The following is a 144,179-nucleotide window of genomic DNA, read 5'->3' as shown; positions in this document are numbered from 1 at the left end:
ATATAGTATGTATAAGCTGGAAGTAGAAGCCTAAGTATTGTTGTCCATTAGTTTACTCCAATTAGGAAAGGGGTGGTAGGGTTAGTGGGAAATAATAAAGAAGGAAAATATATTTTAAAATATATATATTTACAAATGTTATATATATGAGGTATTGGAAATGATGCAGACAATTACATTGATAGATACCACAATCTATCGGCAATATTAAAGCTCATTTAAAAAAAACACTAACACCCACATCCCAGTACCCTAATATTGATACAATCAAGTACCGATACACCCATATCCTAGCCCTAAATGCCCTATTTGTTACTCATAAACCCCAGTTCCTTTGCCAATACACCTCATCCATGTTACTTGCCTATCTCAGCCCTGTTACCCACTTTCCCTAGACCTGTATTCCCCAAGTCACCAACAGTAACCTGTTGGGCACACCCCAACACTGTTATTTGTATATCTTAGTCCTGTGACCTCTGACCTGTATACGCTAATCATGTCATGGATAAACTCATAGTACAGTGGTATAACACATGTGCCACAGCCCCATTCATTTTCATACCACAAACTTGTTGCCAGAAAGGATTTGAGCCTTGTGTATCCCTACTCCACATCACTCGTATAAACCAGGTAAATCCATGGGCATACTGATATAAGACAGGTCTACCCCAGTGCCCAAGCCTCAACATTCATACAAACCAGGTCTACACTTGCACTTCAGCCTCAATATCCTTACAGACCAGGTGTACATATGTACATCTAACCCAATATAGATTTTTTTTTAACAGGTCGGCTGTTACATGTCACTGCCAATTGTCATAAAAATAGGTGTACTTATGCATTTCAGCGCCACAATTCATACAAACCTAGTCTACACCTGTACTTCAGCTCCAATTTACATACCTACAAAGTCTGCACCTGTGCTTGAACACAATTAGTCAACTAAGCCTGGTCCTCTGTAGCTCAATTGGTAGAGCATGGCGCTTGTAACGCCAGGGTAGTGGGTTCGATCCCCGGAACCACCCATATGTAAAAAAAGTAAAAATAATGTATGCACACATGACTGTAAGTCGCTTTGGATAAAAGCGTCTGCTAAATGGCATATTAAATATGCCGTAGCCTGAATACTCATAAACTGTACACCAGGTCTACCCCTGCAACTCAGCTCGAGTACTACTACTGTACAAACCAGGTCTACACATTTGACTGAGTCCCAATACTAATATAAACAAGATCTACACCTGCATATTTCAGCCCAAATACCCATACGAACCAGATTTACACCTGTGGCTATGTCCCAATACTCTGATATATCAGGTCTACCTTTGTGTCTATTCAGCAAAACGCACATAAACCAGATCTACCATTTTGGAAGAGAAACTAAAACAAACCTATTGACATAAAATATTTGTTAAATTATTACACTTTTTCTGTCACGGTTTCGGCCGAGGCTGCTCCTCTTCCTTGTTCGGGCAGGCTTCGGCGGTCGTCGTCTCCGGAGTACTAGCTGCCACCGTTCTATGTTTCATGTTCATTTGGTTTTGTCTGTTCATAACACCTGTCCCTTATTTGTGTCTTAATTGTTTCCCTATTTAGTTTCGTGTGTTTGGGTCAGGTGTTATGCGTGATTGTTTATTGTCAGCCTGCCTCTGAGAAGTTTATTGTATCTCTCGTTGTTGTTACCCGAGAGCTCGCACTGCGTGCGCTTTTCTTGTTTAGACGCACTGTGTTTTGTGCGTAATTGTTTGCGCCACCCGGTTGGGTTGGCGACTCATTGTTCACGTGTTTTTGAACATTACTAAAGACGGTTGAAGTCATCCTGGTTCCTGCGCTTGATTCCTTCCACTCACCTACACACACCACTCTGACAGAATCACGCATCCTCATGGAATCAGCAGGAGAGACCACGCCGACAGCCGAGATGGCTGAACGTCTTCGTGGTCAGGAGGACCGCATCAATCAGGTCTGTCACGCCCTGGAGGGGGTGATGAATACCCTGCACCGATGGGAGACCAGCGGGGTTCCCACACCTCCACGAACCGACCCAGCTCCATCGGTCAGCCCTCCTGTCTCATCTCCGGAACCAAGTGGGATTCGGCTCTCGCTCCCGAGGGCGTACGACGGCTCCACTGCCGGGTGTCAAGGGTTCCTGCTGCAGGTGGAGCTCTACCTCGCCACCGTACACCCGGCGCCCTCGGGACACGAGAGCGTCTCAGCCCTCATCTCCTGTCTCACCGGCAAGGCGTTGGAGTGGGCCAACGCCGAGTGGAGGAGAATGGACGCCGCTACCACGAACTATGCGGAGTCCTGTCTGGTTGCTCCGGTGGTGTGGGAGGTTGATGGTGAGATCGAGCGGGCGTTACGCACCGACCCGAGTCCTCCACAGTGTCCTGTGGGTCGGACGTACGTTCCGCTCGAGGTACGCGATCGCCTCATTTGTTGGGCTCATACGTCCCCCTCCTCTGGCCATCCGGGTATCGGCCGGACAGTGCACTGCCTTAGCACGAAGTACTGGTGGCCAACGTTAGCTAGGGATGTGAGGATTTATGTCTCCTCCTGTTCGGTGTGTGCCCAGTGTAAGGCGCCCAGACATTTGCCCAGGGGTAAGTTACAACCCCTGCCTATTCCACAACGACCCTGGTCCCACCTCTCGGTGGATTTTGTTACCGACCTTCCCCCCTCACAGGGGAATACTACCATCCTGGTCGTTGTGGATCGGTTCTCTAAGGCCTGTCGTCTCCTTCCCATGCCGGGTCTACCCACGGCCCTACAGACCGCAGAGGCTCTGTTCACCCATGTCTTCCGGCACTACGGGGTACCCGAGGATATAGTGTCTGACCGAGGCCCCCAGTTCACCTCTAGAGTGTGGAGAGCATTTATGGAACGGTTGGGGGTTTCGGTAAGCCTTACCTCGGGTTACCACCCGGAGAGTAATGGGCAGGTTGAACGTGTCAACCAGGACGTGGGTAGGTTTCTGAGGTCATACTGTCAGGGCCGGCCGGAGGAGTGGGCGAGATATGTGCCCTGGGCCGAGATGGCACAGAACTCTCTTCGCCACTCCTCCACCCAACTAACCTCCTTTTCAGTGTGTATTAGGGTACCAGCCGGTTCTGGCACCATGGCATGAGAGCCAGATCGAGGCCCCCGCTGTGGATGAGTGGGTGCGGCGCTCGGAAGAGACGTGGGACGCTGCACACGTCCATCTGCAGCGTGCCATACGTCGACAGAAGACGAGCGCCGACCTACACCGCAGTGAGGGGCCAGTGTACGCACCTGGAGATCGAGTCTGGCTCTCAACCAGAAACCTGCCCCTCCGCCTGCCCTGCCGGAAGCTGGGTCGGCGGTTTGTGGGGCCATTTAAAGTCCTGAGGAGATTGAACGAGGTGAGTTATAGGTTAGAACTACCTGTTGATTACAAAAATATTAACCCCTCGTTCCATGTGTCTCTCCTCAGGCCGGTGGTAGCTGGTCCACTCCAGGACTTTGAGATTGAGGAGACTCCTCCGCCCCCGTTGGACATCGAGGGGGCTCCGGCGTACACCGTGAGGTCCATCCTGGATTCTAGACGCCGGATGGGGGGTCTTCAATATCTCGTGGAGTGGGAGGGGTACGGTCCGGAGGAGCGGTGCTGGGTGCCAAGGAGGGACGTATTAGACCAGTCCCTACTGACCGATTTCCATCGGGGTCATCCTGCGCGCCCTGCTCCGCGTCGTCCGGGTCGTCCCCGAGCTCCGGGTCGGCGCACGGCTGGAGCCGCGCGTCAAGGGGGGGGTACTGTCACGGTTTCGGCCGAGGCTGCTCCTCTTCCTTGTTCGGGCAGGCTTCGGCGGTCGTCGTCTCCGGAGTACTAGCTGCCACCGTTCTATGTTTCATGTTCATTTGGTTTTGTCTGTTCATAACACCTGTCCCTTATTTGTGTCTTAATTGTTTCCCTATTTAGTTTCGTGTGTTTGGGTCAGGTGTTATGCGTGATTGTTTATTGTCAGCCTGCCTCTGAGAAGTTTATTGTATCTCTCGTTGTTGTTACCCGAGAGCTCGCACTGCGTGCGCTTTTCTTGTTTAGACGCACTGTGTTTTGTGCGTAATTGTTTGCGCCACCCGGTTGGGTTGGCGACTCATTGTTCACGTGTTTTTGAACATTACTAAAGACGGTTGAAGTCATCCTGGTTCCTGCGCTTGATTCCTTCCACTCACCTACACACACCACTCTGACATTTTCAGTGTATGGGTCTATTTGTATTTATTATGGATCCCCATTAGCTGCTGCCAAGGCAGCGGCTACTCTTCCTGGGGTCCAGCAAAATTAAGGCAGTTTTAAAAACATTACAATAGATTCACAACAGATTTCACAACACATTAAGTGTGTGTCCTCAAGCCCCTACTCTACTACCACATACAGTGAGGGAAAAAAATATTTGATCCCCTGCTGATTTTGTACGTTTGCCCACTGACAAAGACATGATCAGTCTATAATTTTAATGGTAGGTTTATTTGAACAGTGAGAGACAGAATAACAACAAAAAAATCCAGAAAAACGCATGTCAAAAATTTTAGTAATTTATTTGCATTTTAATGAGGGAAATAAGTATTTGACCCCTCTGCAAAACATGACTTAGTACTTGGTGGCAAAACCCTTGTTGGCAATCACAGAGGTCAGACGTTTCTTGTAGTTGGCCAACAGGTTTGCACACATCTCAGGAGGGATTTTGTCCCACTCCTCTTTGCAGATCTTCTCATTTTACATTTACATTTTAGTCATTTAGCAGACGCTCTTATCCAGAGCGACTTACAGGAGCAATTAGGGTTAAGTGCCTTGCTCAAGGGCACATTAACGTCATTTAGCAGACGCTCTTAGCCAGAGCGACTCGCAAATTGGTGCGTTCACCCTATAGCCAGTGGGATAACCACTTTACAATTTGGGGGGGGGGGGGGGGGGTTAGAAGGAACACTTTATCCTATCCCAGGTATTCCTTAAAGAGGTGGGGTTTCAAATGTCTCCGGAAGGTGGTGAGTGACTCCGCTGTCCTGGCGTCGTGAGGGAGCTTGTTCCACCATTGGGGTGCCAGAGCAGCGAACAGTTTTGACTGGGCTGAGCGGGAGCTATGCTTCCGCAGAGGAAGGGGAGCCAGCAGGCCAGAGGTGGATGAACGCAATGCCCTCGTTTGGGTGTAGGGACTGATCAGAGCCTGAAGGTACAGAGGTGCCGTTCCCCTCACTGCTCCATAGGCAAGCACCATGGTCTTGTAGCGGATGCGAGCTTCAACTGGAAGCCAGTGGAGTGTGCGGAGGAGGGGGGTGACGTGAGAGAACTTGGGAAGGTTGAACACCAGACGGGCTGCGGCATTCTGGATGAGTTGTAGGGGTTTAATGGCACAGGCAGGGAGGCCAGCCAACAGCGAGTTGCAGTAGTCCAGACGGGAGATGACAAGTGCCTGGATTAGGACCTGTGCCGCTTCCTGTGTAAGGCAGGGTCGTACTCTCCGAATGTTGTAGAGCATGAACCTGCAGGAGCGGGTCACCGCCTTGATGTTGGCGGAGAACGACAGGGTGTTGTCCAGGGTCACGCCTAGGCTCTTCGCACTCTGGGAGGAGGACACAGCGGAGTTGTCAACCGTGATGGCGAGATCATGGAACGGGCAGTCCTTCCCCGGGAGGAAGAGCAGCTCCGTCTTGCCAGGGTTCAGCTTGAGGTGGTGATCCGTCATCCATACTGATATGTCTGCCAGACATGCAGAGATGCGATTCGCCACCTGGTTATCAGAAGGGGGAAAGGAGAAGATTAGTTGTGTATCGTCAGCGTAGCAATGATAGGAAAGGCCATGTGAGGATATGACAGAGCCAAGTGACTTGGTGTATAGGGAGAAAAGGAGAGGGCCTAGAACTGAGCCCTGGGGGACACCAGTGGTGAGAGCACGTGGTGCGGAGACAGCTTCTCGCCACGCCACTTGGTAGGAGCGACCGGTCAGGTAGGACGCAATCCAGGAGTGAGCCGCGCCGGAGATGCCCAGCTCGGAGAGGGTGGAGAGGAGGATCTGATGGTTCACAGTATCAAAGGCAGCAGACAGGTCTAGAAGGACAAGAGCAGAGGAGAGAGAGTTAGCTTTAGCAGTGCGGAGAGTCTCAGTGACACAGAGAAGAGCAGTCTCAGTTGAATGACCAGTCCTGAAACCTGATTGGTTTGGATCAAGAAGGTCATTCTGAGAGAGATAGCAAGAGAGTTGGCTAAAGACGGCACGCTCAATAGTTTTGGAAAGAAAAGAAAGAAGGGATACTGGTCTGTAGTTGTTGACATCAGTGGGGTCGAGTGTTGGTTTTTTGAGAAGGGGAGCAACTCTCGCTCTCTTGAAGACGGAAGGGACATGGCCAGCGGTCAAGGATGAGTTGATCAGCGAGGTGAGGTAGGGGAGAAGGTCACCGGAGATGGTCTGGAGAAGGGAGGAGGGGATGGGGTCAAGCGGGCAGGTTGTTGGGCGGCCTGCAGTCACAAGTCGCAGGATTTTATCTGGAGAGAGAGGGGAGAAAGAAGTCAAAGCATAGGGTAGGGCAGTGTGAGCAGGACCAGCAGTGTCATTAGACTTAACAAACGAGGATCGGATGTCGTCAACCTTCTTTTCAAAGTGGTTGACGAAGTCATCTACAGAGAGAGAGGAGGGGGGGGGGGGGGGGGGGGAGGATTCAGGAGGGAGGAAAATGTGGCAAAGAGCTTCCTAGGGTTAGAGGCAGATGCTTGGAATTTAGAGTGGTAGAAGGTGGCCTTAGCAGCAGAAACAGATGAAGAAAATGTAGAGAGGAGGGAGTGAAAAGATGCCAGGTCGGCAGGGAGTTTAGTTTTCTTCCATTTCCGCTCCGCTGCCCGGAGCTCTGTTCTGTGAGCTCGCAATGAGTCATCAAGCCACGGAGCTGGAGGGGAGGACCGAGCCGGCCGGGAGGATAGGGGACACAGAGAGTCAAAGGATGCAGAAAGGGAGGAAAGGAGGGTTGAGGAGGCAGAATCAGGAGATTGGAGGGAGAAGGATTGAGCAGAGGGAAGAGATGATAGGATGGAAGAGGAGAGAGTAGTGGGAGAGAGAGAGCGGAGGTTGCGGCGGCGCATTACCATCTGTGTAGGGGCAGAGTGAGTAGTGTGGGAGGAGAGCGAGAGAGAAAAGGAAACAAAGTAGTGGTCAGAGACATGGAGGGGAGTTGCAGTGAGATTAGTAGAGGAGCAGCATCTAGTGAAGATGAGGTCAAGCGTATTGCCTGCCTTGTGAGTAGGGGGGGACGGTGAGAGGGTGAGGTCAAAAGAGGAGAGGAGTGGAAAGAAGGAGGCAGAGAGAAATGAGTCAAATGTGGACATAGGGAGGTTGAAATCCCCCAAAACTGTGAGGGGTGAGCCATCCTCAGGGAAGGAACTTATCAAGGCGTCAAGCTCATTGATGAACTCTCCAAGGGAACCTGGAGGGCGATAGATGACAAGGATATTAAGCTTAAATGGGCTAGTGACTGTGACAGCATGGAATTCAAATGAGGAGATAGACAGATGGGTTAGGGGAAAAATTGAGAATGTCCACTTGGGAGAGATGAGGATTCCTGTACCACCACCCCTCTGACCAGATGCTCTCGGGGTATGCGAGAACACATGGTCAGACGAGGAGAGAGCAGTAGGAGTAGCAGTGTTTTCAGTGGTGATCCATGTTTCCGTCAGCGCCAGGAAGTCGAGGGACTGGAGGTTGGCATAGGCTGGGATGAAGTCAGCTTTGTTGGCAGCAGAACGGCAGTTCCAGAGGCTGCCTGCGACCTGGAACTCCACGTGGGTGGTGCGTGCAGGGACCACCAGGTTAGAGAGGCAGCAGCCACGCGGTGTGGTGCGTTTGTGTAGCCTGTGCAGAGAGGAGAGAACAGGGATAGGCAGAGACATAGTTGACAGGCTGTAGCAAATGGCTACAAAAATGCAGAGGAGATCGGAATGAAATGAGCTAAGCATCTGGGAGCGGAGAGAGCAGGGCCTCCCTCACCAAAAACGTCTACCTCAGAAACTAAAATTGTTTCACTGAACCACCCGAACAAAAACTCTCCCAACTTCCGCCTTTAGAAATCAGAATTGTTGTGAACCACAGCGGTTCAATGTTTAAAGGAATAGACTCAACCCACTTTATTCAGCTAGCCAACTATGACACCATAGCTAACTAGCAAGCTAGCATCCAATAACAATAACACACCGTTTAGCACCAACACTTGGTCACAACAAACCACCAATAGTGTGATAACACACTAAACAGATCATTCGTGTCTGTGTCAAGTTCCTTTCATGACGCAGCAATGATTAGACGTTGGCTAGCTAGGACAAGTATATTGTATTTAGCTACTACCGTACAGTTAGCTGCTCGTGTTGGGTAGCTAGCAATGGCCACTGTGTTGACTTTGTTTGAAGAACGGCTAGCTAGCTAGCTTCGTGCTACACCCGGCACACAATGGCTATTGTGTTGACTCTGACTCTGTTCGAAAAAACGGCTAGGTAGCTCGCTTCGTGCTACAGCCGGCACTGCCAAGACACAGTAACTACACACAACAACCCACGATGCCTAGCTATGACGCCGTAGCTAACTTGCAAGCTAGCATCCATTAACACACAATTTAGCATCAATACTTGGTTACAACAAACTGCCAAGAGTGTGTTAGCACACTAAACAGATAATTCAAGTCCGTGTCTAGTTCCTTTCATAACGCATAACGCAGCAAAAATTAAACGTTGGCTAGCACTACATTAACATTGGAACCAGCTCTCCAGCGTTGCTAATCGTTACCAGTAGCTACCCGCTAGCTAGCTAGCCTCGTGCTTCGATACTAACCTACAATTACCTACGGAAACCTACAATAACAACAATACTAACCTATAATAAATACAATACCTAACTACGGCTAACTACCGACCTACGATCTAATACATGGTTAAGCAAAAATTAAACGTTGGCTAGCACTACATTAACATTGGGACCAGCTCTCTAGCGTTGCTAATCGTTACCAGTAGCTACCCGCTAGCTAGCTAGCCTCGTGCTTCGATACTAACCTACAATTACCTACGGAAACCTACAATAACAACAATACTAACCTATGATAAATACAATACCTAGCTACAGCTAACTACCTACCTACGATCTAATACATGGTTAAGCTTTACTCAACACCATATGAGAAGATTACCTCCTGCTTACCTCCAGCTAGAGAAAAACACGACCTCTCCCGACCCTGAATATGTAGTCATGGGTCGGGAAAAAGTCATGAAGGTTTTGAGGCTGACGTTTGGCAACTCGAACCTTCAGCTCCCTCCACAGATTTTCTATGGGATTAAGGTCTGGAGACTGGGTAGGCCACTCCAGGACCTTAATGTGCTTCTTCTTGAGCCACTCCTTTGTTGCCTTGGCCGTGTGTTTTGGGTCATTGTCATGCTGGAATACCCATCCACGATCCATTTTCAATGCCCTGGCTGAGGGAAGGAGGTTCTCACCCAAGATTTGACAATACATGGCCCCGTCCATCGTCCCTTTGATGTGGTGAAGTTGTCCTGTCCCCTTAGCAGAAGAACACCCCCAAAGCATAATGTTTCCACCTCCATGTTTGATGGTGGGGATGGTGTTCTTGGGGTCATAGGCAGCATTCCTCCTCCTCCAAACACGGCGAGTTGAGTTGATGCCACAGAGATCGATTTTGGTCTCATCTGACCACAACACTTTCACCCAGTTCTCCTCTGAATTATTATAATAATATAATAATATGCCATTTAGCAGACGCTTTTATCCAAAGCGACTTACAGTCATGCGTGCATACATTTTTGTGTATGGGTGGTCCCGGGGATCAAACCCACTACCTTGGCGTTACAAGCGCCGTGCTCTACCAGCTGAGCTACAGAGGACCACCCATACACAATGTTCAGATGTTCATTGGCAAACTTCAGACGGGCCTGTATATGTGCTTTCTTGAGCAGGGGGACCTTGCGGGTGCTGCAGGATTTCAGTCCTTCACGGCGTAGTGTGTTACCAATTGTTTTCTTCTTCAGCTTCCTTGAGATCATTGACAAGATCCTCCTGTGTAGTTCTGGGCTGATTCCTCACCGTTCTCATGATCATTGCAACTCCACGAGGTGAGATCTTGCATGGAGCCCTAGGCCGAGGGAGATTGAAAGTTATTTTGTGTTTCTTCCATTTGTGAATAATCGCACCAACTGTTGTCACCTTCTCACCAAGCTGCTTGGCGATGGTCTTGTAGCCCATTCCAGCCTTGTATAGGTCTACAATCTTGTCCCTTACATCCTTGGAGAGCTCTTTGGTCTTGGCCATGGTGGAGCGTTTGGAATCTGATCGATTGATTACTTCTGTGGACAGGTGTCTTTTATACAGGTAACAAGCTGAGATTAGGAGCACCCCTTTAAGATTGTGCTCCTAATCTCAGCTCGTTACCTGTATAAAAGACACCTGGGAGCCAGAAATCTTTCTGATTGAGAGGGGGTCAAATACTTATTTCCCTCATTAAAATGCTAATCAATTTTTAACATTTTTGACATGCGTTTTTTGTGGATTTTTTTGTTGTTATTCTGTCTCTCACTGTTCAAATAAACCTACCATTAAAATTATAGACTGATCATTTCTTTGTCAGTGGGCAAACGTACAAAATCAGCAGGGGATCAAATGCTTTTTTCCCTCACTGTATCTACAACACAAAATCCATGTGTACGTGTGTGTATGCATGTGTCTGTGCCTATGTTTGTGTTGCTAATTTTACTGCTTGCATGAGTTACATGATGTGGAATAGAGTTCCATGTAGTCATTGCTCTATGTAGTACTGGGTGCCTCCCATAGTCTGTTCTGGACATGGGGACTGTGAAGAGACCTCTGGTGGCATGTCTTGTGGGGTATGCATGGGTGTCCTAGCTGTGTGCTAGTAGTTCAAACAGACATCTTGGTGCATTCAACATGTCAATACCTCTCACAAATACAAGTAGTGATGAGGTCAATCTCTCCTCCACTTTGAGCCAGGAGAGATTGACATGCATATTATTAATGTTAGCTCTCTGTGTACATCCAAGGGGCAGCTGTGCTGCCCTGTTCTGAGCCAATTGCAATTTGCAAGTCCCTCTTTGTGGCACCTGACCACACGACTGAGTCCAGGTGCAACAAAACTAGAGCCTGTAGGACCTGCCTTGATGATAGTGCTGTTAAGAAGGCAGAGCAGCGCTTTATTATGGACAGACTTCTCCCCATCTTAGCTACTGTTGTATCAATATGTTTTGACCATGACAGTTTACAATCCAGGGTTACTCCAAGCAGTTTAGTCACCTCAACTTGCTCAATTTCCACATTATTCATTACAAGATTTAGTTGACGTTTAGGGTTTAGTAAATGATTTGTCCCAAAAACAATGCTTTCAGTTTTTGAAATATTTAGAACTAAGTTATTCCTTCTTCGTTAAGTGTTGCAGTAATTTCCGTCTCTGTAGTAGCTGACATGTATAGTGTTGAGTCATTCGCATACATAGACACACTGGCTTTATTCAAAGCCAGTGGCATGTCGTTAGTAAGGATTGAAAAAAGTAAGGGGCCTAGACAGCTGCCCTGGGGAATTCCTGATTCTACCTGGATTATGTTGGAGGGGCTTCCAATAAATAACACCCTCTTTATCCACAATATAGCAAGGGGTATAAAGCCATAACACATAACTTTTACCAGCAGCAGATTATGACCGACAATGTCAAAAGCCACACTGAAGTCTAACAAAACAGCCCCCACAATATTTGTATAATCAATTTCTCTCAGCCAATCACAAGCTGTGCTTGTCGAATGTCCTTCCCTATAAGCGTGTTGAAAGTCTGGTAATTCCCCCGTGGCAATTCCCCCAAAAATAACAAAATATTACATTTTACAGTCAAAATCACTGATTTAAATATATTATGTAAAGGCTAATGGACAATCGTCAAATCATCTGTAAGGTCATCTTGATCAAGTACAGTTGAAGTCCGAAGTTTACATACACTTAGGTTGGAGTCATTAAAACTTGTTTTTCAACCACTCCACAAATTTGTTGTTAACAAACTATCGTTTTGGCAAGTCGGTTAGGACATCTACTTTGTGCATGACACAAGTAATTTTTCCAACAATTGTTTACAGACATATTATTTGACTTATAATTCACTGTATCACAATTCCAGTGGGTCAGAAGTTTACATACACTAAGTTGACTGTGCCTTTAAACAGCTTGGTAAATTCCAGAAAATGATGTCATGGCTTTAGAAGCTTCTGATAGGCTAATTGACATAATTTGAGTCAATTGGAGGTGTACCTGTGGATGTATTTCAAGGCCTACCTTCAAACTCAGTGCCGCTTTGCTTGACATCATGGGAAAATCAAAAGAAATCAGCCAAGACCTCAGAAAAAAACAAATCTAAACGCCTGAAGGTACCACGTTCATCTGTACAAACAATAGTATGCAAGTATAAACACCTTGGGACCACGCAGCCGTCATACCACTCAGGAAGGAGACGCATTCTGTCTCCTAGAGATGAACGTACTTTGGTGCGAAAAGTGCAAATCAACCCTAGAACAACAGCAAAGGACCTTGTGAAGATGCTGGAGGAAACAGGTACAAAAGTATCTATATCCACAGTAAAATGAGTCCTATATCGACATAACCTGAAAGGCCGCTCTGCAAGGAAGAAGCCACTGCTCCAAAACCGCCATAAAAAAGCCAGACTATGGTTTGCAACTGCACATGGGGACAAAGATCGTAATTTTTTGAGAAATGTCCTCTGGTCTGATGAAACAAAAATAGAACTGTTTGGCCATAACGACCATCGTTATGTTTGGAGGAAAAAGGGGCAGCTTGCAAGCCGAAGAACACCATCCCAACAGTGAAGCACGGGGGTGGCAGCATCATGCTGTGGGGGTGCTTTGCTGCAGGAGGGACTGGTGCACTTCACAAAATAGATGGCATCATGACGAAGGAAAATTATGTGGATATATTGAAGCAACATCTCAAGACATCAGTCAGGAAGTTAAAGCATACTTCCAAAGTTGTGGCAAAATGGCTTAAGGACAACAAAGTCAAGGTATTGGAGTGGACATCACAAAGCCCTGACCTCAATCCTATAGAAAATGTGTGGGCAGAACTGAAAAAGCGTGTGCGAGCAAGGAGGCCTACAAACCTGACTCAGTTACACCAGCTCTGTCAGGAGGAATAGGCCAAAATTCACCCAACTTATTGTGGGAAGCTTGTGGAAGGCTACCCGAAACATTTGACACAAGTTAAACAATTTAAAGGCAATGCTACCAAATACTAATTGAGTGTATGTAAACTTCTGACCCACTGGGAATGTGATGAAAGAAATAAAAGCTGAAATAAATCATTCTCTCTACTATTATTCTGACATTTCACATTCTTAAAATAAAGTGGTGATCCTAACTGACCTAAAACAGGGAATTTTTACTTGTATTAAATGTCAGGAATTGTGAAAAACTGAGTTTAAATGTTTTTGGCTAAGGTGTATGTAAACTTCCGACTTCAACTGTATATCCATAACCCACTTAACTTCAATCTGCTGAAAAAATAAATAATCTGCTATGATTAAATATATACTGTATAATAAATTAGAGCCACTGTATTTTCCCATTGGTCGCAAATATGACCACTAAGATATTTTATATTCCACAAGCATCATGGATTCAATGTATTGAAAATTAAAGCACATATGTAAACTACACACTTTAAACATTATATTTGAAGTTGTTGAATAAAGACTTCTGGTGCCAAATTAATCTGTAAAAGTACACCTTGGAGATTTATGCTTGTGGTCCTGTGACCATTTTGAGAAATCATATGAAACTTCTCTGAATAATATTAGACACCTTAGTAATGCATAGTATGACTTATTTGTTGATAAGTAAAACTTTAATTTCTGTAGAACCTGTTAAGTACAACAACAACAAAAAAAAAACTATTGTGACTGATGGCATTAAATGGGTTGCCGAAAATGCTGTTATCGAGGTAATTTCCTTAGTAGGTGAAGTCAGAGGTCAGCATGTTGGAGAAGTCGAAGCTCAGGGATGATAGACAAGCTTCCCACTAGTTATTACCAGTTGGAGGGGCTTTCAAGTGGATTTTTTCCAGTCATATGTGATAAATACCACATTCCCACTTGGTTATGAATACAGTTTAAGCCTTAATTGGGTGTTGAATATGAGGTCTCTCTTTTTTTGATTGGTTGATCCCACCCTATTGTTCCATATCCTCTAACACCACTGACCCACCTCCTTTTCCTGCAATTTGTTTCCTATTTCCTGTTTAGTCCTCATCCTGCAGGGCCATGAAGACATGGTTCTGGAGGAGGTGGACCCGGATTGGGAGAAGAAAGAGAACAAAGCGGCTCAGGGAGCAGCCCTTCTCCAGGCCTTACCCTCACTCCTACCCCAGGTCAGAGGAAGAGTCAAGCAGCCTTGCTGGTAGTCACTAGATTACCATGCTTGAATGGACAAAAGTGGCAGTAGCTTCAAAGCTGATCAGAAAGTCACCAACATGTTATGACGAAACAAAACTGTTCCATTTTCATAATGGAAATGCCATTGAACTTAATAATGTTCTTTTTCTGGAGCTGCAATAGCCATACTCTCTGTATGTACTGTATTTCTCTGTCGCAGCAGGTTATGGCCATGCAACAAGAACCAGAGGATGCAGAGACACAGACAGAGAGATGGACTCCCCTCATGGAGAGCATCAAGAAAGAGGCAGAGGAGGCTGCTATGGTGAAAGTGGAAGAGAAGTAATAAAAGACTCCATCTGTTTTCCTCTTCCTCCTATTCCCTCTTTATTCTTCCCTCTGTCTCACACTCACATTTTTACAATCTCATATTTTTCCCAGAGATCTGTCTCCCGTTGTCTGTATGTGTGATGAGTGTGATTAGAAGGAGTCAGGCGCAGGAGGGTAAATCACAGAATACAGAGTTTATTCTGTTGTACACAGTTGCGCTGGATAGCGACAACAAAATAGAGGCACAGGGGAACAATCTACCCCGGCAATACAAGGTACGAGTAGCTCCAACAAAATACAGGCACAGGGAAATAATCTACCCCGGCAATACAAGGTATGAGTAGCTCCACTGAGCTACACTCAACTCACATAAAACAATCACCCACAAGGACAAGGGGGCAGAGGGAACAATTATACACAGACTACTGAGGGGATATGAACCAGGTGTGTGTAATTGACAAGACAAGACAAATGGAATGATGATATATGGAGCGGCAATGGCTAGTAAGCCGGTGACGACGAACGCCGAAGCCTGCCCGAACAAGGAGGGGAGGCAGCCTCGGCGGAAGTTGTAACAGTATGAGTGATGAATTGGGACTGGCTGTTGAGTTCACCAATGCCTTTTGGCTCTGTGTGATTGTCTGATGTATTGACTCCTGACCTGGTCTCCAGGCTGCAGCAGCAGTTAGAAGAAGCAAGGATGGCTGAGGAGGTGGCCAGGCAGGCGGCTGAGATGGCAGTTAGACAACTAGAGGAGGAGCAGGCTGCCAGTGCCCAGAGGGCCACAGACTCACAGCAGGAGGCTGATGGAGAGCAGTAAGTCCCACACACACACGCACACACAGAGAAACACATACACACATATACAGTACCAGTCAAAAGTTTGGACACACCTACTCATTCAAGGGTTTTTCTTTATTTTTACTATTTTCTACATTGTAGAATAATAGTGAAGACATCAACACTATGAAATAACACATCTGGAATCATGTAGTAACCAACAAAGTGTTAAACAAATCAAAATGTTTTATATTTGAGATTCTTCAAATAGCCACCGTTTGCCTTGATGACAGCTTTGCACACTCTTGGCATTCTCTCAACCAGCTTCACCTGGAATGCTTTTCAAATCAAACAAATCTAGAGATCCTGGTTCGAATCCAGGCTCTGTCGCCGCCGGCCACGACCGGGAGACTCATGGGCGGGGCACAATTGGCCCAGCGTCGTCCAGGGTAGGGGAGGGAATGGCCGGCAGGGATGTAGCTCAGTTGATAGAGCATGGCGTTTGCAACGCCAGGGTTGTGGGTTCGATTCCCACGGGGGGCCAGTATAAAAAAAATATGTATTCACTAACTGTAAGTCGCTCTGGATAAGAGCGTCTGCTAAATGACTAAAATGTAAATGTAATGAGTACAGGAGGGGACTGAGCACGCACCCCTGAGGGGCCCCCGTGTTAAGGATCAGCGTGGCAGATGTGTTGTTACCTACCCTTACCACCTGGGGGCGGCCCATCATGAAGTCCAGGATCCAGTTGCAGAAGGAGGTGTTTAGTCCCAGGGTCCTTAGCTTAGTGATGAGCTTTGAGGGCACTATGGTGTTGAACGCTGAGCTGTAGTCAATGAATAGCATTCTCACGTAGGTGTCCTCTTGTCCAGGTGGGAAACGGTAGTGTGGAGTGCAATAGAAATTGCATCATCTGTGAATCTGTTGGGGCGGTATGCAAATTGGAGTGGGTCTAGGGTTTCTGGGATAATGGTGTTGATTTGAGCCATGACCAGCCTTTCAAAGCACTTCATGGTTACAGACGTGAGTGCTACGGGTCGGTAGTCATTTAGGCAGGTTATCTTAGTGTTCTTTGGTACAGGGACTATTGTGGTCTGCTTGAAACATGTTGGTATTACAGACTCAGTCAGGGACATGTTGAAAATGCCAGTGAAGACACTTGCCAGTTGGTCAGCATATGCTCAGAGTACAAGTCCTGGTAATCCATCTTGTGAATGTTGACCTGCTTAAAAGTCTTAATCACATCGGCTACGGAGAGCGTGATCACATAGTCATCCGGAACAGCTGATATGCTCATGCATGCTTCAGTGTTGCTTGCCTCGAAGCAAGCATAGAAGTGATTTAGCTCGTCTGGTAGGCTCGTGTCACTGGGCAGCTCGCGGCTTTGCTTCCCTTTGTAGTCTGTAATAATTTGCAAGCCCTACCATATCGGACGAGCATCGGATCCGGTGTAGTACGATTCAATCTTAGTCCTGTATTGACTCTTTGCCTATTTGATGGCTCGTCGGAAGGCATAGTGGGATTTCTTATAAGCGTCCGGGTTAGAGTCCCACTCCTTGAAAGCGGCAGCTCCACCATTTAGCTCAGTGCGGAGGTTTCCTGTAATCCATGGCTTCTGGTTGGGGTATGTACGTAAGGTCACTGTGGGGACGACGTCATCGATGCACCAGTGAATGATGTGGTGTACTCCTCAATGCCATCGGAAGAATCCCAGAACATATTCCAGTCCGTGCTAGCAAAACAGTCCTGTAGCTTAGCATCTGCGTCATCTGACCACTTCCTTATTAACCAAGTTACTGGTGCTTCCTGCTTTAGTTTTTGCTTATAAGCAGAAATCAGGAGGGCAGAATTATGGTCAGATTTGCCAAATGGAGGGCAAGGGAGAGCTTTGTACGCGTCTCTGTATGTGGAGTAAAGGTGGTCTAGAGATTTTTTCCCTCTGGTTGCACATTTAACATGCTGGTAGAAATTAGGCAGAATGAATGTAAGTTTCCTTGCATTAAAGTCCCCGGCCACTAGGAGCGCTGCCTCTGCATGAGCATTTTCCTGTTTGCTTATGGCCTTATATAGCTCATTGGGTGCAAACTTAGTGACAGCATCGGTTTGTGTTGGTTAATAGACAGCTATGAAAAATATAGAAGAAAAATCTCGTTAATAGTGTGGTCTACAGCGAGCGAAACATTAGTATTAGATTTTATGCACCAGCTGTTGTTTACAAATATACACAGACTGCCACCCCTTGTCTTACCGGAGTCAGCCGTTCTATCCTGCAGATGTAGCGTATATCCCGCCAGCAGTATGTTATCCATGTCGTCGTTCAGCCACGACTCGTGAAACATAAGATATTACCGTTTTTAATTTCCCGTTGGTAGGATATCCTTGATCTTAGGTCGTCCATTTTGTTTTCAAATGATTGTACGTTGGCTAATAGGATTGATGGAAGAGGCAGATTACTCGCTCGCCGTCAGATCCTTACAAGGCACCCCGACCTACGTCCACGATATCTCTGTCTCTTTCTCATGCGAATGACAGGGATTTGGGCCTTGTCGGGTGTCTGTAGAACTCGTTGAAGAAAAAATCTTCATCCAATACGAGGTGAGTAATCAATGTCCTGATATGCAGAAGCTCTTTTTGGTCATAAGAAACGGTGGCAGAAACATTATGTACAGAATAAATTACAAATAATAATCCAGGCTCTGTCGTAGCCGGCTGCGACCGGGAGACCCATGGGGCGGCGCACAATTGGCCTAGCGTCGTCCAGGGTAGGGGAGGGAATGGCCGGCAGGGATGTAGCTCAGTTGGTAGAGCATGGTGTTTGCAACGCCAGGGTTGTGGGTTTGATTCCCACGGGGGGCCAGTATAAAAAAAATAATGTATGCACTCACTAACTGTAAGTCGCTCTGGATAACAGCGTCTGCTAAATGACTAAAATGTAAATGTAAAATGTAAATGTAAATAATGCAAAAAAACACACATAATAGCACAATTGGTTAGAGGGCCGTAAAACGGCAGCCATCTCCTCCGGCGCCGTCTTGAAGGAGTTACCACATATGCTGAGCACTTGTTGGCTGCTTTTCCTTCACTCTGCCGTCCTACTCATCCCAAACCATCTCATTTGGGTTGAGGTCGGGGGTTTGTGGAGGCCAGGTCATCTGATGCAGCACTCCATCACTCTCATTCTTGGTAAGATAGCCCTTACACAGCCTGGAGGTGTGTTGGGTCATTGTCCTGTTGAAAAACAAATGATAGTCCCACTAAGCCCAAACCAGATGGGATGGTGTATCGCAGCAGAATGCTGTGGTAGCCATGCTGGTTAAGTGTGCCCCCACACCATAACACCTCCTCCTCCATGCTTTACGGTGGGAATTACACATGCAGAGATCATCCGCTCACCCACCCCGCGTCTCACAAAGACACGGCGGTTGGAACCAAAAATCTCCAATTTGGACTCCAGACCAAAGGACACATTTCCACCGGTTGAATGTCCATTGCTCATGTTTCTTGGCCCAAGCAGGTCTCTTCTTCTTATTGGTGTCCTTTAGTAGTGGTTTCTTTGCAGCAATTCGCCCATGAAGGCCTGATTCACACAGTCCCGTCTGAACAGTTGATTTTGAGATGTGTCTGTTTATTTGGGCTGCAATCTCTGAGGCTGGTAACTCTAATGAACTTATGCTCTGCAGCAGAGGTAACTCTGGGTCTTCCATTCCTTTGGCGGTCCTCATGAGAGCCAGTTTCATCATAGCGCTTGATGGTTTTTGCGACTGCACTTGAAGAAACTTAAAGTTCTTGAAATTTTCCGGATTGACTGACCATCATGTCTTAAAGTAATGATGGACTGTCATTTCTCTTTGCTTATTTGAGCTGTTCTTGCCATAATATGGACTTGGTCTTTTACCAAATAGGGCTATCTTCTGTATACCACCCCTACCTTGTCACAACACAACTGATTGGCTGAAACGCATTAAGAAGGAAAGAAATTCCACAAATTAACCTGTTAATTGAAGTGCATTCCAGGTGACTACCTCATGAAGCTGGTTGAGAGAATGCCAAGAGTGTGCAAAGCTGTCATCAAGGCAAAGGGTGGCTATTTGAAAAATCTCAAATATTAAATGTATTTTGATTTGTTTAACACTTTTTTGATTACTACATGATTCCATATGTGTTATTTCATAGTGTTGATGTCTTCACTATTATTCTACAATGTAGAAAATAGTAGAAATAAAGGAAAACCCTTGAATGAGTAGCTGTGTCCAAACTTTTGACTGGTACTGTACATATACACACAGACACTTACTCACACTTACACACACACACAAACACACACATAGGTGAATTAACATCCATCCCCTCCCCTCTTGAACACATGTGAGTGTGCTGGAGTGTATGTTGCTGAGCTGGTTCGTGCTGAGCTGATGATGCTTCTAAGGCTGGGCCAATGAAGTGATGATCACTGGGTTGTGATGAAAAGCATGATGTAGGGCTGAGAGCTGCACTTAGTGCCGCGGTGCAGTGGCTTGCTATCTCACACACACAAATACATACACACACCAGGACATGGCATCAGCAAGGAGACAACCCTCAATAATCGTTCTGCTCACTGTCTGTTTTGCAAAGACTGCCCAATATCCAGGAGGAAGAGAACGAGGAAGACCCTGAGTAAGTCCCTCTCCTACTTCCTGTTATTCTTCAATGCTTCTATCCACAGCAGATTAGATGAATGTTGCCCTTAACCACTTCTCCTGACTCAGACATTAAATCGCCACCCTAATGGTTAAGATTATAGTCAGGGGTTGTCTAATCTGACCCTGTAGTTAGGGGCAGCTTCTATCTCAAGCATTTTAACATCTCATATCCAAACCTTTGACCCCATCCTCTTCCCTCTACAGTTTGACTCATAAACCAGATGTTTGATAGGATACGGAGCTTGCTATTTCTAACACTGCTGCACAGTAGCCTACATAATTTCTGGAGGGCTGAGGGGCTCTGTTTGTCTGCTGTTTGTCTGCTAATGATATGGATGCAGCCGTTCAAATGACAGGGGTGACTGGAGTTGCATCAAGGCACCTCAATAAGCGGATTAAGCACTAAAACGATCAATATTGGTTTTGCCCACTATTTGGGGAGCACTATTGAAAATGGATGTGTAAATCGAGCCCTGTACATGTTTAAAACTACAGTTTATGACTGTCTAACTGTCTGAGACTGTCTGAAGCTCTGTTTGTCCCCTTCTGCACACCGTCCAGGTTGCAGATGCTTCAGGAGGAGAGCGACGAGAGAATGGATAATAAAAGTCCTGAAGAGAATAAGATATCAGAGGAAAATAAGTTCTCTCTTCAGATTAATTTCAATGAAGACAAAAAGGTTGCAGCTGAGGAGAATATAGTTAGTGATGCGAAAAAGATACCTGAGGAGAATAAAGTAACAGAGGAGGTTATAGTAATTGAGAAAATATTTCCAAAAACTGAAGATAATACGACTACACAGGATAATACGATATCTGAGACTAAAATAAGAGAGGTTACAATCATTGAGGAAACTAAGAACATTGAACAGAATACGGCCATAGTGGCGTATAAGATATCCAATGAGAGTAATTTCAACGAAGACACAAAAGTTGCTCCTGAAGAGAATGTAATCACTGACGATGATAAGATATCTGAGGAGACAAAAGTAACAGAGGAAAATTATCATCCTGACAAGGACAAACTAACAGAGGTTACCGTTGTTGAGAAAATTAAGATTGTTGAAGAGAACACCATTACACAAGATAATGAGATATCTGAGGAGAAAAATATAAATGAAGACAAAAACGTTGCCGCTGAGGAGAATATTATGGTCTCTAAAGAGACTAAAGTAATAGAGGTTACAGTCATAGAAGAATACGATCAGAATACAACAACAGTGGAGAATATAGTCAGTGGAGAGGAGATATCTGAGACTAAAGTAACAGAGGAAAATAAAAGTCCTGACAATAATAAAATAACAGAGGTTACAGATGAGGTTATTGAGGTCATTGAGGAAATAATTCAGAGTACTGGAGAAAGTCCAACTATACAGGAAAATAAGATGTCAGAGGAGAAAGAAGTCACAGAGGAAAATAAAAGTCCTGACAAGAATAAGATAACAAAGGTTACTGCCGTTGAGAAAATTAAGATTGAAGAGAGCATCCTAACAACAGATATCAAGATACCTGAGGAAACGCATGTAAATAAGGACAAAAAATCTTCTTATAGGAATATAGTGGTTGGAGAGATGATATCTGTGGAGACAAAAGTAGCAGAGGAAAATAAAAGTTCTGAGGAAAATAAGATTCCAGAGGTTACAGACGAGATTACCGTCATTGAGGAAATTAACATTGTTGAAGACATTACGACCACACAGGATCATAAGATATCTAAAGAGAATAAAATAACAGAAGAGGTGACAGTCATTGAGAAAATTCAGATTAATGAACAGAATACTATGCAGGAAATATCCAATAAGATAACAGTCAATGAAGCCAGAAAAGTTGCAGGGGAGAATATAGTAACTGTAGAGAATAAGATATCTCAGGAGAAAAGAAGTCCTGAGAAGAATAAGATAGTAGAAGTTTCAGTCATTATTATAATCACTGAAGAGAATAAAATATTAGAGGAGAAAACGGTCAACCAAGACATAAAAGTTGCTGAGGACAATATTTTCGCTGAGGACTACATTGACGCTTTGGAGCTTACAGAGGACAATAAGATCACTGAGTAAGCTGAATCATTACCAGATAGAGGCTTATTCACGCTTTGGAATGTGCTTCCTGTGCTGAGAAGTTGTGCTTTAATGCCACATAAACTAGGCTACTCATTCCTCATGGCACCTAATGTCACAGATGTACAGCTTTGCGCCTTTTACATAACAAGTTGAAGGTCTGGATGTTGGGGTAACTTGTTTTTTCCTCTTAAACTACGAGGATAAAGGGGTTGGTGTAATCTTTTAAACTTGCTTTATGGAGCATGAATGGGACAACTGGTACATGACCTGTAGAAAAATGTAATTTTACCTATCTGGCTTGAAGGACCATGAAAACAAAAAACTCAGCGTCATCTATACTGAACAAAAATATAAATGCAACATGCAACAATTTCAAAGATTTTACTGAGTTACAGTTCATTGAAGGAAATCAGTCAATTGAAATAAATAAATTAGGTAGTAAACTATAGATTTCACTTGACTGGGCAGGGGCGAAGCCATGGGTGGGCCTGGAAGGGCATAGGCCCACCCACTTGGGAGCCAGGGGGGAGACAAGTCCAGCCAATCAGAATGAGTTTTTCCCCACAAAAGGGCTTTATTACAGACAGAAATACTCCTCAGCACCCCCCTCCCCCTCCTCAGACGATCCTGCAGGTGAAGAAGCCGGATGTGGAGGTCCTGGGCTGGCGTTGTTACACGTGGCCTGCGGTTGTGAGGCCGGTTGGATGTACTGCCAAGTTCTCTAAAACGACGTTGGAGGCGGCTTATGGTAGAGAAACTAACTTTCAAATCTCTGGAAACAGCTATGTTGGACATTCCTGCAGTCTGCATGCCAATTGCACGCTCCCTCAAAACTTGAGACATCTGTGGCATTGTGTTGTGTGACAAAACTGCACATTTGAGAGTGGCCTTTTATTGTCCCCAGCACAAGGTGCACCTGTGTAATGATCATGCTGTTTAATCAGCTTCTTGATATGCCATGCCTGTCAGGTGGATGGATTATCTTGGCAAATGAGAAATGCTCACTAACAGGGATGTAAACAAATTTGTGCAAAACATTTGAAAGAAATACGCTTTTTGTGCGAATCGAACATTTCTGGGATCTTTTATTTCAGCTCATGAAACATGGGACCAACACTTTACATGTTGCGTTTATATTTTTGTTCAGTGTATATATGGACAGTGCTTGGGCACAAACTTGTAAAGCTGAACAAAGTTAAGATTTATGGTAACACATATTGTTAACAGATTATTAATTGGTTACATATTATTGGGCAGCTTCAGTACTTACTGCAATTAACTCTGAACTGCATGGATTCAAAGCCAACATTCCATGCAGCGCTTTCTCCCCAGCTTGAGTGCTGATAGAGTTGCTAAGTGATAGAGTTTGAATGTTTAATTCCTAACCTTCTCATGGTCAAATTGTCCAGGTTGAAGCTGCTTCACGAGAGCGACGAGAGCATGGAGAATAGAAGTCCTGAGAAAAATAAAGTCATAGAGGTTACTGTCATTGAGAAAATTCTGAGCATTGAAGACAATACTCTAATGGATATTGTAGTCGCTGAAGACATTGAGATATCTGAAGACAACAAAGCTAAATCTGTGGAGCCTAAAGTGGAGAATAAGATCACTGAGTAAGCCAAATCATTAGCAGGTAGAGGCTTAATCCTGCTTAGATTTTTACACCAAGGCTATTCACGCCTCATGGCATTCCCATGCGGCTAAAAGGTTTGCTGTCCCCATATGCGCTCAGCTTTTTGGCTTTTACTGAACCCAAAGGCCAAAGAGTGTTTTATTTATTCTGTGGAGTTTAAGTACTATTTTGAGTGTTCAGAAGTAATGTTCATCCCCAGTCATGGTACAGTGCCTTGCAAAAGTATTTGTCCCCCTTGGCGTTTTTCCAATTTTTGTTGCATTACAACCTGTAATTTAAATTGATTTATATTTGGATTTCATGTAATGGACATGCACAAAATAGTCCAAATTGGTGAAGTAAAATGAAAAAAATAACTTGTTTCAAAAAATTATAAAAAATTAATAACGGAAAAGTGGTGCATGCATATGTATTCACCCCCTTTGCTATGAAGCCCCTAAATAAGATCTTGTGCAACCAATTACCTTCAGAGGTCACATAATTCGTTAAATAAAGTCCACCTGTGTGCAGTCTAAGTGTCACATGATCTCAGTATATATACACCTGTTCTGAAAGGCCCCAGAGTCTGCAACACCACTAAGCAAGGGGCACCACCAAGCAAGCGGCACCATGAAGACCAAGGAGCTCTCCAAACAGGTCAGGGACAAAGTTGTGGAGAAGTACAGATCAGGGTTGGGTTATAAAAAAATATCAGAAACTTTGAACATCCCACGGAACGCCAAGGTAGTGGGTTCGATCCCCGGGACCACCCATACACAAAAAATGTATGCACGCATGACTGTAAGTCGCTTTGGATAAAAGCGTCTGCTAAATGGCATATTATTATATTATATAATTATTAAAAAATTGAAAGAATATGGCACCACAACAAACCTGCCAAGGAGGGCATTAATCAGAGAGGCAACAAAGAGACCAAAGATAACCCTGAAGGAGCTGCAAAGTTCCACAGCGGAGATTGGAGTATCTGTCCATAGGACCACTTTAAGCCGTACACTCCACAGAGCTGGGCTTTACGGAAGAGTGGCCAGAAAAAATCCATTGCTTAAAGAAAAAATAAGTAAACACGTTTGGTGTTTGCCAAAAGTCACGTGGGAGACTCCCCAAACATATGGAAGAAGGTACTCTGGTCAGATGAGACTAAAATTGAGCTTTTTGGCCATCAAGGAAAACGCTGTGTCTGGCGCAAACCCAACACCTCTCATCACCCAGAGAACACCATCCCCACAGTGAAGTATGGTGGTGGCAGCATCATGCCGTGGGGATGTTTTTCATCGGCAGAGACTGGGAAACTAGTCAGAATTGAAGGAATGATGGATGGCGCTAAATACAGGGAAATTCTTGAAGGAAACCTGTTTCAGTCTTCCAGAGATTTGAGACTGGGACGGAGGTTCACCTTCCAGCAGGACAGTGACCCTAAGTATACTGCTAAAGCAACAGCCGAGTGAAACATTTAAATGTCTCGGAATGGCCGAGTCAAAGCCCAGACCTCAATCCAATTGAGAATCTGTTTTATGACCTAAAGATTGCTGTACACCAGCGGAACCCATCCAACTTGAAGGAGCTGGAGCAGTTTTGCCTTGAAGAATGGGCAAAAATCCCAGTGGCTAGATGTGCCAAGCTTATATAGACATACCCCAAGAGACTTGCAGCTGTAATTGCTGCAAAAGGTGGCTCTACAAAGTATTGACTTTGGGGGGGGGGGGGTGAATAGTTATGCACACTCAGGTTCTGTTTTTTTGTCTTATTTCTTGTTTGTTTCACAATAAAAATACACACAATACCCCATAATGACTAAGTGAAAACATGTTTTTAGAATTTTTGCACATTAAATTGCTAATTAAGTACAGAAATATCTAATTTACTTAAGTATTCACACCCCTGAGTCAATACATGTTAGAATCACCTTTGGTAGTTATTACAGCTGTGAGTCTTTCTGGGTAAGTCTCTCTAGCTTTGCACACCTGGATTGTACAATATTTGCACATTCTTATTTTTTTAATTCTTCAAGGTCTGTCAAGTTGGTTGTTGATCATTGCTAGACAGCCATTTTCAAGTCTTGTAATAGATTTTCAAGCCGATTTTAAGTCAAAACCATAGCTAGGCCACTCAGGAACATTCAATGTCATCTTGGTAAGCAACTCCAGTGTATATTTGGGCTTGTGTTTTAGTTTATTGTGCTGCTGAAAGGTGAATTTATCTGTGTGGAAAGCAGTGTGTCTGGTGGAAAGCAGACTGAACATGGTTTCCCTCTAGGATTGTGCCTGTGCTTAGCTCTATTCTGTTTCTCCCTAGTCCTTGCCGATGACAAGCATACCCATAACATTATGCAGCCACCACCATGCTTGAAAATATGAATAGTGGTACTCAGTGATGTGTTTTATTCTGTACAGGCTTCCTTCATTTTACTCTGCCATTTAGCTTAGTATTGTGGAGTAACTACAATGTTGTTGTTCCATCCTCAGTTCTCTCCTATCATAGCCATTCAACTCTGTAACTGTTTTAAAGTCACCATTGACCTCATGGTGAAATCCCTGAGCGGTATACTTCCTCCCGGCAACTAAGTTAGGAAGGACGCCTGTATCTTTGTAGTGACTGGGTGTATTGATACACCATCCAAAGTGTAATTAATGACTTCACCATGTTCAAAGGGATATTCAATGTCTGCTATTATTATTTTTTACCCAACTACCAATAGGTGCCCTTCTTTGTGAGGCTTTGGAAAACCTCCCTGGTCTTTGTGGTTTAATCTGTGTTTGAAATTCACTGCTCGACTGAGGGACCTTACAGATAATTGTATGTGTGGGGTACAGAGATGTATAGTCATTCAAAAATCATGTTAAACCCTATAATTGCTCACAGAGTGAGTCCATGCAAGTTATGTGACTTGCATCAATCTAATGAACATAATTGAATTAGCGGGTGATGCCTCTGGAATGTATACACTGATTGAGTAGGTTAAGTTATGGAGATTGTACACCTATTAGAGAGAAGGTGAGAGAGACAGTTTCTCAGTTTAGGGTTCTTTAATGTTGATTGGAGATTAACAATGTTTGCAATTCTGTGCCATGTCACTCAGGTTCGAATATCCAATTAACTGTCCATTTATCCATACAAGATGTGGTCTGGAAATAATAAACATGAATACAATGGCATCAATACTAAGAAAATGCACATTCATTTAGCAATAACAAAAGAAGATATACAGCTCTCATCTGTTATAATAATCCAATGACTGAAACGAAAATACAAGTAGCTAGCAACATCAGACTAACCAGCTAACAATGACAAGCAAAAATGTAGCTAACAATGTTAGACAGCTATTATAAAAAACGAGACACATAAAGCTGTAATAATGACGAAAATATTCTTAAACTATTGACAACTTCGTCAGTAAAACAGGGGGAAAACGTATACCTTACTTACAGTTTTGGTATTCACACACAGTGATGAATAAATTGGTCAGAAAGGAAATAATGTCCAAAACTGAGATTTGTGTTCACAGCAGTAGGTGGTCGAGCTGCACTTGGTAATGAACTAAAACACTCTGCCAGCTTGTGATAGCTGTCACGTCATCAGTGAGTTCTTAAAGGGACAGGCTTTCTTACAATAATAAAAAAATCCCCATCAAAATCCGTCAGTTGAATCTACAGAAATCTGCCTATGTTGCCCTTCCGCATCTGCAGTGGAAAGTGGCAGAGCTGCAGCACTGTTTGTCAGACCAGGAGACATCCCGAAAATAGGTCTTCTCACGAAAACAAACGTCTGTAGCGTCCTACTAACATTCTATGGAAAGATCAGACTCTCACGAACACGATGGTGTTCTCCATTTTGCTCTACAGCCCCCATAAGCCCCATGGGACACATCTGAAGTCGGTAACGCTGATGTGGCAACTTCTGTCTGTAGAGTCCGAACCGTTTGGGCAACAAACTAATATGACCCACTGTGGAAAGGGGAAACTCTCACGAACACGATGCTCCGTTTTGCTCTACGACGCCCGCAAGTATCTCGGGACTCGTCTGAAGGTAACCCATACAAATGAATGGAAGTATGGAGGTAGTTATAAGCTGTTAAATATGTATCCAAAAAAACTTAAATATTTCCTGAGCTTTCTTATATCTCCTAGATACAGGACAGACACTTCAAAACCTTATCCCTTATGATAAAACATTTTAACTGTGTCACGATCGTCGAACAGAGAGGACCAAGGCGCAGCGTGGAATGCGAACATACTTTTATTTTTAATGATCACACGAACAAAACAACAAAACGATACGTGACGTCCTTGGCAAAAGACACTAACCAAACACGGAACAAGATCCCACAACACACTGTGGAAAACAGGCTGCCTAAGTATGGTACCCAATCAGAGACAACAAGCATCAGCTGATACACGTTGCCTCTGATTGAGAACCACACCGGCCAACATAGAAACAAATGAACTAGATAATCCCCCTAGCACACAAAACACATAGAAACCACACACCCTGGCTCAACATAACAGAGTCCCAGAGCCAGGGCGTGACAAACTGTATTTTTTGCCATTTATGAATGTGTTTTTCAATGTGTTTCTATGGGCTATAGTAGTAAAGGCGTAATTCAATATTTATTCAAACAATTTGTAAAAAAAATATGTATATACAGTACCAGTCAAAAGTTTGGACACCTACTCATTCCAGGGTTTTTCTTTATTTTTACTGTTTTCTACATTGTAGAATAATAGTGAAGACATCAAAACTATGAAATAGCACATATGGAATCATGTAGCAACCAGAAACGTGTTAAAAAAATCAAAATGTATTTTATATTTGAGATTCTTCAAAGTAGCCACCCTTTGCCTTGGTGACAGCTTTGCACTTTGCATTCTCTCAACTAGCTTCATGAGGTAGTCACCTGGAATACTTTTCCAACAGTCTTGAAGGAGTTCCCACATATGCTGAGCACTTGTTGGCTGCTTTTCCTTCACTCTGCGGTCCAACTCATCCCAAACCATCTCAATTGGGTTGAGGTCGGGTGATTGTGGAGGCCAGCTCATCTGACGCAGCACTCCATCACTCTCCTGTTTGGTCAAATAGCCCTTACACAGCCTGGAGGTGTATTTTGGGTCATTGTCCTGTTGAAAACCTTTGGGGTTACTACATGATTCCATATGAGTTATTTCATAGTTGTGATGTTGTCACTATTATTCTACAATGTAACAAATACAAAAAATAAAGAAAAACCCATGAATGAGTAGGTGTGTCCAAACTTTTGACTGGTACTATATATATATATATACAGTGGGGAAAAAAAGTATTTAGTCAGCCACCAATTGTGCAAGTTCTCCCACTTAAAAAGATGAGAGAGGCCTGTAATTTTCATCATAGGTACACGTCAACTATGACAGACAAAATGAGGAAAATCACATTGTAGGATTTTTTATGAATGTATCTGCAAATTATGGTGGAAAATAAGTATTTGGTCAATAACAAAAGTTTCTCAATACTTTGTTATATACCCTTTGTTGGCAATGACACAGGTCAAACGTTTTCTGTAAGTCTTCACAAGGTTTTCACACACTGTTGCTGGTATTTTGGCCGATTCCTCCATGCAGATCTCCTCTAGAGCAGTGATGTTTTGGGGCTGTCGCTGGGCAACAAAGACTTTCAACTCCCTCCAAAGATTTTCTATGGGGTTGAGATCTGGAGACTGGCTAGGCTTCTCCAGGATCTTGAAATGCTTCTTACGAAGCCAATCCTTCGTTGCCCGGGCGGTGTGTTTGGGATCATTGTCATGCTGAAAGACCCAGCCACGTTTCATCTTCAATGCCCTTGCTGATGGAAGGAGATTTTCACTCAAAATCTCACGATACATGGCCCCATTCATTCTTTCCTTTACACGGATCAGTCGTCCTGGTCCCTTTGCAGAAAAACAGCCCCAAAGCATGATGTTTCCACCCCCATGCTTCACAGTAGGTATGGTGTTCTTTGGATGCAACTCAGCATTCTTTGTCCTCCAAACACGACGAGTTGAGTTTTTACCAAAAAGTTCTATTTTGGTTTCATCTGACCATATGACATTCTCCCAATCCTCTTCTGGATCATCCAAATGCACTCTAGCAAACTTCAGATGGGCCTGGACATGTACTGGCTTAAGCAGGGGGACACGTCTCGCACTGCAGGATTTGAGTCCCTGGCGGCGTAGTGTGTTACTGATGGTAGGCTTTGTTACTTTGGTCCCAGCTCTCTGCAGGTCATTCACTAGGTCTCCCTGTGTGGTTCTGGGATTTTTGCTCACCGTTCTTGTGATCATTTTGACCCCACGGGGTGAGATCTTGCGTGGAGCCCCAGATCGAGGGAGATTATCAGTGGTCTTGTATGTCTTCCATTTCCTAATAATTGCTCCCACAGTTGATTTCTTCAAACCAAGCTGCTTACCTATTGCAGATTCAGTCTTCCCAGCCTGGTGCAGGTCTACAATTTTGTTTCTGGTGTCCTTTGACAGCTCTTTGGTCTTGGCCATAGTGGAGTTTGGAGTGTGACTGTTTGAGGTTGTGGACAGGTGTCTTTTATACTGATAACAAGTTCAAACAGGTGCCATTAATACAGGTAACGAGTGGAGGACAGAGGAGCCTCTTAAAGAAGAAGTTACAGGTCTGTGAGAGCCAGAAATCTTGCTTGTTTGTAGGTGTCCAAATACTTATTTTCCACCATAATTTGCAAATAAATTAATTAAAAATCCCACAATGTGATTTTCTGGATTTTTTTTCTCAATTTGTCTGTCATAGTTGATGTGCACCTATGATGAAAATTACAGGCCTCTCTCATCTTTTTAAGTGGGAGAACTTGCACAATTGGTGGCTGACTAAATACTTTTTTCCCCCACTGTATATATACCTAAAGGGGTCCTAAGATTCCAAATCTATAACATATGTTAGCTTAGTATAAATGTTTTACTCCTGAACTTAATTAGGCTTGCCATAACAAAGAGGTTAAATACTTATTGCCACAAGACATTTCAGCTTTTCATTTTTTATTAATTTGTAAAACTTTCTAAAAACATAATTCCACTTTGACATTATGGGGTATTGTGTTCAGGCCAGTGACACAAAAGCTCATTTTAATTTCAGGCTGTAACACAACAAAATGTGGAAAAAGTCAAGGGGTGTGAATACTTTCTGAAGGCACTGTACAACATTGTTTACACTGTTACAGCTATCACTTGGAGGTTGAGCAATGAATTAACTAAGCAGCTTTAGCGCTATCTGCTGATCAGTCTTTGGAGACTATAGCATGCTAAAGCAACAGTCCATAGGCCTAACAACAGTGCTTTGTGCCGAGCTTGAGAGCTGATAGAAATGGTGAGACAAGATTTTATTCAGTTTGACATGTCTCTTGTATTGCCTTGTGCCGCCAATTCCTCATTGAATCAGAGCGGACCTGAAAAGGTAGGTTCTAAAACCAAATTTAGACCATTAAGAATGACTTAGTTTCGCGAGCCAGATACTGTACTCTCATTGGAGGGCCGGCGGCGAGGCTAAGAATGACTAGTCTGGGATATGTTTACCTTTGTCTTTTTTTAAATGTCTACATAAAACAATTGCTTCATTCATATAAACATAGTTGAGATCTAACCCAATGTCAAACAGACAGAAGCCAATTCAAAGACAAAACCTAAGTATATCCCTCTCCCCAGTATCCATCCTCACACTCCCGAATGACAAATATTATCAGGGCAGTCATATAAATTAGTTCACATCAAGCTCAGACATTTCTCCTCCAAATCAACCAATCCGGTTATCAGAAAGGGTGAGACCACGCACTGTATTTTACATTGTATTTGCCACAATTAAGAGGCAAACAGTCACGGTAGAAGGAGACCACATAGGCTTTAGAGAACAATCTTCAGAGAGATTTTCCAATGGGTTTTGAGTGAGTTGTCTAATAGGGAAAAATCTGTCTAAATTGTTGGTGAGTTATGGCTGTATCTGTTTCAGTGACGGATATAAATTATTTTCTTACCAGTGGATAATTAATTATCTGCAATTGTGAGGCATTTTCTTACTCTGTAAGCCCAGAGTACATATGCCTATGTTACACTGAGCCTTCTAGCAAGCAGCTCTAACGCCCTGGACCAGAGCTAGGTGGATTTGTGTTTGTCATCATTATTTTCTCTGCTTCACTTCCAGCACTAAGACTGTGTTGATAGGTTCTCTCAGTGTTTAACGCTACTCCTATAGGCTATCTCACACAGTAAAGCTGCACTGATTGGACCACACTCCCTCTCCAGGTGCCTGGTGGATGTGTGTCCAGCCGAGGGGTTGCCCGAGGTTGAGGCAGAGGCGGTGTCTCCCCCCAGAGAGGCCTCCCCTGAACCAGAACCAGAACCAGAGCCAGAGCCGCCAAAGAAACAGTCTCCCCCAGTGACAGAGGCCCCGGCAGTGACCGAACAGCCAGAACCAGACGACCAGAAGGCTCCGCCTACTGCCGCCCCTCAGGTAGGGAACATTTTAACAGCCAACAGGATCATTGTTATTACACTGTAGTTACATGGGTGTTACCAATGTTATTACTATGGAGAATGTTTTTTTTAAATGTTCACTGCTCTCATTACAGGAAGAGGAAGGTGCCGACAAAGGAGGGTGTGAAGGTGAGTCTTCCTGTTCCATGTAATATGAGGATATTCATCAATGCTTAACAGTAGCGTATATACACTAAATTGCCAAAAGTATGTGGACATCGTCGAAAATATCTCATTCCAAAATCATGGGCATTAATATGGAGTTGGTCCCCCCTTTGCTGCTATAACAGCCTCCACTCTTCTGGGAAGGCTTTCCACTAGATGTTGGAACATTGCTGCATGGACTTGCTTCCATTCAGCCACAAGAGCATTAGTGAGGTCGGGCACTGATGTTGGGCGATTAGGCCTGGCTTGCAGTCTGCGTTCTAATTAATCCCAAAGGTGTTGGATGGGGTTGAGGTCAGGGCTCTGTGCAGGCCAGTCAAGTTCTTCCACACCGATCTCGACAAATCCTTTCTGTATGGACCTCGCTTTGTGCACAGGGGCATTGTCATGCTGAAACAAGAAAGAGCCTTCCCCAAACAGTTGCCACAAATTTGGAAGCACAGAATCGTCTTTTATGTCATTATATGCTGTAGCATTTCCCTTCACTGGAACTAAGTGGCCTAGCCCGAACCATGAAAAACACCCAAAACCATCATTCCTCCTCCACCAAACTTTACAGTTGGCACTATGCATTGGGGTAGGTAGCGTTCTCCTGGCATCCGCTAAACCCAGATTAGTCCGTCGGACTGCCAGATGGTGAAGTCTGACTCATCACTCCAGAGAACGTGTTTCCACTGCTGCAGAGTCCATTGGCGGCGAGCTTTACACCACTCCAGCCAACGCTTGGCATTGCGCATGGTGATCTTAGACTTGTGTGCGGCTGCTCGGCCATGGAAACCCATTTCATGAAGCTCCCGATTAACAGATCTTGTGCGGACGTTGCTTCCAGAGGCAGTTTGGAACTCGGTAGTGAGTGTTGCAACCGAGGACAGACAATTTTTACGCGTTACGCGCTTCAGCACTCAACGGTCCCGTTCTGTGAGCTTATGGTGCCCACCACTTCGCGGCTGAGCCGTTGTTGCTCCTAGACGTTTCCACTTCACAATAACAGCACTTACAGTTGACCGGGGCAGCTCTAGCAGGGCAGAAATTTGACAAATTGACTTGTTGGAAAGATGGCATCCTACTGTATGACGGTGCCACGTTGAATGTCACTGAGCTATTCAGTAAGGCCATTCTACTGCCAATGTTTGTCTATGGAGATTGCATGCCTGTGTGCTCGATTTTATACACCTGTCAGCAATGGGTATGGCTGAAATATCCGAATCGACTAATTTGAAGAGGTGTCCACATACTTTTGTATATATAGTGTATATGACAGCACAATTATCAGACATTAAAACTACTACTACTAACTACTACTCTAACATTTTCGATCTTATCATGACTTCCTGTTTTGCGTGATTGTATTGATCTGATTGGCTGTCTGACCGTGTCTCCGCCCAGTGCCCTCCAGTTGCGCTCCAATCAGGAGCCTGCTCATGCATATCCCCCACGCCTGCCAGTGCCTCGACAGTCTCACCCAGTTGCTACGCAACAACAACCTGACCCCTCCTAAACTGTCCATGCTCGCCCTGCCAGAAGAGCTAACCCAGCTAAAACATGACATGTCCGAGCTACCCAAGCAGGCACGACAGTATTGCCAAATTATCTTCAACCGCCTCAACAGACTTAACCCAAACGCAGTGTCCCAACACCAACCCCAGGAAGATGCCTCCAAGGAGTAGCACTCCCTTCCCCTGTCCCAACGCCTGCCCCTCCCTGCAGACCTGGAGTTAGATTACATGTAAATTTACATTTACGTCATTTAGCAGACGCTCTTATCCAGAGCGACTTACAAATTGGTGCATTCACCCTATAGCCAGTGGGATAACCACTTTACAATTTTTTTTTTTTTTTTTATTTTTTTTTTTTTAAGTGGGGGGTGTAGAAGGATTACTTTATCCTATCCCAGGTATTCCTTAAAGAGGTGGGGTTTCAAATGTCTCCGGAAGGTGGTGAGTGACTCCGCTGTCCTGGCGTCGTGAGGGAGCTTGTTCCACCATTGGGGTGCCAGAGCAGCGAACAGTTTTGACTGGGCTGAGCGGGAACTACGCTTCCGCAGAGGAAGGGGAGCCAGCAGGCCAGAGGTGGATGAACGCAATGCCCTCGTTTGGGTGTAGGGACTGATCAGAGCCTGAAGGTATGGAGGTGTCGTTCCCCTCACAGCTCCATAGGCAAGCACCATGGACTTGTAACAGATGTGAGCTTCAACTGGAAGCCAGTGGAGTGTGCGGAGGAGCGGGGTGACGTGAGAGAACTTGGGAAGGTTGAACACCAGACGGGCTGCGGCATTCTGGATGAGTTGTAGGGGTTTAATGGCACAGGCAGGGAGCCCAGCCAACAGCAAGTTGCAGTAATCCAGACGGGAGATGACAAGTGCCTGGATTAGGACCTGTGCCGCTTCCTGTGTAAGGCAGGGTCGTACTCTCCGAATGTTGTAGAGCATGAACCTACAGGATCGGGTCACCGCCTTGATGTTAGCGGAGAACGACAGGGTGTTGTCCAGGGTCACGCCAAGGCTCTTCGCACTCTGGGAGGAGGACACAACAGAGTTGTCAACCGTGATGGCGAGATCATGGAACGGGCAGTCCTTCCCCGGGAGGAAGAGCAGCTCCGTCTTGCCAAGGTTCAGCTTGAGGTGGTGATCCGTCATCCATACTGATATGTCTGCCAGACATGCAGAGATGCGATTCGCCACCTGGTTATCAGAAGGGGGAAAGGAGAAGATTAGTTGTGTATCGTCAGCGTAGCAATGATAGGAGAGGCCATGTGAGGATATGACAGAGCCGAGTGACTTGGTGTATGGCGAGAACAGGAGAGGGCCTAGAACTGAGCCCTGGGGGACACCCGTGGTGAGAGCACGTGGTGCGGAGACAGCTTCTCGCCACGCCACTTGGTAGGAGCGACCGGTCAGGTAGAACGCAATCCAAGAGTGAGCCGCGCCGGAGATGCCCAGCTCGGAGAGGGTGGAGAGGAGGATCTGATGGTTCACAGTATCAAAGGCAGCAGACAGGTCTAGAAGGACAAGAGCAGAGGAGAGAGAGTTAGCTTTAGCAGTGCGGAGAGCCTCCGTGACACAGAGAAGAGCAGTCTCAGTTGAATGACCAGTCCTGAAACCTGACTGGTTTGGATCAAGAAGGTCATTCTGAGAGAGATAGCAAGAGAGTTGGCTAAAGACGGCACGCTCAATAGTTTTGGAAAGAAAAGAAAGAAGGGATACTGGTCTGTAGTTGTTGACATCAGAGGGATCAAGTGTTGGTTTTTTGAGAAGGGGTGCAACTCTCGCTCTCTTGAAGACGGAAGGGACATAGCCAGCGGTCAAGGATGAGTTGATCAGTGAGGTGAGGTAGGGGAGAAGGTCACCGGAGATGGTCTGGAGAAGAGAGGAGGGGATGGGGTCAAGCGGGCAGGTTGTTGGGCGGCCTGTAGTCACAAGTCGCAAGATTTTATCTGGAGAGAGAGGGGAGAAAGAAGTCAAAGCATAGGGTAGGGCAGTGTGAGCAGGACCAGCAGTGTCATTAGACTTAACAAACGAGGATCGGATGTCGTCAACCTTCTTTTCAAAGTGGTTGACGAAGTCATCCACAGAGAGGGAGGAGGGGGGGGGGGGAGGAGGATTCAGCAGGGAGGAGAATGTGGCAAATAGCTTCCTAGGGTTAGAGGCAGATGCTTGGAATTTAGAGTGGTAGAAAGTGGCCTTAGCAGCAGAAACAGATGAAGAAAATGTAGAGAGGAGGGAGTGAAAAGATGCCAGGTCCGCAGGGAGTCTAGTTTTCTTCCATTTCCGCTCAGCTGCCCAGAGCTCTGTTCTGTGAGCTCGCAATGAGTCATCAAGCCACGGAGCTGGAGGGGAGGACCGAGCCGGCCGGGAGGATAGGGGACACAGAGAGTCAAAGGATGCAGAAAGGGAGGAGAGGAGGGTTGAGGAGGCAGAATCAGGAGATTGGAGGGAGAAGGATTGAGCAGAGGGAAGAGATGATAGGATGGAAGAGGAGAGAGTAGTGGGAGAGAGAGAGCGAAGGTTGCGGCGGCGCATTACCATCTGTGTAGGGGCAGAGTGAGTAGTGTTGGAGGAGAGCGAGAGAGAAAAGGATACAAAGTAGTGGTCGGAGACATGGAGGGGAGTTGCAGTGAGATTAGTAGAAGAGCAGCATCTAGTAAAGATGAGGTCAAGCGTATTGCCTGCCTTGTGAGTAGGGGGGGACGGTGAGAGGGTGAGGTCAAAAGAGGAGAGGAGTGGAAAGAAGGAGGCAGAGAGAAATGAGTCAAATGTAGACGTAGGGAGGTTGAAATCCCCCAAAACTGTGAGGGGTGAGCCATCCTCAGGAAAGGAACTTATCAAGGCGTCAAGCTCATTGATGAACTCTCCAAGGGAACCTGGAGGGCGATAGATGACAAGGATATTAAGCTTAAATGGGCTAGTGACTGTGACAGCATGGAATTCAAATGAGGAGATAGACAGATGGGTTAGGGGAAAAATTGAGAATGTCCACTTGGGAGAGATGAGGATTCCTGTGCCACCACCCCTCTGACCAGATGCTCTCGGGGTATGCGAGAACACATGGTCAGACGAGGAGAGAGCAGTAGGAGTAGCAGTGTTTTCGGTGGTAATCCATGTTTCCGTCAGCGCCAGGAAGTCGAGGGACTGGAGGGTAGCATAGGCTGGGATGAAGTCAGCCTTGTTGGCAGCAGAACGGCAGTTCCAGAGGCTGCCTGAGACCTGGAACTCCAGGTGTGTGGTGCGTGCAGGGACCACCAGGTTAGAGAGGCAGCAGCCACGCGGTGTGAGGCGTTTGTGTAGCCTGTGCGGAGAGGAGAGAACAGGGATAGGCAGAGGCATAGTTGACAGGCTGTAGCAAATGGCTACAATAATGCAGAGGAGATCGGAATGAAATGAACTAAACATCTGGGAAAGGAGAGAGCGAGGCCTCCCTCACCACAACTCCCAAATATAACTCTCCCAACTTCCACCTCAGAAACTATAATTGTTTCACTGAAACACCCGAATAAAACTCTCCCAACTTCCACTTTAGAAATTAGAATTGTTGTAAACTACAGCGGTTCAATGTTTCAAGGAATAGACTCAACTTACTTTATTCAGCTAGCTAACTATGACGCCATAGCTAACTAGCATGCTAGCATCCAATAACACACGGTTTAGCACCAATACTTGGTTACAACAAACTACCAATAGTGTGTTAACACGCTAAACAGATAATTTGTGTCCGTGTCTAGTTCCTTTCATAACGCAGCAATAATTAAACGTTGGCTAGCTAGCACAAAGATAATGTATTTAGCTGCTACAGTACTGCTAGCGTTGGCTAGATAGCAATGGCTGCTGTGTTGACTTTGTTTGAGAAACGGCGTCGCTGCGAACGAATGTAGCTGGCTAAAATTATATTGTATTTAGTTGCTATAGTACTGCCAGCTGGTAGCGTTGGCTAGCTAGCAATGGCTGCGGTGTTGACTTTGTTTGAAAAACGGCGTCGCTGCGAACGAATGTAGCTGGCTAAAAGGATATTGTATTTAGTTGCTACAGTACTGCTAGCTGCTAGTGTTGGCTAGCTAGGAATGGCTGCGGTGTTGACTTTGTTTGAAAAACGGCGTCGCTGCGAACGAATATAGCTGGCTAGCTAACCTCGATAGTTACTCTATACTACACCTTTATCTTTGATACAAATACAACTATGTAGCTAGCCAACATAACACTAATCAAATCGTTCCATTGTAATGTAATGTGTCATATTACCTGCGGAGCGAAGTACAGCATGACTACTCACCTCGCCTGCCGGAACCTAACCTAATTAATAAAATTAGTGTCAAATTAGATCAACCTTCTCCTCAGAGCGCCAAGTCAAGTTTCACCTATCCTGAGACCTCCCGACCCCATCCTGACCCCATCCTCGCCCCTGACCCCTTGACCCCCGACCTCCACATCTCTGCCATCATGCTCACTACCGTCCCCCCTGCTTCATCGCGAAGAGCAGCAGTCATCCACCCACTGCTCAGGTGAACTGAACCCTCTAAAGGGTGAAATGTCCTGTGCCGTGCTGTTCTGTGTTGTGCCATGCTGTGTTGTGTTGTGCCATGTCGTGCTGTGTTGTGTCGTTCTGTTCTTTCACATCAATGACAATAGCCTCTTTACTGTTGTACCCAAGTTATCTCTGGGCTAAGCAAACCCCATGGGTTCTAGTGTTTTCATCTTCCTACAAAAGTTCTAGAACGCACTCAATTGTTGTTTCTAGAATTTTTCATCTGATAGTTCTGGGTTGTTGGTGTGTATCAACAGAACACTCTTGAGTGAGTTTTCTAGAGTTCTAGAATAATCTGTCAGGGATTCCTCAGAGAGGTCTGGAACATTGATGTCTATCAGAGTTCTAGAATCCTACTTTGTGTTCTTCAGAGAGCTTTGGAAAGGACAGAGGAGGGAATGTGCTGCCAGCAGTTAAAGTGGAGGATGTGGACAGAGACGTAGGGATGGGAGGGGGTCGCAACATCCCCCAGATCATCACCTCCCAGGACCCCCTGTCCATCTCTCTGACCGTGCCTCTCGTCCCCATGACCAAGCACAGGTAAACTGACTATACACTCTGCTGCTTCAAAAGTCTATCTGATGATTATAGTAGCTGTACAGACTTGCTCTATAGTGATTTGAATGACAGACATTTACTAGTTATATTGCCCTAATATTACTCTCTCTTTGTCTCTCTTTTTCTCACACATTCAGCAAAGCTGTGGCTGCAGAGTAAGTTATGGCAGATTTGTCTGTGCAGTTTATCCTACCCTTGTCTCATTGTCTCCTATTGTCTACCCTTGTGTCGCCTTCCCCTCAGTGGCTCGCTCCTCCCGGTAGAAGAGAGAAGTGCTGAAGAGGATGATGTTGGTGGTGTTGATGACTTGGAGATGCAGACCGGCCTCCTGACTGTGGAAGATGAGTGAGTGATGCCACACAGGCAAATGCACAACACGCATGCAAAACCAGTGGAGGCTGCTGGAACGGAGTCAATGGAATGGCATCAAACATATGGAAACCATGTGTTTGATGTATTTGATACCATTCCACCTATTCCGTTCCAGCCACTACCATGAGCCTGTCCTCCCCAATTAAGGTGCCATCACCTCCTGTGATGCAAACACGCATGCACACTCGCACACATGCACACACACACACACTCACTCACTCACTGATGATGTAATATCCTGCAGGGATCGTCCAACATCAGCAGCCAGCTATGGCAGTGTGATTGTCCAAGAAAGAGTGACTACACTGGTCAAGCTGTTTAAAGCGAGGACGGTCCGCAAGAAGGAAAAACTGATGGACCCTGACGACTCTGAGGAAGACAGCCCTCAAGCCTGTAGGACACCACTAAACATGACCTTTAACCTGTGACCCTGACCCTTGACCTTACAACAAGCAAAATACACAATTGCCATACGATTTTCTAAAATATACAAATGCAACCCCTGACCCACATCCATTTTCATAACTTTTGACCTCTCACTCCCAGCCCCAGCCAAGGCACCCCCTCCCCCTCCTCCCCCGCCCCCAGAAGAGGACAAGAAGGACATCCCAGCCCTGGTGGAGGAGGAAGAGGCGGAGGAGTACTGGGACTTCTATGGATACCCAATCAAAATCCTCAAACTTCCCAAAATGCCCCCACTTCCTAGTTGGCTTCAAACCATAGTGGACTATCGTTTCCCTTCCAGCATCGACCCCTATACCGGTGAGTTATATACCAAAACATATTATACTTAAGCACTAAGGCCCGAGGACGTGTGGTACTGTACAGTGAGGGAAAAAAGTATTTGATCCCCTGCTGATTTTGTACGTTTGCCCACTGACAAAGAAATGATCAGTCTATAATTTTAATGGTAGGTTTATTTGAACAGTGAGAGACAGAATAACAACAACAAAAATCCAGAAAAACGCATGTCAAAAATGTTATAAATTGATTTGCATTTTAATGAGGGAAATAAGTATTTGACCCCCTCTCAATCAGAAAGATTTCTGGCTCCCAGGTGTCTTTTATACAGGTAACGAGCTGAGATTAGGAGCACACTCTTAAAGAGAGTGCTCCTAATCTCAGTTTGTTACCTGTATAAAAGACACCTGTCCACAGAAGCAATCAATCAATCAGATTCCAAACTCTCCACCATGGCCAAGACAAAAGAGCTCTCCAAGGATGTCAGGGACAAGATTGTAGACCTACACAAGGCTGGAATGGGCTACAAGACCATCGCCAAGCAGCTTGGTGAGAAGGTGACTGTCAAGGGGTGCTGAAGGTGGGTGTGGTGCATGAATCAAGCGCAGGATGCAGAAGCTCAGTCCAAAAGACTTTAGTGCAATATTCACGTAGAAAATAAGCACAATAAGCCCGAAGGCGAAATAACGGCGCACACAGGCGTCAAACAAACGGCGCACTAACATGTGCGAAAAACCTCTCCAAAACACTGGAGGGAAGTACGTAGCTCCAACACGAAACAGAAGAGCAATCACACACAAAGACAAACACACACAACGAGAACTAAATAGGACACTAACGAGGACTGCCCAAACCAGGAGGAAGAGCAGCCTCGGCCGAAACCGTGACAGTACCCCCCCCCCCCCTTGACGCGCGGCTCCAGCCGTGCGCCGACCCCGGCCTCGGGGACGACCAGGAGGACGCGGAGCAGGGCGCGCGGGATGGTCCCGGTGGAACTCCGACAGGAGAGATGGGTCTAGGATGTCCCTCCGCGGCACCCAGCACCGCTCCTCCGGGCCGTACCCCTCCCACTCCACGAGATACTGGAGACCCCCCATCCGTTGTCTTGAGTCCAAGATGGACCGAACGGTGTACGCCGGAGCCCCCTCGATGTCCAGTGGGGGCGGAGGAGTCTCCCCTATCTCATTGTCCTGGAGTGGACCAGCTACCACCGGCCTGAGAAGAGACACATGGAACGAGGGGTTCATATTCTTATACTCAACAGGTAGATGTAACCTATAACACACCTCGTTCAATCTTCTCAGGACTTTAAAGGGCCCCACAAACCGCCGACCCAGCTTCCGGCAGGGCAGGCGGAGGGGTAGGTTTCTGGTAGAGAGCCAGACTCGATCTCCGGGTGCGTACACCGGCCCCTCACTGCGGTGGAGATCGGCGCTCGCCTTGTGACGAAGGACGGCCCGCTGCAGGTGGACGTGGGCAGCGTTCCACGTCTCTTCCGAGCGCCTCATCCAATCATCCACCGCAGGGGCCTCGATCTGGCTCTGCTGCCAAGGTGCCAGAACTGGCTGGTAACCTAACACACATTGGAAGGGGGTTAGGTTGGTAGAGGAGTGGCGGAGAGAGTTCTGGGCCATCTCGGCCCAGGGAATGTACCGTGCCCACTCCTCCGGCCGGCCCTGGCAATACGACCTCAGAAACCTACCCACATCCTGGTTGACACTTTCTACCTGCCCGTTACTCTCCGGGTGGTACCCTGAGGTAAGGCTAACCGAGACCCCCAAACGCTCCATGAACGCTCTCCAAACACGGGAGGTAAACTGGGGGCCTCGATCAGACACTATATCCTCGGGTACCCCGTAATGCCGGAAGACGTGGGTAAATAGGGCCTCAGCGGTCTGTAGGGCAGTAGGAAGACCCGACATAGGGAGAAGACGACAGGCCTTAGAGAACCGGTCCACAACGACCAGGATGGTGGTATTCCCCTGAGAGAGGGGAAGGTCTGTCACAAAATCCACCGAGAGGTGGGACCATGGTCGTTGTGGAACGGGCAGGGGTTGTAACTTACCCCTGGGCAGATGTCGGGGCGCCTTACACTGGGCGCACACCGAGCAGGAGGAGACATAAACCCTCACATCCCTAGCCAAAGTGGGCCACCAGTATTTAGTGCTAAGGCAATGCACTGTCCGGCCAATACCCGGATGTCCAGAGGAGGGTGACGTGTGAGCCCAGTAAATGAGTCGATCCCGAATCTCGAGCGGAACGTACTTCCGACCCTCAGGACACTGTGGAGGGCTGGGGTCGGTACGCAACGCTCGCTCGATTTCGGCATCGACCTCCCACACCACCGGTGCCACAAGGCAAGACTCCGGTAGTATGGGAGTGGGCTCAACGGACCTCTCCTCCGTGTCATACCGCCGGGACAGCGCATCTGCCTTACCATTCTGGGACCCAGGGATGTACGTGATTTTAAATACGAACCTGGTGAGAAACATACTCCATCGAGCCTGGCGAGGGTTCAGTCTCCTCGCTGCCCGGATGTACTCCAGGTTCCGATGGTCAGTCAAATTGAGGAAAGGGTGTTGAGCCCCCTCAAGCCAATGCCTCCACACCTTAAGGGCTTGAACTACAGCTAACAGCTCCCTGTCCCCAACGTCATAGTTACGCTCCGCCGGGCTGAGCTTTTTTGAGTAAAAAGCACAGGGGCGGAGTTTAGGTGGCGTGCCGGACCGTTGAGAGAGAACGGCCCCTATACCAGCCTCAGACGCGTCTACCTCAACCTGAAAGGGTAATGCGGGATCCGGATGCGCCAGCACCGGAGCCGACGTAAACAGGTCCTTCAGTCTCCTAAAGGCCCTGTCCGCATCAGCTGACCACTGCAGGCGCACCGGACCCCCTTTCAGAAGGGACGTGATGGGAGCTGCCACCTGTCCAAAACCCCGGATAAACCTCCGGTAGTAATTCGCAAAGCCCAAGAACTGCTGCACCTCTTTTACAGTGGTTGGAGTTTGCCAATTACGCACAGCGGACACACGATCCACCTCCATTCTCACCCCTGACGCGGACAACCAATAACCCAAAAAGGAGACCGACTCCTGGAAAAACAGACATTTCTCTGCCTTGACATATAGGTCGTGCTCCAACAGCCTCCTCAATACACGACGCACCAGGGTTATATGCTCGGCTCGGGTAGACGAGTACACCAGAATGTCATCAATGTACACGACCACCCCTTGTCCCTGCATATCCCGGAAAATGTCATCTACGAAGGATTGGAAGACTGATGGAGCATTCATCAACCCATATGGCATGACGAGATATTCGAAATGACCTGACGTGGTACTAAACGCTGTCTTCCATTCGTCGCCCTCCCTAATGCGCACCAAGTTATACGCGCTCCTGAGATCCAATTTTGTGAAAAACCGCGCTCCATGCAATGATTCTGTCATGGTCGCAATCAGAGGGAGTGGATAACTGTATTTCACAGTAATCTGATTGAGACCACGGTAATCAATGCACGGGCGCAACCCTCCATCTTTCTTCTTCACAAAAAAGAAACTCGAGGAGGCGGGAGAAGTGGAGGGCCGAATGTATCCCTGTCTCAAAGATTCGACTATGTAAGTCTCCATAGCCTTTCTCTCCTCTTGAGACAAAGGATACACGTGGCTCCGTGGGAGCGCTGCTCCTGCCTGGAGATCAATCGCACAATCCCCCTGTCTATGAGGAGGCAACTGCGTCGCCCTAGTTTTACTAAACACGAGAGCTAAATCCCCATATTCAGGCGGAATGTGCAGTGCGGGCACTTGGTTTGGACTTTCCACCGAAGTCGCCCCCACGGAAACACCCAGACATCGCCCCTCGCACTGAGCAGACCACCCATCGAGAGCCCTCTGTTGCCACGAAATAGCAGGGTTATGGGTGCTTAACCAGGGAATTCCCAGCACCACTGGGTACGCAGGAGAGTCGATCAGATACAGCTGCATAGTCTCTTCATGACCCCCCTGCGCACACATCCTAAGTGGTGCTGTGATCTCCCTAATCAACCCCGACCCCAACGGGCGGCTATCTAAGGCATGAACGGGAAAAGGTTTGTCAACAGGTAGGAGAGGGATCCCTAAATCTAAACAAAACTTCCGATCAACAAAATTCCCAGCTGCGCCTGAATCTACTAGCGCCTTATGCTGGGAATGAGGTGCAACCTGTGGAAAACACACAGGTATACAAAAGTGCGCAACACAAAGCTCTGGGTAAGTGGGACGTCTACTCACCTGGGAGGCCCACCCAGTGCGTGGCCTGTTGTCTTCTCCCCCGGAGAACCCTCCCCAGCACCTGGCCGCAGTGTGCCCTCCACGACCGCACTTGGTGCAGGAGACAGGCCCCCTCGGGCTCCTCCTCCTCCTTTCTCTAGCGCCGGCACCCCCGAGCTCCATAGGGCTCGGCTCGGAGGTGCCGGAGGGCGGAATGGACGGACCCCCCTCGGGACGTCCACGGGTGGCCAGCAGGGTGTCCAGACGGATGGACATATCGACCAACTGGTCGAAGGTGAGATGGGTATCCCTGCAGGCCAACTCACGTTGAACGTCCTCCCGTAGGCTACATCGAAAATGGTCGATGAGGGCCCGTTCATTCCACCCTGCGTCCGCCGCTAGAGTCCGGAACTCTAGAGCAAACGCCTGTGCGCTCCTCCTCCCCTGTCTCAGGTGGACTAGACGCTCCCCCGCCGCTTTGCCCTCAGGTGGATGGTCGAACACGGCCTTGAAGCGGCGGGAGAACTCGGCGTAGGAGATGGTGTTGGCGTCCATCTTCCTCCACTCGGCGTTAGCCCACTCCAACGCCTTGCCCGTGAGACAGGAGATGAGGGCGGAAACGCTCTCGTGTCCCGAGGGCACCGGGTGTACAGTGGCCAGGTAGAGCTCCACCTGCAGGAGGAACCCCTGACACCCGGCAGCTGTTCCGTCATACGCCCTCGGGAGCGAGAGCCGAATCCCCCTGGGTTCCGGACCTGGGACTGGTGGACCGGCCGATGGGGTTGGCAGGGTAGGTGGAGGTGTGGGTACCCCGCTGGCCTCCCATCGGTGCAGGGTGTTGATGACCTCCTGTAGAGCGGTCCCCAGTTGTCGTATCTGGTCATCTTGGCCGCGAACATGCTCCTCGAGCGACTCAGGCGTAACTGCAGATCCTGCTGATTCCATTTTGGTGTGTGATTCTGTCAAGGGGTGCTGAAGGTGGGTGTGGTGCATGAATCAAGCGCAGGACGCAGAAGCTCAGTCCAAAATACTTTAGTGCAATATTCACGTAGAAAATAAGCACAATAAGCCCGAAGGCGAAATAACGGCGCACACAGGCGTCAAACAAACGGCGCACTAACATGTGCGAAAAACCTCTCCAAAACATTGGAGGGAAGTACGTAGCTCCAACACGAAACAGAAGAGCAATCACACACAAAGACAAACACACACAACGAGAACTAAATAGGACACTAACGAGGACTAACAAGACACAGGTGTACAACATCAAGACAAAACCAAATGAACATGAAACATAGATCGGTGGCAGCTAGTACTCCGGGGACGACGACCGCCGAAGCCTGCCCGAACCAGGAGGAGGAGCAGCCTCGGCCGAAACCGTGACAGTGACAACAGTTGGTGCGATTATTCGCAAATGGAAGAAACACAAAATAACTGTCAATCTCCCTCGGCCTGGGGCTCCATGCAAGATCTCACCTCGTGGAGTTGCAATGATCATGAGAACGGTGAGGAATCAGCCCAGAACTACAAGGGAGGATCTTGTCAATGATCTCAAGGCAGCTGGGACCATAGTCACAAAGAAAACAATTGGTAACACACTACGCCGTGAAGGACTGAAATCCTGCTGTGCCCGCAAGTTCCCCCTGCTCAAGAAAGCACAAATACATGCCCGTCTGAAGTTTGCCAATGAACATCTGAATGATTCAGAGGAAAACTGGGTGAAAGTGTTGTGGTCAGATGAGACCAAAATGGAGCTCTTTGGCATCAACTCAACTCGCTGTGTTTGGAGGAGGAGGAATGCTGCCTATGACCCCAAGAACACCATCCCCACCGTCAAACATGGAGGTGGAAACATTATGCTTTGGGGGTGTTTTTCTGCTAAGGGGACAGGACAACTTCACCGCATCAAAGGGACGATGGACAGGGCCATGTATCGTCAAATATTGGGTGAGAACCTCCTTCCCTCAGCCAGGGCATTGAAAATGGGTCATGGATGGGTATTCCAGCATGACAATGACCCAAAACACACGGCCAAGGAGTGGCTCAAGAAGAAGCACATTAAGGTCCTGGAGTGGCCTAGCCAGTCTCCAGACCTTAATCCCATAGAAAATCTGTGGAGGGAGTTGAAGGTTCGAGTTGCCAAACGTCAGCCTCAAAACCTTAATGACTTGGAGAAGATCTGCAAAGAGGAGTGGGACAAAATCCCTCCTGAGATGTGTGCAAACCTGGTGGCCAACTACAAGAAACGTCTGACCTCTGTGATTGCCAACAAGGGTTTTGCAGAGGGGTCAAATACTTATTTCCCTCATTAAAATGCAAATAAATTACTAAAATTTTTGACATGCGTTTTTCTGGATTTTTTTTGTTGTTATTCTGTCTCTCACTGTTCAAATAAACCTACCATTAAAATAATAGACTGCCCACTGACAAAGAAATGATCAAATGTACAAAATCAGCAGGGGATCAAATACTTTTTTCCCTCACTGTATATGACCAATATTCCACGGCTAAGGGCTGTTCTTATGCACGATGCAACGCGGCTTCCTGGACTCACCCCTTAGCTGTGGTATATATTGGCCATATTCCACAAACCCCTGAGGTGCCTTATTGCTATTATAAACTAGTTATCAACATAATTATGCAGAAGACAAGTAATTTTGGGTCATACCCGTGGTATATTTAAGCGATAAGGCCCTAGGGGGTGTGGTATATAGCCAATGTACCATGCTTATGGGCTGTTCTTAGGCACGACGTAACACGGATTGCCTGCATACAGCCCTTAGCCGTGGTATATATACTACAAACCCCAAAGTGCCTTTTTGCTATTATAAACATAATTAGAACAGTAAACAAGTAATTTTGTGTCATACCCGTGGTATCCTGTCTGATGTACCACGGCTTTCAGCGAATCAGTATCCAGGACACAAACTATATAATAGTGGATAATATCCCTCACCAATTTTACTACCATATACCCCTGTACTATTATACATTCCTATACAACACAATATAATACTTTACTGACATGACCAACAGGTGGATGGGTGCGCCTCTTACAGGCCCATCTCACTTCTGAATCTTGACAGTAGAATATGAACTATCGGCCCTGATACTAATGTAATGAAATCATAATATACCTTTTAGCCCCCACTGAGTTTTTATATTCACGTTGTAGTTGACTCTGCTCTGCTCTGTTTGTGCCTCTTGTCTCCTATAGACCTGGTCTACGTGGTTTGGCTGTTTTTTGTGATGATGGCTTGGAACTGGAACGTGTGGCTGATCCCGGTGCGCTGGGCCTTCCCCTACCAGACTGCAGACAACATCTACTGGTGGCTGTTAATGGACTACACCTGTGACCTTATTTACATCACTGACATCATGGTCTTTCAGCCCCGCCTGGAGTTTGTACGCGGAGGAGATATTGTGGTAAGGGGATCTGGATACTCACATATACTGTAGGCAATCACATACGTACATGCGTATACAGAGAGGCACATATACACAAACAGGCCCTCTATGGCAAGTAGTACTAGAAAATGTATGCCAACACAGACAATCATACACACAGTCAGACACTTCTAAAACACAAACATGTACATATTTATAGATACAAGGAACAAACTTATGTTTTAATTTCTTATATTTTCTTGCAGTGTGACAAAAAGGACATGAGAGACAACTACATGACAACAGAAAGATTCAAGGTGAGGCAGAAGCTACACTGTTTCTCCTTGTTGACTAGGCTAGTAGATAAGTAACTCTATATTTCTATGATGGATGTGAGGAGTGTTGGTTTGTAAAGGAATTATTTGTCTTTCAGATGGATTGTATCAGTATGCTCCCCATGGAGATATTTTACTACTTTACTGGAGTTAACTCCCTCCTCAGATTCCCCCGCCTACTGAAGGTACACACACGCACACACACACACACACACACACACACACACACACACACACACACACACACACACACACACACACACACACACACACACACACACACACACACACACACACACACACACACACACACACACACACACACACACACACACACACACACACACACACACACACACACACACACACACACACACACACACACACGTACATTCTTTGTAGTGCTTAGATCTTAGTGTAGCTCAGTTGGTAGAGCATGGTGTTTGCAACGCCAGGGTTGTGGGTTCGATTCTCACGGGGGGACAGTATGAAAAATGTATGCACTCACTAACTGTAAGTCGCTCTGGATAAGAGCGTCTGCTAAATGATTACAGTTTTTTCCAACTGCTTACACACGTTTTCAAAACTATGTCTCCTTTTTTCAAAACTCTACACACAATTCCCAAAACTGCACACACAAAATGCAAAATGCCTCACATCTCCTTCAAAATGTAACACTGCATTCAAAATGCCATAAACACATGTCAGAATGAAGCATTTGCATCAAATGGCAAACACATCTTTCATAATAGTACATTTTTGGATATACCATGTAAACACTGTTGTTCTAAATCTAAAGCTCTTTGGTCTTTCATAGGCTTATATCTACATTTCAATACAATGTTCTACAGTGAAAGTAATCTGCTGAGAGGGGTAACAAGTACACTGTAAACACCAATGCAATGTATAAACAGAAAATATTTATTAGGCCAAACATTACTGTTGTATACAGTAGCACACAACAAAACCATAAACATATGTAAACCAAAAGTATATTCTTTAGAATACAGTAAAGAACACAATTGTGTGTGTGGGGTCCCGGGGGGCAGTCCAGGAATTGGTAGGGGGGTGGGCAGTCACCAGTGCTAAGCTACGCTTCATCTCTTCTCCGGGCTGGGTCTGGCCACAATACTTTGTCCACATCACAAGATACGTTTTCTCTTGCCAAACATCGAGGGAAGTATCTCCTAGCATGGCGTATCCAACCTTGGACAGAGGCAACCTCTATGTCCCCACATGCGTCCTCCATTGCCTGGAGAAGCGGCATGCGGGCATAGGGTTGGCAATCATACACTTTCCAGCGCCAGGCTGAGAAGAATTCCTCTATGGGATTTAGAAAAGGTGAATATGAGGGTAGGTACAAAACTACAAATTGTGGATGGGTGGCAAACCAGTTTTGGACCAAAACAGCCCGGTGAAAACTAACATTGTCCCATATAACCACAAATCTAGCAGGCTCCTGATCTGGATCAGGGACAAGCATTGTGTAAATTGCATCCAGAAAAGTGAGCCTATGGCCGGTCTTGTACGGACCCAGTGTGGCATTGTGATGGAGGACCCCGTTTTGAGTGATGGCAGCACACATAGTTATATTACCCCCACGCTGTCCAGGGACATTGGTAATTGCCCTCTGTCCTTTTACATTTCTTCCGCGGCGCCTGGTTTTGGTGAGGTTGAAGCCAACCTCATCCACATAAATAAATCTCCTTCCTTCTCTTCTTTGCCCTCGTCCTCTTCTTCCTCTTCCTCTTCCTCTTCATTTTCCTCTTCCTCCTTCTCCTCCTCTTCCAACACTTCGTCTTTGAATTTGTCCTCGTTGTTGTCCCCTGCCTCTCCCTCCTACTCCTCTTGCTCTCTGTCCATTGTTGGCATCCATTGTTCAAAACAGGTAATCTGACCTTTGACCTATTTATAGGCCTATACTACAGTAAAGCAGTGATTGGTTAGTGATCAGTTAAGCAATTAGTGTTTGCAGATGTGAAGAGTGTGTGTGTGACCTGGTGAATAAGTGTAGCATTTTGAATGGTTGTGTTTGGAAAAGGAAAGCAAGTCACTTCCTGTTAGATTTTTGTGTTTTAGGTAGAGAATTGTGTGTAGTGTTTTGAAAAAAGTGTTTTATGCAATTGACAACTGAGTCAAAGGCTGAGAAATAGCTTATGGTTTTGGAGATTTGGTGTGTAGTTTTGCACTTTGAGTGAGAGGTTTCAAAAATCGTGTGACATGAAAAGATTTTGTGTGTAAGCAGTCGGAAAAAACTGTAAAATGTAAAGTAGTGATTTATTATTGATGTCTCTCTGTTTCAGTACATGGCTTTCTTTGAGTTCAACGACCGTTTGGAAGCAGTAATGAAGAAAGCCTACATCTACAGGTACCAAAGAGGGACACATAGAACACACTCTGACCACCAACCACACATACATACTCTACGCAGGACATTCGCTCAGCACAAAACACTCAGCAGAGAAAATGCTGCACGAACACACTCAAAACACAATACACATATTTAGCCAGCAGAGGGTGCTGTAGCCCTTACTGAGCTCTAGTAACTTTTTCTCATTCCCCCTCCTCTCTCTCGCTCCCTCCCTCTCAGAGTGATCCTGACCACTTCATACCTGTTGTATTCTCTCCACATCAACGCCTGTCTGTTCTATTGGGGTTCTGACTATGAGGGGCTGGGGTCCACTAAGTGGGTCTATGACGGCAGAGGGAACAGGTGAGGAGAATACCACGAAACAGTCACAAAACAGTCAAAAACCTCATACCAACCACATTACCACAAAACATCTAGCTTTTTCCAAGTCCTCTTCTGCTGTCACCTTTAAAAATGTGTAATTAACCCAGACGTTTGTGCGTGTGTGTATTTGTCTGACATCTGTGTGTATACCTCTGTCTGTCTGTGTGCCCAGTTATATCCGGTGTTACTACTTTGCTGTAAAGACCCTGATCACCATCGGTGGTCTACCGGACCCCACCACCGTGTTTGAGATCACATTCCAGCTAGTCAACTACTTTGTTGGTGTCTTTGCTTTCTCCATCATGATTGGTCAGGTAGGTGTAGCAAAAACAATTCATGTTCATTAAGGCATGCTATAGCAAAACATTTTCCAACAGAAAATGAAAACAAGCGTTTCTTGATGGCTCAGATAGTATGTTCTTGTTTCTGAGCATTTTCTTCCGTTCCATGTCTACTGAACATAAGGCTTGTTGTTCTGCTGTTGTTCCAGATGAGAGATGTAGTGGGGGCTGCCACAGCGGGACAGAACTACTACCGGGCCTGCATGGATAACACCATCAAGTACATGACCTCCTACCACATCCCCAAAGAGGTCCAGAACCGAGTCAAGACCTGGTACGACTACACCTGGCAGATACAGGGCATGCTGGGTGAGGAACGTTGGCTGAACGTTGTGAGAATGCTGCATCTGGAAACGTTTCTGTTATGGGCCTATCTGCTTGCTCACAATCCCCTCATCTCTCTCATTCTCTCTGTCCATCTGTCTCCCTCCTTACCTTTAACCCTCCCTCTGTCTCTCTCTCTCTACAGATGAGCAGGAGCTGTTAATCCAGCTGCCAGATAAGATGAGGATGGACATGGCTGTGGATGTTAACTACTCCATTGTCAGTAAAGTGGCCCTGTTCCAGGTAAGGGGAGGGAAAGAGTCTCAGACATCGCAGCCCTCGTCTTGGTCAAATCTTCAATAATACATACTATACTCTCTCTCTCTCTCGTTCTCTTTATTTCTCCAATTGTACTAAACTCCCTCTTTCATGTCTCTCCATTCCCTGCCTCTATATCTGCCCCCCCCCTCTCTCTCTCTCTGTTCCAGGGCTGTGACAGACAGATGATCTTTGACATGTTGATGAGGCTCAAGTCTGTGGTCTACCTGCCTGGGGACTTTGTCTGTAAAAAGGTAGGCCAATAGAGTGATGCCCTCACACTCCCATCACAGCTTTATCCCAAGCTTAGCCTAAATGACTTGCACATGGTCCATTCTCTCTTTGTAAACCATACCTCTAATTGTACCTGTGTGTGTTTGCTATGATCTGCTATAATGTGCTGTGTGTCCCGTGTGGGAAGGGTGAGATCGGCAGGGAGATGTATATCATCAAGCAGGGGGAGGTTCAGGTGGTGGGAGGACCTGATTTGAAGACAGTGTTTGTGACAATCAGGGCCGGCTCTGTGTTTGGAGAAATCAGGTGAGAGCCCCCCTTAATCCCTGGTCCAAATGTTTTCCTCATATACAGTGTCATGTATTGGAATATCTAAGGGCTGTACATTGTACACAATTCCAATTAACCTGTTTCAGCACTCATGCATGCAACAATGCACATGCTATGTCTCTAGCTTGCCTCTAGCATGTCTCTAAACATGAAGCATGTGTTTGGTGTTTGTTTGGCGTGTAACCCATCTATGTCCTCCGATTGGACAGCTTGCTGGCAGGGGGCGGGGGGAACAGACGCACGGCCAACGTGATGGCTCACGGATTCGCTAACCTCTTCATCCTGGATAAGAGGGACCTCTCAGACATCCTGGTGCATTACCCCGAGTCCCAGAAACTCCTCCGCAAGAAGGCCAAGTGAGGGGGTGACCTCTCAAATCCAACTTTCCTACCCTTTCCACTCCCCTATCCCTCTCTTCTTACCCAGGACACAGCCAAAAGGCCAGAGGGGGAAGGTCAAATGGAAGGGCTGGGACGTGGGATATGAGTCTTGGAGAAGGGAAGGGTGGAGGGGATGGATAAACTACACACAGCCAACACACATCCCACTACATATTGTACATAGAGCTTTTTATCATACCCACCGATCTTGTGATCGCTCACATGATGCGAGGCAAAAGGTGCTCTCTCTTTCTCTCTCTTTACCATAGCCTCTATCTCTCCTCTTCATCCATCTGTCACTCTCTTCCTCTGTCTGTTCATCCATTCTGTATCTCTATCTCTTTCCCTCTCTACTGTAATTCTCTCTCTCTTTGATAATGGTTAAGAGGAGTTTGAGCTCCTGATTAAGTATTATTGGTTTACGTGAGAGGCAGGCAAAAGTTAGGAGGGAACCAGGTCTGGATAAACAGACAGTCTCATGACCTGCTCTAACTCATCCGTGGCATCAATTTACCTCATGAGTGAGGACAGGGAGGTGCAGTGTGTGTGTGTGTGTGTGTGTGTCTGTGTCTGTGTCTGTGTCTGTGTCTGTGTGTGCGTGCACGTGCGCGTATACTGTATATACAGTATATATATATATATATATATATATATACAGTGTATTAGTTTGCGTGTGTATACTACATGTGTGCATGCCTAAATGTTTCAAGCCCACAAAATGCATCAATGTACACAGTGTGTATGCACAGTGAGACCATATCTAAAAGGTTTACTTCAGTCTGACTGACCTGACCACAACTTTTCCCTACCTCCCTCCCTTTCTAGGAAAATGCTGACAAAGGATAAGAAGCCAGAGGAAAAGGCAGAGGTGAAGGAGACTGCCGAGGTGATCCCAGACAGGCCAGAGACCCCCAAGCTGTTCAAAGCAGCCCTGGTGGTCACAGAGCAGGCAGGCATTAAGGGCACCTTCGCCAAGCTGAAAGAGGGCTACAAAACTGGCGAGACTGAGGTAAACAGTACACGCATGCATTTACATGCACACACCTAGTGCCATACACACAACACACCTACCTCTTACGCTCTCTTTTTGGGGGTGGATTAAAATGGTTCTGAAATCAATCTTTGTTCTTTGAAAAAAACTCTCTCCCACCTCCCCCAGTCCTCTGGACTCCCAATACCTCCTCCCTCCCCGATGGTGCACCGTCGCTCCCACATCCCCCCTACACATCCCCGCATCGAGGATGACGAAGATGCGGTTTCCGAGACGACCGACAGCATGACACGCCGTCACAAAGGTGAGGAGCTCCTGTCCGTCGAGCAGAAGCCTGGAGATCAAGAGGAAGAAGAGGAGGAGATGGAGAAGAAGTAGAAGGAGACAGATAAGGAAATAGACAGAAAGAGAAGGGGAAGAAGTGTTGTGATCCCCCACTACCCTTCTATGCTCTTCTGTGTGTATATTGACATTGAGATTACGGACCGAAATGGTTTAAAAAAAACATTCTCTCTCTATTGCCACGTTCACTTCATATCAGAAACTCTGGACCTCCAAGTCAAAATGAACGTCAGTTATTTGCGTAGAGCTTCCTATTGGTTGATTCTGATACTTCCCAAGTGGGAAACTTGGGTATCATCTTTCTATAACGAGTAAGCAAATGTCTGAGTTTCCGGCATGACGTGAACACGGCATATGTCCCCCTGGGGAAAGTTCCCTTTACAGAGTTATCCTTTCATATTCTGGGATATTCTGTGTGCCCCTTCTTTACCTTCACTCCCTCGTGGTCTCACTGATGTTGTGTGTGTTTTAGTACCTTAAAGCAGTTGAAACAATAACAAAGCTTACTTCCCGCCGCTGTTTCGGTAAAAAGCTGAGGGATGTAACCACTGTCAAATTCATAGACAGAGCTATCGATGCAAGGACTGACCATCCATGATATCAAAATGTAGTGTTATGCATGTTTTGAGGCTATATAGTGTTTGTTTACATTTACTTTGTTTACAAACATTGAAGTAAAGCTTATATTTTGGGATCTGAAATGGTACGACTGTTGAGACATTTATAAGTTATATTCTTCAAGAATCAATGGGTACATATCATTAATTTATATGTCCAAAAATGTATGTAGCAACTGCAGATTGCCCCTTTAATCCTTATTGAGGCTTCATAATCCTATAGAGCCTTTATGGTTATAAAACTCCAATACCCAGGGGGCTTAGCTCCAGGTCTGCTACTGCTTCCTGCTTCTATGTACTGCCACTCTCCCCAAGGATCTGTGACAGAGGCACTATGGCCTTAACCAAACCTAGAGGTTGCTGGTTTCTATATTTCTTTAGCCATTCCTTTTTAACAGAGACGCCATTTTCTTTTGTAGTCTGTGCCACAAGAGTGAACACTAGTCTTTGACTCAAAGTATGCTTAGCATTTAATCATTGGGAAAACATTTGTGTTTCTCTTAACTTTTTTTTTCCTTATCTGAACTCTGAGATTAAGTGGTCCTGTGTTGGTTTCCATGGTGCCGTGATGCGTCACACTAGTCGATATCTGATTGGCTGATTCAGGGTCGTTGCCATGTGTCCTCCTGTCTGACACAACAGGAGCACAAATGGGTTTCAATGATTTTACTGAGTTACTGAGTTTCGAGGTCAGAGAGAGAGTGTGTGTGTGTGTGTGTGTGTGTGTGTGTGTGTGTGTGTGTGTGTGTGTGTGTGTGTGTGTGTGTGTGTGTGAGATGTGGAAATGAGTGTGTATGAGCAGGAAGAGGTGCAGAAAGCCAGAGGAAGTGTTCATTGTGTCCGTCTCAACCAAACGGGAATAGGCAGAATAAAAAGGTGGGAATAAAACAATGCTGAGCAAGCCTCAGAACTAACCTCTGTCCAACGCTGTGCTACATCTTAGGGTGTGATGAAGTGTGTGTGTGTGCATACTTGTGGTAAGAGTCTCATTTTAACTTAAGTTAAAGTTAACTTTCCAACCATAGTGGGTTCTTTTTACACACCATAGCATAGCATACTTCAACCATAAAAAGATGCCTAGGTGCTATTAGAAGACTTAGGGCTAGATTCAATCAGTATCGCAGAAGTAGGATATCGCGGAAGATCTGAGGTATAGCTTGATTTAAATTTCAAGGCAATGTTCCCGCATTCGCGGATACTACATTCACGGTAAACGCTGCATGTCGGCTCAATCGAAAATTAACTTTACATTTTAACGCAGATCTTCCTAGATACTGCCACGATACGGATTGAATCCTGCCCTTAAATTAAGTTAGCTCAAGGATTATGCCCATCTTCCATGTTTTTATGAGACTGTTTTTAACATGGATATGTATCAGTTGACTTGATGTGCTTTTGGTGTCATTTTCAACTGAGAAAGTATCAGACACACTGAACCATTTTGGAAATGAAAGCTTGTGAATCCAAAAGTCAAGCATTTATATATATATTTTTTGTTTAGTGTTTAAAAGAGTATCTTTGGAACCAACAGCTGAATACAACTGGCTATATGTAAGCTCTCTTGTTGGATTCAGTTAGATTTTTGACAATGAAGAAGAGGAATGTTTAATATATTATAATTTGCCTAGCATTGTAATAGGTATGAGGGTGAATGCATTATATGTAAGCAGCTTGTAAATAATAAAAATATTGCACATAGTGAAGATTGTGTAAAGTGTGTTAGAGAGAGAGAGAGAGAGAGAGAGAGAGAGAGAGAGAGAGAGAGAGAGAGAGAGAGAGAGAGAGAGAGAGACTACCTTTCATTCTATGTCTGCAAGTCGTTTTAGGTCAGAGCTGTGTTAAACTAAAGGCAACAAAGTGATGCTTTGATATACATATTTAATGCTCTCATGATTTGCATTAAGACCACTGGTTTAAGTGTTTCAGGGCATAGTGATGACTGTTTTGCTTTAGTTTTGAGCTTTTGACTGGCCTGATAAACGGGACATTAGCATGAGTAAAGCACAGATCAGTAAAAATAATAATGCATTAATTGCGCTGTAGTTTACACTGCGGGGAAAATATATTCTGTGCACAAATATCCCTTGCCGAGTACCCAACAACCGGATGTTCCGGTTTTCAGGGAAAATGGAAAGAGAGCCTTTGACACGACTTCCGCCTTTGGACATTAACAAGGCGATACTCCATCTTAACTCCGCCTCCACATTTACTGGATTGGTTGAACAGTGCAGAAGATAACAGTTTGCCCCCCCTTTTTTCCCCGTTAAGACCAGTATGTAGGGGATCTAGTTTTAGGCGTTTCTTTTACGCCTGCTATGTTAGGTTAGTTCGCATATACTGTAACTGCATTTCGCTTCTTCATGTATTTTCTTGGATAAACGAGTATAACGGTTTTAAGATATTTACTCAAAACAGTTGAGCGAGAGATTGGTCAGTTGTCAAGCAACAATACAAAGAGAGAAACATCTGTCAAAAGTCTCGCTCTTTTGGTGCTTTCAAGACAACTGGGAACTCGAAAATAACCTAGATCAAATCATAATAATAACAATATGCCATTTAGCAGACGCTTTTATCCAAAGCGACTTACAGTCATGCGTGCATACATTTTTTGTGTATGGGTGGTCCCGGGGATCGAACCCACTACCTTGGCGTTACAAGCGCCGTGCTCTACCAGCTGAGCTACAGGGGACCACAAAATCATGACTTCGGTCATTGGGAAAGTCGAAGCTCTCGAAAGATGCCCAAGTTTCCGACTTCAAAACGATTTTTCCCAGTCTGATCTCGTTTTTTCCTGAGTACATTGTTGTTTTGAACGCACTGAAGTCAGAGACTCCCAGTTCCCAGTTGTTATGAATGCAGCAATATGTCTAGCCCACGTCACAGTCAGCTGGTGAATTCCACTCCAAATCTCGAGGAGACTTGACTTTCCAACGCGGCAAAAAAAAAAAACGTATCTCCACGGAAATATTTGCTCCACTGAATTCTGGATAGGCTAGTTCACGGGTTGGACTGTGCAACCGGTTTTTAATTCAGACGCTTGATTTATTTTGTTAATTCGGGAAATGTACGGATAAACTAACAAGGAGAGGTTTCGCGTGTTGGACCGAGAGGTAAGAGTTGCTAACGTTGCACTTGCACTATTTTTCTTTAGCATATTGTTTGCTTTCCATTTCATAGTAAACATTTGCACACACTTTTGCGTTTACAAAGTAAGTTGTAGTTGCCTTGTTGGTTTGTATTAACAATATTGTCAAACCGCGAGTTGCACACTGATTTGGCAGCGTGGTGATGCGGCTCAATTAGTGAAATTGACTATCGATATTAGGCTACTTTGCGAGGCGTCCAAGGCTAGAGCCCAAAGCCACATTATCAAATTGCTTTGCTTTGTTTCTGATGCTCTTACAGAAAATGGCAACCGAGCACATCCAATTCACTGAAAACAACTGTGTTCACACCATTCCAGCTGTTTCCACTCGTGTAAAGAAAAAAAAACTCCCTCTTCTGTCCCCCAAAAAATGTTCTCAGCGTTTTTATTTCATTGCTGACCTGTGTGATGGTGAAAGGGTGTGTGTGTGTGCGCCTTTGTAGACAACACAATATATTTCACCTTGGCTTGGGTACATTTTAAAAGCAGCGTGTCAGTTTCAATTTCATGCTTTGGTTTAAATTTTTGTACACAAGCATCCTGAACAGGAGCCCTTGGAGAGAGGGGGAACACATGGAGGCAGTTATGTGAGGTGGTTGATCTCAGGGTGTGTCTAGTCGGCTTTACAGACCGTGCCAAAGAACGGATGTATGATCTAAAAGTAGAATAGTTGATTTATGAGTTATCCTACTTTTTTTTATTCTGTTGACAAGACCGACAAGTGTCAAGGAAATTGTTTCAGGGACAGTGGTCTTGATTTTGACATTGGAGCACATTTTCTAACCATGGGTAATAGAGAGCATGTTGTTCATTGTTACAAGTCCTGCTTCAGGAATAGCTGTACATGTGGGTAACATCCCTCCCCTCTTACTGTTAGAAAATTAATAGCCTAGTCAATGTGGGGGTGACTTATTTTGACAGGACCACTGTTTTTAAAAGCCCTCCCAGTTGTTACTGCACCAGAGGGGGCTGTGTTTGTATAAGATCTACTGCTAGAGCACACACAGAGTACACAGAGTACAGGGACATTCCAGTTTGTTCTGCATGTTCCCTACAGTACCTCTCCTCGCATCATCACTGGTGTGGCATTCCAGAGGCAGGAGTCACGAGCAGAACACACTGACCCTACCCCTCTCTGTTAGACCTGCATTAGACCGCTTTAACTCAATTTCATTTTGTTGGGAGGGAAGAAACAGGTTGGGGCATGTCTGCTAGGTCTCTGTATCTGTTCGGACTGTTATTGTGGGAACTGCTTAGACAGTTCCTATGTTGGACTTCCATGGCGATGGAGACACAATTCTGCCCCCCCCCCCCCCCCCCCCCCAAGATCATCTTCAAGGTATAGTTGGACAAGACACCAGTGTGGGCTGGGAGGGTGTAGTGACAGAGAGCACTCCTCACACACACAGTCAGTATGTGTGGTTTCCGAAGGATGGGCTGGTTGAGTCACAGGCTGTAAAGAGAATAAGAGACTACTGGTGGAAAATTACATGTCATGCAGAGTGATTATGTAGCTCCAAGTGTGTGTGTGTGTGTGTGTGTGTGTGTGTGTGCAGCTACTAGCTACACATCAGACAATGTATTCCGTAAATATTTGCCAAAGACAATGTATGGGGAAATCTGTTTCTAAACGTGCTGTGTCTGTTTGCACAAACGTGCGTGAGCTCACGCATGGGGATAATGTTTGTTTGGATCAAATAAGTCCTGGATGATTTGACTTGTTTGACTGCAGTAGTGGAGATGATGAGGTTAGGGAGTGGGCCGTGTGAACCACTTTTTCCCTTTCATCATATAAAGGATGGCATGTTGTGACTTCTCCATGCATTCAGGCATTATGTAACAGCTCTGATTGGAAGCAGATTATTGTAGAACATGTACAAAACCAAATAGCCTGTAGGTGGTGGTGTTTGCTGCAGTGTCTGTCACACAGATGGCCCTCTGGACCTCATCGAAGACCGAATGTGGCCCCTGTGTCAAAATTAATTTGACACTCCTGATCTAGGGAGTCGGACAACTTCATCCTACCGTCTTGCTCCCACACAAAGACCACACTCTCTCTGTAACATGGTCTCATGGTCATTTCAACACAACTTTTTTCAATCTGATTAGATTCTGAACAAGAGAAGATGTGGAAACGACAGCAGAGCCTTAGTTCAGCTGTAGCTAATCTGGCCCAATTAAACTGTGTGTGAAAGAGGGGTAGATGTTATATTAGGAAATGATCATGCCATGTTGCCCACAGCGGATTACTGCCTACCTTCATTTGCATGTTAATGGCTAAAAGATGCATTAAGAAAATGACTAGACTATTTTAAGTGTGAGCGTGGGTTAGAATATTACACTATATGAGGTGTTGGGTTAAAAATGATCTCTCTCTCTCTCTCTCTATATATATATATATATATATATATATATATATATATATATATATATATATATATATATACACACACACACGCACGCAGTTTAGACACACCTACTCATTCAAGGGTTTTTCTTAATTTTTACTATTTTCTACATTGTAGAATAAAACTATGAAATTACACAAAGAATCATGTAGTAACCAAAAGTGTTAAACAAATCAAAATATATTTGAGATTCTTCAAAGTAGCCACCCTTTGCCTTGCACACGCTTAGCATTCTCTCAACCAGCTTCATGAGGTAGTCACCTGGAATGCATTTAAATTAACAGGTGTGCCTTGTTAAAAGTTAATTTGTGGAATTTCTTTCCTTAATGCGTTTGAGCCAATCAGTTGTGTTGTGACAAGGTTGGGGTGGTATACAGAAGATAGCCCTATTTGGTAAAATACCAAGTCCATATTATGGCAAGAACAGCTCAAATAAGCAAAGAGAAACGACAGTCCATCATTACTTTAAGACATGAAGGTCAGTCAATCCGTAAAATTCCAAGAACTTTGAACGTTTTTTCAAGTGCAGTCGCAAAAACCATCAAGCGCTATGATGAAACTGGCTCTCATGAGGACCGCCACAGGAAAGGAAGACCCAGAGTTACCTCTGCTGCAGAGGATAAGTTCATTAGAGTTAACTGCACATCAGATTGCAGCCCAAATAAATGCTTCACAGAGTTCAAGTAACAGACATCTCAACATCAACTGTTCAGAGGAGACTGCGTGAATCAGCCCTTCATGGTCGATTTGCTGCAAAGAAACCACTACTAAAGGACACCAATAAGAAGAAGAGACTTCCTTGGGCCAAGAAACACGAGTAATGGACATTAGACCGGTGGAAATCTGTCCTTTGGTCTGGAGTCTAAATTGGAGATTTTTGGCGCCAACTGCCGTGTCTTTGTGAGACGCAGAGTAGGTGAACGGATGATCTCCGCTTGTGTGGTTCCCACCGTGAAGCATGGTGGTGCTTTGCTGGTGAAACTGTCAGGGATTTATTTAGAATTCAAGGCACACTTAACCAGCATGGCTACCACAGCATTCTGCAGTGATACGCCATCCCATCTGGTTTGAGCTTAGTGGGACTATAATTTGTTTTTCAACAGGACAATGACCCAAAACACACCTTCAGGCTGTGTAAGGGCTATTTGACCAAGAAGGAGAGTGATGGAGTGCTGCATCAGATGACCTGGCCTCCACAATCACCCGACCTCAACCAAATTGAGATGGTTTGGGATGAGTTGGACCGCAGAGTGAAGGAAAAGCAGCCAACAAGTGCTCAGTATATGTGGGAACTCCTTCAAGACTGTTCGAAAGCATTCCTCATGATGCTGGTTGAGAGAGTGCCAAGAATCTAAAATAATCTAAAATATATTTTGATTTGTTTTAACACTTTTTTGGGGGGTTACTACATGATTCCATATGTGTTATTTCATAGTTTTGATGTCTTCACTATTATTCAACAATGTAGAAAATAGTAAAAATAAAGAAAAACCTTTGACTGGTACTGTATATAGATACAGTGCCTTCGGAAAGTATTCAGATCCCTTGACTTTTACCACATTTTGTTACGTTACAGCCTTATTCTAAAATTGATTAAATAAAGACATTTTTGCAAATGTATTAAAAATTAAAAACATACCTTATTTACATAAGTATTCAGACCCTTTGTTATGAGTCTTGAAATTGAGCTCAGGTACATCCTGTTTCCATTGATCATCCTTGATGTTTCTACAAGTTGGAGTCCAGCTGTGGTAAATTCAATTGATTGGACATGATTTCTAAAGGCACACACCAGTCTATATAAGGTCCCACAGTTGACAATGAATGTCAGAGCAAAAACCAAGCCTTGAGGTTGAAGGAATTGTTCCGTAGAGCTCCGAGACAGGATTGTGTCGAGGCACAGATCTGGGGAAGGGTACCAAAAAATGTCTGCAGCATTGAAGGTCCCCAAGAACACAGTGGCCTCCATCATTCTTAAATGGAAGAAGTTTGGAACCACCAAGACTCTTCCTAGAGCTGGCCAAACTGAGCAATCTGGGGAGAAGGGCCTTGTTCAGGGAGGTGACCAAGAACCCTATGGTCACTCTGACAGAGCTCCAGAGTTCCTCTGTGGAGATGGGAGAACCTTCCAGAAGGACAACCATCTCTGCAGCACGCCACCAATCAGGCCTTTATGGTAGTGGCCAGACGGAAGCCACTCCTCAGTAAAAGGCACATGACAAGCATCACGTCTGGAGGAAACCTGGCACCATCCCTATGGTGAAGCATGATGGTGGCAGCATCATACTGTGGTGATGTTTTTCAGTGGCAGGAACTGGGAGACTTGTCCGGGTCAAGGGAAAGATTAAAGGAGCAAAGTACAGAGAGATCCTTGATGAAAACCTGCTCCAGAGAGCTCAGGACCTCCGACTGGGGCGAAGATTCCCCTTCCAACAGGACAACAACCCTAAGCACACAGCCAAGACAATGCAGGAGTGGCTTCGGGACAAGTTTCTGAATGTCCTTGAGTGGCCCAGCCAGAGCCCGGACTTGAACCCGATCAAACATCTCTGGAGAGACCTGAAAATAGCTGTGCAGCGATGCTCCCCTTCCAACCTGACAGAGCTTGAGAGGATCTGCAGAGAAGAATGGGAGAAACTCCCCAAAATGTAATCCATTTTAGAATAAGGCTGTAACGTAACAAAATGTGGAAAAGGTCAAGGGGTCTGAATACTCTCCAAATGCTCTTTTTTTTGGGGGGGGGTACAAATTCAATATACTTTAAGATGACAAGGAGCGTCTCAAATTCCTAAAACGATAGATGGATGACAATTTTTTGCTCATTTTGACAGTATGCAAATATGACCAATTTTCATTGCGGCGGCCCCGTTGAAGACCGAATGCGGCCCCCGTGCAAAATGAATTATACTCTCCTGCACTGTATACACATTCAATCACACACACTACACTGACACAAAACCAACACACATTCACATATACTACATACGCGCACACACACGAGACACGCATACTGACACAAAACACACACACACACACTTTTACACATCATATGCTGCTGCTTCTCTTATTTTTACTACTCTTACTTTTTTACTCTTATTATATATCCTGTTGCCTAGTCGCTTTATATTTTTGTTCAGTATAGCTACCTCAAATTCGTCGTACCCCTGCACAGTGATCTGGTTCTGGTACTGGTACTCCTTGTATATAGCTCCATTCTTGTGTATTTTAATCCTCTTGTGTTACTATTTTACTATTTTTCTTTTTTATCATACTGAACAAAAATATAAACGCAACATGTAAAGTGTTGGTCCCATGTTTCATGAGCTGAAATAAAAGATCCCAGAATGTTTCCATATGCACAAAAAGGTTATTTCTCTCCAATTTTGTTTACATCCCTGTTATTGAGCATTTCTCCTTTGCCGAGATAATCCATCCACCTGACAGGTATGGCATATCAAGAAGCTGATTAAACATCATGATCATTACACAGGTGCACCTTGTGCTGGGGACAATAAAAGGCCACTCTAAAATGTACAGTTTTGTCACGCAACACAATGCCACAGATGTCTCAAGTTTTTAGGGAGCGTGCAATTGGCATGCTGACTGCAGGAATATCCACAAGAGCTGTTGCCAGAGAATTGAATATTAATTTCTCTATCATCGTTCTAGAGAATTTGGCAGTACTTCCAACCTGCCTCAAAACCGCAGAACATTTGTAACCACGCCAATCCAGGACCACCACATCCGGCTTCTTCACCTGCGGGATCGTCTGAGACCAGCCACCCGGACAGCTGATGAAACTGAGGAGCATTTCTCTCTGTAATAAAGCCCTGTTTGTGGGGAAAAACTCATTCTGATTGGCTGGCCTATGCCTATACATTCCCAGGCCCACCCATGGCTGCTCCCCTGCCCAGTCATGTGAAATCCATAGATTAGGGCCTAATGAATGTATTTAAATGGACTGATTTTCCTTTATATGAACTGTGATTGTTGCGTCTATTTTTGTTCAGTATATAATTTAACTGCATCATTGGGAAGGGCTTCACTGTAAAGTCTACACCTGTTGTATTCGGAGCTTTGATGTGATTAGACTTGCCTGGCCTTGCCACGAGGCATCGCTAGCAGTAGGGTAGCAAGCGTGAAAGTGTGGAGAGACAGGCTGTCTTCTGAGGCGAGGAGACGGGAGGTGTGTTGGGGCTGGGAATTGCCAGGGACCTCGCGATACGATATGTATTGTGATTCTCACAATTCAATATTTATTGTGATTTGCTGTTGCTCACTAGACGAGAGAGCATGATAATTTAGTTTTGATCAGTCATGGAAATAAAAGTGGAAGAAAACACGTTGGCTCACCATTTGAAAAGATGGCGAACAAGCTATAGGATGAAAAGCACTGGATTTTTGGTGCAGGTACAGCTGACTAGCGGCGCTAACGCTACCTAGCAACAAAAAAATGTAAACATTTTTATTTATTTTAGCGATACTTGGAGTCAAAGTATCTTTCAAAATAATATTGCAATATGAAGCGATCTATTTTTTTTCTCCCCCATTACTACTCACGATACGATATTATCATGATACTTAGGTGCCGATACGATATGTATTGCGATTCTCACGATTCTATATGTATTGTGATTCGATATTGCAATTTGATGTTCCAAACATATTGCTCACTATGTCTGCTGCAGAGAGACGAGAGCATGAGCATTTTTGGGTGGATCAGTCATGGAAATAAATGTGCTGAAAACATGTTGGCTCACTATTTAAAAAGATGGAGAACAAGCTATAGGATGCAAAATACAGTAGTTTTAGCGCAGGTACGGTTTTGACTAGATGGGATTCAGCTTTTGTCAGATTTGACTTTTGGTAACAGGTTTGCAGAATTTACACTACAGGTTAGGAGAATTTAACGTAGCAGGTTAGGAAAAGGCTTAGGGTTAGCCTCGTCACGAACCAGGCTTCCCTAAAATCGGAAGCCTGAGGAAGTCCATGGTACAAAGATGGCTAAATCAGTGATGCCTCGCAACCTGTCAAAAAAATGCCTTGCTTGGGGGGAGCTCCAATAGTACTAACTAGATTAGTGTCGTAGGTGCAACAGTGCGTGTTGATGGCCAGGAAATCGCAGCTTAAAACCCAATCTAAATATGTTGATGTATGTTAATTTTGTGTATAGAGCACACTTCTGGCAATACAAAATTCTCCAGACCTCCAAGGGAGGTGTGGCAACGACATGATTTTGGAGGTATGGCAACGCGCAGAATAGGGTTAGGGTTAGCCAGAATGGCCAAAAATGCAACTTTTTGACGTTAATTTGACAAAAGTTATATCCCTTCCAGCCATGACCCGCAGGTACAGCTGACCTAGTATTTGTTTAAAAAATAAAAACAAATCGGTACTTGTAGTCAAAGTATCGCTATAATATCGACCAAAATAATATTGCGATATGAAACGATATATTCCCCCATCACTACTCATGATGCGATACTTAGGTGCCGATACGATATGTATTACGATTCTCACGATTCGAAATGTATTGAATTTTATGTTTCAAACATATTGCTCACTATATGTCTGCTGCAGAGCGACGAGGGAGCAGGAATTTTTTTTTTATGATCAGTCATTGAAATAAGTACTGAAAACATGTTGGCTCACTATTTAACCATTTAGAACCCATAGCGGCCGTCAACGGCATTTCTTTAAATTAATATAGCGTCCGCGAACGGCCTTGATTTTCTTACAATAATATCTGTCAAATATCGCAAAATTCACTTGCTAACAACCTGTTGTATTTACGTGGCTGTTGTCATCAACCAGAAATCAGAAACAGGGTATGTTGTCATTTTTTACTTAAAAAAAATAATAATTCACAATTACTTAAAACGTCCTTTTTCACTGTGGAAAACTCAGGCTGTATCTATGTTGGTTGGTGATACGGATTTGGACACGTCTTTGCACTTTGAAAGAGATGATGTTGAGGTGAGTGAAATAGCTAAGTAAACAGCAGATATACAGTGGGGAGAACAAGTATTTGATACACTGCCGATTTTGCAGGTTTTCCTACTTACAAAGCATGTAGTGGTCTGTAATTTTTATCATAGGTACACTTCAACTGTGAGAGACGGAATCTAAAACAAAAATCCAGAAAATCACATTGTATGATTTTTATGTAATTAATTTGCATTTTATTGCATGACATAAGTATTTGATACATCAGAAAAGCAGAACTTAATATTTGGTACAGAAACCTTTGTTTGCAATTACAGAGATCATACGTTTCCTGTAGGTCTTGACCAGGTTTGCACACACTGCAGCAGGGATTTTGGCCCACTCCTCCATACAGACCTTCTCCAGACCCTTCAGGTTTCGGGGCTGTCGCTGGGCAATACGGACTTTCAGCTCCCTCCAAAGATTTTCTATTGGGTTCAGGTCTGGAGACTGGCTAGGCCACTCCAGGACCTTGAGATGCTTCTTACGGAGCCACTCCTTAGTTGCCCTGGCTGTGTGTTTCGGGTCGTTGTCATGCTGGAAGACCCAGCCACGACCCATCTTCAATGCTCTTACTGAGGGAAGGAGGTTGTTGGCCAAGATCTCACGATACATGGCCCCATCCATCCTCCCCTCAATATGGTGCAGTAGTCCTGTCCCCTTTGCAGAAAAGCATCTCCAAAGAATGATGTTTCCACCTCCATGCTTCACGGTTGGGATGGTGTTCTTGGGGTTGTACTCATCCTTCTTCTTCCTCCAAACACGGCGAGTGGAGTTTAGACCAAAAAGCTCTATTTTTGTCTCATCAGACCACATGACCTTCTCCCATTCCTCCTCTGGATCATCCAGATGGTCATTGGCAAACTTCAGATGGGCCTGGACATGCGCTGGCTTGAGCAGGGGGACCTTGCGTGCGCTGCAGGATTTTAATCCATGACGGCGTAGTGTGTTACTAATGGTTTTCTTTGAGACTGTGGTCCCAGCTCTCTTCAGGTCATTGACCAGGTCCTGCCGTGTAGTTCTGGGCTGATCCCTCACCTTCCTCATGATCATTGATGCCCCACGAGGTGAGATCTTGCATGGAGCCCCAGACCGAGGGTGATTGACCGTCATCTTGAACTTCTTCCATTTTCTAATAATTGCGCCAACAGTTGTTGCCTTCTCACCAAGCTGCTTGCCTATTGTCCTGTAGCCCATCCCAGCCTTGTGCAGGTCTACAATTTTATCCCTGATGACCTTACACAGCTCTCTGGTCTTGGCCATTGTGGAGAGGTTGGAGTCTGTTTGATTGAGTGTGTGGATAGGTGTTTTTTATACAGGTAATGAGTTCAAACACGTGCAGTTAATACAGGTAATGAGTGGAGAACAGGAGGGCTTCTTAAAGAAAAACTAACAGGACTGTGAGAGACGAAATTCTTACTGGTTGGTAGGTGATCAAATACTTATGTCATGCAATAAAATGCAAATTAATTACTTAAAAATCATACAATGTGATTTTCTGGATTTTTGTTTTAGATTCCGTCTCTCACATTTGAAGTGTACCTATGATAAAAATTACAGACCTCTACATGCTTTGTAAGTAGGAAAACCTGCAAAATCGGCAGTGTATCAAATACTTGTTCTCCCCACTGTATGTTTGATGCTGTGAAACTTGGGGAATAGCTCTCAGATTAGCAAATCCTGTCATGATCACTTGGTTGGTACAGGCGAGCACATCAGCAGTGGAGCAGGAGCTCGAATGATTGCTCTCTCTCATGGAAATAGTTGCAGTGTATGTATATCGTCAGCTAACTAATTGGTTGTTTTGTCTTGTTTCTACCGATGTAATTCATATGGAAACGGCCCAAGCTGCTAGCTAGCTAGCTAGCTAGCTAGCTAGCTAGTCTGTCAGGCAAGAAAAGTTGTGTGTTGGTAAAATTGGGCTCCGCTTGCGAAGTGTCAACCTCGGATGTCACTTTCACTAGCTAGTCATACAGTCAAATGGCTAACTAGCCACCGAAATGGAAATTAGAGTAATTTGCGTTTATCTGTTGGGCTTAGGTCATGGTTTGGCATGTTTTGCTAGGTACAGATATTCATAGGCTATACATTGCCTTGTTTTCCTATTATTTTACAGCTTAGCTGTCGTGTTAGGGTAGATGCCCGCGCAGTGGAGCTCATATGATATTGAGTTGCGGTGTTATTTGTTTACATAGCCAGCTAACAAGTTGCTTGTTTTGTCCTGTTTCTACCGATGCAATTAATTTGGAAACTGTCCCAGCTTCGTAACTAATCAGCTAGCATTGGCGAACTCTGTAGTTAGTCTGTCAGGCAAGAAAATGAGAATTGGAGGCAACATTGTGCTTCGCTCGTGATGCTGTCACTTGATCGTCTCACTCCCTCCCTACAAAGACAACCAGCTAACTATGCCCATCAAAATAGATGAAGAATTATTCTAAACCTGTTTGGCTATATTGCACAGTGTCATCTTTGTAATCTTTTACTTTCAACAACCTAAATAAATAAACAATAATTGATGTGTTGAATCTGTATACGGTTGTGCCACATACTTTGACATCTTACCATCTATGAAAAGTAATCTGACCTTGGGTCTTGAAGTGTGTGTACCCTACATATCCTTTATGGTTATAATCTGACCCATCTATTCATGAATGTCTTTTTGTGTACTCTATCCTGTCTCATTATCGATCAGTCTGGCATACATATGTATACCATGAACTGAGAAACAATCTGGTCACTAAGGGCTTCATAAAATAATTTTGATTGATTGAAAGTGCTGTATAGCATCATGATGATACTGTTTACTGTGTATCGGTGGGTGGGTGGAATTGGAGGCGTGTAACTATCACAATTTATTATGGAAACCCCTAAGAAGTGATTATTAGGAAGAGAGTATGTGTATGGTTGAGAAAAAGAGAGTAAGGAAGAGAGAAAGAGGGAGAGAGATGATGTTCCTGACCACAATTGTATCCTATTTGTTGCTCTGCTCCCCTCTCTCCCTCTGTTAGTCGGTTCCTCAAGGTCAGTGAAAGCGAGGGAAGTGATGTGGAGAGTCAGGGCACAGCAGCAGAAGGCGGGGAGGAAGGGGAGTTTAGAGATGATAGGAGGGATAGAGATGTGGAGGGAAGAAGAACATGGAGAGGAGGAGGAAGCAGAAGGAGAGCACAGCCGAGAGGGGAGCCTACGTTTCCATGGAGTGCATCTGCCCCAAGTCCCACCATTCACACTTGTACCACACAGTCTGGGCCTAAAGTTGACAGTGGCATGGGGATTTGGAGTCGTTTTTAAAAGTGGTACGAGTATGTTTTTTATTTCTTCAGATCTGGTGTTTAACACCAAGCTGTCCGCCACAACATCCAGTTTACTAAATTGTTGTCAAAGTAGGCTACTATTTCTACATTTTGTCAGACTTAGTCTGTACTAAGTTTTATTGAGGTTATCTACATTTTGAAATAGTGTCTGAATAGTTTGCATTTTTACATTATTACAGAAGTAAATAGCCTACTTTTGAATATTGTCCGTGGGTCACATTTAGGATTTTTTGAATATTTATATGTAAATAATATTTAAAAGTATAATATTATACTTGGTACATTGAGTGAGTAATTTAGTCAAATTTACTACAATTTAAATACTCTAGGGTTTTTTGTTGTGTTGATAGTTTTTTGATAGTGTCTTTATGCAATTGATGACAAAATGAGTTTTTCTTATTGACATGAATGTGGTGTCATTAAAGAAAAGGTTGTGCTCTTTAAAAATAAGGTAACGTGTAATTGTTATTTGTTCTTTGTTTTTGAGCTTTGTCTGTTTGAAATGTGTGAGAAAATTAGCTTTATCTTGAAAATTCTAAGTAATCTACAGCAGCATTCTATAATTTTTATTGGGGTCGAAAGGGTTAAAAAGATTGAAAACAAGCTATAGGATGAAAAATACAGGAGTTGTGGCGCAGGTACAGCCAACTAGCTAACGCTACCTAGCAAAAAATATATATCTCGATACTTGGCGTCAAAGTATCTATATAATATTGCGATATGAAACTGTATTTATTTATCACTAGTGTGTTTGTGTGTACTGTTCGGTTCAATTATTAAAAAATAATCAGGGCGCTTGAGGTCTTGCTCCACGCTTCAGTTTACAGACAGACCAGGACTTCCATCCCTCATACTGGCTGTGGCTCTGCCTGATGTGTATGTTCCAAGGATTATCAACTGAAATTATAAAGGACGGCAGAGACAATATTTACGATACAATTCTAATTTGTTTTTCAACCAAATGCCCTACAATCACTTTTGGTATAAAGCAGTGTGCTGGGGTTAAGGAACCCTTCTAAAAGACAGACAGCAAGAGAGACGGAGAGCTATTTTTAATTTATTTTTGTAAAGTACCTGGGTTTGACCACATCAGTGAGGTGATGTGTAGTCCAGCTCTTCAAGGTGGCCAGGGCTCCATTGTGGATGCAGTCAGGCCATTGAAAGCACATACATTAACTTAAGTTAAACTGAATAGGAAGGGGATACAGAGGAGCCAATGTAGACAGAAGAGACGTATTCAGCTCACATGTAAGTATCATGTGTGGATGCACTTATTGGGATCAGAGTTTTCTGATCAGCATATTCAGATTTAAGTAAGACATTTAGACAATGCATAGCCTAATCATACCTGTAGACGGCTGTTTGTCAATTGATATACTGACATGAATGTCTTCTTGCAGACAGTCAGTCTCTGGCCTCCCTGTTTTAAGGTGTATTGAAAGCTGCCTTCTTCGCTTCACTTTGTGCTGGATTGTAAACACACACACACACACACACAGGTTTGCAACAGTTCTCCAGGTTTGCAACGTTGTATCATATTAGTCAGTCAGTGAAATGTTTGATCCTTCTGACTCTCCACACTGTCTCCCCCTATTATTATTATTATTATTATTATTATTATTATTATTATTATTATTATTATTATTATAATCCCCCTGCTCATTCCTGGGCTTAGACTACACATACAGTGGGGAGAACAAGTATTTGATACACTGCCGATTTTGCAGGTTTTCCTACTTACAAAGCATGTAGAGGTCTGTAATTTTTATCATAGGTACACTTCAAATGTGAGAGACGGAATCTAAAACAAAAATCCAGAAAATCACATTGTATGATTTTTAAGTAATTAATTTGCATTTTATTGCATGACATAAGTATTTGATCACCTACCAACCAGTAAGAATTCCGGCTCACACAGACCTGTTAGTTTTTCTTTAAGAAGCCCTCCTGTTCTCCACTAATTACCTGTATTAACTGCACCTGTTTGAACTCGTTACCTGTATAAAAGACACCTGTCCACACACTCAATCAAACAGACTCCAACCTCTCCACAATGGCCAAGACCAGAGAGCTGTGTAAGGACATCAGGGATAAAATTGTAGACCTGCACAAGGCTGGGATGGGCTACAGGACAATAGGCAAGCAGCTTGGTGAGAAGGCAACAACTGTTGGCGCAATTATTAGAAAATGGAAGAAGTTCAAGATGACGGTCAATCACCCTCGGTCTGGGGCTCCATGCAAGATCTCACCTCGTGGGGCATCAATGATCATGAGGAAGGTGAGGAATCAGCCCAGAACTACACGGGAGGATCTTATCAATGATCTCAAGGCAGCTGGGACCATAGTCACCAAGAAAACAATTGGTAACACACTACGCCGTGAAGGACTGAAATCCTGCAGCGCCCGTAAGGTCCCCCTGCTCAAGAAAGCATATATACAGGGCCGTCTGAAGTTTACCAATGAACATCTGAACATCTAATACTTTATCTCATTAAGCTACAAAAATAAACTGATGCCTGTATAATTCTCTAAACCCATCTTACTGAATGTATAAAGTAGCTCTACATGTCCCTAACTAGCCTAGCATAAATACACTGCTCAAAAAAATAAAGGGAACACTTAAACAACACATCCTAGATCTGAATGAATAAAATAATCTTATTAAATACTTTTTTCTTTACATAGTTGAATGTGCTGACAACAAAATCACACAAAAATTATCAATGGAAATCAAATGTATCAACCCATGGAGGTCTGGATTTGGAGTCACCCTCAAAATTAAAGTGGAAAACCACACTACAGGCTGATCCAACTTTGATGTAATGTCCTTAAAACAAGTCAAAATGAGGCTCCGTAGTGTGTGTGGCCTCCACGTGCCTGTATGACCTCCCTACAACGCCTGGGCATGCTCCTGATGAGGTGGCGGATGGTCTCCTGAGGGATCTCCTCCCAGACCTGGACTAAAGCATCCGCCAACTCCTGGACAGTCTGTGGTGCAACGTGGCGTTGGTGGATGGAGCGAGACATGATGTCCCAGATGTGCTCAATTGGATTCAGGTCTGGGGAACGGGCGGGCCAGTCCATAGCATCAATGCCTTCCTCTTGCAGGAACTGCTGACACACTCCAGCCACATGAGGTCTAGCATTGTCTTGCATTAGGAGGAACCCAGGGCCAACCGCAACAGCATATGGTCTCACAAGGGGTCTGAGGATCTCATCTCGGTACCTAATGGCAGTCAGGCTACCTCTGTCGAGCACATGGAGGGCTGTGCGGCCCCCCAAAGAAATGCCACCCCACACCATGACTGACCTACCGCCAAACCGGTCATGCTGGAGGATGTTGCAGGCAGCAGAGCGTTCTCCACGGCGTCTCCAGACTCTGTCACGTCTGTCACGTGCTCAGTGTGAACCTGCTTTCATCTGTGAAGAGCACAGGGCGCCAGTGGCAAATTTGCCAATCTTGGTGTTCTCTGGCAAATGCCAAACATCCTGCACTGTGTTGGGCTGTAAGCACAACCCCCACCTGTGGACGTCGGGCCCTCATACCACCCTCATGGAGTCTGTTTCTGACCGTTTGAGCAGACACATGCACATTTGTTGCCTGCTGGAGGTCATTTTGCAGGGCTCTGGCAGTGCTCCTCCTGCTCCTCCTTGCACAAAGGCGGAGGTAGCAGTCCTGCTGCTGGGTTGTTGCCCTCCTACGGCCTCCTCCACGTCTCCTGATGTACTGGCCTGTCTCCTGGTAGCGCCTCCATGCTCTGGACACTACGCTGACAGACACAGCAAACCTTCTTGCCACAGCTCGCATTGATGTGCCATCCTGGATGAGCTGCACTACCTGAGCCACTTGTGTGGGTTGTAGACTCCGTCTCATGCTACCACTAGAGTGAAAGCACCGCCAGCATTCAAAAGTGACAAACATCAGCCAGGAAGCATAGGAACTGAGAAGTGGTCTGTAGTCACCACCTGCAAAACCAGTCCTTTATTGGGGGTGTCTTGCTAATTGCCTATAATTTCCACCTGTTGTCTATTCCATTTGCACAACAGCATGTGAAATGTATTGTCAATCAGTGTTGCTTCCTAAGTGGACAGTTTGATTTCACAGAAGTGTGATTGACTTGGAGTTACATTGTGTTGTTTAAGTGTTCCCTTTTATATTATATACACACACAGCTCAAAAAAATAAAGGGAACACTTAAACAACACAATGTAACTCCAAGTCAATCACACTTCTGTGAAATCAAACTGTCCACTTAGGAAGCAACACTGATATATATATATATATATATACATACATACATACATACATACAGTGGGGAGAACAAGTATTTGATACACTGCCGATTTTGCAGGTTTTCCTACTTACAAAGCATGTAGAGGTCTGTCATTTTTATCATAGGTACACTTCAACTGTGAGAGACGGAATCTAAAACAAAAATCCAGAAAATCACATTGTATGATTTTTAAGTAATTAATTTGCATTTTATTGCATGACATAAGTATTTGATCACCTACCAACCATTAAGAATTCCGGCTCTCACAGACCTGTTAGTTTTTCTTTAAGAAGCCCTCCTGTTCTCCACTCGTTACCTGTATTAACTGCACCTGTTTGAACTCGTTACCTGTATAAAAGACACCTGTCCACACACTCAATCAAACAGACTCCAACCTCTCCACAATGGCCAAGACCAGAGAGCTGTTTAAGGACATCAGGGATAAAATTGTTGACCTGCACAAGGCTGGGATGCGCTACAAGACAATAGGCAAGCAGCTTGGTGAGAAGGCAACAACTGTTGGCGCAATTATTAGAAAATGGAAGAAGTTCAAGATGACGGTCAATCACCCTCGGTCTGGGGCTCCATGCAAGATCTCACCTTGTGGGGCATCAATGATCATGAGGAAGGTGAGGGATCAGCCCAGAACTACACGGCAGGACCTGGGCAACACGGACTTTCAACTCCCTCCAAAGATTTTCTATGGGGTTGAGATCTGGAGACTGGCTAGGCCACTCCAGGACCTTGAAATGCTTCTTACGAAGCCACTCCTTTGTTGCCCGGGCGGTGTGTTTGGGATCATTGTCATGCTGAAAGACCCAGCCACGTTTCATCTTCAATGCCCTTGCTGATGGAAGGAGGTTTTCACTCAAAATCTCACGATACATGGCCCCATTCATTCTTTCCTTTACACGGATCAGTCGTCCTGGTCCCTTTGCAGAAAAACAGTCCCAAAGCATGATGTTTCCACCCCCATGCTTCACAGTAGGTATGGTGTTCTTTGGATGCAACTCAGCATTCTTTGTCCTCCAAACACGACGAGTTGAGTTTTTACCAAAAAGTTATATTTTGGTTTCATCTGACCATATGACATTCTCCCAATCCTCTTCTGGATCATCCAAATGCACTCTAGCAAACTTCAGACGGGCCTGGACATGTACTGGCTTAAGCAGGGGGACACGTCTGGCACTGCAGGATTTGAGTCCCTGGCGGCGTAGTGTGTTACTGATGGTAGGCTTTGTTACTTTGGTCCCAGCTCTCTGCTGGTCATTCACTAGGTTCCCCCGTGTGGTTCTGGGATTTTTGCTCACCGTTCTTGTGATCATTTTGACCCCACGGGGTGAGATCTTGCGTGGAGCCCCAGATCGAGGGAGATTATCAGTGGTCTTGTATGTCTTCCATTTCCTAATAATTGTTCCCACAGTTGATTTCTTCAAACCAAGCTGCTTACCTATTGCAGATTCAGTCTTCCCAGCCTGGTGCAGGTCTACAATTTTGTTTCTGGTGTCCTTTGACAGCTCTTTGGTCTTGGCCATAGTGGAGTTTGGAGTGTGACTGTTTGAGGTTGTGGACAGGTGTCTTTTATACTGATAACAACTTCAAACAGGTGCCATTAATACAGGTAACGAGTGGAGGACAGAGGAGCCTCTTAAAGAAGAAGTTACAGGTCTGTGAGAGCCAGAAATCTTGCTTGTTTGTAGGTGACCAAATACTTATTTTCCACCATAATTTGCAAATAAATTCATAAAAAATCCTACAATGTGAGTTTCTGATTTTTTTTTCCTCAATTTGTCTGTCATAGGTGACGTGTACCTATGATGAAAATTACAGGCCTCTTTCATCTTTTTAAGTGGGAGAACTTGCACAATTGGTGGCTGACTAAATACTTTTTTTCCCCACTGTATTTGTGTGTGTGCACTATCGTTCAAAAGTTTGGGCTCACTTAGAAATGTCCTTGTTTTCGAAAGAAAAGCAAAAAAAAAATTCCATTTTATAATAACATCAAATTGATCAGAAATACAGTGTAGACATTGTTAATGTTGTAAATGGCTATTCTAGCTGGAAACCGCAGATTTTTCTTTGGAATATCTACATAGGCGTACAGAGGCCCATTATCAGCAACCATCAGTCCTTTGTTCCAATGGCACGTTGTGTTTGCTAATCCAAGTTTATCATTTTAAAAGGCTAATTGATCATTAGAAAACCCTTTTGCAATTATGTTAGCACAGCTGAAAACTGTTGTGCTGATTTTAAAGAAGCAATAAAACGGTCCTTCTTGAGACTAGTTGAGTATCTGGAGCATCAGCAATTGTGGGTTCAATTACAGGATCAAAATGGCCAGAAACAAATAACTTTCTTCTGAAACTCGTCAGTCTATTCTTGTTCTGAGAAATGAAGGCTATTCCATGCGAGAAATTGCCAAGAAACTGAAGATCTCGTACAACGCTGTGTACTACTCCCTTCACAGAACAGTGCAAACTGTCTCTAACCAGAATAGAAAGAGGAGTGGGAGGCCCCGGTGCACAACTGAGCACGAGGACAAATACACAAGTGTCTAGTTTGAGAAACAGACGCCTCACAGGTCCTCAACTGGCAGCTTCATTAAATAGTACCCGCAAAACACCAGTCTCATCATCAACAGTGAAGAAGCGACTCCGGGATGCTGACCTTCTAGGCAGAGTTGCAAAGAAAAAGTCCAGTGTCTGTGTTCTTTTGCCCATCTTAATCTTTTCTTTTTATTGGCCAGTCTGAGATATGGCTTTTTCTTTGCAACTCTGCCTAGGTCAGCATCCCGGAGTCGCCTCTTCATTGTTGACGTTGAGACTAGTGTTTTGTGCGTACTATTTAATGAAGCTGCCAGTTGAGGACCTGTGAGGTGCCTGTTTCTCAAACTAGACACTCTAATGTATTTGTCCTCTTGCTCAATTTCTAAGTGACCCCAAACTTTTGAACAGTAGTGTATATGCAGTTAAGTCTGGCCTGTGTGTTAATCGCCAGTTTTTTTGAGTGGGAGTCGTCTTGGTGTGTGAACAGCCATGAGAGGAGGAACATGTGTGTCACAGATGTTGAGAAAGGCTGCAAGGGCAATTCGGTTTTCCACACGCGTGTTTGTCTGTAGGTCGAACAATGTGCTGTAACGGGTTGAGAGTAAAACATTTTAAGGGCAAACCAGGGAGGGAGCACAGAGACTGGAAGAGGGGGAGGAGGTAGAACCTCAGGGTTCTCTCTTGTGGGATTTTGGCACTCTTCTTTCCTCCTTCTGTCACTCTCCCTACCCCTTTCTCCCCCTTCACCGTTTCTCAACAGCCTCCCTCTGTCCTATTTCTCTCTCCCCACCCTCTGGCTGTCTGGCTGCCTCTCCACCCATCCTCTTCCTCTTAAACCTCATCCTTAGCGGAGTGACGTCAGTGGCGTGTTGGCCACACCGTGGCAGGGATGGTCCACCCTCTAACCTGTTATTAAGTGCGTGTGTGTGCCTGTCCCTCCCTGCTGTCACACTGTAATTTAGCTCTGAAATAGCCCAGTTGAGAAAGATGAAAAGGGTGTGTGCAGTGCATTGTGGGATAGTCGAAGAGTTTATAAGATTGAGGCTTTCTGCTGACTGAACACTGTCTGTTTGTCTCTCTCTCTCTCTCGCTCTCATTCCCTCTCACCCCCCCCCCCTTCCTTTCTTTCACCCTCACTCTCCCTGACCCCTACAGCCAAGACTAGCTAACTTGTAGCAGCCACAATGTTATTTATCATCCCATATAACAGTGCCTGTCTTGACTGGCGTAGCCTAGAGAAGCTAGCTAGCTACCTAGGCTAATTGCAGGCTACACGCTGCGTTGTCTCCCCAACCCCATTCAGAGATTGTTAAACAACATCCTACCTGCTTGTTGTAGCATACTCCTTCTCATTTAACTCAGCTTACTTTTAATTCCATAATTCCATCTTGAATTGCGTTGAACTCACTTCACTTCCTACACATTGAGCCTTTGACTATAGTGCTGCTTTGATTGGCTGACAAAAACAACAAGCTACAGACAGGTGTGAAGGCTACCTGTCATTTTATGGGGTGCATGTCATAAAAACTACATTCAAAAGTTTGTTTTATTAAATTTAAGAATTTGTAATGTCATGGTATATCCTTGTAAGTAACAATGTCACATGGATATTTTTATTGTGTTTAGAAAAAGCCTTTTCATTGTTAAAGTAGACCTATAATTTTCTTTCTTCTCCAAAAATGAATTCTCCCAAGTAATCTAATACTAACGTCCGTTCGAATATTCGAATATGTCCATCCCTAATTCAGACGGCCTCTATTACCATATTTGTGTGTGTGGGGTGACCGAGTTAAAGCCTTTACCTAAGCCCTAAAGTGAAGTGTGGCACATTTCTCCTGTAAGCTGCTTAAACGCCCACACCAGTAGAAATCCAATTTTTCAAGCTGAATGACGATGGCCAGAGCTTACCCATGATGTTGCACAATGATTTAAGTCAAAAAGTCATAGTTTTAGTCAAAGTATGATACATTTGTGCTTGAAGTGACAAATCCGTGTGAATGCGGTGTATTTTCCTATGATATGACATACAAATAATTTTCAGCCTACGTTTTATTTCAGGGCTGGGTTTTATTTGAACGTTACCACCCACCAGCATGGCATTGTTTATTAATCAGAAACAGCTACAAAGTTATTCCTCTTCACGACTGAGATGAGCCAAACAGCCTTGTGTCCACTTGGTCGCCTGAGCCAATGGCGCAAATAAAAATTGGGAGTGCAAACTTATGTTTTTGCACCTACACTATTTTTATCAGAAAATGATCATAAACCATTTGATAATTTGAAAATGTTCACCTTTTGCTTTTAGCTAGTCTGTATAAAAATATATATATATACATTGCACTCCAAAAGCATTGGGACAGTGACAATTTTGTTGTTTTGGCTCTGTACTTCAGCACTTTGGATTTGAAATGATACAATGACTTTGAGGTTAAAGTGCAGACTGTCAGCTTTAATTTGAGGGTATTTACATTCATATCGGGTGAACCGTTTAGAAATTACAGCATTATTTGTGCATAGTCCCCTCCATTTTAGGGGACCAAAAGTATTGGGGCAAATTCACTTACAGTGGGGAAAAAAAGTATTTAGTCAGCCACCAATTGTGCAAGTTCTCCCACTTAAAAAGATGAGAGGCCTGTAATTTTCATCATAGGTACACGTCAACTATGACAGACAAAATGAGATTTTTTTTCTCCAGAAAATCACATTGTAGGATTTTTAATGAATTTATTTGCAAATTATGGTGGAAAATAAGTATTTGGTCAATAACAAAAGTTTCTCAATACTTTGTTATATACCCTTTTGTTGGCAATGACACGGGTCAAATGTTTTCTGTAAGTCTTCACAAGGTTTTCACACACTGTTGCTGGTATTTTGGCCCATTCCTCCATGCAGATCTCCTCTAGAGCAGTGATGTTTTGGGGCTGTCGCTGGGCAACACAGACTTTCAACTCCCTCCAAAGATTTTCTATGGGGTTCAGATCTGGAGACTGGCTAGGCCACTCCAGGACCTTGAAATTCTTCTTACGAAGCCACTCCTTCGTTGCCCGGGCGGTGTGTTTGGGATCATTGTCATGCTGAAAGACCCAGCCACGTTTCATCTTCAATGCCCTTGCTGATGGAAGGAGGTTTTCACTCAAAATCTCACGATACATGGCCCCATTCATTCTTTCCTTTACACGGATCAGTCGTCCTGGTCCCTTTGCAGAAAAACAGCCCCAAAGCATGATGTTTCCACCCCATGCTTCACAGTAGGTATGGTGTTCTTTGGATGCAACTCAGCATTCTTTGTCCTCCAAACACGACGAGTTGAGTTTTTACCAAAAAGTTCTATTTTGGTTTCATCTGAACATATGACATTCTCCCAATCGTCTACTGGATCATCCAAATGCACTCTAGCAAACTTCAGACGGACCTGGACATGTACTGGCTTAAGCAGGGGGACACATCTGGCACTGCAGGATTTGAGTCCCTGGTGGCGTAGTGTGTTACTGATGGTAGGCTTTGTTACTTTGGTCCCAGCTCTCTGCAGGTCATTCACTAGGTCCCCCCGTGTGGTTCTGGGATTTTTGCTCACCGTTCTTGAGATCATTTTGACCCCACGGGGTGAGATCTTGCGTGGAGCCCCAGATCGAGGGAGATTATCAGTGGTCTTGTATGTCTTCCATTTCCTAATAATTGCTCCCACAGTTGATTTCTTCAAACCAAGCTGCTTACCTATTGCAGATTCAGTCTTCCCAGCCTGGTGCAGGTCTACAATTTTGTTTCTGGTGTCCTTTGACAGCTCTTTGGTCTTGGCCATAGTGGAGTTTGGAGTGTGACTGTTTGAGGTTGTGGACAGGTGTCTTTTATACTGATAACAAGTTCAAACAGGTGCCATTAATACAGGTAACGAGTGGAGGACAGAGGAGCCTCTTAAAGAAGAAGTTACAGGTCTGTGAGAGCCAGAAATCTTGCTTGTTTGTAGGTGACCAAATACTTATTTTCCACCATAATTTGCAAATAAATTCATTAAAAATCCTACAATGTGATTTTCTGGATTTTCTTTTCTCAATTTGTCTGTCATAGTCGACGTGTACCTATGATGAAAATTACAGGCCTCTCATCTTTTTAAGTAGGAGAACTTGCACAATTGGTGGCTGACTAAATACTTTTTTCCCCCACTGTATGTGTATTAAAGTAGTCAAAATGTAGTATTTGGTCCCATATTCCTCGCACACAATGATTACGTCAAGCTTGTGACGCTACAAACTTGTTGGATGCATTTGCATGTCTGGGTGGTATGATATTTGTGCGTCTCTTGCTCACTCATCATTATTCAGGACTATCCGTAATCATGGTAGGATCCACATTTAGAAACTGTTTAGAAACATATTCTTATTTACAGTAATAGTGACTCCAAAATGACAGTACATGATTTACTATTAATTTCTATTCGGCACAAAATAGTCTGAAACACAAACAGCAAAATTAATGCATCCAACAAGTAATTTGTCATTGTCATTTGCCGCGTGTATGATCATGAGCAATGTCATTGTAGCCTATCATTTCACTTCCCCTGTGAGAACCTTGAGCACGGGCTGACTTGGCTTTGCTGTACTGCGGCCGAAGCCTGCCAGCAGCTTACCTACCATAGGTTGCACCATGTCCATTACAATGTAGAAAAACTCATATCAGCCATCTTTCAATAGTTATCTATATTACCGGAACTTCATCTTATTCTTTCTAACTATTTTTTTTATGGCAGATTCGTGGCCGCAATTGATGGAAGATGCCAAATCTTTTGGAGATGGCGAAGTCAAAGATAGGCCAGTGATTTCCATCTGTGGCGAAGTTTTCCCCTAAATCAATGCTTACGACAAATCCAGCTCCAGAACCAACCAAAGGGGGTCTGAGCTACTTACAGTGAGACCAACTCACACACCTGAGATCGCTCGCACACACACACTTTCACATTCTCACACTTTAGCACATTCTCTCTTTCACTGTCTCTTTCACACACACGCTCACCTCTAGGCCAAGGGTAAATGTTTGTTGACTTCCTGGTTGACTCTGTGTAACACCACACCAGGTGTCCCACTGTAATTGTTTTGACTTGTCTCTGTAATGTAGGCTGAGTTTATGGTTCTTTTAATACACTGGAAACAAATCTGATCACTCCACCCATGCCTTATCAGCTTTATGGTTCGATTCAAACTTATCAGCCACTTAACCTGCTATTGAACCTCAGACCTTGTTTACTAGTCTCTCTCTCTCTGTGGCCTTTCCTTACTCTGTAAGGGTTTACTGTGTGTGGAGTAGACAGGTCTATTCAATACTTCCCGATGGTACAGGTCTAAAATGGTGGTGACATTCTTATGCAATCTTTTTTTGTTAGTCAGGTCATTTCAAGTGGTTGCTCAGCTGGCCTGCCACGTGCCATGTATTGTCATGGATTGTGTTACCCAAATGGTTTGTTGAACACATTTTGCTGTAATATTTGGTCTAATTCCTATTTGGTCGAGGAGAATGGGTCGTCGTAATCCGCGACTGTCTAGCGATCCAAAAGTTGCGAGTTCGCGTCGGGGACAACTGTAGCATTTTAGTTAACCCTTATTCTAAACTTAACCCAATTCAGCTAACCTGCTATGTAAATTTCCCTGACATTTGTCATTTTAGTTCCCCTTACCTTTTACGTAAATGAACATAACCTTAGTCGTTAGTTCCCCTAACCACCAACGTAAAGTCTCCCCATAATCCTCCTGTGTTATGGCGCAACAAGCAACCTGGTCTCAGAGAAAGACGAATAACACTATACATCCTCCAAGATGTATCATAAGTTACATCATCCATGATACAATACGTCCTATAATTCGTATGATATTGTATATCAGCTATTCCATTCATAATGTGACCTAACATAATATATCATGCTAAATGGAGTGTCACGGATTTACAAACAGAATAATGTTTACCCTGTTGACTTGGTGGGTCACAAAACTGGATTGGGTCACTGTGCTGAACAGTTTGGGATTCATTCAGTCATAGTGCTTTATTCATTGTGTGTAGTAGCTCATCCCCTCCCAAAGTGTGTGTGCCCTGTCCCTTCCCGTCCCCTCCCGTCCCCTTCGTTAGGATCCTGAAAGTGACCACTCAAGCGGAAGACTTCTCCTTTGTCCCCGTAGGACCAAGTTAGCCTAGAGAACCACTCCATGTTTACAGTATGTCACAGAACAGGAAACTAGAACTGTGAATGACCAGGACCGCTGGGTACAAAGTGACCGCAGTGACCTCGCTGACTGCCTTGGACCGCACATCACGATTCAACCGCCGTGATCAACACTGTCAGTTCACATTGTGGCCTGGTTCCATAGCTGCACGGTTGCCATGGCGTTACCGTGCAGGGCTGTCACGTACCAGGAAGACGGTTAGGCATACAGGACACCAACTAACGAGGTCGCCCCTCAGAGCCCAGAGATCAGTTTGAATTGATATGGTGGAAATCCAAACAGATGTAGGTGGGAAGCTTTTTAAAAACTCTTTCCACTCTCAGCGTTGGTTTTTCTTTTTACATCCATTCATATCAATAGTGTATTATGTGTTACATCACCAGCGCACGGCCGGCTCTGTCCCATTCCAGCTCTTATCCCGCAGCAACAGATGGACAGAGCACAGGGAGGGAGGGTGAGCGCAAGAGTGGATGAAGATACTTTCTCTCTCTCTTTCTGGAGAGTTGCAGAACAGCACATGATAGGACAGTCAACTCGGTGCATGAGTGGAGAGAGCGATGGAGAGCAACTGAACAAGGGAAGGGGTGTAGATATCGCCCCTCTCTCTGTCCAGGTACTTTTCAGAGAGGACGGGACAGTCCCCCGGCTGTCCGCACCAGGAAGAGGGAAAGGGGAGAGGCATTACTTTGGACCTGTTGATCATTTAATGAGAATCTTCTTTACACCATCCTGGACTGGACTGTAAACCAGTATATTAGCAGGGCAGAAGAGGATGAATCAACATCAGAGACATTCCTACACAGTTCGAAGTTTGTGCAAAGGTTTTGGATGTGTGTTTGTGTGCATGTGTGTGTTTTGTAAGGGTTTGGGTGCGTGTGTGAAGGTTGAGTGGGTTATCTGCTTGTGATCCTGCTTTTGGGTGTAGATATAATATCTACTAGTTTCTGTGTATGGTTGATGGACGAGGTGTGTGTCTGTAGTTACCTGGAGAGACTGAGCCAGCCTTCTCTCCTGGAGGTTTGGGTTACCTGAGCTCCACCGGCTTGGCAGCGGGACAGCAATCACCTTTACAACAGGACAGGGTCCAAAACCTTATTGTTGTTCTGAGGAACTGTAAAGGTGGTGTGTTTGGGAGTGTTTCAAAGATGTGGGAGGGGCTAGGAGAGGCACAGGGACAGAGGTGACACAGGTGAGATATAAAAGCACGTGTGTGTGACCGTGTGTATCTGAGGATCACACTCACTCACCTCTCGTTCGTCTGCGTCTGCTGACCAGAGAACAGACTTGGGGATTATCAGACAGTTGATGAGCTTTAGGGCACTGCCATTGTCCAGGGGATCAACACACACACACAGAGGAGAGAAAGTGAGACTCCCTACTGGAACCTCTCGCGCCCTCTGAGGAGCACCGGGGTTGTGTATTGTGGTGAATGCCCTTAAAGAGGAGAGGAGACTGGATTTTTGTAGTCTTTTCGTCTTTGAACTTGGTACAGATTGTACAGTACAGACACTACAGTACAGGATAGAATTTTGGAACTGTTCTCGTTGTGGATACAGTTGTTGCCATCTCTCACACTGTCTTCAGCTCTCCAACTGATGACAACTATGCAAGGACTCGGACCACAGAAGATACGCCTGGAGCTCTTGACTGCCATTCACACCTAGACCTCAACAATAACAGCTTATAAGCGATCATAACAACCTGTGGAACTTCAACAGTTCCTGTCCCGTTCAAACAAGGGAGACCTTGTTTGGGGGAGAACGGAGCGAACCAACCTGCCAGTCTCCACGGGGGGAGGGGGGTCATGTACGTGCTGTGCACCCTGGTGGTACTGAGTATCCACAGCCTCTTTAAGAGCCGACACAAGGCCTTGGAGCCCGGCGACAAAGAGGCTGGAGATGGCGCCACGCTGCCTGGGGACAAGGGCCCTCTGCTGGGGGAGGGAGGCAGGGCAAGTGACCCCGGGCCTGGAGGTCTTGGAGGGGGTGGGGGGCCCAGGGAGAGGGAGAGAGGGTTGACTGTAGCCCTCTCTCAGGAGAAGAGGCAGAGGGCTCCTGCTGTAGACAGGAAGGCTGCAGGCTGCAACCGCACAGACAAACGTAGAGGTGACGGGGAGCTGCGCTGCAGCCAGGGCAGGCTGGGATGCGGAGGAGGCAGCCTGGAGAATGTGCCGGACAGCAGAAAACGATTGCAGGTGAGAGGAGGGATAGAGGGTGTTTTGAGAAAGGAGCAGAGAGGGATGGGGTGAGGGCATGCTAATGAGAACGGGAGGGAGGGGAGAGTGGTGTGCCCAGATGTGCAAACCAGCACGTAGGCACCGGTATGTTTGTAATCCCATGCCAGTCTCACAGACACAGATAAGGCACCAATCTAATTAAACCAATCATAAATATTGTGGTACAGAAGTCCCAAGGTTTAAAATTTGATTGCAGATTATGTTGAAATCCTTTTTAATGAGAAGCAGCACCATGTTGGTTTAGTATTTTAAGTAATTATGTGCTTGTGTGACTGAGTTGGAGAGAGAATCTAAGCGCTGCTCTAGCAGTCTTAACCTTTCTGGGCTAATGAAAGAATGTGGGTGGTAGTTTATGGGTGATTATGGACAGTTCACCATTGATTACCTTGAGGTTCACGTTAGTGAGGAATGTGATGACCGTAGCCCATTCCTACCTCTCACTTGGGTGTGTATAGCCAAATAGATTTTCCTGCCCTCCATCTCTCTCCTTTTCCCTCCCTCTCTCTCCCTCTCTCCCTTATTCTGAAAAAATGTTCTCCCCCTCCTGTCTTTCTTAATTTCAAATCACATTTCTTGTTAACAAACTATAGTTTTGGCAAGTCGGTTAGGACATCTACTTTGTGCATGACACAAATAATTTTTCCAACAATTGTTTACAGACAGATTATTATAATTGACTGTATCACAATTCCAGTGGGTCAGAAGTGTACATGCACTAAGTTGACTGCCTTTAAACAGCTTGGAAAATTCCAGAAAATGATGTCATGGCTTTAGAAGCTTCTGATAGGCTAATTGACATAGCTAATTGACATAATTTGAGTCAATTGGAGGTGTACCTGTGGATGTATTTCAAGGCCTACCTTCAAACTCAGTGCCTCTTTGCTTGACATCATGGGAAAATCCAAAGAAATCAGCCAAGACCTCAGAAAAACAATTGTAGACCTCCACAAGTCTGGTTCATCCTTGGGAGCAATTGCTAAATGCCTGAAGGTACCACGTTCATCTGTACAAACAATAGTATGCAAGTATAAACACCAAGGGACCACGCAGCCGTCATACCGCTCAGGAAGGAGACGCGTTCTGTCTCCTAGAGATGAACGTACTTTGGTGCGAAAAGTGCAAATCAATCCCAGAACAACAGCAAAGGACCTTGTGAAGATGCTGGAGGAAACGGGTACAAAAGTATCTATATCCACAATAAACCGAGTCCTATATCGACATAACCTGAAAGGCCGCTCAGCAAGGAAGAAGCCACTGCTCCAAAACCGCCATAAAAAAGCCAGACTACGGTTTGCAACTGCACATGGGGACAACGATCGTACTTTTTGGAGAAATGTCCTCTGGTCTGATTAAACAAAAATAGAACTGTTTGGCCATAATGACCATTGTTATGTTTGGAGGAAAAAGGGGTAGGCTTGCAAGCCGAAGAACACCATCCCAACCGTGAAGCACGGGGGTGGCAGCATCATGCTGTGGGGGTGCTTTGCTGCAGGAGGGACTGGTGCACTTCACAAATTAGATGGCATCATGAGGAAGGAAAATCGTGGATATATTGAAGCAATATCTCAAGACATCCGTCAAAGTTAAAGCTTGGTCGCAAATGGGTCTTCCAAATGGGCAATGACCCCAAGCATACTTCTAAAGTTGTGGCAAAATGGCTTAAGGACAACAAAGTCAAGGTATTGGAGTGGCCATCACAAAGCCCTGACCTCAATCCTATAGAAAATGTGTGGGCAGAACTGAAAAGGCGTGTACGAGCAAGGAGGCCTACAAACCTGACTCAGTTACACCAGCTCTGTCAGGAGGAATGGGAAAAAAGTCACCCAACTTATTGTGGGAAGCTTGTGGAAGGCTACCTGAAACATTTGACCCAAGTTAAACAATTTAAAGGCAATGCTACCAAATACTAATTGAGTGTATGTAAACTTCTGACCCACAGGGAATGTGATGAAATAAATCATTCTCTCTACTATTGTTCTGACATTTAACATTCTTAAAATAAAGTTGTGATCCTAACTGACCTAAGACAGGGAATTTTTACTAGGATTAAATGTCAGGCATTGTGAAAAACTGAGTTTAAATGTATTTGGTTAAGGTGTATGTAAACTTCCGACTTCAACTGTACGTATTGGTGGTATGAGAAATTAGTAATGGCAGTATGCATGCTGATGCTAAAGTGGGCCGGAGTGTCCCTGCGTTCCAGGGAAACGGATTCAGATCATCGTTTATGTAACCATGTTGTTAATCTGAGGACAGCATCACTCTCTCTGCTCTGTGTGTTTGTGGTAAAGTGGGCTTTAATCCCTCACAATACTGTAAATCTGGCTGTCGGTCCAATGACACATAACCTTCACCTAGGGCTGTGCGATATGGCCAAAATATCATATCACGGTATAAAAATAAATTCACGGTATGACTGTATTTGACAGTATTTTATGTTTTTGAATAATAAAAGTTATACATTTGCTTTATGAGTAGTGCGTGACCCTAGGGTGGTAACACATACATTCTAAGTGATTTTCAATGGGTCTTTCTCAATTCTGATTGTTTTATACTGTTCAATTCAACATTCAACCCCAAAAAAAATCTGCATTTCCTGCACTCATTTAAGATCCTTTCCACACTGCCACGTAGGGCTGCAAAATATGGGCAAACAATCTGATTTGACTTCCGATTTAGAGCAAAACACTTGGTTGAACTGTTGGAATCATGGAAATCGAATGATTATTCTAATTCTATAGTCATAATATAGTTGAATACAGTGTTTGACAACGAATGAAAATGCCAGGGAGTAGTTATTGTTACAGGGTAGGAACCAAGGTGTTGATAATTGTTTCCTAGGGGACCCTGTAATCTTTGGCTACATTGAATGTTTTCTCTTAGCTACTTCATGTAGCTAACATATCCATGCGTATTCCTCTTTGATTTAGAAGATACTGTTGCACAAACAACATGCTGATTTTAGGTCTACACCATCACTGGTATTATCAGGCTATATAGCTAATTACTTTTGCTCTGACTCAGTACATTTATTAGCTAGCTAGCCTGCCAGCCAGCCAGCCAGCCAGCCAGGTAACAAGTGATTAGCATTAGCGGCTAACACGATTTAGGCCCAACTTCCTAAGAAAAGACAAACTAGCTGTTTGCAGATGTAAGAAACACAAACTAATAGTGTAATTATAGAACGCTAGTGGATTTATATTAAGAAGCAAAGTGAAAGCAGCAGTGTTGTCATCAACATTGTTGCATGTGCTGCATTGACCATGCAGACTAAACGTAAGTGTCTTGGTCGAGGAGGAACAAATGCACTCCTTGAGTGACAGAGGGCGGAGATAGGTCTGTGTGGAAAACAGCATGTAGAGAGCGAGAGAGCGGAGAGGGATGACTCAAGTAGCGAAGTAAACTATTAAAATGGACGTTACACACGGCATATCACATTTAACATTCAAATACGTTATAGAAGATAAAGTAAAAACACAAACCGCTCTGTGCATCAATACCAGTATATTGTAAAATACAGTATACCGTCCAGCCCTACCTTCACCTCACCCCACCCAGTCTCTCTCAACCCCGTTCCCCACCCTCCTGGTCAGGGGAGGGCCCTCTCTCTGGATCACCCTCATTTTGACATTTGCCCCTGTAAATCCCCAAACAACGCTTTGGTTACACAACTAAGACTTTGAGGGAACGGTAAGGTATTTCTATTAAGTAACATTATCACAGAGGGAGCATGGTCACTGTGCAGGCATCTGATATCCTCTACATTCAACATCTGCCATATGATTAATTAGTAAAGGACAAACTACACCAGGAACTTGATAGTGTTCTGATAATGCTAGAATAATGCCCTGGAAATGTTGTGTTCATGTTTTACCGTTGTGCTCTCGTGGCTCATGAAGCCGGGGTACCTGAGCCAGGGTGTAGTAGTGTGTTTCATCTATAATTCCCTGAGGAACAGCGACTACCCTGAGAACACCTGTGTGTGTCTGCTAGTTTCTCTGTATACACACACACACACACACACACACACACCAGCCTTTACTTCAGTTTCCCTCAGTATGAGTAGTCACACAGACCTGGTCCAGAAAACTCCATTACCCAACAGCCTCTAGTGAGGGAGGGGCTCTGGCTTGAGTGTTAGTGAATTGTCAGTAAAGCAGCTCTCACACACGGTGTAATTTACAGTACTACTTGTTTGGATCAATATACCTTTGAGCAGTGGCAGCCATAGGAAACCATATGTTCTTTGTGTGTGCATATTGCAGTGTACACTTTTAGTTACACTTTATGGCTTAGGAACAATAACAGAGTAGGGTGTGTGTGTGTGTGTGTGTGTGTGCCCTTGTTACAAGAGCCATTTTGCCTTTTAAGAAATAAAGGATGTGAGGAGACGGGCAATGGTGTATTTCGTAAACGCATACGTGCACATATATACACACACACACACACACACACACACACACACACACACACACACACATACAGTTCTCTGTTAAATATTGCAGGCAGGGGGAGGAGAGCTGAGAAGAGCCACGCTTCATTTGTGGCTGAAATATTTATTCCTCCGCTGGAGAGCGAGGGGGAGTGATAAAAAAGAGAGGGAGGGGACTGGAAGATGGGGATGGAGAAAGGGGGTGGGGGGGGGGGGGGATGAGGGTGGCTACAGGAGGGAAATGATGCTGGCTCCGATTCTGCTGTTACTAAGGAACGGCGAGAGGGTGCAGAGTGTGTGTGTGTGTGTTAGAGGCAGGGGAGAGAAAGGGGGGCTGGCTGGTGACGGTGAGCTCTCGTCGTTGGGGTGTGTGTTGATCGGCGAGTGTGTGTGTTTCCGCCGCGTAAAGATGGTCTCTACAGCGATGCAGGGATGATCAGGACACAGAGACTCCAGGGAGGGAGGTGAGTACCCTACTGATGAAGATAAAGAAAAAGGGATGGATGGATGGATGAGGGGGGTGAGAAATGGAGAGGGAGAAAAAAGAGGGGGGGAAGAGAGGAGGGGGACATGTTGAGCGAGGTATGAGAGGTAGCCACTATGGTTATTCAGAGAGAAATAAAAGGAGAGAAAGGGCTGTTATAGTGTTGTTTCCCTGTTGTTGACTGACGGTCCCTGTATGGTAGGATTCTCTCCTTTTCCCTCTCTTTGTTAAGGGTTTACCCATATCTAGTAATCCCAGTCTATATGGTGTTGTGCTGATGAATTGATCTCAACCTTATTCTGAGGCATTGGGTTTTATTCAGATCCATGTCTGTGGTTTGTTTTGGTAGTAAACACAGCCCTGAACCTCCCAGAGCTGTGTGATGTTGAGCAGACAGGTTCTGACACTTGACGCATGGTGGCTGAGCTGCCACTGAATGATTTGACCCAGTTTAGTTGGAGGAGGAGGGAGAGGGGGAATTTAACCCTGGAAGGAAGGGTTCTGTGATGTGCTCATTATAACAGAAAGCAGATTCCTTCCATCAGAGTCCTGCACTCGCTCGCTTTGTCTGGTAGGCTATGTCTATCTTTTCTGTCTCAGGCTATGTCTGTCTCCTTGTCCGCTAGCAGCATTTCAACTACAGACTTATGTGGTAGCTGTCTAGTCTGTGTTTTATAAATGTGCAATGAGCATAAAAATACTCATTTATATAAGGAATTGGCGGCTAGTTCTCATTCTGAGAAACCAGCATCTTCTTATCCATGTAGGCCACTTGATTTCAACCTCTAAACAAAGTGAACAGGCTATGTTGTTCAAACAGTTGGAGATGGACAGGAGGGTGTATTCATAACAGTTCAACCTTTCTACTTTGTTAGCAAGCAAATAGATTAGTTGGCTACTCACTAGCATTTGTGCTTGAGCGATTGTTTGAGACCTACAGTATGTTCAAGGAAATTCCACCCAAAAACGATCTATTGGTATTTGTTTCATTAGTCCATTGTTGATGTAGTGCCAAAATGTTTTGCATGTCACCAATCAAGTTTTCAAGACTATAACTTTCGAAATACAGCCAGTACGATGCAGTTTCTTGAAAACTTGATTGCTGACATGCAAAACATTTTGGGACTATATCAACAATGGACTAGTGAAACAAATACCAAAATATAGTTTTGGGCTTGGGTTTTCCTTTAATTTTCTGTAAAAAAAATTCCTGTGGTCCTCTGTAGCTCAATTGGTAGAGTATGGCGCTTGTAACGCCAGGGTAGTGGGTTTGATTCCCGGGACCACCCATACGTAAAAATGTATGCGCACATGACTGTAAGTCGCTTTGGATAAAAGTGTCTGCTAAATGGCATATTATAATTTTTTATTATTTACAAGAAGTTGGTCATTATTAGCAGGTTAGTGTTTTTTGTCATGAATCTTGTTCTGGAGGCAGCTCTGCAATGGTCACGAGCTGGCACAGCCACAATTTAATCAAATCAGATTTTAAACCTAACCCTAACCACACTGCTAACCCTAATGCCTAACCCTAACCTTAAACTAAAGGGATACTTTTGGATTTTGGCAATGAAGCACTTTATCTACTCCCCCAGAGTCCGATCAACCATTGGATACCATTTTATACAGTACCTCTGCATTCAGATTGAAGGAAGTTGCTAACTAATGTTAGCGCAATTGTTAACTAGCCTTAGCGCAATGTCTGGAAGTCTATGGGTAACTGCTAGCATGCTAGTCGATACCGTAGACTTCCAGTCATTGCGCTAACTCTAGTTAGCATTGGCTTGCAATGTTACCTCCAACTTCCTTCATACTGGATGCAGAGACATACAAATGGTATCCATGAGTTCATCTGACTGAGGAAATAGATAAAGGGCTTCATTGCCAAAATCCCAAAGTATCCCCTTTAAGACCAAAAAGCTAATTTTTGTTTAAATGAATCTTTACAAAATAGCCAATTTTGACTTTGCAGCTGGCCTATCTAAGGGGAAATCACTCAGTTCTGCCTCCAGGACAAGACTCAAGACAATAAAAGTCAACCACCTCATTATTAGTGCATTGTGCATGGTTCTGGTTAAATTTGTAACAATGGTCATTTTCATAGACTTGAAAGCCAGATCAGTGATTATTGCAAAAAAAGCAGGTTAAACTATTTTAATAAAATAATTAAATGATTACTTACGGTTGTGGAAGGCTTATATTTAGTCTAAGTATAATTTTACAAGCCCTGATTTAGATTATTCCTGACTGTTTAAAATGCAGTGTATTAACCTTATACAGTGGGAGGGGGAAAGTATTTAGTCAGCCACCAATTGTGCAAGTTCTCCCACTTAAAAAGATGAGAGAGGCCTGTAATTTTCATCATAGGTACACATCAACTATGACAGACAAATTGAGAATTATTTCCAGAAAATCACATTGTAGGATTTTTAATGAATTTATTTGCAAATTATGGTGGAAAATAAGTATTTGGTCACCTACAAACAAGCAAGATTTCTGGCTCTCACAGACCTGTAACTTCTTCTTTAAGAGGCTCCTCTGTCCTCCACTCGTTACCTGTATTAATGGCACCTGTTTGAACTTGTTATCAGTATAAAAGACACCTGTCCACAACCTCAAACAGTCACACTCCAAACTCCACTATGGCCAAGACCAAAGAGCTGTCAAAGGACACCAGAAACAAAATTGTAGACCTGCACCAGGCTGGGAAGACTGAATCTGCAATAGGTAAGCAGCTTGGTTTGAATAAATCAACTGTGGGAGCAATTATTAGGAAATGGAAGACATACAAGAGCACTGATAATCTCCCTCGATCTGGGGCTCCACGCAAGATCTCACCCCGTGGGGTCAAAATGATCACAAGAACGGTGAGCAAAAATCCCAGAACCACACGGGGGGACCTAGTGAATGACCTGCAGAGAGCTGGGACCAAAGTAACAAAGCCTACCATCAGTAACACACTACGCCGCCAGGGACTCAAATCCTGCAGTGCCAGACGTGTCCCCCTGCTTAAGCCAGTACATGTCCAGGCCCGTCTGAAGTTTGCTAGAGTGCATTTGGATGATCCAGAAGAGGATTGGGAGAATGTCATATGGTCAGATGAAACCAAAATAGAACTTTTTGATAAAAACTCAACTCGTCGTGTTTGGAGAACAAAGAATGCTGAGTTGCATCCAAAGAACACCATACCTACTGTGAAGCATGGGGGTGGAAACATCATGCTTTGGGGCTGTTTTTCTGCAAAGGGACCAGGACGACTGATCCGTGTAAAGGAAAGAATGAATGGGGCCATGTATCGTGAGATTTTGAGTGAAAACCTCCTTCCATCAGCAAGGGCATTGAAGATGAAACGTGGCTGGGTCTTTCAGCATGACAATGATCCCAAACACACCGCCCGGGCAACGAAGGAGTGGCTTCGTAAGAAGCATTTCAAGGTCCTGGAGTGGCCTAGCCAGTCTCCAGATCTCAACCCCATAGAAAATCTTTGGAGGGAGTTGAAAGTCTGTGTTGCCCAGCGACAGCCCCAAAACATCACTGCTCTAGAGGAGATCTGCATGGAGGAATGGGCCAAAATACCAGCAACAGTGTGTGAAAACCTTGTGAAGACTTACAGAAAACGTTTGACCTGTGTCATTGCCAAACAAAGGGTATATAACAAAGTATTGAGAAACTTTTGTTATTGACCAAATACTTATTTTCCACCATAATTTGCAAATAAATTCATAAAAAATCCTACAATGGGATTTTCTGGATTTTTTTTTCTCATTTTGTCTGTCATAGTTGACGTGTACCTATGATGAAAATTACAGGCCTCTCTCATCTTTTTAAGTGGGAGAACTTGCACAATTGGTGGCTGACTAAATACTTTTTTTCCCCACTGTATATATCGTGAATCACCCATACGTTTTAAGAAATCTAGATTTTTAGGCCGTATCGCTAAGCCCTACTTCAAGGGGGGCTTCAGGCCATCTGCCTGTACAGTAGAAGCTAGACAGTGACATACTGCCTGACCACAGTAAGCTTGTGCTGTCAGAGACTCCCTAGTCCCTATAGCCCTGTGTGTTTAAATAATGTATGTTATAGGCTAGTAAATTAAAGAGCTCTTTGTTAGTGATACAAAGCCCTTGTCTCTCTCTCTGGGAGCACTACAACTCAGTCCTCATAACTGGGTCTGTAAAAGCCCCCCTTAGAGGACAGTGAAAGTTCAATAAAATGTGTTTTGTGATTATTAAAACTCAAACTTCATAACTTACCCCCTTGGTCAGGAATGTTCCAATAAACAGGGCTTTATGGTTCCCAGGTAGAGCCTGCTCAGACAGTGCATGGATCTGTAGCTGTGTTACACTGAAAGTCCTCGCCACACAATGAGACTGAGAAAAGGGGCTCAAAGTTTAGTATGCCTGGTGTTTTTCGTTAAAAATAATAATAATAATAATATGCCATTTAGCAGACGCTTTTATCCAAAGCGACTTACAGTCATGCGTGCATACATTTTTGTGAATGGGTGGTCCCGGGGATCGAACCCACTACCTTGGCGTTACAAGCGCCGTGCTCTACCAGCTGAGCTACAGAGGACCACTCGTTCTATGGGCCTCTCCCTGTTGTCGTAGCAGAAGGACACAAATAGCTTCTATGTAGCCCAGAGGGAAACACGGATTCAACACACACATACATATCCCATATCACGCAGATTAAAACATACATGTCACTCATATATATATATATATATATATATATATATATATATATATATATATATATATATATACACACACACACACACCAGGGTTTCCGTTAGCCGGTTATAGCCAGCTATTGGCAAAAACAAATACATGAAATCGGTAAATAAAATTGAAGGCGGCTAATTGTCCGCGAGAATACAAAAAAGCCCATTGCAAAATAATGCTTTTTAACCTATTCATTGATGAAATACCAGTCGATGGAAATACATTTGACCGGTCATGCATCGCTCTATAGGTGAATTTGCATAATTTAGTTGAATTAAATTGCGGCACAGCATACAGATACAGAGCCTATATTAGAGCCCAAAATCTGTCAGACAGCACGACTGCTACAGCTCCTCACACAGCTCGTTCGTTGCTGCTGGTGTGAAACGTGCTTTTATAAGCCCAATCATTGCGCAACAATTTTAAATGAATCACGTGTTAACAGTTTTGATGGCCACAATTAAAAAGAGCTACTATTTTTCATTTTTTAAACTGGTAATTAAAGTGTGCTTCCCATTCGCTGTTCAAGTGCATAGGCAATGGTAGGAAGGCTTCAGCGCGTCACATGCCACTTTGCAATGAGCTGCAGGCAGTATGCATTTTCAAAACATATACTTAATTGTTTGAAATCTGAACAATTTACTTTATATTATGAGGCATGCCTTACCTTCAAAGTAGCCTAGCCAAAATGATTTTATAAAGACTTCCATCCTAGTAACTTCAATCCTAGTAATATTAGCAACCCAATGCTAGTTAGCATCTTTAGATTGCCCCTCTTTCTACATTTCTAATGGATATTTTTTATTTTATTTTATTTCACCTTTATTTAACCAGGTAAGCCAGTTGAGAACAAGTTCTCATTTACAACTGCGATCTGGCCAAGATAAAGCAAAACAGTGCGATTAAAAACAACAAAACATAAAGTCAAAAATACAACAGAAAATATATATACAGTGGGTGCGAATGTAGTAAGTTATGGAGGTAGGGCAATAAATAGGCCATAGTGCAAAATAGTTACAATTTCGTATTAACACTGGAATGGTAGATGTGCAAAAGATGATGTGCAAATAGAGATACTGGGGTGCAAATTAGCTAAATAAATAACAATATGGGGATGAGGTAGTTGGGTGGGCTAATTTCAGAATGGCTGTGTACAGGTGCAGTGATCGGTAAGCTGCTCTGACAACTGACGCTTAAAGTTAGTTTTCATCTCTGTCACATGAAACCACTTGTGCGGTGTGCTTTTGGCAAGTGTTATCCCGCTAATTGCATTGTGGAACGAACATTCACACGTAGTCTGCCATGTGCGCATTGCTGTGCTTATAATGTGAAAAAATAAGTTTGTCAACATTTTAAGCTAAACGTTCTGATCTGTTGCATCAGGGTCATTGCATTTTTATGTTTATTTTTAATGTAGCGTAGGCCTACTGGTTGTATGAATTTGGGATCTAACGTCCCAGAGTCTCTGTATGGAATAAGCTATTTCTTTCTTGCACAGAATGACAAGCTGACCAATAGAATAGGTACACTTTTCTACAATGGGGGATAGTAGGTTGACGTAGGCTAGTGATTTTGCTGTTCGTTATTCGTCTTGTTGACTAAGGAAAAGTCAATGTGGACAGTTATAAATTCTTCAGTGTTCATTGGATTTTGGTAAGAAGGACTCGAGTTGCATTTTCTGTTAAAATGAATGTAATCTAAATGTGATTTCTGTCATTCTGAGCACCGTGGGTGGACGCCCTAATCAGGTTACGCACCCAATGCATAGGGATCCGGTAAATTTCTCAAACGTCCGATTAAATTAAAATGCTGCTGGTGAAATGTCCGGCGCCACATTTTTCTAACGGAACACTTGTCTCACAGACACACGCACACTTATTCACATGCATTAGACCCTTAAGTGTGAACACGCTTACACACACAGACACATGCAGGCGCACACACACAAGATCCACACTGCTGCAGATCTGCATAGTGGACATTTTTATAGAGGATCAGTGTCAGCATTAATAAAGCTCTAATAGTGTGTTTTGTATTCCTGCCTTTCAACACCTCCAAATACATAAAGCAATAATCCACACCTTCGTGTGAGAAAGTGTGTGTCTCAGCACATCTCCAGATTCATTCAGCTTTAATCAAAGCATGGAAGTGATGTCTGTCGCTGTGCGACATCTTGTCTGAAGGAAAAGGAGAGGGAGAATATGCCTGTGTGTTGGACATAGAACTTATATTAGCTGTGTTTTGCATGCTGGTTTGGCGAAAAACCCTGTGTTTTGTTGACCAGTGGAGTGGTGTTGGTACCGTAGTGCTTGGTGCTATTTGTACAGTACGCTCTAGTTCACTAGCGAAGGTGTGATTTTGATTTTATATATATATATGAATTCCAACACAGGCACACCTCATTCTGCTGAATTAGGTACTGATTAGGTGATCACATGAACCAAATCTTATTTAACAAGGAAAAGTATAAAATCCACTGCTGTGGTCATCACTATCCTATTGCAATAGGACCAGCTGGATGGCAAAAACAGTGCTAATAGTACCAAACTTTTGACTGGTACTGTATATATCTCTCACTTACGTACTTACAGTGCATTCTGAAAGTATTCAGACCCCTTGACTTTCAAAAATTACGTTACAGCCTTATTTTAAAATTGATTTATATAGTTGTTTTCCTCATCAATCCACACACGATAACCCATAATGACAAAGCAATAACAGTTTTTTAGACTTTTTTGTACAAAGAAAAACTCATATCACATTTACATAAGTATTCAGACCCTTTACTCAATACTTTTTGAAGCACCTTTGGCAGCGATTACAGCCTCGATTATTCTTGGGTATGAAGCTACAAGCTTGGCACACCTGTATTTGGGGATTTTCTCCCATTCTTCTCTGCAGATCCTCTCAAGCTCTGTCAGGTTGGATTGGCAGCGTCGCTGCACATATTTTCCAGTCTCTCCAGAGATGTTCGATCGGGTTCAAGTCCGGGCTCTGGCTGGGCCACTCAAGGACATTCAGAGACTTGTCCCGAAGGCCTGATTGGTGGAGTGCTGCAGAGATGGTTGTCCTTCTGGAAGATTCTCTCATCTCCACAGAGGAACTCTAGAGCTCTGTCAGAGTGACCATAGGGTTCTTGGTCACCTCCCTGACCAAGGCCCTTCTCCCCCGATTGCTCAGTTTGGCCGGGAGGCCACTGTGTTCTTGGGACCTTCAATGCTGCAGAATTTTTTGGGTACCCTTCTCCAGATCTGTGCCTCGACACAATCCTGTCTCGGAGCTCTACGGACAATTCCTTCGACCTCATAGCTTGGTTTTTGCTCTGACATGAACTGTCAACTGTGGTACCTTTTTATATAGACAGGTGTGTTTCTTTCCAAATCGTGTCCAATCAATTGAATTTACCACAGGTGGACTCCAATCTAGTTATAGAAACATCTCAAGGATGATCAATGGAAACAGGATGCACCTGAGCTCAATTTCGAGTCGCATTGCAAAGGGTCTGAATACTTATGTAAATAAGGTATTTCTGTGTTTCTTTTTAATACATTTGTATTAACTTGTTTTTACTTTGTCATTATGGGGTGTTGTGTGTAGATTGAGGGGTAAAACATATTTTAATCTATTTTAGAATAAGGCTGTAACATAACAAAATGTTGAAAAAGTCAAGGTCTGAATACTTTCCGAATGCCCTGTACTTACTTAAGGCACAAACATTTTAAAGACTTGACAGGGATAACACAAAAACATCTAACTTATTTCCATTGTGGTTGTTTTAGGGTTATAGTCACTAGTGGAATGCAGGTTAGCTGGTAGAGCTGAGAGTCTTAACTGGAACTGGGCTAATGAGATTCACATACTGTGGAGGGGAAGAGAGTAGGGAGGGATTCTCAGAGGATACACTAAAATGGAAGGAGAGCGATAAGAGGGACATTCTTGAGGAAGGGATATACAAACAGTAAGAGGGAGAGAGAGGCGGGGGGGAGGGGGTGTCTCTTCATATCCTCTGCTTTATGCTAAGCCCTTCCTCTGTGCTGTCATCAACTATTAGAATGCTAAACGCTAGCTAAAGTAGGAGAGTGTACCGGGGAGTGGGGGAAGAGAGAAAGTGCAACAGTAGCTCCTCACAGTAGATCACAGCTAGCCAGCCCGTCCTGTCCTCCCCCTGTTCCTCAACAGTAGTCTCCCACACAAACACATTGATATCACCCACTGTACTAGGGCCATATCGTTTTTTGCCATATTCCTGGTGCATAGAGGGGACAGGTGATACTATAAAAGGCAGAGTTCCGACAGGAGTGTGTAAACTTATCCTACACACCATGCCTTGTGCTCAAAGAACCATGGAGAGCATGGTCACTGTGGTAACCTAGAAACCTGACAAGCGTCAGGCGTGTGTATGTTTCTGTGAGGACAATACCTTGGAAGCAGTAAATAACCAGATTAGCTGAATGACTTTACTCTTAATTTCCAGCCCTTTGTGCTCATAACACCCCCTATGGGGTTGGCAGAGAACTGCATGAACCACAAAGGCACCCACAACGCTATACTGTATCGCCTCATGTATCACAAGCTCAGTGTAAAAGTTGCCTTTAACCACAGATCTACACGATGATATTACATTACCTTTCCTCTACCGACTCCTTTTCTACTACCTAGGAAAAGCCACAGGGGGTGTCTGATCTGATCCCACGGGGGGCCAGTATGAAAAGACACACACAAAAAAGAAAAAAGAATAATGTATGCACTAACTGTAAGTCGCTCTGGATAAGAGCGTCTGCTAAATGACGTAAATGTAAATGATCTCACTGGAGCTTTGTAATAATGAGAACGCTTTTCATTTTTCGGGCACTACAGTCTTAGGTTATAACATCCCTGACACTTGTGCTATGTGCTGTGAATACAGAGAGTAGATAGAGTGGAAATGAGGTGATAGCGGGAGGGAGGGAAGGAAGCAGAGATCGAAAGGCCATCCACCTTTCTCCTGCGGTCATAGTGGGAGAAACAGCTGGTTGGGATGGCCAAGGGGAGGCAAGTGAGGACAAAATCCCTAAAGTGACCACCCCAGTCTCCCCAAAGAGTATGATGATGTTCTTGCTCCAAGGTCAGTTTTGGATTCCCACCTAATGCTAAAAGCTAGGATTTTAAGATAGATCCCCTGGTGATATATCTGATCCTAGGTCTGTGGTTGGGGACAACTTGATCCTTCTCCTCAGAGGAAGATGAGGTGTTTATAAAGGAGGCCATCTGTTGTGGGGTTTAAAGGATTATGGGTAAATGAGTGGAGGAGGTAGAGGTTGCCTCTTACCACTGGTCCAGGGTCAGGTATTATTTAATCAGCCTAATGGTAAAGGTTAGGTTGGGGAGTTTAAAAACCTGATCTTAGATCTGTGATTAATGGCAACAATCCATTCTGCGTTTCCTGTGTCTTTGTGGGCGGGGTCTAACCCTGTCCATACAGCTGGTTAACAGCTACAGCCTGTCTCTACGGATACCGACGTCTTTCTATGGATACCAAGCGTGTGTGTGTGTGTGTTCAGGTGGTAGAGTGAGGATGTTATGATGGCCGCCGGGCCTGGGGAAGGGCCTGCAGGTGTGTTCAAGTTGTATTATTTCATTTGTAGTTATTTGGAAAACATAGGCGTGTGTAAGAGGGGTCACATGGTAGAGTGTGTGTCTGTTGTTCTGGCTGTAGAAGGAGGGTGACGGCCACAAGGCCGGTTAAGGGGCAGGCAGGATGATTGGCTGGATGGGATCTCTGATCAACAAACGCTGGCTGGACCGAGATCGAGACAAAGACCAGTACTACCGCTACACACAGGACCGCATTCCCTCCGGAGTCGCACACAGGGTATGGTTTCATTCAGGGACATAGGGTTGGTTCTTAGATTTAGTATAGACTGAGGGTAAAGTCTGATATACACACTCTATGGGAGGGTAGATGGAGGCCCAGAGTATGGTCCAGTTCATTTGGTGCATCTCCATAGTCTGACCTGAAGACACATGACAGGTGACAGCACCTCAGTAAATTAGGCATTTGCTTTTAGCTGCCCAGTTTCATCACATCAGTGTACATGAAGGAAATAAGATGAGGAAAGGAAAGGAAGACACATTAGACTTGAAATCCATCCATGTTGTTGAAGAACTCTTAAGACCTTTGTACGTTAAACCTCTGTTCTGGATATTCTGCTGTGGGAAACAGTACAACATACAGAACATTGATGAACACACACACTTGCTGAAGACTTTGTGTACAATAGAACACAAGGAACTGTGTGTACGTGTACAGTACTTTGGAGAACTTCCCGCTGTGAGAGATTAGACTAGCTAATACAGTGGCTCAGGACTGGACCTGCTGATCCACCATGTCTACGACAGAACGGTCAACTCTTGGTCACGGTCAGTACAACCACATACACACAAGGGTTGCACCAGACTGACAACACGATCCATGACAATGACTCTTCAGTGGTCACATTCACTCACACAATCAGGTGTGAGTTTGACGTTTCTGCACAGTTCTTTGTGCAGGCATTGCTATATTTGCACACTGGGTGCATTCACATGTATTGTATCCCACTCTGTAATGTGTCGCTATTGAAAAGAGTTGAATAGTGTTGAGTAATGAATTGATGTGGCCTGTGTGTGTGGTGGGGGAGTGTTATGTATACTGTAGTTGAATAGTGTCGTACAGTGCCTTGCAAAAGTATTCAACCCCCTTGGCGTTTTTCCTATTTTGTTGCATTACAACCTGTAATTTAAATGGATTTTTATTTGGATGTCATGTAATGGACATACACAATATAGTCCAAATTGGTGAAGTGAATTGAAAAAAATAGCTTGTTTCAAAGAATTCTAAAAAATAAGTAACGGAAAAGTGGTGCGTGCATCCCACGGAGCACCATTTTTAAATCCATTATTAAAAAATGGAAAGAATATGGCACCACAACAAACCTGCCAAGAGAGGGCCGCCCACCAAAACTCACAGACCAGGCAAGGATGGCATTAATCAGAGGCAACAAAGAGACCAAAGATAACCCTGAAGGAGCTGCAAAGCTCCACAGCAGAGATTGGAGTATCTGTCCATATGACCACTTTAAGCCATACACTCCACAGCTGGGCTTTACGGAAGAGTGGCCAGAAAAAAAGCCATTGCTTAAAGAAAAAAATAAGCAAACATCTTTGGTGTTCGCTAAAAGGCATGTGGGAGACTCCCCAAACATATGGAAGAAGGTACTCTGGTCAGATGAGACTAAAATTGAGCTTTTTGGCCATCAAGGAAAACGCTATGTCTGGTGCAAACCCAACACCTCTCCATCACCCCAAGAACACCATCCCCATAGTGAATGGTGGTGGCAGCATCATGCTGTGGGGATGTTTTTCATCGTGAGGGGCTGGGAAACCGTTCAGAATGATGGATGGGAAATTCTTGATGGAAAGTTGTTTCAGTCTTCCAGAGATTTGAGACTGGGACGGAGGTTCACTTTCCAGCAGGACAAATACCCTAAACATTCTGCTAAAGCAACACTGGAGCGGTTTAAGGGGAAATATTTAAATGTCTTGGAATGGCCGTTAAAGCCCAGACCTCAATCCAATTGAGAATCTGTGGTATGACTTAAAGATTGCTGTACAGCAGCGGAACCTATCCAACTTGAAGGAGCTGGAGCAGTTTTGCCTTGAAGAATGGGCCAAGCTTATAGAGACATACCCCAGGAGACTTGCAGCTGTAATTGCTGCAAAAGGTGGCTCTACAAAGTATTGACTTTGGGGGGGTGAATAGTTATGCAGCTCAAGTTTTCTGTTTTTTTGTCTTATTTCTTGTTAGTTTCACGATAAAACATACTTTTCATCTTCGAAGTGGTAGGCATGTTGTGTAAATCAAATGATACAAACCCCCAAAAAATCCATTTTTAAATCCAGGTTGTAAGGCAACAAAATAGGAAAAATGCCAAGGGGGGTGAATACTTTCGCAAGCCACTGTAAGTCTCTAAGAGCTTTCCACACCTGGATTGTTTAACATTTTCCCGTTATTCTTTAAAAAATGATTCAAGCTCTGTCAAATTGGTTGTTGATCATTGCTATACAACTACTTTTAGGTCTTGCCATAGATTTTCAATTAGATTTAAGTCAAAACTGCAACTCGGCCACTCAAACATTCCCTGCCACCTTGGTAAGCAACTCCAGTGTAGATTTGGCCTCCAGGTTTTCCTCTAGGATTTAGCCTGTGCTTAGCTCCATTCCGTTTTTTTTTATCCTGAAAAACTCCCCAGTCCTTAATGATTACAAGCATACCCATAACTTGATGCAGCCAACACTATGCTTGAAAATATGAAAAGTGATACTCCGTAATGTGTTGTATTGAATTAGCCCCAAGCATAACAACACTTTTTTGCAGTTTTACTTTAGTGCCTTGTTGCAAACAGGATGCATGTTTTGGAATAGTTTTATTCTATACAGGCTTCCGTCTTTTCACTCTGTCAATTAGGTTAGTATTGTGGAGTAACTACAATGTTGTTGATCCATCCTCAGTTTTCTCCTATCACAGCCATTAAACTCTTAACTGTTTTAAAGTCACTATTGGCCTCATGTGAAATCCCTGAGTGGTTTCCTTCCTCTCCGGCAACAGAATTGGGAAGGACGTATTTTTGTAGTGACTGGGTGAATTGAAATACCATCGAAAGTGTAATAACTTCACTATGCTCAAAGAGATATTCAATGAGTGTGGTTACATGCACACAATCATTTGATTATTGTGAATAGTCAGATAATATAATAGTTTGATTAAAACGTTTACATGCTTTGCAAGAAGAATTTCCCAAATAATCCTATTTACATGGACACATCAGAAATCAGGCTACCTGATGGCAGAAAATCGCCAATCAAAATAAGTTATACCACAGCGAACATGTTTGGTTCTGAGTTCGGACATATAAAGTTTGTATGTGAAAACTACCTCTAAGACGCATACATTCAGTTGTTCTGAACACACTTCAGTCACGCTAAAGAGGGAGGCTCGCTTGGCTGGTGCTAGCACATGCACAGATCAAATACACTGCTGGAATGCCGATTTTAAGGTGTTTTATAATAATTTGAAAGATTGCTCAGATTGCTTAATTGGCATATGCTTACTTTGATTTTGACCATATGCCAATTTAATATAAACAGAGTAAGGTGTTTGCATGAATATTGCATAATCTGCCTATTGCCATAATCAGTTTAATATCAAATTATTAGTGTGCATGTAAACTTACTCAATGTCTGCTTTCAAGATTTTTACTCATCTACCAATCGATTCCCTTCTTTGCGAGGCATTGGAAAACCTCCCTGGTCTTTTGTGGTTGAATCTGTTTGAAATTCACTGCTCGACTGAGGGACCTCACAGATAATTGTATGTGTGGGGTACAGAGATGAGGTATTCATAAAAGATTATTGCACACAGTGAGTTAACCCTAACCCTAACCCTTGTTAAGGAAACCTTTACTCATTTGTAAAAACTTCTAAAAACATAATTCCACTTTGACATTGAGGTATTGTGTGTAGGCCAGTGGCAAAACAATCTCAATTTAATCCATTTTAAATTCAGGCTGTAACACAACAAAATGTGGAAAAAGTCAAGGGGTGTGAATACTTTCTGAAGGCACTGTAGGTGATAATATCTCTCTAGGAGCTGATCCGTCGTCAGTATTGTGGAATAATTCCCAATGTTAAGGTAAGATTTGAATGGAGAAAGCTGATCCGAGAGCAGTGCTGCATTTTTTTTCCAATCCTATCAGTATCGACACATGCTCCAACGACCTACTTTGTGAAAGTTCTCCCTATGTGGTGTTTTGGGAAACGCATGTGAGTTATTTGGCCATTATAGGAACGATGCATCGTTAAAACACTTGTAAGCTTAAGTTCTATCGGGAAACCGGGCCCAGATCAGTATTCGTGTGGCTGTAGTAAACAGGTAACTGGTACCAGGGGTGTATTCACTAGGAACCAAGCTGAACCTATCGGAAGCAAACGGAATGAAACAGGGAGGGACCTACCTGAAATTGTCCAATAGTTGCAAAACATTTTCAGTTTGGAGGAAATGGTGTCTGACTAATGAATACACCCCAGTATCGGCTGTGAGTGTGGTTGTCAGTCATGCAGGAATGTTGTCCATCTCTTTCTCGTTTCTCCTGTGTTTATCATGAACTCTGAAGGCTGTTCCCACCGCCCACTGTGTAAACAGATGCGTGCGCACACACACACACACACAAATGCTCTCTTTCTCCTCTCTCCTATCACTCTCATATACCGTACTGTCGGTCTTTTTCTCTTTCAGTTACATTTCTGCTGAACTTTCAATTAGCTTTTTTGGCATGACAAGTCGTTATCTTATATTGCCAAAGCAAGAACCTATTAAATCAATAATAGCAATGAAATTATAACACAGGGAATATTGACCACAAGCTCTTGTCTCTCTCTCTGTGTATGTAATCCCATGTAGCTCAGTTGGTAGAGCATGGCGCTTGCAACACCAGGGTTGTGGGTTCAATTCCCACGGGGGATCAGTATGAAGAGAAAAAAAAATGAAAATGTATGCACTCACTACTGTGGATAAGAGCATCTGCTAAATGACAAAAATGTAAATGTACAGTATCTCTGTCTTTCTATCTCACGCTATCTCTGTCTTTTTCTGTCTCTCTCTAGCCGGTCCAGAGACCCAGTGCTTTGCTCAGCCCTGCGGTCATGTTCGGAACAAGAAAGACCTGGGACCTTGGCCACGCCCCCTGTCTGCAGGAGCTCTGGAAGAAAGACGTCTCATTGGATGGTGAGTGGATTCTGTAGGCCCACACCATTGGGCAGCAAGGGAGTCCCTCTGTGACACAGGGGTGGGACTAAACCAGTGTGGCCACATTTTTGGGATGACAAAGAGCGGGAGGGAGCATGAGAGGGAATGGGAGAGGTGTGTGCTGCCTGTCTGACGGGACTAAGAGTAGAGGAGTGTGTGACACATTCCCATGAGCTGTGCCTCTCAGTGAAACTGGGAGAGACAGGAAATATTGGAGAAGAGAAGGAATTCCTATATCTGACTGGAGAGGGGAAAGGAAGAGTCTGACAGTGGTCTGAGAAAGCGGTGAGGAGTTAGTGTGCCAGTCTTCTCTCTCTTTCTCTACCTCTCTCAGCTGAAGGAGTGCGTCTCTAGCAGGTACAGAGCTTAAAGCTGATCCCCTTACAGCCACAGTCCAGGGGCCAGGAGTGTAAACACTGGACCTATTGTGTGTGTTCGTGTGTGTGTGTGCATCTGTCTGTGGATGTGTGTTTCTCTGCGCTAATGCTCTTGCAGGACTGCTCAAGGTGACGATGGAGCAGCAGAACTGTGATTGTGCTAGTGCAGAAAAGAAAGCAAGAGAGTGACTGTCTGAGAAAGAAAGAAAGGCAGAGAGAGGGGAGAGAAAGGGACAGTGTTGCTAGCGAAACGGAGAACGGAAGTTAGAGAATGAGAGGAGGAGAGGATGGTAGCGTTTTACGTGTCCGGTCGTATAATACTTAACAATGTGTGTCCTAATGGTGTGTGAGTTTGTGTGTACGTTTTGTACGTGTGTGACTCCGCTGTGGGACTTAATCTGCTGTGTCATCAGTTACCGAACTTCCCTGAATAAGTGTATTTTTCTTGGTGTGTGTTTGCCTTAGTCTGTGATCCATTGTATGGATAAGGCGCTTTGTTCAGTTAAATTGCTCTTACGTGTGTATTAGGAAATAAACGTCTGTGTTTGAGTGTGAGCATGTGTGTTAATACAGGTTAATATTGTAGGGTTGATTTGTGTGTTTAATAGACCCAGTGTAGTAGTACAGTACACTGATTGTCCTCAGGTTGATAAGACTCTGGGCCCCCATACAGGTGACCATACACATACACACATGCATACACACATGTAAACAGGCCTGTATGCAGTTAATGCATCACCTGCTGGTTCCTGTGTTATCACACTGCTTATCTAGCTGTGCTGGTTTCCATGGGACTGTCTGTGTGAACCTTGGAAGGTTGGGCAGGGAGAATAGGGGAGAGAGGCCTAGAATCACTCTTGCCTGAGGGGAGAGGAGAGAATAATGGTTAGTAGAGGGAGAGGGGGGGAGAAAGGTAAGTGGGAAGAAGAGAGGGCAATAGCAAATTACCTCTGACACAGGTAGAGAGAGGGAAGGAGAGAGAGGGAGAAGATGGAAAAGGGTAGAGGGATAGAGGCTGTTTTCTGACTCAAGTGAATACAGGATCGTCTCTGCCACAGTGGATAAGAACATAATCAACCCATTTGGCTGAGGCTTGTTTGTGTACTGTGTTTAACTGTGAGTGTACAGTCCATGTTTGTGTTTCTAACTTTGTTTGTCCCTCCCGTGTGTCCGTAGCGAGCTCGGTGGACTTCTTGATGAGTGATGGTGAGGAGGACTGCTCCTTCCTGTCTCTACCCGCAGCCACTTTCCCACAACGCACCGCTCTGACCACTACTGACCAATTAGAAACCAGCCAGCACAACCACAACCAACAGCTACTCATACAGGTGAGATGACTGCACACACACAACTAATACTCAACTAACTAGGTCAATGTGGCTAGCGTATCGTTCATATTGGTGGGTGTTTTCCCAACATGATACTGGTTTGTCCTGGTTTCACTGGCTAAACTGGTGGGGGCGTTTCAGGTCAGGAAGAGCCCTGGGGAGTGGGACTCAGTCGATTTATCGATCAGGTTTTAATGAGCTTCTAACACACACCAATACAAATACACACACACACACACACAGCCTAGCTGTCATTATCCTGTACACTCTATATGTACTCTGCAGAACAGAGAATCTTGTGTGTCTGCATTGTATCCCTCCTGTGGTTTCATTTCATGTGTGTTCAGGATTGTGTTGCTTTGTCAGCATTTGGAGTAACATAGGGTAGAGCTCACACTGTTACAACAACACATACCTTTATAGTAATAAAACAAACAGATCTTCCTTCAGGAGGGTATAACGGACTGAACGTTGCATATAGAAATGTCACAAATAGAGCAGACCTTATTTTATCACATGACTGAGAGGCATGTCTGTTCTACATAGTATATTTCCGTTGGAACGTTCCACAATGTTGTGCCCCACTGAACACAGCACAGAGGGGTATACTACAAACCAGGATCAATGAGTTAACCAGCTAACTTGGATAAACAAACATAAATAAGTACTGATTTTCTGGTTCATTAGGAAAGATAAACTAAGATGTGTTTTTGGTTGTTGGGTCAATCAGACATGCCTATTTCAAGCTTATCTTTCTATAAAATAAAAGGTTATTTCAGAATATTTAGGAAAGTGAGCTGGCTAAGTCATTGATCTTACTTTGTAGTATACCCCTCAGGCGTGGGTATTCTACACTGTTCTGCCCAGCGTCTCGTGACAAGCGTTTCCTAATCTGCCGCTGTAACTTGGATTTGGACTTGCGTTGACAGCCCCAGTGCTAAGTCATAAAGCTCACATCAGCACTTCATAAAATGGCATTGGCGTCTCATAGCGACAGGTCTTGCAGATTAAAGATGACAGTGCTGTCCGTGCCTTTTGACACGTGGCTTTTAACTGGACGCGTACGCGCAAACTTACCCGCGTACACAAAAAGATGTCTCTTCAACAAATCGTTGCATTTCCTCCATATTCCTCTTTCGTTCATCGTTGTGCTGTTTCTCCTTTATCTCATCTGCCATTTCTCTTTGTCTTCCTCCACCCCTCTACACCTTTCATTGCTGTACGTCCTCTCATCCCTCTCTCCTCCCCCCATCACCCTTTCATCCACAGAAGGTCACCTGGTCCTGTTCCTGGACATCTGCCTATGTAATGTCCTCATTCGCTCTCTTTCACTTTCTCTACAGTCTCTAGCTCTCTCTCTCTCTCTCTCTCTCTCTCTCTCTCTCTCTGTCTCTGTGTGTATTTAGTATTTTAGTTTCTTTAGTCTGATTTGTATGGCTGTAGGTGGTTTCAGTTGGTAGAGTAGCAGTTTCATCTCTGCATCCGAGTCTATTTGTATAGACCATTGGTTTGCAAACCTCTTCTCGGGGACCCCATGCAGTTCAATGTATTTGATCTATTCCAGAACTAGCACACCTGATTTTAATCTTCAACTAATCATCAAACCCTTGATTAGGTGAATTACACTCACTGGCCAGTTTATTAGATACACCCATGTAGTACCGGGTCGGACCCACCTATTCCTCCAGAACAGCCTGAATTCTTCAGGGCATGGATTCTACAAGGTGTCAGAAATGTTCTACAGGGATGGCATCACACAGCTGCTGCAGATTGGACGGCGGTACATTAATGCTGCAAACAGCCCATTCCATCTCATCCCAAAGATGCTGTATTGGGTTTGGTCAGCAACAATGTTCAGATATGCTGTGGCATTCAATTGTTGCACAATTGACCTAACATGTGCCAGGAAAACTTTCCCCACACCAGTACACCAGGCAGGATGGGTCCATCGACTCATGCTGCTTATGCCAAATCCTGACTCTGCCATCAGCATGACACAACAGGAACTGGGATTCGTTGGACCAGGCCCTATTTTTTCATTCCTCAATTGTCCAGTGTTGGTGATCGCGTGCCCACTGGAGCCTTTTCTTGTTTTTAGTGGATAGTAGTGGAACCCGGTGTGGTCGTCTGCTGCGTTAGCCCATCCGTGACAAGGATCAACGAGTTGTGCGTTCCGAGATGCTGTTTCAGCGGCTGTTTCTGAGATACTGGATCCGGCAACCATACCAGACTCAAAGTCGCTTAGGTCACTTGTTTTGCCCATTCTAATGTTCAATCGAACAGTAACTGGATGCCTGTCTGCCTGCTTTATATAGCAAGTTACAGCCACGTGACTCACTGCCTGTAGGAGCGATCCATTTTCGCAAACTGGGTGGTGTACTTAATAAACTGGCAGGTGAGTGCAGATGATCTAGTTCGGGGCCACAACAAAATTGTGAAATGTCTGGGGGTCCCATAGGAGATGTTTGAAAACCACTGGTATAGGGGTATATCCATTTGAATTCAATCACTTTTTGACAGCACCTCTTGATTTGAACAAAACCTTCCATACACATTTGGCCGTTGTAGAAGTGCTCAGAAAGTGACTTTTTGGACCTGAATGCCAAAACATTCAAGAGATAAAGGTGCGCTCAAAGTTGACCCATTTTGCGTACCCCACCATACTATGAGACATCCATGTCTTCATCACTGGAAAAGATAATCGATTGAGATGTATATAATTTAAAAGCTTGCTAACAGGGTTGTCAAACTTCTATAATTTCTGGAAAATAAGATATTTTTACACAAGTTGTCAGGTTTTTTACATTTCAAGTCAATTGTCTAAAAACGCTTAACTCCAATTTTTTTGTTGTAGCTTAGAGCCCATTTTACATAAGGTTTTTGTGTTGTGCCCGCCATTGGTTGAGACTCTTGAATACAGGGTGGGTGTCATGAGTTTACACGTTTGTTGATAAATGACATTTAAGGTTGTTTTTTTATAACGTTTTATTTTTTATATATAATACAATTGTTTGAAAACACTGTTTTTAAATGATATCAAACTCAACCGTTTATCTTTTCCAGTGATGAAGACATGGATGTCTGTCTCATGGTATGGTGGGTTCTGCAAAATGGGTCAACTTTGAGTACCTTTTATCTCCTGAATCCCTTTCTGACCACTTCTTCCATGGGCAAACATGTATAATAAATGTTTAAGTCAAAAGGGATGCTGTCAAAAAGTGATTGAATTCAAATCGATTTACCTATAGACTGACTGGATGGGTCAGTTCTGATCGGACCTGTGAACATGGATGATGTTATAAACGGTCCAATCCTCCTTTACACATCCTCGTTCCCTTGGAATAGTGACGTTAACGACCTGTCTGGCTTCTAACCTTTGACCTTTGCCGTGTATGTGTGCATGTGCACGTGTCTAGACACTGCAGGAGAAAGTGTGTGAGTTCCAGGCGCGTCTGCGAAGCGAGGAAGCTTCCCGGTGTCTGCAGCTGCAGAGACTGCAGCAGAGTCACCTGCAGAGTCACGAACAGAGTCTGCAGGAGAAGACTAACGTCATACGCACTCTAAAGGAGGAGCCGCACACAGCACTGCCCAACGGTGAGAGAGGAACGGGGAGATGGATGGATACAGGGAGGGAGGGAGGGGATAGAGGGAGGAAGAAAGAGCAAGGGAGAACTGTATTAGAGTAGTAGGAAGGAGAACTGCAGCTGTAAAGAAAGGACGGAGTCGTGACTGATACATCAGTAATTACTGTGAAATCAATGACTCCAAATGGTCTCGTCATGGTGTGTGTCTGTCAGGACGGGGTTCACAGTACTGACACAAGCCAGCCTGTCAGCAAGAAGAGGGCTGTGTGTCACGGCTGTGACCGACTGTCAACATGCATTATCCACTACTGTGGGGCTGGATGGCGTGGGTGTCTGTTTTTAAATTCTGTTGGTGCGTGTATATGTGTTTATCACTGTGTGTGTTGCAGGTGTGAGGGCAGTGCAGAGGCTGGCTGAGCCACAGGAGCAGCAGCAGCAGCACAGCAACCGTCTCATTCAGGAAGGAGAGCAGCTCATCACAGCGCTGCGCACACAGGTGGGGGAGCTGGAGGAGAAGCTGCTAGACCAGACCCAGGAGGTGGAGAGACTGCGCTCGGAGCTGGTGAGGGGAGGGGAGAGGAGGGATGGAAAGAGAGAATGAGTGCAGAGCCCTGCTGGCCTACATTCTTGGGCAAGCCTGGGAAAGACGAGCACAAGATAACTGACACCTTTTCTTCCAGGTGTAAGATTGCACCGTGACACACTTCTGCTTCACAGGCATTCTAAGGTGTTGCATGTGAGTGAGAGTGTGTGTAAGAGGGTGAGATGGGGAGGTGAGGGAGAGGGGGCAAGTCAAAGTGCAATGGTATGTACATCTGTATGTGTTCTTTTGTTTCACTGTCTCCTGATGTTCGTGTCCGGGGGGCAGAGAAAAAGTGCTTGTGCATTGCTGTGTGTGTGAATACATTTTAATGTATTCCTGTGTATATTTATATCCCTCTGTGTGGTGCCTTTGTGTGATACTGACGTGCCTGTTCCTCCTGTCCTGTAGGGGGCGACCGACCTGGAGAAGCACCTGGAGCTGTTGGTGGTCGAGAACGAGCGGCTGAAGCAGGAGCTGAAGGCATGCAAGACCTCACTGCTCCAGGAGGCTCCTCCACCGGCCTGCACAGCCACTGACTGCCCCCACAGCCAGGTACGGGTGTGAATCAAGTGCAACAGAGGCTGTGAAAACCCCGTTTTTTTTATATGTGTCTATTATAAACTCAGCAAAAAAAGAAACGTCCTCTCACTGTCAACTGTGTTTATTTTCAGCAAACTTAACATGTGTAAATATTTGTATGAACATAACAAGATTCAACAACTGAGACATAAACTGAACAATTTCCACAGACATGTGACTAACATAAAAGGAATAATGTGTCCCTGAACAAAGCGGGGGTCAAAATCAAAAGTAACAGTCAGTATCTGGTGTGGCCACCAGCTGCATTAAGTACTGCAGTGCATCTCCTCCTCATGGACTGCACCAGGTTTGCCAGTTCTTGCTGTGAGATGTTACCCCACTCTTCCACCAAGGCACCTGCAAGTTCCCAGACATTTCTGGGGGGAATGGCCCTAGCCCTCATCCTCCGATCCAACAGGTCCCAGACGTGCTCATTGGGATTGAGATCCGGGCTCTTCGCTGGCCATGGCAGAACACTGACATTCCTGTCTTGCAGGAAATCACGCACAGACCGAGCAGTATGGCTGGTGGCATTGTCATGCTGGAGGGTCATGTCAGGATGAGCCTGCAGGAAGGGTACCACATGAGGGAGGAAGATGTCTTCCCTGTAACGCACAGTGTTGAGATTGCCTGCAATGACAACAAGTTCAGTCCGATGATGCTGTGACACACCGCCTCAGACCATGACGGACCCTCCACCTCCAAATCGATGCCGCTCCAGAGTACAGGCCTCAGTGTAACGCTCATTCCTTCGACGATAAACGCGAATCCGACAATCACCCCTGGTGAGACAAAACCGCGACTCGTCCCTGGTGTAACTCGGGCAGTTGTTGTTGCCATCCTGTACCTGTCCTGCAGGTGTGTTGTTCGGATGTACCGATCCTGTGCAGGTGTTGTTACACGTGATCTGCCACTGCGAGGACGATCAGCTGTCAGTCCTGTCTCCCTGTAGCGCTGTCTTAGGCGTCTCACAGTACAGACATTGCAATTTATTGCCCTGGCCACATCTGCAGTCATCATGCCTCCTTGCAGCATGGCTAAGGCACGTTCACGCAGATGAGCAGGGACCCTGGGCATCTTTCTTTTGGTGTTTCAGTAGAAAGGCCTTTTTAGTGTCCTAAGTTTTCATAACTGTGACCTTAATTGCCTACCGTCTGTAATCTGTTAGTGTCTTAACGACCGTTCCACAGGTGCATGTTTATTAATTGTTTATGGTTCATTGAACAAGCATGGGAAACAGTGTTTAAACCCTTTACAATGAAGATCTGTGAAGCTTTTTGGATTTTTACTAATTATCTTTGAAAGACGGGGTCCTGAAAAGGGGCTGTTTCTTTTTTGCTGAGTTTAGCTCTGTGTGTGTAGGATACGGACGCCCTGTGTGGGAAGTTATCTTGTTGGAAGAACCAGGCCAGAGAGCGAGAAGAGGCAGTGTTATAAGTGTGTGTGGTGTATTATAACTGTATGTTGTGGACCTCCCGAGCGGCGCAGTGGTCTAAGGCACTGCATCGCAGTGCTAGCTGTGCCACTAGATATCCTGGTTCGAGTCCAGGCTCTGTCGCAGCCGGCCGCGACCGGGAGACCCATGGGGCGGTGCACAATTGGCCCAGCGTCGTCCAGCTAAGGGGAGGGTTTGGCCGGCAGGGATGTTCTTGTCCCATCGCGCACTAGCCACTCCTATGGCGGGCCGGTCGCCAGGTGTACAGTGTTTCCTCTGACATTGGTGCGGCTGGCATCCGGGTTAAGCGGGCATTGTGTCAAGAAGCAGTGCGGCTTGGTTGGGTTGTGTTTCGGAGGACGCACGGCTCTCGATCTTCGCCTCTCCCAAGTCCGTACGGGAGTTGCAGCGAAGGGACAAGACTGTAACTACCTATTGGATACCACAAACTTGGGGAGAAAAAAGGGGGTAAAAAAATTATAATAAAAAAAGAACTATGTTGTGTTATATAGGATGCGGAGGCCCTGCGTGGGGAGGTGTCTCGCTGGGAGATCCAGGCCAGACCGAGGGAGAGGAGGCTGGCTGAGTTGGAGCAGCAGGTCCTGGAGAAGGCCGGCCGTGTGGAAACGCTCAGCCGACAGCTGGAGGAGTCCAAGCGCCACGCGGGGGAGATGCAGAGGCAATTGGAGGAGTCCAAGTGTCAGCAGGGGGAGGTGGAGCAGCAGCTGAGCGTCCGGCTCAGGGACTGTGAGGAGGAGCTGGCCAGACAGGCCACCCAGCCCCATCAGGTCAAGGTGAGGAATCGCAAAAACTGTCCCATTTCAAAAACAACCCCTTGCTAGCTCCTATGTTACTTAATGGTCCCTCATAGATCTGAAATGGTAGGATGGGTAAGCTATATGTTGGTAGCTTACCACCTATTCAATATTTTTGAGTTATATGAATGACTGGGATGTTACGAGAGCATTTGCTGCTGAATTATGTTCCCTGATGATCTTACGATATCAATCTCTCTCTCCTGCTCCCTACCTTTATCGCTCTCCTCCTACCTCACCTATCTCGCTCTCTCTATTCTCTATCCGTCCAGTATGTGACTGAGATAGTGGAGGTGGAGTCGTCAGAGTCTCAGCAGGCCGTAGCTGAGGCCCAGGCCAAGAGCGCCACCCTGCAGGAGCAGCTATCACTGCAGAGACAGCTGCTCCGAGAGCTGGAGACACAGCTGCACGAGTCCCAGAGGACCAGCACCCAGCTCCGAGCTCAGGTACACACATAAGGAGATGTACACAGACACACACACAACCATCTAACAACATGCACAACCATCTAACAACATGCACATACTACTCTCACACACACATACGCGTAACCCTCTGTGCCCCTTCCTAATCCCATATTATTTCTCAAGTTCTCCTCGTTCCTCCCCCTGGTACCAGCATTGGTACAATCCAACTCACCCCCTTGTAGTAGATTGTGGTGGTACGGTCCTTCACAAAAACACCCTTCCCTCCCAGTAGAGGTGATTGGTTTGACCCTCGTCCCATCCCCTCCCCTGTAGAGGCATGGTCCGTGTTAACCCCTCTCTCTTCGCTTACGTTTGGTTCCAGCTGCGTGCAGACCGCGGCCGTATCTGCGGCCTGCTCTCCAAGGCCGTCGGAAGGGGCAATGGCGAGGTCATTTGCAGGTTGTCTAAGGTTGGCCCCCCTTGATAGCCACATTAGGCCCCTCATAGTGCGTCCTGTTTTCCACTACATCACTTCCTGTGTCTCAGGCACCAGCTCCCCGAACATCTGTGTGGTTTCAACCCCCCACCAAAACCCTGTGTTCTGTAGTGACACGTATAAACTGTACCCTAAATCTGTTCTAGGGTCCTCCAGTCTTGTGTGGGGGGTGCAGTGTGTGGTTGTTTTGGATTAGCTTTTAGCTGTAATGATGGTTCACAACACATTGTGAACTCATTAATGTATCCTGTAGCTGAGAAGAAGCAAACCCAATGGTTTTGCTGGGAGCTAACTTTTAATTAGTTCCATCTGTTAGTTATAGGCTTCAGATTTTAGATGTTATGGGACATTTGAAGCCCTTAGCTCAAATGCCCTGGTAGCTATTAGATCTGAGTTCCAGTGTTAGCTTTTATGCTAGCTTTTAGCTCTCATCCCTTAGCTCCAGGTAGACCACCAAACACGCTCCAGTCCCCATCCAGACCAGTGTGTTGGTATGGTCCCAAGATCTACTCCAATCTCCATTTCCAACCCTCTCTAAACTCTCTCTCTGTCCCCTGTAGATACTGGTGTACGAGGGGGAGATGGAGCGAGCCCAGGGCCAGTTGGAGGCTGAAATGCAGAACCTGGAGGAGGAGAAGAACAGGGTGATAGAGGAGGCCTTCATCAGGGCCGAAAGCGAGATGAAGGCTGTGCATGAGAACCTGGCAGGTAAGCCGAACGTTTAGGACTATGTGCTTTTTGCATTTGCGTGTATGCACACCGCAGTCCTGGACGGTATTCATTAGGGCACACCGAAGTGAAACATTTTCCATCAAAAAACAAAAGTGATTTTCTTACTGGACAACATCAGGTTTTATTCTATTTTGTTGGCCTTCGTAATGAATATGACCCAGGAATTTTTGTATGCTCTGTTTTATTTTTGTCATTATTCACTGTTGTAACAAAATGTGTGTGTGTGTGTATCCCTCCCTGTCCCCAGGTGTGCGTATGAACCTTTTGACCCTGCAGCCAGCCCTGCGTACTCTCACCTGTGACTACAACTGTCTGAAGAGACAGGTGCAGGACTTCCCCTTAATGCTGGAGAAGGCCATCACCGAGGCCAAGCAGGAGATCTGCCAGGTGATAGGCGAGGTGAGCAGTGCCAACCAAGAGCTGCTGAGGAAGTACAAGAGAGAGATGAACCTGAGGAAGAAGTGCCACAACGAGCTGGTGCGCCTCAAAGGTACGACCCCCTTGACTGTGCATACTGAGAGGTGTGTGGGATATCAGTCGTTCATACTAGCTAGTACATCCAGTTGATTCCACAGGTGCATCTGTGTACATAACAGATCGATTCTGTTCAAAAGCAGTGTATCTTTGCATTTGTTGTCCCAAAACAGTATTGTAATGTGTCTCTTCTGCCTGCTCTTCCCAGGTAACATCAGGGTGTTCTGTCGGGTGCGGCCGGTGTGCCGAGGGGAGCGTGATTCTGCCGAAAACATGGTCAGCTTTGACCCAGACGACGATGCCCTTCTCTACCTCTCCAACAAAGGCAAACTGATGACCTTTGAACTGGACAAGGTGTTCCACCCTCAGGCCACACAGGAAGAGGTCAGTAGAACATCATGACTTGGAGTACATCTCAATAGTCTAAAGTGGCTCCCTTGCCGTCATCTTTAATGATCTGAAAACGCACCCCAGGTAAAAGCAACATAAGATGTTTCTCATCAGCACAGATGAAGGAAATGACATGAGGAAGCCCCTTTAGATTATCGCGATATACCACAAGGATGTTGCGGTCTATATATATTCTAAGGGTTTACTGTCACCAATCACAACAGCTGTAATCCTCTCTGATTGGCTAACCAGGTGTTCCAGGAGGTCCAGTCCCTGGTGACGTCCTGTATTGATGGCTTTAACGTGTGCATCTTCGCCTACGGACAGACGGGCTCAGGAAAGACCTACACCATGGAGGTACTCGCTGCTAATATATACACACACACACACACACTTTCACTCTCTCTCCTCCTCTCTCATGGCTACAGGAGATAAATTAAGGTTAGATAGAAATTAAGAGATGTGTTGTAGTGATTGTTAATAGCAAATGTCTTGTCTGTCCTTTTCTTTAGGGTGTGGCCAAGGACCCGGGCATTAACCAGAGGGCTCTCAGACTGCTGTTCTCTGAGGTGACTGAGAAAGCACCCGACTGGGACTTCAAGATCACTGTTAGCATGGTGGAGATCTACAACGAGACCCTACGGTGAGGACACACACACACACACACACACACACACACATATCAGTATAAGGTCAGAGAGGGTGAGTGGGTTTGGATTTGAGTGCAGGTGCATGTGCAGCCTTGCCTCAGAGGTTACACAATGACAGAGGTGAAGCAAGGGTGATGTAGTTACAATACGTACCATTATGAGAAGGCTTTTTTAGATCACGGCTCAAGCGTTATTTCATTGTAATTTAGACCTAAGCTGTCTTTCACACAGTTCCTGTGTGCATGTGTGTAAGCAATTTGAGTGCATGGGCCAGCAGTTATATAAAAGTGGATTATATATAATGTCCTTGATTCATCTGTTGAATACAAGAGCTCCTCTCCTCCCTCCCTCCCTCTATCCCCTTCCTCCCTCTATCCCTCCCTCTCTCTGTTGCATAATCTCTGAACATCTGTGTGTCCTTTCTGCCAAAGCATGACGGCAGGACGCACCACGAGAAGAGGGGTGGAATATCATAGCGCATGAAAGAAGCCATTTTGGCCCCACTTAGTTGGAGAGTCGACTACAGATTATCTTGATCGTTTTTGTTAATTTGAGCTATCTATGTATCTATCTAGTTATCCATCTATTGCTCTATCTGCCGAATGTTGTTGGGGGATATCATAGGACAAATATCAAACGTCACCATACACCCAAAGTAGTGCTGTATGCGTATCATTTTAAGACAGTATTTTTCTTTGAGTGGGAACCATCTTTGTGACAGTGCGTTGCTGTTGTTTTCTGTAGGAACCTTTTGGGGGACAACCAGGGTGAGAAGCTGGACATCAAGATGAACCCAGACGGTAGCGGTCAGCTCTATGTACCGGGCCTCACGGAGTTCACTGTCCAGAGCCCTGAGGACATCAACAGGGTGAGGCCACCGTTCAACTACTGCCACTTATACTATGCCTGCCACAGGGTAGCTTTGTGTCCGATGTCCATAAGTGTGCTCTGATCTGCAATCAGTGTGTCAATCAATCACATTTTGTTCATATGGTGTTACTTACCAGTCACAAAGTGCCAAATTGTATTCCTGGCCTAAACCCCAAAGCAATACTTTTCCATCAGTAGTGTTTTCCAATTAAATACAGATGTGTAGAGAAAGCTGTTATTGGGCATTGTTTACAATCATGCGTCAGTTATTAAGATGGCTCCCACGGTTCTTAGGCCTGAGGCTGAGTTCTCATCCTGAAATGTCTGACAGAGATCTTGTGTTCCCTGAGCCAGTGGAATGTGCCCAAGCCGGGATTTGCCTCTAGTCTACAGATTAGTTTGTGTGTTAATGATTGAAATCTGCTCCTGTGTGTTTGTGTGTTCTTCCATGTGCATATGACAGAGCAGTTATTCACTTCCTATGACCCCTGACCTCTAACCCCTGGCCTGTGCCCTCTGTGTAGGTGTTTGAGCTGGGTCACATGAACAGGGCCACGGCCTGCACCAATCTGAACGAACACAGCTCCCGCTCTCACGCCCTCCTCATCATCACCGTAGCAGGCTTCAACTCCTCCACCGGGCACCGCACGCAAGGTACACAAACACACAATTCCTGTACTGGACATTGCACACAAGGTACACACACATACACACACACACACACACACACACACACACACACACACACACACACACACTCATTCAGGATTTTATCTCTGTACAACCTCTGCTAGGTAAGCTGAACCTGGTTGACCTGGCTGGCTCAGAGCGGATTGCTAAATCCGGGGCAGAGGGCAGCCGCCTGCGAGAGGCCAAGTGCATCAATAAGTCCCTGTCGGCCCTTGGTGACGTCATCAATGCGCTGCGGAGCCGACACTCCCACGTGCCCTTCAGGAACTCCCGGCTCACCTACCTGCTGTCTGACTCACTGAGCGGGGACAGCAAGACCCTGATGATGGTGCAGGTGAGAGAGGGAGGGGTACAGGAGGGTGTGAGAGGGATTGGGGAGGGAGAGAGGGGTGGGGGGTAAGGGGTTTCAAATTAAATTGTTATTAGCCTACAATAAAACCATCGATGCTTGATGCCATCAATGCTAGCCTTCAGGCTAATATCAGAAGGTATTTTCTCTAGGTGTCTCCCCTGGTCAGTAACATGAGTGAGTCGGTGTGCTCTCTGAAGTTTGCCCAGCGGGTACGGACCATCGAGCTGGGCAACGCCACCAGGAGACAGTTGGAGAACTCCTCCACCTCCTCCTCGCCCACCCATGACAGCGTGGAGGTAACCTACACACACACCAACGAGAGAGTGAGGGATGCACTCACACATGAAATCTCACACACGTGTGCTAGGTCAGCCCAGGCCTTACGTCAAACCTTCCCCAGATCACTGAGCCCAATCTGGGGCATCAGATTTCATTCTGTCCCTCTGCCCTTAATGATCCAGGTCGGGAATGGGTTAGGCAGAGCTGAACACAAAGCAGTTGTTTTAGGAAACCCACTTTCTAGCAAAGAAGATCTAGTAGGCTCAGGATGTTTGAAAAGGTTATCTCCAAAAAGCATCTGGGTCATTTCTTTTTAGCAAGCAATGACACCCACCATCTCAGATTGTTCCGACATCGTTTCTGTAGATAGAAACAGATAAGATTAGCATTCCTGGTCATTCCACCTCAAAAATAACAAGAAAGAGGATTTCGACACCCACCATCTCAGATTGTTCTGAATTTGGTGATGGGATTTTTTCTCCTGTTCAGAGAAATTAGTGATTGAAGTTGTTAGGTTTATGTCCCATTCTACATATTCATATTACCAGGTTCTGACCACTAAATGGTGCAGAGATTTTACACATTCAGGAAAGGTGATGACGGATTATTATGGACCATTCCTGGTGACCACTTAGTTTATGATAAGTTATGCACTTTGTTCATTTAGTAGATCATTTCAACAGATGACCATTCAAAACACTGCTTTCATCAGATGAAAACTGCAGAGTTAATGACAGACAGAGCCTGCATTCAAATGCATAATAGATGCATCCAGTCTGGGTTTGAGAAGTGTTTACACCTGTATAGATAGTGGAACTATGTCTCCTGAGTGGCGCAGTGGTCTAAGGCACTGCATCGCAGTGCAAACTGTGCCACTAGAGATCCTGGTTCGAATCCAGGCTCTGTCGCAGCCGGCCGCGACCGGGAGACTCATGGGCGGCGCACAATTGGCCCAGCGTCGTCCAGGGTAGGGGAGGGAATGGCCGGCAGGGATGTAGCTCAGTTGATAGAGCATGGCGTTTGCAACGCCAGGGTTGTGGGTTCGATTCCCACGGGGGGCCAGTATATATAAAAAAATATATATATATATGTATTCACTAACTGTAAGTCGCTCTGGATAAGAGCGTCTGCTAAATAACGTAAATGTAAAATGTAAATGGAACTTGCAAGCTTGCAGCAGGGTCGTTCCATTTCAGCAAGTCATGACACCATCTAGTGGTCAGAACCTGGTAATGTCAGGTGTCTGCATCATTTTATTTTCATTAATTTTGGAGTAGAATGTCCTTTTAAAAAGTAACTAGAACTGATCTTCAGTCCTTCTACATTCAAATGATCCGGGGGAGTGCCCCGAACCCCCTAAGCAAGGGGACTGGAATTGGTCAAACTCGCATTTTAAATTATCCTCTTTCCCTAAAAGCATGATGGTCATGACTTTCTTACATGAAATGGGAGGTTAACTTGGCCCCAGACAATCGATCTGAGATCGACTTAAGTTGCAGTCATGGGATTTTGCTTTAACCCCTGACTGCAGTAGATGAGCGCGAAACAGAGAAGCAGAGAAACAATCGTAATCCAGTTAGACAGGATCCTTAGCGGAATGGGGTTGAATGAGGAACTTGAACTTTGGTATTGATGTTTCTATAATTTACCTTTGACCTTTCTGCAGCTGGACTCTCCCCCGGTGACTCCCGTGCCCCTCCCCATCTCCCGGGCCAGCAGTGCCGGCTCCACCCTCTCCGCCTCCTCCAAAACCCCAAACACACGACGGAGGTCTCAGTCCCAGCTCTCAACAGGTAAATGTATGTACACACACATACACACCCCTTAGTCCCAGGTCTCAACAGGTACACATGCCTCTCTTGAAATGTCCTCTGTCACCATGAACCCTGGGACCCATTAATATACAACAACACTAACATGTACACACACCCCATACACACACACACACACCACCTTATGCCACCATTATTGGGATGATATAAAAAAGATATACACAATATACACAAACAAAGTGAACTCAAGTGAGGTGTGAATGGTCAGTGTGAATCCGTTCACTCCTCTGTGTCCTGATCCTCTGGTCTGATTGGTTGGTTTGCAGACAGGCTGTTAGGCAGAGCCAGCCCATTGGTGGGAGACGGTGGGCAGGTAGGTGGGGTTTATGCTGATTGGTCGCTTGGCATGGAAAGTAAATGCTCAGCATGGCATGGTGCCCAGTGCCCACCTGTGTCACCTGGTCAATGCCCACCTATCTAACACACCCCGCCTCTAACATCAGGAAGTCGTGCGATTGTAAACTTTTTGTGTGGGTCTTGACTCTTGTCCCTTTGTCTGTGTGTGAGAGACTGCAAGCTTTGTTTGTCTATCTGCAGATCCATGTGTGTGTGGGTGAAGGTGTCCGTACAGGTCTGTGATTGTCTGGCTGTCTGACTTCTGACTGTCTGTCTGTAGCTGTCTGTGATTTTGTCTGTGACTGACGGTCTGAATGCAATTCTTATTTGTGTGATCTGCATATTGTATGATGTGATGGTGTTTGTGTGTCTTGTCTATATGGATTTGTTGTGTGTGTGTGTGTGTGTGTGTGTGTGTGTGGAATCTGTGGATACATCACCTCTTCCTCTTCCCCATCTGTGCTGCTCTCTGGCTGGGTTGTAGTGAGCTGTTATTAACACAGGGACACCACTCCCCACGATTCACAGTATTACTCTTCCCCTACAGGACGATTGAAACTGTCTGTCTGAAGGCTCCAATGGATCCAGAATGAACCCGGATCCTGACCCAGTCAGCCATTGGGCCGTCTGAACAGGAGGGTGTTAACCAGTACCTTGACCCAACAATAGAAACTCTCTGCTTTGGGAACAACCTGTCCGCTATCAGCCCTCTCTCCTTCTGCTGATCTCACTCAGCCAATGGGTGAGAGCAACTGGACTAGGCAAATTATCAGATCTGACCGATCAGATCTGATCAATCAGATTGAGAGAACGGTGACATTTCATTTATTTAGCTATTTGAACAGCAGAGGGATGAAGAGGGGGATAGAAACTTTGACCCCCATGGAAGGCCGCCTCATGCTGCATACCAAGACTGTCCCAATGCTCTAAAAATGGCCTCCAGGTCTCCTTTTCTTCATTACTACTGATAGCTGAAAGGAATGGACAGGTGTTAATTTTAGCCAGGATTGTTATACAGCCTCTATATCTTAACTACGTGTCCTCGTCTATACCCCTCAAGAAACACAACACACCAGACTGCAAGTGACTACAGGACAGTCTGTCTTCCACACCTGACTAGGGGCCAAAGGGGAGGAGCACCTGAGAGTAACACAGGCCCCTGTCCTAAAAACAACTCTCATAAAGAAACCCTTTACTCCTCACAGCCCAGAACAACTCCACCCCACCTTTCACTCCTTCACCTTTGACCCTTCAACCGGGCCTGTGATCTATTCTCCCATTGGCCAATGGACTTGCTCTCCCCACCCCTCACAATAACGCCACACCCACACCCCTAGTGCTAACCAATCCCTTCGTCCCATCATCAACTAACAGTATAGACCTTCCAATCACAGTATTTCTGGGTAAAAATGCACTTTAAACGAGGCTGTTACCTTCTTGATGTGTTTTCTAACAATGCTCCAGTTACGGATTATGATAATATGCATATACAGTATATATCTGTGTGTTTGAGATGTTTTTAATCCCTTTAGCCTCCGTTGTTTTTTTGTGTGTTTTTTACGAGTGTTCCATCCCGGTCTCCTTCCACACTTTCTCCCCCTCATCCAATCAGGGTACTCCACAGATATAGAGCTGGGCTTCTTTTACCCAATAGGATGCGAGCAATAAGAGACGTGAGTGCGGAGAGCTTTTAACTTCCTGTGTAGCCGTTTGTGTTTTAGATTAGATTTCTCCAGGGCAATACAGAGCCGCCTCAGCACTGCATGGAAACGTTCCTGGATATGTTGTCGTGTTTCTTGTACCGAGCGAATAAAGCTAGACCGATTCAAACTCCCTGCCAGACAGGAAATGCCATTCCTGTTATTGGATGCTGCAGGTTGAAGTTGCCCAGAAGCACAGATCTAGGATCAGTTTATTCTACCCAAATCCTAAGGTTATCCAATAGGGACACAAAACTGACCCTAGATCCGCATCCAGGACCACTTTATCCTACTCCCTATGGCTGACCACAAGCTGCCAATGACAACGGATCACCTCACTGAACAGACACATATGTAGCTGCAGAAACTGCTGCCCCTGAGGGAGTGATAAGCTTGTGAACTATGTTTGAAAATGCATCCAGTGTAAATAGGAATGCTTAGTACATTTGATCAACTGATCAATCAGTACATATCAGCTAATCGACAGTGTTTCTTCAATGTTAAACCAATGTTCCCTCCAATACCAGGATGTCTGAGGAATATCGAGGACACGCTGCATCGTGTTGATGGGTATCTCTGCTTGCTTTTGTCTTTGTTGTTGCCTCCGTAGGTTTCTACAGTGTTGTTTTTGTACACCCTTTTTAATAAACACTCAATACCAAATGAAACTCAACCGTCTTCTTATGCTGTCTCTAACAGATGTTTTTTGAAATATGCTGCTTTCTAGAGGTTATATACACTACCAGTCAAATGTTTGGACACACCTACTCATTCAAGGGTTTTTCTTTATTTTTTACATTGAAGAGTAATAGTGAAGACAACTATGAAATAACACATGGAATCATGTAGTAACCAAAAAAGTGTTAAACCAAAATATATTTTATATTTGCCTCGATGACAACTTTGCACACTCTTGGCATTCTCTCAACCAGCTTCATGAGGTAGTCACCTGGAAAGCATTTCAATTAACAGGTGTGCCTTCTTAAAAGTTAATTTGTGGGATTTCTTTCCTCCTTAATGCATTTGAGCCAACACTGTTCATGACAAACTGTTCACACCCCTCTTGTTGGTTTTGAGAATTTTGCAGGTTTAAAGCTTATTTCCTGCAATTCTACACATTTAGCCATGTCTGTGTGTTCATGTGATGTTTGAGTGACACTTTTCTTTTTTACTATATGGGCTAGTTGATCTGGACATTTCTGATAAGTTATCAATAGCTCTTTAAGCTATGTGGCAGGTAGCCTAGCGGTTAAGAGCGTTGGGCCAGTAACTGAAAGGTCGCTGGTTCGAATCCCCGAGCTGACTGAAATCTGTTGGTGCCCTTAATTGCTCCTGTAAGTCGCTCTGGATAAGAGTGTCTGCTAAATTACTAAAATGTAAATGTATGCAATGACTAACATGAAAAGAGGAACTGATGATGCACTACCCAATTTTTAAACAGTTGGAGTTGTGCCTGGTCACAAACCCTGCCTATTTCTACAATTTATCTTATTTTAAACCTAACCTTAACCACAGTTAACCTTAACTAAAAATTGCTTTTTGGTTTTAATTTTTCATGAATTACTATGATATAGCCAATTTTGACTGTGGAAACAGTTGTGCCTGTATCTGCCCTCTCATTGGCTAGAATGGTACCGCCTCCTCCCGACTGCCTTCCAGTTTAAGACGTTTCATTGTTAGAGCGGCCACTAGTATATCCATTATATTGACCAGATAATCTGTGGTGCCATTGAGGCCTTTCAACATTTTGAAGTAATCAACTGGGTGGGACTTCCTATGGGTTAAGTAAGGATCACAATTCCATCCAGGTCATCAGGAGGGATCAGCCAATGAATTATACTCGTGAGCAAACGTTCCATAACTGCAGGTGGCAGTAAATCGGCAACCTTGACTTGACACCTGTTTAAACACATTCCAGGTGACTGTATGCACCCTTTGTTTGTTTACCAACTCAGAAGAAAATGGACTCACAATGGAGATGGCGCTGCCCATGTGCTCACAGATGCCACAATGGGACCAATACAATGTTGCGATCACTGTAGAACTATGGTTGCAACTGATTCTACAAGAAACCTTAAACATTACCCTGTGCCCTATACATTTCACACTATGGAGTGGTGGATGGGCTAGTCTGCCTTGTTCTTTTAATTTTGGACATCTGTAGCACCTTTCAAACAGTACCTTCCCAACCAGCTAGAACAGTGCTGCTCTCTGTTAGAGTGGAATGACACACATCTTAACAAGTGTTGTTCCTTTCAATTCCGGAAGTCTTGTTGCTGATCAACTCCAGAAACATGCCTAAAGTTAAACTTTTTTTGAAAAACATGTTCTTTTAGTGTTAACAATACTTTCAAAGAGTGCATCTAGGGTCGACATCTCAGGTACAGAATGTAGAAAAAGATTGAGAGAATATTTCAATAGAAATCACACCGTACACCCATCATTGCTTCAATCACCTGAACACGTGCTGGGTTTCAATCCGATGGCAGGTTATAGGCAATTTCCGATTGAGCCGACATATGCAGCCTTTCCTGTGTATAGGATCTCCGCGTGAACATTGCGGCTTTTAAAGGCAATGCCTATAACCCACAAATGGATTGAAACCCGGCCCTAGTCAGGTCTGTGTGCCATAGGTGTTTGTGTGCGTGGAGGAATTATGAAAAGTGTGTGTGCTCATCTGTGGTGGGCAAGTCAAGGTCACAGAGGACATCATTTCTCACACAAATACATACTCTCACACAGATTAAGGAATCATAAGTGCCCAGTGTTTAAATAGGAGAGCTGCGTCCTGAGCACACAGCTACTCCATGAGTTCTAACATGGACTCCTTCTGGACACAGGACTCATATCCCGCTCAGTCCACTGCTTCAGTCCATCCACACACAGTGTGAATCTGTGATTGTCCCCTAATTTACCACTCCGGTAGATGAGAGAATGCAGCCATCAGTCAGTCGGACTTGAGTCCTCACAGCACAGTGCTCAGCCATTTTGGGTCTGTGGATCTGTGCGTGTCTCCAATTGCATAGTCGACTGTCAGTAGTCCAGTGGGGCCATGAGCAGTTGCAGCTCTTTGAAGGCGCTGCCGTGGCGACCCACCTGGTCGGCCTTGTTCTTCACCACATTGCTGAGGTTCTTCAGCTGCTTGTAGCATGCCTTGCACTTCTGGTGGCTGGGCTCAAACACAAATAAACCATTAATCACAATCTGCAATGGAAATGGCCTGTCTCACTGTGGCAGAGTCTGAACTCTATCCAAATGTATCGGAGTCTTTCTTAAAGCAATAAGGCCATCCAAAGCAATACTGGATGAATACGGAGCTAGAACCCTTAAGAACAATGATTCTTTAGTGATGGGCTGCATAGTTTAACTCTCCAGGACCAGGATTAGTGACCATTGCATTAACACACTACAGTTAGATGGTTAAAAGTACAAGCCAGTTTAGGATTTAAATGGGGCCGAAACTCACCGTTCCTCCCGTGTTATATCCACTCCGACAGAGGGGGGCGCTGTCAGGGTGTCTGAGATGAGAGGCCAGAAACGCTTCAGGATCAACTTCAGAGACATGCAACCCGTCTGCACATAACTGACCACACAGAGAGAGAAGAAGGTTAATACACATTTATACACACACAGATTTGTTATCACTCATCTCTGCTGTCTCACCTCTCATACTTGCTTTGCAGCAGCTCTTCAATCTGGGGCAGGATAGCAGTACACAGGTCCAGTTTCCATAGCGACCTGGGGGACAGGTCAAATGACTGTTAATGTCACTGTTAAGAGAGGACAGTCATGGTACTCATACCAACACCAAGAGAGACAGTGAGAGTATGCGTGTGGCCTCCTTAGCCAAATAAGATCTGTAATGGTTTGTGTGTGGACGTGCGTTTCAACATCCACTCACGGTTTGAGGTTAACGATGTTGAGGATGTCCACGACGATAGAGAGATCCTTCATCGAGACAGCCGAGTCCAAGGAGGTCTGAAGAGAGAGCAGCAACCAATCACAATACTCAATCACTCAAAAAACACCTAAAGGCAACCAGTAACATCTCTCCATACTTGACGCCACAAACAGCTGATCAAAAACTGATCGTCTGTCAGTTGAAGGATGTTGTCTGAGTTTAACATTGAAAGTCAAGTACAGTAAGGGAAAAAAGTATTTGATCCCCTGCTGATTTTGTACGTTTGCCCACTGACAAAGAAATGATCAGTCTATAATTTTAATGGTAGGTTTATTTGAACAGTGAGAGACAGAATAACAAAAAAATCCAGAAAAACGCATGTCAAAAATGTTATAAATTGATTTGCATTTTAATGAGGGAAATAAGTATTTGACCCCTCTGCAAAACATGACTTAGTACTTGGTGGCAAAACCCTTGTTGGCATTCACAGAGGTCAGACGTTTCTTGTAGTTGGCCACCAGGTTTGCACACATCTCAGGAGGGATTTTGTCCCACTCCTCTTTGCAGATCTTCTCCAAGTCATTAAGGTTTCGAGCCTGACGTTTGGCAACTCGAACCTTCAGCACCCTCCACAGATTTTCTATGGGATTAAGGTCTGGAGACTGGCTAGGCCACTCCAGGACCTTAATGTGCTTCTTCTTGAGCCACTCCTTTGTTGCCTTGGCCGTGTGTTTTGGGTCATTGTCATGCTGGAATACCCATCCACGACCCATTTTCAATGCCCTGGCTGAGGGAAGGAGGTTCTCACCCAAGATTTGACGATACATGGCCCCGTCCATCGTCCCTTTGATGCGGTGAAGTTGTCCTGTCCCCTTAGCAGAAAAACACCCCCAAAGCATAATGTTTCCACCTCCATGTTTGACGGTGGGGATGGTGTTCTTGGGGTCATAGGCAGCATTCCTCCTCCTCCAAACACCGCGAGTTGAGTTGATGCCAAAGAGCTCGATTTTAGTCTCATCTGACCACAACACTTTCACCCAGTTCTCCTCTGAATTATTCAGATGTTCATCGGCAAACTTCAAACGGGCCTGTATATGTGCTTTCTTGAGCAGGGGGACCTTGCGGGCGCTGCAGGATTTCAGTCCTTCACGGCGTAGTGTGTTACCAATTGTTTTCTTGGTGACTATGGTCCCAGCTGCCTTGAGATCATTGACAATATCCTCCCGTGTAGTTCTGGGCTGATTCCTCACCGTTCTCATGATCATTGCAACTCCACGAGGTGAGATCTTGCATGGAGCCCCAGGCCGAGGGAGATTGACAGGTCTTTTGTGCTTCTTCCACTTGCGAATAATTGCACCAACTGTTGTCACCTTCTCACCAAGCTGCTTGGCAAAGGTCTTGTAGCCCATTCCAGCCTTGTGTAGGTCTACAATCTTGTCCCAGACATCCTTGGAGAGCTCTTTGGTCTTGGCCATGGTGGAGAGTTTGGAATCTGATTGATTGCTTCTGTGGACAGGTATCTTTTATACAGGTAACAAGCTGAGATTAGGAGCACTCCCTTTAAGAGTGTGCTCCTAATCTCAGCTCGTTACCTGTATAAAAGACACCGGGGAGCCAGAAATCTTTCTGATTGAGAGGGGGTCAAATACTTATTTCCCTCATTAAAATGGAAATCAATTTATAACATTTTTGACATGCGTTTTTCTGGATTTTTTTGTTGTTATTCTGTCTCTCACTGTTCAAATAAACCTACCATTAAAATTATAGACTGATCATTTCTTTGTCAGTTGGCAAACGTACAAAATCAGCAGGGGATCAAATACTTTTTTTCCCCTCACTGTAATTATTTATTTCAAGTGATGTTAACATTGCATGAACATTGTCTGAACCTTGAGCATGGGGTGTTGCGCAATGTTAACGGTGTGTGAATGTTGTGTTAGCGTTGTCTGTTAAGTGTCATACCTTGACGTCCCCGCTGCCCCACACAGCTCTGATGGTGTCCAGGTTCTTGTGTCGGCTGGTGAGCATCACACACATGGTGTCATGGCCCTTTCTGATCTGGGCCAGAGCCTCGTCATCACCCAGCACACTGGGCCGGTTGTTCCGAGCAGGCTTGGACAGAGAGAGATAAACTTACATAACCTGGTAAATACACACACACACACACACACACACACACACACAATCATACCTAAACCTACATAAAGTTAGGGGTCAATTCCATTTCTGTGCATGTGTTAAATATTTAAAAAGCTGACCATCTTGTTTTTGTAATTTTTGATGCGTACCAGCATTTCTGAGTGAATTTAAACTGTACCACTATGGTGGGTTCAATGTTGAGCTGATTTTACATGTTGATCAGTATCAGATATGCATTAAATTACTATTTGTGTTCCATTTAATTCTATATCCAGTTTATCTTATGGGGCTTGTAGTCGAGAAGAAGTCCGAAGTTAAAGACAGTGGAGATGGCAGAGGTGTTCGGTGATGTCAGAGGCTAATAATAGGAGGACTATCATTCCACTCTGATCTACTGGCGCCGGCAGCAGCTGCCAGGGCATCATCCAGGTGGGTGCTACCTGTTGGCAGTGAAGGAGTAGCTAGCTAGCGGTCTTTCTACCTACAAAGTAAAGGCTAGGCTACGGGATAGCTGTGAGGACGGCAAGGTGCTCTCCTGAATCATTCCGGACCCGTCTCCTGACCCACTATTCCCCCCTGGCTGTGACCGTCATGCTGCTCCATCCCTGGGACCGTGATTCTGCCTCCCACCGCTCGATGCTACCAAAAGAAGCTGCTTCAGCTCCCATGCCGACTTCTTGACTTTGCTTCAGTAATTATTCTGGCTTCCTGATTCTGTTTACTTGTATGTTCTTTAGCTACTTGTATGTGTATTAATAAATTGTATGTTCATGGATTTCAGTTTGTATTGACTGCTATATGAGTGTAATAAAAACATTAACTTATATACTAAATTCCATTGCCATGACGATTCTAGATGGCAAAAACACTTTCATTTTAATATGATGACCTCACAAACAAATGTGTTGATTTGAAACAGTTCCATGACAATTCTAAACCATAAGAATACATTTGAATCTTATATCACAATTGAATGTATAGCAATCTTTGTTGTTAGGTGCCAACTCAGTTTTGGTGGCAACCAAGAATTCGTTCTTAATTGACTTGCCTAGTTAAATAAAATTAAAGAAAGAAATAATACATTCAAAAGACAACACATGCGACTAGCATCTGCTATCTAAGATTGATAGATTTCTCAAAAATCAGCTTCTGGCAACAGCAATTTGACCAGTCTATACCATGGATGACACAGGAGCATCACTATCTTCCTGGGTACACTCCTCACACAGTATGTTAGGTAGAAGTACCTTACCATCTACACTGGTTCTTATTAAATCAAATCAGATTTTTGTATGTACTTATGACTTTATTTAAATTTTACCCCTCCTCAGCCTGTGCAGGTGGCCAGGCAGAGTTTCTGGGAGTGCGAGCAGTACTGGAGGTACGAGCTCAGAAACATAGCGATTATCCGCTAGCACAGCCAGCACCTGCCTGAGCTGGAGCAACTCTGCCTGGCCAACTGGCACATGGAGGTGGAGCGCAGGGTTCACTTATACAGTGTGGGTGTGAGGGAAACCCTAGGCAGACTGATCAGTGACATCAGAGAGAGCCAGCAGGAGCAGAGGAGAAAGACTTGGGTGAGTGAAGAATGAGGGCCTCTACTGTGAATGGACTGTTGAATATTTTTTATTTTTTATTAGTATTAGAACTAAGATAAGAAAATATGTTTTTATTAATTTATAAATACATTTGATTTAACCATACAAATTGTGATGTCTTTGAGTGAAATTTCTCCATGGGAAATGAAACAAACAAGATTGTGTGTGGGTGTTATGCATGTATATACACACACTCACAGGCAGGAAATCTCCCACGTTGAGTCCTATTGGTTCATTCCTGGTGGAGAGGATGACGCTAGGCTGGGGTTTGGCCTTCGCCATGGCAACGACCAGTGGGGGGGCTGGGTGGGGTGCAGGGGGGTGGTTAGAGGTCGGAGATCGTGCGGTTACCACGGGGATGGGACGGGGCGCCGTGGCGACCACGGTAGGCTCCACCCTCAGGACCGGAGTGGACGAGGCCACTGGAAGGTTCTTCAACAGGCCGGGCTGCAGTGACACACACACACACACACACACACACACTAGAAACAAATCTAACGTATTTACATAGAGAAACTCACACACTGACAGAGCCAATCCCACATACACACTCAAGCATTACAAAACACAAATGAGTCACACATACAACAGTACAGCTATACAGTACAAACCTGCTGTCTGTCAGTCATAGGAGTCATGAGCTCCACCAGCCCTTGGTTAGCCCTCACCACAAAACTCTCTGAGAAAAAGAGGGAGAGAACTTGAATATGAGTGGCGGAGTCTGGTAAAGCAGACCCCACATGCCCCTTGACGACGGGGGTTCGAGCCCCGGCTCGACTGACTGTCTGTGCCCTTCCTTTCTGTATCCATCTCCATTACATGTCTCCCATTCTGTACTTCTATATAATACATGAATAATAAAATACACCAAATAAAAGAACTTGAATATGAAACGTCGGACAGCAACACATCTCATACACAACAGATCAATGTGATAGTTTTATCACAAACACATGTAATACTGCTCATACTAACAGCTTGGTAGAAGGTACTCACCATCTTCTAAAGGCGCAGGGAATGGCTCACTCTTTGGGGGGGTGCGAGCTGGAAGGGGGAAACAAGGAGACTTTTAGTATGAAATTCAAGCATGATTAAGACACTGCTAGATGTTCATGTAGTAATACATGCATTCTGCTGTTAGTGTGAACACTGAATAGATAGCAATAAAATGTAAGACGTAATATGAGACTACAGATGGCGCTCTTTGGCTGGAAGATCTCTTTGTAGTCCTCAGGGTTACGGATCTCGGCGGAGGACTCCTTCTCGTCCTCACTGCTGGGGCTCCTCCTCTCCCCCTCTGGACTGCGTCGGTCTGACTCAGAACTCTGCTTTACCCTGGAAGAGCACACCCCAAAACCACACATCAAATAGTGTGCTTATTGATACAATGGAAACCAATGGATGCTGTTTTGATGCAGTATTTGCTATAACATATGCCATTTAGCAGCGTGCATACATTTTATATATGGGTGGACCCGGGAATGGAAGCCGCCTGGCATTGCAAGCGCCATTCTCTACCAACTCAGCTACAGGAGGACCACATGATTTGAACCACTACGATTTTAATCAGCTCATATGGGATTTTGTTGAAACAGATTCTGTAGCATATAGGGCCAAATGCTAAATCTGAGTTAAGTGTGCCCATCTCACGTTAGGGTTAGGATTCGCTCCATAGAAAGTAGGTATAGCGGCGTTTAGAAGTGGGCAGTACCTCTGTGTGCTGCAGGTGGTCAGGGGTCGGTCGTAGTTGCGTCGCAGCGTGGATCCTTTCGGGGAGGGCTCTGTGAGCGGCTCGTCGTCCTGGATTACGCCTTGGATCACAGAGCCAGACTTCCTCACCCGCGTGAGATCCACCACGTAGGACGAAACATTCGTCAGATTGTACGACACGCCAATCTTGGAGAGAGAGCATCCATTGGTATTACTATGTAACACAGTAGTTAAATAATAATAATAATAATAATAATAATAATATGCCATTTAGCAGACGCTTTTATCCAAAGCGACTTACAGTCATGCGTGCATACATTTTTGTGTATGGGTGGTCCCGGGGATCGAACCCACTACCTTGGCGTTACAAGCGCCGTGCTCTACCAGCTGAGCTACAGAGGACCACTAAAATAGTAACTCCCCCCTCCCACAAAAAATTATAATAATAAACACTAACACTCGCAGTCATTGTAAATGTAATTACAATGACTGAAATGTGGTTGTCTCACCTAGCTATCTTAAGATTAATACACTAACTAAGTCGTTCTGGATAAGTGTCTGCTAAATTACTCAAATGTAAAACATTTAAAAAGTAAAATGTCATGCTCACACACCAGCTGGTGGTTGCAGATAGCCAGGTCTGCCACCTTGCCCCAGCCCACTGGCACCACGTCAAAGCAGCGGTCGGGCTCCCAGCCATAGACACGCAGAGAGTCCACAGCTCCACTGTACAGACAGCAGCCATCCAGGTTAAAGGCCAGACACCTGGAGAGAGAAATGGGGAAGAGGAAAAAGGATGTAGGGATAGTTTATATACAGTATAGAGTGTTAGTTGCATCTGAACTTCTAATATCGCGGTGTCCCACCAACTACACTTAGTGAAGGTAGCCCTTACCTGACTGGTCCCATCTCTCCCTCTGAAGAGCCAATCATCTTGAACTTTTCCAGATCCCACAGTTTGATGGTCCTGTAGGGAACAGACGTACACACACAGATAGAGCTGTGATGAAGCCAGTGGAAAACACAGCCATCCTTAAGGCATTCCGCTTTAGTAATGGAGTTGAAGCCATCGTAAGTACAGTTACCTCATACGTATTTATTTACCATATTTCACCCCCGAGTGTGTGTGTGGATACCATACCTGTCAGAGCTGCCTGACGCTAGCAGATACTCGTTGGGGTGGAACTGGATGATGTTGATGGCTCCGGTGTGTGCTGTAAACTCTGTGATCATCTTCCCTGCAGTCAGGTCCCACAGCTAGGACAAAGGTCAGAGGGCAATATGAGTTCCTGACTGGCACAGCTAGGAATATTATGATGTTGCCCTTAAGAATCAGGTAAGCTGATCCCAGATCTGTGCCTATAGAAGTAGAACTTCTATGCAGAGGTGTATACTACAAAGCAGGATCAATGAGTTAGCCAGCTGACTGATAACCAACCAGAAATAACTATTGATTTTCTGGTTCATTAAGAAAGTTAAACTTAAATATGTGTTTTTGGTTGTTGAATCAATTAGGCCATGCCCATTTCAAGCTTATTTTTCAAAAGTTATTTCAGAATATTTAGGCAAGTTAGCTGGCTAACTCATTAATCCTGCTTTGTTGCAAACCCCTCTGAACATAAGGTTGAGAGTTTACAATAGGGCTCTGCAACCTTGTTCCTGGAGAGCTACCCTCCTGTAGGTTTTCGCTCTAGACCCAGTTGTAGCTAACCTGATTCAGTTTATCAACCAGCTAATTATTAGAATCAGATGCGCTAGATTAGGGTTAGAGTGAAAACCTACAGGACAGTAGCTCTCCAGGAACAAAGTTGGAGAGCCCTACTTCACAAACTGACCACAGTCATGTGAGATGAGAAACATGTGAAAGCAAGCTTCTGACAATGTGTAGGTGCGTTCATACCTTGATGGTGCTGTCATCACTAGCAGAGGCCAACCATTTCCCATCTGGACTGAAAGCCAGGCACCTTACTGCCTGAGTGTGACCCTGCACAAACACACACAGATTGCATATGAAATTGATAAACACACACAGGCCCCCTACTCCTATCCAGACAGTCAGTCCCCAGCCCCTCCTCCCCAGGCCAGGGCAGACAAGACAGTGTTCGCCGTCTCACTGTAATCCCTGGCTTAGTCCTACTGCCAGACATAAACACACAGCATTAGTGCTGATTAGCAGACCCACTCCCACGGCTAACAAGATAATCAGCCACTGACCAGACAGCAGGCCTCTAACAGAGAGTGAGAAGGTCGGTAAGAGGGGAGGTTGGGAGGGAAGGGCCAGTGAGACAACAGCATCTCCTTTAAACAGGATCCCTGCCAAACTAAGGGGGCTGGGTCAATATAGTACAGCGCTTTCTAACCACAAAAAGGCTTTAGCCAATAATTAACCTTGGTGCTCTTCAGTTGGGTATGAATTACATACGGCTGCAAGTCTTACCTTGTACCTGAACACACAGCCCTTTCTCCGTACATCCCACAGCTGAAAGAGAAAAAGTATGTTTAAACACAGATATCACATAACAATCCACATACATAGTAGAGTTCTTAACAACACTCACTCATGCAGCACACATACACACCTTGATGTTGGTGTCCATGGAGCCTGATGCCAGGTATTCCCCAAACGGGTGGAAGTCCAAGCTGCAGATATTGGCCTTGTGTCCCATTAAAGTTCTTAGGACTGGGATAAAATAGCAAAACATTGTTATGGCATTCTCAGAACAACTGGTAGCCTAGGTCTAAAGCTAACTCTCTCTCCACTGCTCTTGTCCTTCTAGACCTGTCTGCTGCCTTTGATACTGTGAACCATCAGATCCTCCTCTCCACCCTCTCCGAGCTGGGCATCTCCGGCGCTGCTCACTCTTGGATTGCGTCCTACCTGACCGGTCGCTCCTACCAAGTGGCGTGGCGAGAAGCTGTCTCCGCACCACGTGCTCTCACCACTGGTGTCCCCCAGGGCTCAGTTCTAGGCCCTCTCCTATTCTCGCTATACACCAAGTCACTTGGCTCTGTCATATCCTCACATGGCCTCTCCTATCATTGCTACGCTGACGACACACAACTAATCTTCTCCTTTCCCCCTTCTGATAACCAGGTGGCGAATCGCATCTCTGCATGTCTGGCAGACATATCAGTATGGATGACGGATCACCACCTCAAGCTGAACCTCGGCAAGACGGAGCTGCTCTTCCTCCCGGGGAAGGACTGCCCGTTTCATGATCTCGCCATCACGGTTGACAACTCCGTTGTGTCCTCCTCCCAGAGTGCGAAGAGCCTTGGCGTGACCCTGGACAACACCCTGTCGTTCTCCGCCAACATCAAGGCGGTGACCCGATCCTGTAGGTTCATGCTCTACAACATTCGGAGAGTACGACCCTGCCTTACACAGGAAGCGGCACAGGTCCTAATCCAGGCACTTGTCATCTCCCGTCTGGATTACTGCAACTCGCTGTTGGCTGGGCTCCCTGCCTGTGCCATTAAACCCCTACAACTCATCCAGAATGCCGCAGCCCGTCTGGTGTTCAACCTTCCCAAGTTCTCTCACGTCACCCCGCTCCTCCGCACACTCCACTGGCTTCCAGTTGAAGCTCGCATCTGCTACAAGACCATGGTGCTTGCCTACGGAGCTGTGAGGGGAACGGCACCTCCGTACCTTCAGGCTCTGATCAGTCCCTACACCCAAACGAGGGCACTGCGTTCATCCACCTCTGGCCTGCTGGCTCCCCTACCTCTGCGGAAGCATAGTTCCCGCTCAGCCCAGTCAAAACTGTTCGCTGCTCTGGCACCCCAATGGTGGAACAAGCTCCCTCACGACGCCAGGACAGCGGAGTCACTCACCACCTTCCGGAGACATTTGAAACCCCACCTCTTTAAGGAATACCTGGGATAGGATAAAGTAATCCTTCTACCCCCCCCCCCCCCTTTTACTCCAACCCACCCCCCCCAAAAAAAAAAATATATATAAAATAAATAAAAAAAATTATATAAAAAAACAAACACAAAAAAAAAAAAAAAAAAAAATGTAAAGTGGTTATCCCACTGGCTATAAGGTGAATGCACCTATTTGTAAGTCGCTCTGGATAAGAGCGTCTGCTAAATGACGTAAATGTAAATGTAATGTAAATGTCTAGTTGACTCTAGTAGAAATACATCTCCACATCCCACACGCCTAACCTCCCCATACACACACAATATAGGAGAAATGCAGTCTCACTCTTTGCAGCCTCCAGGTCCCATACGCGCAGTGATCCAGACTGTGAGCCAGCCACCACCTGCTCCTCAGAGTTATTAAACTTTACACACTCCACTGGGTTATTATGGCCTGTCAGACTCTGTGAGAGAGACAGGGAGAGAGGGAAAGCAAACGGGAGAGGAGAAGAGAAAGGGAGAGGGGACAAGAAGGTGAGAGAGAGGTGGAAATACATGTTTTAGTGACAGGCAGCATCCACCAGAAATAAGCAGAGATCAAACTGTACACACACACTTCTTCCCTAAAGGTCTGGCTAGTCTGTACCATGATGCAGTTGGGTTTGCTGACTGCCCAGATGTTGACTCGGCAGTCCTCTCCCCCAGTGGCTAGCAGACGGCCTGAGTTCTTCCCCAGGGCCAGACACGCCACATTACTGGAGTGGGCTACAATCTCCTCTGGAACAGAAAATGATGCACAACACACCAGGATTCATCTCTTGGTCCATGAAACCAATAAGATTAGGGGCTTGAATTTGGGTCTTGAAAGGGTGAGTGAAATGGAGACTCTACTCACGTAATCTCCATGATGTTTTGGTGGTGTTGGCCACAGCCATGGTGATTCTTGGGCATCCAACACTCAACAGTGTTATTATTCACACAGAGCTAGTTGCTTCAGGTGTGTTGACTGTATGATGAGACTTTTAGCTTCTCTCCAATGAATGAACAAGAAGCAACTAGCTCTGTGTGGCAGAAGAGACAGATAAAATGTCAACTTCTCCGCTTCATGTCCACTGTCGGCTTCTCTTGGAGCTGAGGGAGGATGCAAACAAAATAGAAACTGTTTAAACCAGCTAATTATTACGAGCTAGATAGTCGAATCTACGCTGTTGGCGTTAGCTAGCTGGTTCGCTAGCTAGTTAGCAGGCTTAGTTAACTTAGTTAGTTAGCTTAAACAAAACAAAGTAACAATTCATTTCGGGCTGCAATTTAGGCAAATACAAAGTCATGCAAATTCTAATAACTGTTAGCTAGCTAGCTAGTAAACGCCATTTCGATGGTTAAACAGTTTGGTTGAACTTTATTAGCTAGCTACTAGCTAGCAAATTAGCATAGCTTGCTAACGTTAACAACAGCTCAATTAGCTAGCTACTGTACAGTAGCTAGCTAATTAGATTGCTTGTCCTGGGCAGGGCAAAATATAATACAGAACATACCTGCATTTTAAGCTAATTGCCAGTAGAATATCTCTAGCTATGATTGGTGAAAATAGAATGGTTAAAACCGGAATCAATAGCTAGCTAATAACAACTACTAATCTGATTCTGTCTGGCTTCTTCAGTCCTTGTTGTTGATTTCATGTTGCTTGCGACCACAGTCTACACTTGCAGCTTAGCAACTGGCCTTGCGATGAGATCATTTATTCACTTCCGGATGGCTGAAGTTCAGTGGACACACTCAGGGTTGCCAGGTCTAGCTAAAATGTCAACGCAACGACTACTAAAATACGCAAACAAAGCCTGAAACTAGCTCAATTTTTCAGCAGCAAGAGAAGAGTTGCCACTTTTAGCCAATAAACCCTTTCCCCATAACGTTATCGAGCAAATTAAGCAAGAATATCGACGTAACTTGTAACGGTGAAAGAAGAAAAAATCGGTTTTCATTGCACGAGAAATGATAATTCGCCCTTATTTTAAACTCGCCAGATCGTTTTCCATGAATGGATGTCGAATTAACTCGTTTCATTGTAAATATGTTTGAGGGATGAAAGTTGAACAGAGGATCTCAAAATCTCTGTGCAAGAAACACTTGGACAACCTTCAAAAGAACGTTAGGCTATTTTCTGGCAATTGTGCCATTATTATGCCTGATGTTAAGACTACAAACCATTATAAATGGCCAATTTGCAAGATTTACTTGTCATTTCAATAGGCATTGTGTTAAGTTGCATCAATTCAAATCTGGTATTGGGAACAAAAGAGGTCAACACGACTTCTAAGATATACTAGTATTTTAATTAATGCAAACACTTAAATGGTAAATATGATGTTCGTATAAATGGGTCCACTGAAATACCACACAGGGCACTCAGAGAACTGATCCATTGTTCTAAGTTCTTCTCCAAATACTCTGACAGAGATAGTTCCCGCTCCCTGCTGGCCAATCAGAGTAGAGTCTGAGCGTGGTTTAGACTTACTCAGCCTATCGTTGGCGCACAGGCTGGTCCCAGCCCCTTGGCGCTTCACTGTTGCCAGGTGTCTAGTTGTTTTGCAACTTCAGACATAGTCTGTTCCTCTCCACTGTAGCAGAACACATGTCCTTGAGCACGGTTTAACAAAGAGGCAGTGTGTATGTGTCTGTGAGAATCACAAGTCTGTCTCACCCTACTCCCTAACATTCCTCACATGAATCACAGCTTGTTATGTTAAGCAATTTATATCAGTACAGTACAAACCTATTATGTTTAATCATTAATGCATTCTTTCTATGCTAGGCATCACATCCAGTTATAAGAAAATAGATCCCCACAATTGGCTAGGCCTACTAAAATCTGGGTTTATGATTGTAATTCAACTTTACCATGGTTTGGTTCGCTAGATGCAGGTAGCCTATAGCCCCTGATAGCCTACAGTAGCCTAGGCATGATGTAAATTGACAGACTCATTTATTTATCATGAATAGTGAGGCCATTTCAAGGTAAGAAGTGCTTATGTTGCCCAATAGCCTGCTGGAATAGGCTACTGAGGTCTACAACAACAATACACTGAAGTTATAGGCTATTTATTAAATCCGTTTGCCAGCTCCCGGTAGGCTACACAAGTGGCAAAAATTGATTTGCAATGACTCCAGTGATATCATTTCAACATATTTATTGTTTCAAATGGTAGGCTACAGTAGCCTGCACAGAAATTAATAGGCTACTTAACGGCCAACAGGGGCGCAACTTTGGTTTTAGAAGTGGGGGGGGGGGGGGGGGGGGGCATCACTTTTATTTATTTTTATTTTAATTTTTTATCCAGTCGGATAAACACTCCAAACAGCCTACCCGACAGCTCGGAGGCGTCCGCATGGCCCTAAAGCATACAGTTGCCTCGTTTTGTGACACATTCCAATGCTAAAACTGGGGGGGGTACAAAAATGCAATTTCAGAATGTGGGGGGGACATGTCCCCCGTCCCCAGTGAAAGTTGCGCCCCTGGATATATCACTCTCCACATTCAATGTCAGCTTCATTGTGGCCTTTTCCCCATATCGGAAGCACGCCAGGGAGTTCCATAACTTCCATTTAAAATGTCCACCCGCGCAGCACTGCAGACCCAATAACTGAGGATTCGTAAAATCCTTCGCTTGATTTGGTTTTCTATAAGCAAAGTCGACATTAGAATGCAGTTTAAACCACCTCCAAGTGAATTCATATAATGCGCTTTAGAGCGCCTAGTCGTTTTTCTGTGCATTATCGCCTTATTTCTTGATGATCAGTTCTAGTGCGTTAATTTGTTTTATGGAAAGAGGGTTGGAAATATATGTCTCCATAATTACAATCTAAATAGCCTACCAAGAACTGGTAAAACGTTGTCATGACAGTCTCCTCTAACTCACGTGACTCAACATACACACACCCCTCCGGCCCTCCCACCGCTCACTCAGCAACAGGCTGCCTCACTAGCTGATAGTCATCAGCAGCAGGTCACAGTTACATATTTTAAATAAAAATTCCATGACGGCCGCGATGCAATTTAGAAGTAGCCCAAACACCCGCGACTTCGTTTTCAAAGTGATTTTCGTAGCAGGTTAGGAGAGCATTTTCGCAAACCCCTAACCCTATTCCTGACCTTAACATCAGTCTCCTAACCTGCTACGTTAATTATCCTAACCTGCTACAAAAATGCAACTTCGGTATCGAAGTGGCCTTAAGAGTGTTTCCCTGAAGTTCAGACCAAGTTCATGTTCAGACTATGAACAGAGGAAGAGGTCCATAGAAATATACAGTCGTGGTCAAAAGTTGAGAATGACACAAGTATTGGTCTTCACAAAGTTCGCTGCTTCAGTGTTATGAAATATTTTTGTCAGATGTTACTATGGTATACTGAAGAATAATTACAAGCATTCCATACGTGTCAAAGGCTTTTATTGACAATTACATGAAGTTTATGCAAAGAGTCAATATTTGCAGTGTTGACCCTTCTTTTTCAAGACCTCTGCAATCCGCCCTGGCATGCTGTCAATTAACTTCTGGGCCACATCCTGACTGATGGCAGCCCATTCTTGCATAATCAATGCTTGGAGTTTGTGGGTTTTTGTTTGTCCACCCACCTCGAGGATCGACCACAAGTTCTCAATGGGATTAAGGTCTGGGGAGTTTCCTGGCCATCGACCCAAAATTTCGATGTTTTGTTCCCCGAGCCACTTAGTTACCACTTTTGCCTTATGGCAAGGTGCTCCATCATGCTGGAAAAGGCATTGGTCGTCACCAAACTGTTCTTGGATGGTTGGGAGAAATTGCTCTCGGAGGATGTGTTGGTACCATTCTTTATTCATGGCTGTGTTCTTAGGCAAAATTGTGAGTGAGCCCACTCCCTTGGCTGAGAAGCAACCACATGTTTAACAGAGGAAGAACAATGATTTCAAGCACCACCCTCCTTTTAAAGCTTCCAGTCTGTTATTCTAACTCAATCAGCATGACAGAGTGATCTCTCTGATTTTTGGGATTAAGTTCATTTTCATGCAAAGCACTCTTCATGACATTCTGGAGTATATGCAAATTGCCATCATCAAAACTGAGGCAGCAGACTTTGTGAAAATTAGTATTTGTGTCATTCTCAAAACTTTTGACCACGACTGTAAATACAGGGATTGTGCAAAAATGTGTACACTCTTTTTGAATTGGAAGCATTGTGATGCAAGCTCCATTAAAGCGGCAATCTGCCTTTGAAACAATAAAAGAGGGCACCCGTTTCGGTAAAAAGCTGAGGGATGGGGCTGGAGCAATGTAACCACTCAAATTCATAGACAGCGCTAAGGATGCAAGGACTTACCATCCATGATATCAACATTCTAGTTTTAACCATGTGTTGAGGCTATATAGTGTTTCTTTACAATTGCTTTGGAGTTAAACAAGCTTATATTTTGGGTTCTGTGATACGGCAGTTGAATTAAGCTCATGAGGCATTTATGAGTTATATTCTTCAAGAATCAATGGGTACATATAATTCATTTAAGAGTCCAAAAATGGATGTAGCAACGGCCTTTAAGGTCACGTGACCATACCGATCATTTTCCAAATAAAAGTCCCCCGATTTGTTTTTTACTTGAACGTTATCAAAGTTCTAAAATACGTTTTTCTGATTCTAAATTGTGAAAAGGTTGCTTTAATATACATTTATTGATAACACAAACAATACTTCGACTTTTGGACACAGATGTTTGCTCTCTACAATGAAATAACAGATCAAATCTAGTTAACGTACTTGTTAAATCATTATGAAAAAAACATTGACATAAAATGAGACCTAAGACAGGTTATTGTTTTCATACTGAAATCAATTTAATCATATGTACATTAAGACTTTGTAGCAACAGTATCTAGGCTTACATAGTTGTTGGCTGATAGTAAAAAGGCAGACATTTCTGAAGCGATCAACGACCATGTTACCCCTGCTTTGACATGCTTACATTGTATAGGCATATTGATCACACAAATTGCTGGCAACTAACTACCAGTGCATCAATATATACTTCCATTTCATTTGTGTATTATTCAAAGATGATTTTGGCAAAGCCAGAGCAGCAGTCATAGGTCTTAGTCCCATTCCTAGCGCCTTGTCTATGCTTGTCAATGACACAGTGGGGAATTCAGGCAATAACTCACTGGGGATGCATTAGCTACAGGAAGCTGTTTTCTCCAATCTACCCTCCATCCCTCCCCTTTGCGGATCTGAGGCGACAGTTCGATCACATCCGCAAAAGGGAGTGATGACACAGCCTGGGTCATTCGGTTGGGAGATATGGAGAAAGAAACAGAACAAACGACTGATTTCACACCAAGATGGCTACACATCACAAAAGGTATACTACTAAAGTGACTTTAGAAAGTATTCATACCCCTTGACTTATTCCACATTCTGTTGTGTTACAGCCTGAATTCAAAATGGAATAAACAGATTTGTTCCCCCTCATCCATCTACACACAATACCCCATAATTACAAAGTCTAGGTCCAAAAGACTTCTCAACAGCTTCTACCCCCAGGCCATAAGACTCCTGAACAGCTAATCATGGCTACCCGGGCTATTTGCACTGCCCCCCCACCCCCACCACATATTTTTACGCTGCTGCTACTCTGTTAATTATTTATGCATAGTCACTTTAACTCTACCCACATGTACATATTACTTCAACTAGCCGGTGCCCCAGCACATTGACTCTGCACCGGTACCCCCCTGTATATATAGCCTCCCTACTGTTATTTTATTTTACTTCTGCTCTTTTTTTCTCAACACTTTTTTGTTGTTTTATTTTACTTTTTTATAAAAAAAATTAATGCACTGTTGGTTAAGGGTTGTAAGTAAGCATTTCACTGTAATGTCTGCACCTGTTGTATTCGGTGCATGTGGCCAATACAATTTGATTTGAAAACATATTTTTAGACATTTTTGCAAATGTATTGAAAATGAAATACAGTAATATCTAATTTACATAAGTATTCATGCCCCTGGATCAATACTTTGTAGAAGCACCTTTGGCAGCGATTACAGCTATGAGTATTTCTGGGTAAGTCTCTAAGAGCTTTCCACACCTGGATTACGCAACATTTGCCCATTGTTCTTTTAAAAATTCTTCAAGCTCTGTCAAATTGGTTGTTGATAATTGCTGGACATTCAACAACCATTTCCAGATACTGCCATAGATTTAAGTAAATTTAAGTCAAAACTAACTCGGCCACTCAGGAACATTCACGGTCTTCTTGGTAAACTACTCCAGTGTAGATTTGGCCTTGTGTTTTAGGTTATTGTCCTGCTGAAAGGTGAATTCATCTCCCAGTGTCTGGTGGAAAGCAGACTGAACCAAGTTTTCCTCTAGGATTTTGCCTGTGCTTAGCGACATTCCATTCCCAAACATAACACATTTAATTTATTTAGGACAAAAAAGTGAATTGCGCTGCCACATTTTTTGCATTATTACTTTAGTGCCTTGTTGCAAACAGGATGCATGTTTTGGAATATTTTTATTCTGTACAGGTTTCCTTCTTTTCACTCTGTCATTTAGGTTAGTATTGTGGAGTAACTACAATGTTGTTGATCCATCATCCATTTTCTCCTATCACAGCCATTAAACTATGTAACTGTTTTAAAGTCACTCTTGGCCCCATGATGAAA

At 44.7% G+C, this 144,179-nt stretch overlaps 2 protein-coding genes across 9 annotated transcripts; one reads left to right on the top strand and one right to left on the bottom strand.

Annotated features, from left to right (window-relative positions):
• Positions 1-57,686: 57,686 nt before the first annotated feature.
• Positions 57,687-123,940, top strand: LOC311127648 (kinesin-like protein KIFC3). Of its 8 annotated transcripts, none has more exons than XM_084159475.1 (20): positions 57,687-57,897; positions 105,222-105,342; positions 106,917-107,068; positions 110,485-110,662; positions 111,042-111,214; positions 111,644-111,787; positions 113,762-114,043; positions 114,337-114,510; positions 115,528-115,675; positions 115,947-116,189; positions 116,382-116,557; positions 116,816-116,920; positions 117,076-117,206; positions 117,958-118,081; positions 118,608-118,737; positions 118,878-119,107; positions 119,275-119,421; positions 121,071-121,197; positions 121,503-121,549; positions 122,120-123,940. In XM_084159475.1, the coding sequence occupies exons 2-20, from the start codon at positions 105,261-105,263 to the stop codon at positions 122,126-122,128; spliced, it is 2,802 nt and encodes a 933-aa protein (XP_084015601.1). In that variant the 5' UTR covers positions 57,687-57,897; positions 105,222-105,260; the 3' UTR covers positions 122,129-123,940. The 8 variants fall into 8 exon arrangements, with proteins under 8 accessions (XP_084015601.1, XP_084015604.1, XP_084015605.1 ...); XM_084159476.1 differs by lacking the exon at positions 57,687-57,897 and adding an exon at positions 59,247-59,271; XM_084159480.1 differs by lacking the exon at positions 57,687-57,897 and adding an exon at positions 84,355-84,856.
• A 99-nt stretch (positions 123,941-124,039) lies between these two features.
• LOC311128637 (katanin p80 WD40 repeat-containing subunit B1-like) lies at positions 124,040-138,206 on the bottom strand. The gene is made up of 20 exons (XM_084160824.1): positions 138,023-138,206; positions 137,383-137,618; positions 137,134-137,264; positions 136,834-136,951; positions 135,200-135,300; positions 135,058-135,099; positions 134,521-134,604; positions 133,762-133,877; positions 133,516-133,587; positions 133,235-133,385; positions 132,622-132,806; positions 132,103-132,245; positions 131,907-131,954; positions 131,522-131,589; positions 131,109-131,357; positions 129,136-129,285; positions 127,174-127,250; positions 126,936-127,010; positions 126,739-126,855; positions 124,040-126,441 (listed from the first exon to the last, which is right to left on the bottom strand). The coding sequence occupies exons 2-20, from the start codon at positions 137,420-137,422 to the stop codon at positions 126,306-126,308; spliced, it is 2,103 nt and encodes a 700-aa protein (XP_084016950.1). The 5' UTR covers positions 137,423-137,618; positions 138,023-138,206; the 3' UTR covers positions 124,040-126,305.
• Between the last annotated feature and the right edge of the window lie 5,973 nt (positions 138,207-144,179).

This window comes from Coregonus lavaretus (genome assembly GCF_964263955.1).
Source record: "Coregonus lavaretus genome assembly, chromosome: 4".
NCBI lineage: Eukaryota > Metazoa > Chordata > Actinopteri > Salmoniformes > Salmonidae > Coregonus > Coregonus lavaretus.
This window is presented reverse-complemented; position numbering and strand designations above follow the sequence as displayed.

Excerpts from the sequence above, each read along its gene's own strand:
- LOC311127648 (XM_084159480.1), top strand. The coding sequence starts at position 84,467 with ATGTACGTGCTGTGCACCCTGGTGGTACTGAGTATCCACAGCCTCTTT. Across the intron at positions 105,343-106,916 it reads GAAAGACGTCTCATTGGATG|CGAGCTCGGTGGACTTCTTG; the intron begins GTGAGTGGATTC and ends GTGTGTCCGTAG. Across the intron at positions 117,207-117,957 it reads ATCTACAACGAGACCCTACG|GAACCTTTTGGGGGACAACC; the intron begins GTGAGGACACAC and ends TGTTTTCTGTAG.
- LOC311128637 (XM_084160824.1), bottom strand. The coding sequence starts at position 137,422 with ATGGCTGTGGCCAACACCACCAAAACATCATGGAGATTAC. Across the intron at positions 131,955-132,102 it reads CCAGCCAAAGAGCGCCATCT|CTCGCACCCCCCCAAAGAGT; the intron begins GTAGTCTCATAT and ends TCCCCCTTCCAG. Across the intron at positions 131,358-131,521 it reads CTATGACTGACAGACAGCAG|CCCGGCCTGTTGAAGAACCT; the intron begins GTTTGTACTGTA and ends GTGTCACTGCAG.